General features: G+C 48.4%; 6 protein-coding genes across 11 annotated transcripts; 4 read left to right on the top strand and 2 right to left on the bottom strand.

Moving 5' to 3' along the window:
• Positions 1-21,217: 21,217 nt before the first annotated feature.
• Tsen34 (tRNA splicing endonuclease subunit 34) lies at positions 21,218-45,901 on the bottom strand. Its single transcript, XM_077703563.1, has 7 exons — positions 45,775-45,901; positions 45,458-45,595; positions 45,260-45,360; positions 41,857-42,142; positions 38,997-39,158; positions 35,245-35,510; positions 21,218-21,305 (listed from the first exon to the last, which is right to left on the bottom strand). The coding sequence occupies exons 1-6, from the start codon at positions 45,881-45,883 to the stop codon at positions 35,323-35,325; spliced, it is 984 nt and encodes a 327-aa protein (XP_077559689.1). The 5' UTR covers positions 45,884-45,901; the 3' UTR covers positions 21,218-21,305; positions 35,245-35,322.
• LOC144174732 (F-box only protein 5-like) lies at positions 21,839-30,404 on the top strand. 6 transcript variants are annotated; one of them, XM_077703564.1, is made up of 5 exons: positions 21,839-22,174; positions 23,728-23,944; positions 24,371-24,617; positions 27,981-28,130; positions 28,853-30,404. In XM_077703564.1, exons 1-5 carry the CDS (start codon positions 22,075-22,077, stop codon positions 29,105-29,107), a joined length of 969 nt encoding a protein of 322 aa, XP_077559690.1. In that variant the 5' UTR covers positions 21,839-22,074; the 3' UTR covers positions 29,108-30,404. The 6 variants fall into 6 exon arrangements, with proteins under 6 accessions (XP_077559690.1, XP_077559693.1, XP_077559695.1 ...); XM_077703567.1 differs by lacking the exon at positions 21,839-22,174 and adding an exon at positions 22,231-22,569; XM_077703569.1 differs by lacking the exon at positions 21,839-22,174 and adding an exon at positions 22,643-22,839.
• On the top strand, positions 37,050-38,339 carry Polr2c (RNA polymerase III subunit RpII33). Its single transcript, XM_077703571.1, has 2 exons — positions 37,050-37,207; positions 37,368-38,339. Exon 2 carries the CDS (start codon positions 37,435-37,437, stop codon positions 38,257-38,259), a length of 825 nt encoding a protein of 274 aa, XP_077559697.1. The 5' UTR covers positions 37,050-37,207; positions 37,368-37,434; the 3' UTR covers positions 38,260-38,339.
• A 49-nt stretch (positions 45,902-45,950) lies between the features above and the next one.
• On the top strand, positions 45,951-87,581 carry Mcm3 (minichromosome maintenance 3). The gene is made up of 18 exons (XM_077703561.1): positions 45,951-46,109; positions 46,212-46,324; positions 46,619-46,741; positions 46,827-46,912; positions 47,937-48,067; positions 49,717-49,955; positions 50,483-50,588; positions 51,705-51,835; positions 52,120-52,274; positions 54,629-54,837; positions 61,942-62,031; positions 63,622-63,706; positions 64,382-64,511; positions 66,919-67,069; positions 67,492-67,718; positions 73,754-73,854; positions 75,704-75,800; positions 87,274-87,581. The coding sequence occupies exons 1-18, from the start codon at positions 46,038-46,040 to the stop codon at positions 87,473-87,475; spliced, it is 2,448 nt and encodes an 815-aa protein (XP_077559687.1). The 5' UTR covers positions 45,951-46,037; the 3' UTR covers positions 87,476-87,581.
• On the bottom strand, positions 79,917-81,796 carry LOC144174729 (uncharacterized). The gene has a single exon (XM_077703562.1). It carries the CDS (start codon positions 81,399-81,401, stop codon positions 79,917-79,919), a length of 1,485 nt encoding a protein of 494 aa, XP_077559688.1. The 5' UTR covers positions 81,402-81,796.
• A 15,542-nt stretch (positions 87,582-103,123) lies between the features above and the next one.
• LOC144175293 (uncharacterized) lies at positions 103,124-113,020 on the top strand. Its single transcript, XM_077704379.1, has 3 exons — positions 103,124-103,193; positions 106,797-107,714; positions 109,251-113,020. Exons 1-3 carry the CDS (start codon positions 103,124-103,126, stop codon positions 112,865-112,867), a joined length of 4,605 nt encoding a protein of 1,534 aa, XP_077560505.1. The 3' UTR covers positions 112,868-113,020.
• Positions 113,021-122,549: the final 9,529 nt, after the last annotated feature.

A 122,549-nucleotide genomic window follows, 5' to 3' on the forward strand; every position in this document is an offset into this window, starting at 1 on the left:
GGGAACCCTGGTGTGATGCAACGCATCTCATGGGGGGTTCCATTGGCGTTTTCCAACGTATATGATTACGCTTATAGCAGGGACTCTCACGCGAAGGGGAGGTGGGCGTAATTTTCCATTTTCACCATGCAATGCACATGCAGTACACGTATGCTCAGGTACGGTCTTTATTGCAGACGAGAATGAGTGCCTTGCGGTCCGTAAAGTGCACAGTTCGGGGCTCGACGATTGCATCAAGCAATCGTCGAGTACTGCGAGAGAGTGCAAGCGTAACGCGGACGACCGTCGACTGAGACCGTCGGAGCGCGGCATGCCGCTTTATATTCACAGCGCCCGAAGGAGAGGAGAGCGCGGAGAGAGAGAGTACTGCACATGCGCAGCGCGCGCAGCGCCGCCCACCGGCGCCTAGCAACGGAGTGAGAGCGCGCTGCGCCAACCCGCAGCTGTTTGGGAGAGAGTGTTCGCTATCGGAGAGAGGAGAGGAGGAGAGGCGCAGCTGTGCGGACAACGCTGGACAGACGCAGGAAGGACAGAGGGGCGAGCATGAGATGCGTTGCATCTAAAAATCATGCACCCCTTCGTCTAACGACAACGCCTGTTGAACGCGAAGCTTTATCGTGACGAATTATTTGGTTGTCGCCTGAGCTTGGATAGACGCCGGCTTCGTAACGCGGGGGACCCGAATACTATTTCAGCCACTGGAGAGTCTTTTTCTTTTTCACTTCACCCACGATCATTCATCATCACCGTCAGAAAAAGTCGGCTTTCCTGCAATCAGTTTTCGCGTTACAGACTACATCAGTGAGAACACTAAAGCTTCGCTTTAAAATGTGCGTATTTTATGGGCTAGCTTACCGTATTTGGAATCCTGTGTGTAATTGCTGAAAGCATGGCGGTCGTTCGTGTTGGCCGGCGCCAGTGAGTTTGTCTTCCAAACACCATTTCATCGCATTTTAAAAAAACGCAAGGAAGGCGGGGCGCACGGTGAGTGTTTCACGGTTCACCGGTCCCTTCCAGAGCAAGACTCCACGATTAACAATTAGCTAGGATATCGGGTACGGACTGTTCAGGTAAATGTCAAACACAAATAAATGGTTACTGTGAGCCCAAATTGCCTCATTGGCGTGAAACGTTACCAAAATCAATATCAGACATGAAATATAAAACCCCGATAGTGGTGCTTCACGTCACAAGCAGAGTATATAGCTCTGGTCATGAGGTTATTGGTCCACTCCTGTCGTCTGCTTCTATCGTATGCCGGAGATCGGTCTTCTGCGTACCGTTTATTTCCACGCAAGCTTCAACGAACGGGCCTGGTCGTGGTCAGCAGATATGCTTGTCATCTGGACTTTTATACGCCTCGAGATTCGCGATCGCTGCGCCGCCTGCCGCCGCTTCTCCGCGGCGTTTGCGGGATTAGCGCTGCGCGACTGATAGGCGGTCATGCAGTGTTTTGGTTCTCTTTCGCTTCTCTTTGCCTTTCCGCGCACTAAACAACTTGTTAAGGTGACGTCTGTAAGCTAACTGCACGTTTAGGACGCCTAAAAAAAACAGCTGCGTCTTGGTAGAGCGCTCGAACGCCAGTAAGAGCTACCCGGGGAGGCGGTTCTGCGCGCTTCTTGGCCGCTCTTGCGGGCGTCGACGACGGCAGCAGCATATCACCGCTGTCACCTTCGAACACGTCAGCACAAGTGAATTCTATTTATTGTCACCTCGTTTAGACTTGATATTGGCACTGTAAGAGCTAGGTTGGTTCGTTTTGCAGCGCAGACAACACATGCGGCTTTGCTTCGAATATGTACGTCGTACAAAAATATGTTTCGGGGATGTGATAACCCAATAGCGTACAAAAACTCGTGCCTTTTATGGGAATATAAACCACGCGAAAATGTGACGTACACTCAAAGGCTATGCATTGTCAGATATGTGCCCACTCATGCCTTATGCATGAACCAAGATATATGTTAATGAAACCACGGGAAAATGAATGGTCTGCAAGTCAGGAATAAATAGAATAGTCGTACGGGAATAAAAAAAAAACCGAGTCCAGCTTCTGAAATGCGAAAGACGTTTGTTTGAGCGAGGTAGTATTCACCAGACCAACTAGATGCGAAATGCACTGATATTTCGCTAGACATGGGGCGGGGGAAGGGGGGGGGGGGAAGGAGGAGGACGCTCAACTGTCGTTGTTTACAAATGCGGAGCGAAATCAACGAATGAACGTTTTATTAATCACACACACAAGCTGCGTGTTCACTTTTCGTTTGTTTTTTGCCTTCAACGAACGGCTGATCATTCGGCGGACGCATTTTTTTGAAGAATACAGGGTAAGCAGTTCACAAGAAATACGAGGTGTCGTTGAAGGAGTTGATTGATTGATTGCAGTGTTTAACGCGCCGACGCAACGGAGACGACGAGGCACGCCGTAGTGGAGGGCTCCGGATTAATTTTGACCACCTGGAGATCCTTAAGGTGCGCCGAAATCTCGTACACACGGGCTCGTTGGAAGAGTGTCGTATCTGATAAGGGTATCTGATTTCGGTTTATGCTAGATTCTGCAGTCTCCCTGTGTCATACGACGATGTTTCGAAGAAGGGTTTGGTCGCGGACGTGGATTACTCTATAAGCCCATCTTCGCGCTTCTCGTGGAGGACAAATGTAAGAGATGAATCTTATAGCGAGCGCTCACCTCGGGACAAGACGACCCAGCATTAAATTTGTCGCCGTGTGCTGACTCCGGAGTGTACTTTTGCATTATCCATCGTACTTCTTTGGTACAATGTTTGCGAAATTTATGCCGCATTGGCTTGTTCAGGGTACTGACCAATATCTGATATGTGATACTGTGATATTGGCAGGCGTAACTTGCGTGCTGTCAGGTATGAGTGCTCCGCTGGATTTTATAGTGCACAAAGTCGATTTACATCATAGTGTGTATGGCCGCAACATGACCATCGGAGGAAACACTGCTTACGGAGACACTGCCACTAAATTTCAGGGCAGCGGAATTGCAATCAGCTGCATGCAAATGCTGGCTTTGGGACGCCGGCCTGTGACACACGCCCGGCGCTCATATAGATCTTTCTAAGATCGCGTCATAAACGTTTATACTCTCGTGAACACACCAGGCTTGCAAACAGAGTGCCTGCTCCACGTTATTCGGTATTTCGAACGCGGACAAATGGTAAATCGCTGTCTTGAACGAGCCCCAAAAGCAACGGCGACAGGGGGGAGCGGGCCAGGGACTCCCGCGCCTGCTTTCGAAACGGGCCGCTAGGGGGATTTCAGTGGCGCCCCTACAGGCCGCGCTCGAGGCGTATAGTGCCTAAGGTCCCTGAAATTACTAAGGTAGCGCCATCTTTAGATCTCGCCGCCTTTCGCCCTCGCCCGCGCTCCTTTCCTCCTTCGTTTTTTGCCATTTTCTTTTTCGCCGGTGAACGCCGCGCGCCATTGGCCAACGGCCAGTGACGTAATACCTCGTCCCCGCGTTGTTTGTTTTTTCTTCTCTTCGCCGCCACTGTCCATTTAAATTCGCCATTTTAGGCTCTGCTGCATCGGAGCAGGCCTTAGTTCCATTCGATTCAGAAGGGGTGCACGGCAACGTTGCAGAGGAAGTTCTGTGGTGCCGGTGCAATGCAGCAGCGTGGTTCCGCGGTGCCGTGCATCACGGTTGCACCGTCAGTAGCGCCCCTGCGTGTTTACAATCGAGCGAGGTGCAGGCATAGTCGTCTGCTAATCATCCTCGCCTGTCGTCCTCTACAACTGGATGTTTACGGCCATCTGGGTTGCGTCGTACGCATCAGCGGCGACGCAAAGTTTGTCCCACGCATCTTCGGGCTCGACGGACATTTTCACGCGGTCGCCGCAACTGCCGGTAGCTGCCTGCCAACCCGCAACGCCCGAACGCGAATCGAGCGCTTTGGTGCAGCGCACCGTGCAACGATGCAGGCGTTGCAGGGAATCGCGTCTGAATCGAGTGGAGCTGTTATCGAAGCCGCCAGCGTATAACAACCGATAGCAACCGAAGAGTCAGCTGCTCGTTTCAAACAAGTGTTGCGTCCGCGTCACTTTGTGTAGCTTCGCGATGCTGAGTTGTTGTGCCTTCGGCTGCTCGAATAAGGTCAGCGCAGCCACGGCCAGCTCGGCTGTAGCAAGCTGTAATTTATGAAAGCCCACACATGAATCAATGTTAGCTGTACAGCATGAAAAGGATTCACAATTGCGCTTGTTAGCGTGCTTCTGGCCTTGGAATACGGTAGTTATTATAGAATTGGGCGCTACAGCTAATTGTAAGCTGAGCGCATTTTTTAACTGCGCGTTCTTTGTGCGAGCCTGTTCCAGATATGCCCGACAGGGCCGTACTCGAAGTAATTGTGAACGCCAATCGCACGAACATTGCTATGCCACGGACGCACTGCCAAAAGTACAGCCGACTTGGGCGAGGCCAACGAGGAGACGCGAGAACTTTGACCTTGACAGCAGCCTATAACGACGTGAAGGTGACATATATTTTGCAACAGCGTCAAAGCACCGTAAATTGCACGAAATAAAGGTGGCATGAATGTCAGTAGCTAATGCGGGGCGCATACTGAGCGCTGCCTAATGATCTACAACTAATGCAAAAAACGCGAACGCAAAAAAGCCAGCGCAGCGCTCGAACTGCCGCGAACCAAGGTCACCGCGAACCATGCGCAAGCCCTCTGTGCCGCGCTAGCACGACCACAATTTAATCACGCAAATGCAAGAACGGAATTACTGTAACTGAGCAATTTGAAACGTCCACGTTCGATCCTTTCGCGTTCACGAACTATCCTGAGCATGCCGCACACGTAAACAAACACCGCGCTGTCCGTATGCGCCAGCGGCATCCATCCCGCAAATATCCACTTCTACACAAAAATATACAACAAAACAGCCTCACTTAGGGCGTGTTGGTAATATGGGGCTCTAGAAATACTATGTAACAGAGCAGTTTGAAACGTCCACGTTCGATCCTTTCGCGTTCACGAACTATCCTGAGCATGCCGCACACGTAAACAAACACCGCGCTGTCCGTATCCGCCCGCGGCATCCACGCCGCAAATATCCCCTTCTAGACAAAAATATACAACAAAACAGTCTCACTTAATGCGTGTTGGTAAAACGGGGCTCTAGAAATACTATTAATGCTACCAAAAAGCGATTGCGGCGCGAAAACAAGAGCAAACTGCACGAAAAACTGCAGCGAGCGGCCCGAAGCGTTGCGAGGGCGTCTGCTCTGAGGAAGCCAACAAACATGGCGGCCCCGCCGCGGAGTTAAAGGGACCGCGGCGCCGCGGGTGAGGGGAGAGAAAAAAGAGGAGGGCAGCGGAGAAGGAGGGAGCAGTTGGCGCTACCTTAGTTATTTTAGGGACCTTAAAGGGGCACTGACACAAAATTTTGAAGGCGAGATAACGTCGGAGATAGATTGGTGGGAACACATATACATCATCTGCAAAATATCAGCGGCGAATACAGCCTAGAACATATTTAAAATCAATTTTGAAGTGTGCGAAACGCAACCGAGCAGCCAGCAGAGGACCACGCGCAATTGTAAATAAACAACATCCAAACACGTCACGAGTTTGTGTTCGCCGCTTCCGCACTACCGGCGTTTTACGCGGGCTCGCCCGGCTCGCCGCTCCAATCGGAGGGCCGGAGGGCGGAGCTTCTGCTCTCGAGAACGAACGACCCGATCGTTGGCGGCGGAGGCGCCGTGATTTCGTCAACTAATCGGGCAGCTGGCCGCGAGTCCGCGACCAAAGTTCTACAGCGATTCCAGGCACTCTGTTTCTATTACTGTTTATTACCATTGGATGCGAAAACGCGCCGGAGGCACGAAAAGCCCACTGAGCTAGCCGCACGGTCGCTGTGCAGGCGGCGGCCACGGCCGCGAAGTGGCCCAGGCCGGCGCAGGTAGCTCGAGTGATAGCTTGTTACCGCTGCACGAAATTGTCCCCAAGTCCCGACCATAGTGGCTTAAATGAGAAAGGAGTTAATGATGCGATGGCGGGTTGCATTAAAAATTGTCATCTGCACCGCTTACGAGAGCGGCACTCGAATATCCGCCGCAGTGCTGAGCCGAACACATCTGTAGGCGGACCTGTAGGCAGACCGGCCGGCTGCTCCCAGCGCGCGTCTTGCCACCCACCGCCTCGAGCATCGCGCGTCGTTCTTTAGCCGCGGTAGCATTTGCACTCGCAGCGCCTGCGTCACATCCACGGTCGCTTTTTAATTAAGCGCCTCACGAGATCAGTACGTGGGGGCATTCGCAGAAACTGCCGTCGATGCGGATTCGACAGTGCTACGGCGGCTCTGCTCTGTGATATCCCTCCGATGGTCACGTGGTCAGCTTTGTTCACACAAAATCCACAAAATCCATCGTTTCGCGACACTCGCTGAAACCGAAACTGCAACTGGCCGCATTTAAAATCCCTCTAATTAAACAACCGTCCCACGCTGAAGCAAATGAGGTTTCTACAGGTTATAAGTAGGTCACTAGCTACTTATCGCAACGAAAAAAACAAGATGCTAAATTTTTGTGTCAGTGCCCCTTTAATAGTGCCTGCAAGCCTGAAAGGCATCCGTAGCAAGGTAGGTATTGTTTATCGGTGGCGTCGAACGTAAGAGGAGAGAGTGACCGCGGAGACAGGTGAGAAAGAGGTGGCCAATTGTGTGATGCCAGCATTGAAGATCAACATCTCTGAACTGTCAATTTCACCACTACACTCACTGCTTACCTCCTACTCGCCCTTTTCTTCCGAATGTCGTACATATGAGAGCGTAGGTACGTGTATTCCAGCAGCGATCGCAGAACGACGTTGATTGATTGATTGTGGGGTTTACGGGCAGACGCTACACAGGCGACGCGGCGCGCCGTACTGGAGGGCTCCGGATCCATTTTGACCACTTGGAGCGCCGAAATCTCGAACATACGGGCGTTTTCGCTTTTCACATCCATCAGAAAAGCGGCCATCGCGGCCAGGAACGACGTAGCAAAAGTTCCAGGGCGCATTGCTCGCACGTTTTGGAAGCATTTAACGTCTTGTAAACTTTTTTCGATCTTCCGGCAGTGGGTTTGCAGGAAGTCAATTTTTTGGAATATTTGGGGTCTGACAACAGCAGGCTAAACAAGTTTCTTTTTCACAGAAGATGCGAGCCGACGGGGCACGCGCCTTAACGGTGGCTATGTTGTGTCGCTCCGAAGCTGCGTGAAAAAGCCTAACGCGCACACACATCCATAAATCAAACAAGCCGCGCGTTATGATCGAAGATGGAGCTTGTTTCTCGCGCGGATGCGAATAACGGTCATTATCAGAGGTACATATTTCTATTCAAACGCTTTCTTGTCCCTGTCTTTGTTCGCCTTTAAATATCAGTGACGGCTATCTTTTACAGCCATAGCCGTATTTTTTCTCGACATGTGTCTGTCGCCGTGCGTGTACCACCGTGTGGGCATCACCGTGTTTTCAATTATTTTGTGCCGTAAGCCAAGTACCGATAATACGCGGCTGCTCTGTAGGCTCTCAATACGACGGTCAGCCGTTTTGCACTTTCACTGGCAAAAGAAATGTAGAAAAAATCAGAAACTTTCGGAGTTTTTTTTTTTTTAGAATAATTTCCTTTTTGTTTTACTTTTCCTCCCTTTACGTTCTCCATTTTTGGAGGATCCCGGGTGCGTGTTTGCAAGCTATTCGCTGCACAGCGCCCCACGCACGGAGGAAAGAGAATTCCTCCATGACCCCACGTGACGTGTGTGATGTCGCTGCACGTGCTATTCTAATGAGCTGCTGTTAAGACAATCTTGCCGTTCGGGCTCCTGTGGCCTCGAGGTACAGTTCTCAGTACGTGCACTGGCGGCCTTGATTTGAGGCTCAGCGGGTCTACTTTAATCCTTTATTGCAATTTTTTTAATATATTGCAGAAGAACTCAATTCTTCGCGTTGCTTTCGTTATAAATAGTGATTTGGTATGTTTTAGGTCACTTTAAGTTCAGGGCGCAGCCTATAGCCTTGTTTAACTAATGGTGTGCATTGCACGAAGACGCATGTCATGTGGTTTGCTGTGCAGCGAAGCATTTGGAAATACGCATCCCGAGTCCACCCCCCCGCCCCCCCTTATCAAAATAAATCCTGCAAACGCCACTGCATCACATTGGGGATTGACCAGGAATGGCAACTTGTTTTCCTTCCTTCTCTCAATCTAAGGTTACAACTTAAAAATGCATTGCATGAATGCCTTTGGAGAATCATTGCTGATTGTATATCCGCACATCAACGACTGTCGCTGCCGGCCATATCGTCCTTCGATGATCATCTATGCAAATTTTTTCGTGGCTACGTTTGCTGAACAATGGTTAATTTGGTTCAGTGTAGAATTTTCATACATGTAATAGAGTCAAATGCCGCTACAACAAACGCTTCTACTACGAAATAACCTGTACAATGAGGCAAGCCATACGGCTTGGTCAAAATCCTGTTTCTTATGCACTGTCACAGCCACTACAGTGAAGGCCACTACAGCGAATCTGCCTGCATAACAAAGAAATTCATGCGTTCCCAATCACCGAGTTATTGTTTGACAACAAACACGCCAAGCTGCACATGTGGTAACACGCAGCTGATAGATGTACCGACGACTGCGAGTCCTCCAGTTCAGCCACGGAGCTCCAGTAACCGATAAACACGTACAGGGCATGTTGTGACGCAGCAGTGGTTGTGACGGCCCATAAATATGGCCAGGCCCTGGTTTGGCCTGAACTTACAATTGACGACACCGTGGATGCCATCATGGAGAAAAGGGACGTCACCAATGATCAGGCGAGGAGTGAGGAAGAGCTTGCAGGGGAGCCAAACGTTACTACTACCGCAAAGTGGTAGTTGCATTTTACGCATTACAGACATGTCCCATCACTCCCAGACTTTGTGGTGCAGCATACCGTGAGGTTTGGCAGAATCAGGTCGGCGGTGGTTGCGCATTCAGTATGTCATATTACTGTCCAGAAGAAAACTGTTGACTTTTTTTCGCCTATTGCAGTTTAAATGATTTTTTTTCTCAGTATGCGTATCTGCTTAATCGAGGGTCAGTAAAGTGTGTGACGCACATAACGAAGTGACGTGTGTAACAAACAATTATCGCAGTCCCACACGCTTCGTCATACAGGCGTTTGACTGTAGAACTGACTCAACTGGAGTCTGCTATTACTGTTTGTACTTAGCTGACAGTGAACACTTTCATATTTACGCCAATTTACTGGCAGCCTATTCTCGTTAATACTGTGCATCGAATCTAAGCACCTTTTTCATCCTGAATCACGTTGGTTCTAGAAAAGAGGGAACTTCGTTAAGAAAACATGGGGATACAGAAGGCTAAACGTATATTGAAATCTTCCCGAGGATAGGTGAGCATGTAAGCATTTCCATTTTGTGGTGGAGCCTGGAGCCCAACATCAAAACATCAAAGCCCTCAACGGCTGCGTGGACCGAGGCAGCTCATTCATTCCCACCATCCCGTGACTAATAAAGTTTCTATCTATCTATCTGCACACAGCCCAGGATTAAAAGCTCTACCAGAGTCCTTCAATGCTTTACATTGAAGGACTCTGGCTCTACCAAGCATGTATGTCCCTTCTCTATCCAGCTGTTTAGAGATGATAAATACTGCACCTCACTCACCAGGCTGGCTGTAGTGCTCTAAAATACAAAATTGACTTTTGTGAATGTGAGAGCTTCGTAAGCTTGGTTTTCAAGAGAGATATGAAAGACAAATGACATCACCTCACAGCAATGCCCACACCCCCCCAGCTTCCACATCCAGTGTGCTTCCTAAGTGCATTTGTTTACCCACAGAGGATGTTAAAGTGGATGAAATAATTTCTCCAGCTTCAAACTGAGGCCCTGTACTGAGGTTTGCTTAGGCAAGCTCGTCTCAACACAGACTGAATACTATAATCCTCACCTCAATACCACATCAGCCTCGAGCAGACAACCCCGTTGAAGCGTTCCTCACAGATGCCATACACCACATACGTAACCCGATCAACCAACTTGCTTCGCATTTGGCTCTTACAGACACCACAGGCGATTACAAAAACCTGACAAATGAGTTACAGCAGAGCAAAGGTAAAACATTTTTGTCATAGTGAGCTTTCTAGAGGTGCAGTATCATTGTTTAGCTGCATGACGCATGAATTGCAATGTCACTTGAGAATCCAACACTCAATGTGGACAACTACAGATATTGCAAACAGACGGAATAAAACACCGAAAAAGAAATTTAGAGGCATTTGTTTGAAAAATATGCTGGATTTCATGGCCCAAAAGGCATCCCAGGATGAAAAAAAAAAAAAAGTACAAGTAGGTGCACAGATTTGGCCTCAGCTTTGACCAGTGGCTTCGACCAGGATTTCTTTTCAGACCAAGGGGAGTCAGGCCCGAATGAAAAATAAAAATAAAAATAGTGATGAGAAAAAAAGGACGTTAAAAACAAAGCAAAAATAAAACAAAAAGCACTTACAGATTGAAAGACAAACACTTTGGGATGCAGTGGGTGCGCTTTCCATAACCATATCGCTGTTTTATTACTTTTTTGCTTTCTGCGCAGGGTAGCCACAAGACGGCTCACCATCATCGTAAGGGAAAGTGTCCAAGCTGCTTCACCTTGTTGCAATGCTTGCGGTGGACGATTGTTGGCAGTCACAATCCTGACCTTTCCCCCCCCACAAACTAAAATTTTCACACAGGCAGTGACCCCCTTGTCCGCCTCGTGGGTACTCCAGTGGTTCGAACCTCAAACTCATTGGCTCAGGTCAGCACCTCCGACTTCACTCACTCAGCAGGCCACAGACTCCAAACTCTACTCAATGCCACCTCACGTGGCGATGTTGAGGTCAACTTCATGAGGTTACACACCCCTGCTTACGTGTGTTTGCATGCCACGAATCGGTAAACACAGAGCTTTACGTGGTAAGCCAGGTAATGAAACTTTCTGGCTTTTCATGCCTATTCATTATTGACACTGGAAGCAATATTCAGCCATGCAGCACTGCTTCATAAGAACCCAACTTTGTTTCCTAATGAATGACTGCTTTATTCATGGCAGCAAGGCATGGGTCAAGACACCAGTAACTGCTACTCACATTTCCCTTGATTAGTGTGAGTAAGCAAAACGCTCCAGTAGCAGTGTTCCTACTAGTCAGAGCGTAGGTTCTGTTCCACAGCACTGCAGGGCAAATTAAAATCCACTTGGTATCAGTGTTGCTAGCAAAACTGTGAGGCAGCAATACACAGATATAGTTTCGGCATTTGCGAAGGAATGCCATTTATTTTGTGAATTTAAAAAAGGAAGTATGTACATCTTGACGTGCTGGTTGGCCTGCAGTCTTCATCTTGCATCAAAAACAATCACTGCATAAAGCATGTTAAGGATCGATCCATACGAATTAACATTGCAGGCATGTTGCAAACAAACTAAATAGAATAAGCATATGCACTGCAGTTTGACTCAAAGTGCTGTGGGTAACCCCGATCAGGAATTTCTGGGACACCCGTAGGAAGTTAATTAGAACTCTGTAGAAGACTGAAGCCCTGTGAAAAAATCAAGAGAGATTGTGCTGCCATGCTTGGTATGCCTTGAGAGGTGTTGATTTATTCAAGGTTAATGCCAGTGAACGAATTTGCCTGTACGACAACAAAGCAGGTACAAAAAAGGTTGACAACCAGTGTGTTGCTGTGGAGAGCAGAATGAGACTGCAAAGGCAAACATTAAGCCTGGTGAATTACTGGTGAAGTATGCGCTGGTACTGCACTGTGTTGCATCACTTCCCACTGCATTACCAAAACAGTGGATGCTGCATTAAAGATGCGGCACGTTAGAGGAATTGAAGAGTCAAGAACAAGCGTGAAAAGATACGACGCTTGGTACGCTTCTTGTACATGATGCGGTAGCCACACTCCCGACAACGGATGGGATCTCTGGGCCGGATCTCGTTCTCCTGATGGCACTCTGCAGAAGGGAGGGGGGAAGCCAAGTGATTACATTAATTTCAATCGTCAAAAGTTTTCATGATTTTTTTGAAGCACAGCCAAACCACGTATGCATGCATGTGAACGCAAGATCCTACCGTGCAGTTTGTCATCGCACAAAAGTGTATAGGGCTCCAAAGGAGTGGTCTTTCAGCTAAAACAAAAAGTTACTCATTCTTTCGCATATCTTTAATGTAACTGTAAACGCAGGGCGCAACATGGTAAGAAAAACGAGACCACATAGCACTCTTTCAAACAGAAATAAACCTGAAGGAGGCAAGGTTAACGGGCACAGGGAACGGGGCTATGCCAATTCGCCAACATCACATTCTCCTAAATTTTGCCCTAGAACCACTAAATAAGCTAAACTTAAGGGCACAGACATTTGACAGCCATTTTGTTTCTGAGCAGTGTTGCCAACTCTACCCACTCAACTGACGCCGTTTCTGGCAGGTGGCCCTAAAAGGGCAACAGCGGTGCTCGTCAACCGTGGGGCAGTGTTTACTCTCAGTTCGTGCAAGTGTGCAGTGATGTTCCTCAGCTCTAGTTATTTTTGAGGAGTGAATGATGCCTCTCACCATTCTTTTTTCAACTGTAAGGCGCACAAGCCGCTCGACATCGTCGAGGTTGGTGTCTGACACAACAACAAGGCATCTCAAAAGGCTTATTGGCATTTACAGGTGCCGTGTTGTATATGAATAGTTGGCTGCATTCTCCACGTGACATCTGGCTATTCAATTTGTATCGCTGGTGACCACAAGATGAATAATCTTAGTTTTGTTTGTGTCTTACGGACAGAGTAAGTGTGTGTCCTACTCCTTTAGCTAGCAGGGCATTATTTCCATTCCCAGCATTGGCTTCGCTGAAAATCATGAAAAATAGAAGAACTATGGGACAGTGCAGTGCAGAAAAAGCAATAAATTTTTTTTTAAACATAATCCACAGAGGATTCAAACCAACACATGCTTGTGAGTGCTTTGCTGCGTGTCTGATGCCCCAGCCCAGACGTCTCGGCCACGATGACGCGGACGGACACCATCACATTGCCGCGCACAACCTGAAGGCTAATTTTTTACGATGTGTACCAATACAAAACGATGCAATACAGCATTGCTGGCACCCACAAAAATGGGGATTTTTACCAGCAGAGCTGTTTACGCTCTTGGTTGCGCCGTCAAGGAAAGTGCTGGGGCACAAAGCTGAAACAAAGAATACGAGCTGAACGAAAGCGGTGACATCGAAACGAAAAGCTTTTGGAATAGTGCGTTCACATCTAGCAAAATACTACAAGCACAGAACCATGAAGCAAGAAGGAGGGGAGGTTTACTTTTCAAAATAGTTCAGCAGGTAAAAATGCGACTCCGGGACTTCTTTTAAAGGGATCATGGAGACGACATGCAACTTCGCTTTATTCAGAAGACTGGGCAGTGTATACCTCACTGCAACCTTGCTTGGCGAGAAACCCTTCGGATATTGAAGAATTTGCAACCTAGAAGCGTGAGGGTTCCGGCTAGTTGGTAATCCATGAGCTTCACAGCGCGAAAACAGACCAGGGACAACAAGAAGAGGGACTACAAACAAGCACCAACTTCCAACTAATCTTAGTGAAAAGGAAACACTTAAACATACGTTCTACTGCAGCATCATTACAGATACCATAGGTGCAAAACAGCCACATATACAAAACAGATTACAACTCGTGTCGGAAGACGACATAGAAACAAGGAAAATAACGACAAAGTGAACAATCATGGGAAAATTCACCATTGGGTGCCTAAATAATTAATCTAATTTTCTGACAATAGAATGAACAGGGAACTTATTAACTCATCTCTTTTACTTTCTATAACAGCTGCCTTGATAATCTCTCGGGCAAGTACATGACCATGACACCTAACAACAACAAACTCATCAAACAATGGTTTACATCCTGCCTGGTCACACGAATGACAATGCCGGATGAGATTCCCCATCAAACCGTGCTTCACATTATCATCATGCTCCCGCAACCTGTCATTCAGACAGCACCCCGTCTGTCTTTCGTAATTCTTACCGCATGAAAGGGGGATCTTGTAGATAACCCCTTCCTCGCAATCAACATATCTTGAGCGGTGATTTAGGGGGCAAACCCCATCCACTTCCAAATTGGGCCTATTTATTTTACAGAGCTTGGACAACATTTGCGGCGCAGATAACAGGACCTGAAGATTCACGCGCTTGGCAAATTCCCCCACCTTGTGTGGCATACCATGGATGTACGGCATAACAACAATTTTTTTTTGTGGTTTACTTGTCACTGCTTACTTTGTTGGTGTCCTTAATGGACTTTAGCATTCTTTCAGCAACAGCACTGATCAGAAGCAGACGGTAGTTTGCAGACAGAAGACAGGAGGCTTGAACAGTGAGGTTGTCGGACATTGCATGAGGGCACGATTTTTTTTATGACATTTAACAAAGACATGTATGAACAATTCCTCAATTAACAAGCTTTGAATGACACGACTTACATGGAAGCAGCAACTTATTACCCTGTGGTTCATATCACCAACAAAATTGGGAACCCTTGAATAAAAGACGTAGATAGAGGGAGCAAATGGAGCATTAAACTAGAATCTCGCGTGTCAGAATAAGCAGACTACGACAATCTTGAAGAATTCCAAGAATACGCTACGTGGCCCGATCTACACTGTCACCGTTGCTTTTAGACAACACCAGATAGTAAAATTGTACTTAACCACGCGGATCACTTCACTTTTTGGCAGACGAGAAGTGAGCAACCTATCAAAATGCACCAGCAAAAAGTCACTTAACAGGGGAGCAATTGAAGAGTGTCATGGAGCATTGCTACTGTCCATATTGAATAAGCAATAGCATCACAAACAGCTCAACAACATATGCTTCTATTGCGTCAGTGAACCCAATCATCTCTAACCCGCCGGGGTGGCTCCGTGGCTAAGGCGTTGTGCTACCGAGCACGAGGATGTGGGTTCGATTCCCGGTCGCGGCAGCCACTTTTCTGGTGAGGGGAAAAGCAAAAATGCCCCTGTGTAAAAAGATTTTGGTGCACGTTAAAGATGCCTAGGTGGTCGAAATTAATCCGGAGCTCTCCACTATGGCACGCCTCATCACTTGCATTGCGTCAGCACGTAAAACCCTACAATCAATCAATCAATCAATCAATCAATCAATCAATCAATCAATCAATCAATCAATCAATCATCTCTAGTTTGGAGAAGCCCTTTCAGGTGAGAGGGTAACATTGTTGGCCAACTGTGGCGTTCTTTCTTTTCACTCTTTCAAGAACCAACAGCAAGAGACAAGACTGAGCACATGCAAAAAAGATAATGCCAATAAAAAGATGCTGATACTGATGTGGCCGCTACCCTTTGTATCGGGTGATGCCAGAGAAATCTGGCTCGGGCCAAAAACTCCTTAACAGTGTCACTGCACTGTCCTATTTACGTACGATCTCGCCACCAGTGTTCTAGTCGCTGTTTGGTAACTTCGACCGCTTCTTTTTGGTCGCTAGGTGCGTTCCCGCTATGCAGCCCGAGTGCCATCGCAAGTGCCTCGGACGACCCCATTGCCGCAGTAGGGAGGGCTAGAGTTCCTGTATATAGCTCCCGCAGGGAGCTAAGAGTTGCGCGACCGACCGCCATCTTTGTTATCCGGATTGCTGCGGGAAAGCTGCCCGTCGCGGGTGAAGGAGCCTCGCCGCCACGCTTCTGACGGCGGCCGACGCGCGGTGGGGGCGCTTCAGTCGGCGGCGCCTCACGCTTCTTCTGCTGCTGGTCCTGGGCGGGGCGTGGTGCCGCCCGCGGCGGCGGCTGCGGCGCAGCCGTAGTGGGGGCTTCTCTGCGCGGCATGGGTAACCGGAGTGTCGCAATCACGGCAGCGCGTGGAAAAGGGTCGCGCAACTCTTAGCTCCCTGCGGGAGCTATATACAGGAACTCTAGGGAGGGCTGGCGGGTGTAGGTGTGGGCATTCCACCACTACGTGAAGGAGAATTTCCTCAGTGTCCTTGCACCTTGTGCACCGAGTGTCCAGGTCCAGGGAAAACTTCACCCTCATCACTCTAGTCCTCAACACCCCACTCCTCGCTTCGCCCAGCAGCCCACTCCCTCTTGAATTGTCGTAGATCTCCCTGGAGATGCAGTCCTTCCATTCGCAGTACACTCGCAGGGATGGCCGGGCCTGAGCGTCGCTGCGCCACTTCGCATTCTCTGTTTCCCGTACCCTGTCGTGCACCTTCAGTCTCCAGTTCGGCTTGAGTGCCTCTGTCAGGCGCACCTGCGGGACGTCGTAGCGCTGTGCCAGTTTTCCGGTTCGGGTCATCCATTTGGTGTTTGTGCAGCGAAGTTGTCCATATTTGTACACCTCCCTGGCCCACCTGCCGTCAGGCATCGCATTGAGGCGCCGTTCAAATGCTAGTTTGGCTGTGGCCTCTCTCGCCTCAAACGACGACCAGCCCATGTCGCCCTGCACGGCTTCGTTGGTGGTGTAAGCATGAACGCCCAGCGCCACCCTGCCCGCTTCTCTCTGCCTGACCTCCAGTGCCCTCCTAGTCGCCGCCGACATGCACAGTACGGCATTGCCGAATGCCAACCCGGGCACTGCTACCAGCTTCCAGAGCGCCTGGACAACCTCGTACCTGCTGAAAGCCCATAGTGACCTTGATGTTAGGTATGCTCGCTTAGTCACTGCTTTCTTCCGCAGTCGTGCCTCGTATTCCTCGAGATAGTTCCTTTGGTCGGCGATTTCTATCCCCAGATATTTGTAAACGTGGCACCATTCCACGTCACTGCCCTGCAGCCGCAGTGGTAGCCGCGTTTCTCCTTCATTCACTCCTTCCGTCGTTGCCCCTCCTGACATAACTGCCGACTTCTTCATAGTAAACCTCAGGCCCAGTCTGGTCGCCTCTTCCGCACACACATCGAGGAGGGCCTGAAGCTCTGTTGTCGAATTTGCCATCAACACGATGTCGTCAGCGTAGAGCAGACCAGGTAGGCGCCTCGACCTCGTATGCCCCTCCTCCGTGTATGTCAGGTCGAAACCGAGTCCACTGTTTGTCAGTCGTTCTGTCAATTCCGAGATGTACAGCATGAAGAGTAGGGGCGACATAGGGCAGCCTTGTCTGAGTCCCCTTGAGACCTCCACTGGTTCCGACGTGTCACTGTCCCACTGAATGGCTGCCAGGTTGTCCGCATATATTTGCTCCAATAGGCTCAGCCACTCCTCCGGAAGTCCAATGTTCCTCAGTGTTCTCCACAGCATACCGTGGTCAATGCAATCATAGGCCTGGGCTATGCCCAGGAAACTCAGGAGCAACGGCCTGCTCTCCAGCTGAGATATTTCCAGTGCCTGCGTGATCACAAAAAGGTTGTCCTTCAAGCGTCGAACAGGCTGAAAACCGTTTTGAAGCTCACCCAACACGCCCTGTCCTTCGGCCCATCTGCATAGCCTCGCTCGCACTATGTGTGCGAATAGCCTATATATGACCGAAGTCACGGCAGTGGGTCGGTAGTTGTCCACTGAACCCTTGTCCCCGCTGCGCTTGTACACTAGCCTTATTCTTGTGCACTTCCAGTCCCTCGGTATTTGTCCCGTCACCAACACAGTGTTCAGTGCGTCACGGAGTAGCTCCCTAGTCTTGGGCACCATTTTCTTGACAAATTGGATTGGAATTTTGTCCAACCCAGCTGCTGTCCTGCCATTCATGTGGTTCAGAGCCATTTTGAGCTCTCGTTCGGTGATTGCTTCTCTTGGGTTCTCCCCTTCTGAGGTCCCCACTTCCTGCTGCTGTGGCACTGTACTTTTTGCCAGTTTCTGTGCCATGTAGGCCCTCACGTACTCGAGGCAGTCCTGTCCCTCATAGTTCTCCCCTGTTGTTGGGTCCCTCAAACAAGTTCTGGTGCGGGAAGGCTCTGCCTGCTCATTTCGGACATGTTGCCAGAATTTTCTTGCAGCGTCTCTGCCTGCCCCTTTGAGTTCCTCCAGAAAGTTAGCATTCACTGCTTTTATCTTTCTTTGCACGACGTTTGCCGCCTCTCGTTTTGCATCTTTGTATTCTTCCCAAAGGCTGTTCACCTGTGTGTCCGTTCCTGAGCAAACTGCCTGTCGGTGTTCACGGCACAGTTTCTTCCTTTGGCTGATCGCTGCAGCCACTTCTTTGTCCCACCACTTCTTCTGCCTTTTCCTTCCTCGAGCGATTTTCCTGCGCTGGCCCAGGGCCCTTATGTGCTTGTTGATCCACTGCACAAAGTCTTCGTAGTCCTTTATGTTCGCTTTCACTGCGTCTTCTTCCATTCGCTCTACCAGTGTTTCGATTTCCCTGGCCGATATGTGCTGCTGGCCCGTAGGACGTTTTGTCGCTTTTTCCCTACGCTGCGCCTTCCCAAACACTAGTTTAATCCTATTATGGCCGCTGCCAAGACTTTTTTCTCCACTCTCGTCTATTTCCATTGAGTCCAGCTCGTCAAACAGCTCAGGGGAGAGAATGCAGTAATCAATGCAAGACGACTTGTTTCCCACTGCCCATGTGGTTCGTCCCTTACACTTTTCTGTAGTGTTGGCTATCACCAGTCCTGTCGCATTTACCCAGTCCAGAAGCCTCTGTCCCGCTCTATCTGTTGCGTCATCAAGAGTGTCGATATGGGCGTTAAAGTCTCCCACCACTACACAGGGCAAATTTATCACTTCGACGTCCTGTGCAATGCACTTGAAGAGCTCCTTGTTTTTTTCCTCTGCTCCCTTGCCGGTCCACATGTATGTATACCACCCCCACAGCAACCCTTCTCCCACAGATGGATCCAACCAGCCACACGTGCTCACTACACTTGGTTTGTACCCTGTCCCACTGTTCGTCTATTTTACTGAGTGCTCCAACTCCACCTCCCCGCCACTCTGTGCCCCCCCTGTTGTTGCCCACCCAATTATAGTCCTTATTTGTTGGTGGTTCTTCTGTCTCCCGCAGGTGGGTCTCCACAACTCCTGCCACTGTAATGGAGTCCTCCTCCATACTGTGATACAGTTCTTCCCATTTCTGAGCTTTTCGGTTTCCCTGCATGTTCAGAAATAAAATCACTTGCTGTTTTCTTCGTTTAAGGGCCCGTCTCCTGTGCGTTTTCTTCTGTTTTTCGGTGCGTGGTGTGTTCCTGTACGTCCCAGCACATCCCCTGCCCACCTGCTCTTTCCTTCTCTCTTCTACTGGGGCTGTCCTGGCGCACTCCTCCTCCTCGGGAACATCCCCATTTGGAGCAGTGCCTGGCCCAGTGTCTCCACGAGTGGACGAGGTGTGTGTGGATTCCCCCAGGGCTGCCACTTCTGCCTTCGTATGTGCCTTGGGGTCCCCTCTGCTGGAATGCCTAAAAAAGCCCTTAGCCTCGTTCCCAGGCGCTGGCCCAACAACTCTGCAGTGCGTGCATTGTACCGTTTTTCATGCACCCGGTTGTCCAGGGCCCATGCAGTCGCAGCAAATTATACTTGGAGCCCGAGCTCTTTGCACACCTGGTGCACACTGCTGTTCCACTGCCCACATGCCGTTTTCAGTTGCTCCTTGCTGTGTGTCTCGGGCAGGGCATAGATGAGGATGCGGTTGTGTGGGGCTTTTTCTATCCATCCTGATAGTCGCTTCTTTAACTCCCGAGCGCTTTCCTCGGGTGTCTGCCCCAACTCTGCAATATCCTGCAGCCCGGCATGGATAACAACAAGGGACTCTTCCTTGTTCCACACTTCTGCCATCTGCTCCACTGCATCGCACACCTGTTCCAGAGTGGCTTGAGGCCTTGTGTGGAACTGTACGCATTTGTCCCAATTTGTCATGCTAAGGACTGCATGCTTCATGGCATAGGCATTTGCATCCCCAAACACATGGGCTCTCATTCCTTCCTGTCGCGGACGCTTCTGCTTTTGTCGGTGTTGCTGGTGCTCCGGCCCGCTCACCGTCGGTCTGGGGTGGTCTTTTTTCCCCTTTCTTGGTTCAGCCGCTTCTTTTGCCACCTCTACTGCGGCTGGTGACTCGTACTGCCTGGGGCTGGTATCCTGCAGGCTCGGTGCATTTTCCGTGTGATTGCTGCTCTCGTTTTGCCCTTGTGTCCCTCTCGCAGGTAGTCGCGACTCTAGGGGTACCTTGGTGGCTACGCTGCCTTCCGTTTTTCCGCCTTCTTCTTTCTCAACCTTTCTGTCCTCCTTGCCCCCCTCCTGTGCTGGGACTACTTGCCGTACTTGCGGCACGGCCGACATGCAGAGTTCGACATCTTCACTCACATCTCCTTCACTCGCTTCTCGTAGGCCTCGCGGCCTGCTTCCATTTCTGGCTCCATTCTACGCACTTGCAGGAACCAGCGCTGCTTCTCCTGTTCCTCCCGTCGCAGATGGGACTGCAACTCTTCCAGCCGTTTGTCGACCGTCTCCCGTTCTGCGGTCATTTTCGCTTCCAGGATTTGAAAGCGCCGCGTCCACTCCTCCCTTTCTTCGCGTGATGCCCGCTCCGTGCCTTCCTCTAGTAAGCGCATTCGAACGCAAATGGCACATTTGTAACTCTCTGCCTCCTCGGCTTCCTTTCGGGTGCTAAAAGGTGTCGCCTGCAAGACGACCCCCTCCCCACATCCCGTGCATGCGACCCATTCCTCGTCAGCTTCGCCAAGTGGCGCTGCCTTTTTGCCTCTTGGTTTGGTCATCGTATGACCGTGCAGCCCCTCCACTTCGCTACGTCTTGGTCTAGAAGGGCCCAGGTTAGAGGTTGCTTACCGAACGAACCTCACATGCATTTCTCGCCGTCAGGGTCACGAGGGTTATTTGGCTTTGTTATAATGAGCACAGATTCATTATTCCCATGAAGCCATTAAGATAACACGAAAGCTGCAGTAAGCAGTAACTACCAGGATTCATATCGACATGGTCTCGCGTAGTTTCACTACACAACGTAGCCGTAAGAGTGACCAATTCCTTTCGGTGTCTCGTTTAACTCTGCCCCGCACTTATAAGGCGTACATGAGCCACGATCACACAATAGTAGTGATGTGAGATCATGACTAGCTTCAACGTAAACGCCTGTTTCGTAAATATAACCGCACAATATTGACTTTTTCACAGTGTGTTTTTTCCCCCGTATGGTCTACGGGACATGCCATGACGCGCGAGATCACCGCTACTCAAAGTAAACCATAAGCACTTACCACCGCAAATGTAAATCATCGGCGCCTTCACAGCTGGAGGTTGATCCTTTGATGTGCCTTCCATTATGAGGCGAGGGAGTTTTTCCAACTGCACAAAGGCATTAAACACTGAACAACGATAACAGTTTGCAAAGCTCTGCTGATGTATACGGCGTCAATGGTTAGTGTGAATCCTCAATGAAGGGACGATTCCACGTAATTAAGATATACGATAAAACTTGTCAAGTGAATTGCTTACGGCATCAACCAACCTACGGGAGTGTTGGCGTGTATGCAAGATACAAGTGGTTTGTGATCTTTTCGTGCTGCAATGACGCCTAAAACGCATGCGTTTGGGTGGAATAAGGCTTCATTATCAAGGCTCAAGAAAAAGCGGGGCAAGGTATCATGCGAACGTTCAGCCTGCAGGATTATTTTGCCTGTCACATGGATTTCAGTTGCCAGCATTATAATTGGAACTAACTACGCGCCAAGACACAACACCAAAAAGTAAGTTTAAGTGATTGCTGCACTATGACTCACACTCGATGTCCTGTCAGTAGAGCCAGAAACTCACGTATGTTTGGTAAAGTACGAGAACAGCAGCAATCAAACGACGCGACGATCAACGAGCACAACACGAATCAGGCGGCCGCCATGCTGAGATGCGAGAAGAGACGTAGAAATATACTCGCAATTAAAAGAATTGTTCAAAAAAACGTTACAAGTATAATTAATCGTCAAAAATACCACGCAAGAATTATTCTATGGTGCTACACACTTGCGACAAACTAAAGCAATAAAATTACCTTTCGCGTCGGGTTTTTGAAGTACTCAGCCTCCGATTGGTCAATCTTGAATATCCCGCGTGAGTTTGAATGCAAGGGGCTCTCCGCGCACATGACAGCCGTTGTCAGGCCGTCGGCCTGAACTTCGTGGTTTCTTTACAAGAAGGCCGTCCCGACACCAATAACGAAGGTAAGTTCACACTAACTTCACTTATAACTTTTCACGTCTGCGTATGCCTTGTAGTTAACTCAAAACGCGCCAGACCCGGGTTTGCCGGTGTTTTGCGCGCCGAGCAGGTGACGTGACTGACCTTCCCGCGGCTGCGGGCATGACGTCTTTTTTTGCGGGAAACGGTTATTTTTTCCCGAGCACATTGTCTTTCGCGCCGTGTACGAAGCGCATTAGTAACGAATCTAGCTAAATACCGAGCCAACTCCTGGCACATTTTAAACCGTGCGGCTTGATGCCGCGCTGAGCGATTCTAACCGTTGCACGCGATTGACGTGACATCGGCCTCAGCATCGGAGAACGTCCGGCGACGGTTGGGATGGAGATCGCTGTGTGTCTTCGCCAGGCCTACTGGGGTAACTCGCTCACTTTTTGTGGTTGCCGCATTGCATGCGAGGGGGGAAAATATAATTTTAATGCGGCGTGTTGTTCTTTGACGTCACGCACGCCCCCCATCACCTGCATCATCTAACGATCGCCGACTTTTTTTTTTTTTTCTCACGCTGATGGAGCCCTGGAAGCACGCTCTCACATATTTTGCTGCGCAGTCTAGACGAAGTTGTGCCTAGGCCGAAGAACTTGTCTCGCCAATTTTGTCACTCGGGTAGCCACTCCTGCAACCGCCGGTGTGCTAGCCTTTTTGTGAGCGCGTGACTTTGTTTGCGAGAACTTGGAGTTTGGTGGCAGTTTAAGTGGAACGTCGCGGGACTAACGTCTGCCGCTGACGTATGTTTCAGTCATTTTGCAACCCGTGTACGCCTGTTCAGTCCGGTAGGGCACGTTTGTTTACCCTAACACGCTAATTTGGCGGCGGTTCTGAAACGCTTAATTTGCGATGTAGTGCCTAGCATAACAGCTCGGGTTAGTTGACCCTAGTTCAGTGAGCATGTGTGTAGGATATTGCTTCGCCAAGCCGCGTGGAAGACATGCAAGTGCAGTTGCTCGGTCACTTCTGGTCGCGATGTTGACAGTGCGGAGGTGTGAACCAGTTGGGTGCAAACTAAGCGATATACACGCTAAGGACGGGGGAGGTTCTGAAGAAATTCTGAGCTGTCGTGTCTGCAGATGGGCGATCACCTTGCACAGGTGGCGAAATATGCCCACCTGTTGCAGCCTTACTGTTGTGTGGGTCTCTGCATCAGTTTTGTGTATCCATGGCGCCTTTGCCATATTTACAAGCTGTCATAAGTCTTGACTAAGGTAACAACGCAACAGGGAGGAATATTCGCTGGATCAAAATTTAAACATTTTTTAGCTGCTAACCAAAGGCAAATGCGCTAATGCAACCACCTTGGCTAAGGAATGTTGGAAGGTGGCAGTCGCTGACTTCTTGGCAAATGCAAGATGCAAGAAATTTTTGCAGCCTCTCTCTCTCTTGGGACAGAGAACAACTTTATTGTGTAGCCCCAAAGACATAACTTTGTCCCCAGTTTTCAACCGATTTCTGGCTGCATTAATGTTGAAAGTTGAAATAGACGGCGGCCTCGTCATGCCACGCTCTCTCCTCTGACCAGGGATGGAGTGCACGCCGGCGAGAAGCTCGTCTTCCCTCAGTGTCCACAGGACTCCATCGGTCCTCCAGTCGACCCCCGTCTCTCATCCCTGGACACCGGAGAGCGGCTACTGCAGCCCGGGAGGCCATTTAACAGACACGAGCTTCGGCTTCAGCTGCTCGACCTCCCCCTTCAGTGGAGAAGATGCCTCCTGCTGCTCTTTCTTCCCACATTCCAGGTAAGCACACAGAGCTTTCGTTTACGCGCAAGATTAGTGCGCACTCGTTACCACAGAACAACTCTGTATGAAAGCTTTGTGCGCTTGTTGAAATGTACTCTCAGCTCCAGCTCAGTGGCTAAGGCATTGCGCGGCGGAGCATGAGGACGCAGTTTTGATCCTGGCCGTGTAGGCTGCTTTTCAGATAAAGGTGAAAAGTGAAAACATCCGCGTGTTGAGATTTCGTTACACGTTAGAGGCCCCCTGGTGTCGAAACTAGCCCGTAGCTCTCCACTATGGTGGGCACCGTAGTTGCTCCGGCATGCTAAACCCCCAAATTCGAAACTGAACTTCGGCAATTTCTGAGCATTGTTTTTACATCGCCGTTCCTCACGCGTAGACTTTGTCATGAGAGTCGTGGGTCGCCTTTCCGTTTCCGCCCCGCAGTTGCAGCAGACACATGCCGCGATGCCTTTCCCCGGTGGAGGAACAGCCCCGCGTGGACTTCCTGCGGGGCCTGCAGTCTCAGACGCCCGTGGTGCGCAAGGTGCTGAGCTACCTGACGCCCCGAGAGCTGTCCGTCGTCTGCCGCACCAGCTCGGTGTGGCGGCGGCTGTGCCTCTCCCTGCCCGAGGAAGCGCTGCGCTGGAGGCAGTACACAAAGCGCAGGAGGGACCTCTGGGAGTCGTCCAGGGTACGTCAGGCGGCATCATGCGTGTGTGTGCTTGCGGCAAACACAATAAGGCACAGCAGCACCGCATTTCTAGAGGAAGGTTTAAAGGCCAACTGCACTCAAATTGCACCTTGACCAGATTTATTTTTAATGTGTAGTAAGTACCCCCAAATCAGCTGGGACACGAGTGGTAGGCCCGTGAAATGCCTCGTTAATCACTCAGAAGCGTTTAAAAAAGCTCCGCCGCAACCCATGCTGCACCTGCCGGCGGCTTGCGTAAACAATCATGAGCCTGGCCAGTCGGGGCTTCTTCCTCTGGCCAGCCACGCTGCTGGAGAACCGGTCGAGCTCTGCTGCGTACGCTTCACCCATTTGCTGCCCCATGCGTGCGTGGAGCTTGCGCGTAGACTTGCTCCCGAGCTGCTGACCATCTGGCCGCTCGCTTGCCAGCTGCAACGTCATGTTAATGGCAGAGCTCTCCTCGATTTCGGTTTCGAAATGGCCGATTTTGGCTGACCACTTGCGGCGTCCACGTGCATATTTCAGCTGTTGTATTTTGCATGTTTCTTTCTTTTTCAGCAGACTATATGGAAATAGTGTTTTCAAGAGGTCAAAATTTTGAGTGCAGTTGGCCTTGAAGGGGTCCCAAACTCTCACCCCCCCCCCCCCCCCCCCCCCCCCCCCCCCCCCCCCCCTTCCTTAGTGTTATGGAACACATAGGTTGAGAGGTCACCTTGGCGTTTGCACCAGCGGGCAGTTTAGTTTAGTTAACTTTGTCTGTGAAGTTGGCTTTACCGCAGCGTGTTCTCAGTGCACATGACGTACACAGCGGGATCCAACAAGGCTTCCATGTACAGTATCTCTTGTAAAATCTGCTGTTGTGGGCTATCTAGAATGCATGTGTGATATAACGGCAGCCTTACAAGCTCTGTTGTGATTGTGGGGGCATGTATGCACTCTGACCAGCGCAGAGCAACAAGGAACTTTGGCCCATCTGGGAATGTCGTAGGCGTTGTGGTGCAACACAGTTATTACAACATTATGTCAAACATAAGCGAGCGACTGTGGCCCCGCCAAGTTCGTACCGTACCTATATGACAAGATCACCTTATTCATGCATAAGCATTCACCCGAGCATTACTTGGTTCAGTTGGCAAAAAACACATTGTCCCTAGATCAACATAACAACACAGTGGGCATGAAATTTTCATCGGCTGTAGCACATGTGGCTGTGAACAAGGGTGGTGCCAGCCTTTGAACTGCTGGCCCATACCAGGGGGAACCCCTAAACATTAAACCTAATGTTGTGCTTTGAGGCATAATGCTGCCGACCAGTGTTCACAGCTTGACGTACAATAAGTCTGCAGTTGCTTGGTGCATTAACCCTTTGGAGTCCGGAACTTTTACCCACTTCCCGGCCGTTCCGGTCTGCAGCCATTCTGGCAGTTTCTGGCACCGCGGAGAAAAACAAACTGTGCAAGAAAAATTCAGTCGGTATTTATTTTTTCTCTTGCATTCTGTTTGCAAATCCTTTACTGATATTTGAGCAGCGTGTGAGACTGCTCGAAGGATTCCCCTGGGTGCAGGCCAGGGTTGTTATGCAGGTTTTGCAGGAAAAGTTTCCCTCCTGCCTGCTTTTGTTTTTGTATCACTACACACAGCACAGCCCTTGCTGCTGCGGCCTGGGCGTTTGTGGATAAAATGACTCATCCCAAATAGCCTTCCCTCGCGCTCGATAAGTGCAGACGGGCCCCGCTTTTTAGCTCAATTTCTCAGATCACCTACCAGCTGTTGGATGAGGCTGCAGCGGAACTGCTGTTTTTCGCCATGATTCTGCAGTTGTGTGTGCCTCCAAATAAAACCATTGATAATAAGAACCTCTAGATGCCAGGAAAAAATCTTTTGCCACCATTTTTTGTTGTCTTTCGACAAAATGCGTAGCGCGCAGAGTAATGATCCGCACAGTGCTGTTTCCACCGCCGTCGTGGTCTTCGCCACTCGCTTCTGTCAAGTCACTGTTATCACTAATTGATGGAGGCATGCAATTCTCTTCCTCACTGACGTCATCATCGCTTTCGCCAAGTGCAGAAGAACGCATGCGATGAGAAAGCAGTCATGCTTTTCAGCGAACAGTGAGCACGTGAAAATGCTCTGGAATCTAAAAGACCTGTTCTGAACATGGTGCTGCACCCTAGTGCAAAAAGAAGAAAACTTCAACAAAGAGATGGTGCATCAGGTATACAAAGAATTCGGGCGCATTGCAGTGAGAAAGACCGCTAAATTTAATCTTGAACACCCAAGTCAAGCGTGGCCCGACAGCAGACTGCTATGGCCGTGTTGCGCTATCGGGCAGGGCCCGACAGTCTGCATTTAGGCCTAACAAGAGAATGTTGGGGCATAAGAGCCTGCTGCACGGCTTTTATGCACGGCCATGCATGTATTTAAAATGACAAACGCTGCACACTCATTGTCTGAGTCATGTTTCTACTTCGTCCACCATTCAGAACATTCAACAAACTGCTACATCGTGTGCGGCCATGCTATCTGAAAAGGGAGAAATCTTGCAGCACTAAATACTCGTCACCTTCTGTGCGTCTATTATCTCGCGCAACTGAAAAAGATGTTCACTGCACTAGTGTCACTACATAAGTATCGGAGTACGCCACTCAGGCATGCAAATCAGGAACGGCGGCTGTTTTGGTGTTTATCAGGGTTGCGAGATCGCCGCATCTACGGCCTTGCTGCTAACTTTGGCCAGGTCGTTTATTAACAACACTGCAGCAAAACGGCATCTTCGGACTGCTGGAATGCTGCTACACGCGTTATCTTTGATTCGCGTTCGGAGCGATGTCAGTCGCGTGCAGCTGCAGAGCAGGGAGGGCAATCTGAGGCCAGCAGAGTTGACTGATAGAGAACGCATAAACAAAATGGTGGCGCCCATGAACCGTCGCGATCTAAACAAATGTCACGTCATGCGAACTGACCAATGATCATGGAGGCGGCACAGAACAATAGGAGAAAAGAGTGCCGATACTCTCTAACCGTTCTAGTGACTCTAGACTGCACCATTCACTAGCTAGGACCAAATAGGGGCAACTTTTCCTACTCTTCGTTGAGTCACCTCAAGCCACGCTTTTGTCCAGCTAACCTGTGCAACAAACCTATTTTTCCAACACCCTGCGCTGATTTGGTGGGTGCCGCCTGGTCAGCCCATACAGTTTTGTTTGAGGCTTGTGAAACGCTTGTTAAAAAAAATGACTAAACACTTGAAACATTACTCTTTTACTCAAACTGGTTCCTCCAACCGGACACATTGCTGAAGTTGGCCACACTGAATGTTTGCCCGCTAGGCAACATTTCTAACTGAGCTATTTTGTGGTGCAGGAAAACCTCCATTCCGGCAAGCAGGAGAAGAAGCCACCTTCACTCAGCTTGCCTCTCGCTGAAAGCAATGCCAATGTGGAGGCACCAGGACCGGCGGTGCAAGGGGATGGAGCTGTCGGACCGAGGTCCCGACACGATATATACGCACAGGTATGTACATTGCAGATTTGACCTCCTTTCTGTCGCCATTTGCTTTAAATGAGAATACAATTATGCACACTGCTTTCAGTGGCCTAAGGTATTTTTAAGTGCAGAGAACTTTAGGGGCTCGCCTTGTCGTCGTAGCTCGCTCACTGGACCCAAGTAGAGCCACACAGCGTTCCGTCATACCGGCTGTTGTCGCAGTGTAACCCAGATGCTTCGAAAGCCAAGCGGTTTATATAGTCATAAGCGTTCGAAACTCGCGAGTCGCTGGCACTTGTCATGCACCTCCCCGTTACTTAGCGCAAAGAAAACTGTAGGCACATTTGAGGCAAAACACACGTAATTAACCGGCAGCGCCCGCATTCATTTAGTTAAGAATGGTTGTTATGTTGGTTTTTATGATAATAAGCGAAAAAAGCAGTGCAACACCGGCACGTGCGGGAGGAAAAAAACAACAGAACTCTTGCTGGCGTAGTTTCAGGCAGGGGGCACGCGAGCTCTGCGAAGGCAGGAAATTTGATTTGCGTTGGGTGGTAGCGGTGAGTGGATAACGGCGCTACCGCCCATTATGGCGAATTGCTGCTCTGCACTTCCGACAGCTTTCACATTGAGTGGAACGGCTTTAATTTTTTCTTTCCTTATTTCTTTGGGGAAGTAGATTTTGGTCACAGCATAATGCGGACATGCTTTGCAAAGCTTCTGACAGGGTTGTTGAAATCACATTCCAGGAGGCCCAGACTCTGAAGGAAGGCGAGTGGCACCTTTCCTGCCCCCTCTGCAGCTACCCCAGCCGGGTGGCGGCCAACGGCACGGCGGCCCGGTGCAAGTCCCCGACCTGCAGCTACCAGTTCTGCCCCAAGTGTCGCCGCGACAGCCACTTGCCAAAGCCCTGCACCACTATCAGCGTGCCAACCAACCCCCGTACCAGAAAGCACCTGCTCATAGGCAGCAACTACTCCAAGAAGCAGCTACGGCGTTTATGACCGTGCCGCGCCCCACTGTACAGACTGCAGTCGAGGCGACCGGCATCAAACGCCTCTCCTGTCCTTCGTTGTTTCAAGAAGAGTTTCTCGGGCCTTGTTGTTACGAACGGCGCATGCGAACGACTGAATGTGTGTCTGCGCTCTCTGGCCGCCTGCTTTTCATTCCAGAAGCGCACGTTTTTAAGATTACCTGCCTTTTTAGCAGCGACATGCAGAGAGTCTGCTAGTCAGCTCCTACTCGGTCACGCAGCGTGGGAGCGAATTAACCACGTCAAAAGATTTCATAGCAATGATACTGACTCCTCAAGCCGCAACTCTGACGTCGGAAAGCACCGTCGTCTGTTGACGGCCACGAGGTTATTTACGATTCCTTTAGTTCCGGCTCTTCCGAACATGAGCGAGCGACTTTTCGCTGTCAATTTTACCTTTACAAAAATACTTTAACAGCCTTTTTAACAGGCTGGCCAATGTGGCTTCTTTTTAAATTAATTTTTGTTGGCCGAAGCCTTCCCGCTGCTCAGTAGAGCAGTAGCTTCCCACAGCCGTAAGAGGATGTGCTGACAATCAGACTCTCTGCAGAGATGGAGAATGCAGCTTCCTGCTTTCTTTCATACTTTGCTTCTGTGAAGCACACATACTCTGTACAAAGCATCATTCACACTTCAGTAGGCAGGAAGGTCTGTTGTACAGTTTTGCCCAACAATGATGTACTGTGTGAATGTGTACATAGAGGAATGAATGTGCACCTGTACATAGTGTACATAGAAGAGTCTTGGGGTGCTAGTGAAGGCTTTGGGAACAACAAGAAGTTTTGTGCCAAACTGGTTTTTGAATTTCCCTTTACTGCAATGGGAATTGAGAAGCCGTGCCTTTTTACTACCTCCTCCGTACGTTTTCTACTTCAACTTCACAGTCAGTATTAAGCCATTGAATGACACCTCAGTACCCAACAGCTATGTCTCAGGCAACTTTTCAGTATTTTTTTTTTTTCTTTCTTTCTTTTCCAACTTTTCAGTATTCATTCAGCTGCCATTGCATTGTAGCAGGGTTGGATGTGTTGGTACAACTCTTTTGCCATTCCACACTTTTTCAGGCAATGATGAGAATGCATCCCTTATAGCATTTTTATACATGCTACAAATACTTCATTATAAAAATGTATATAAGGTTCACTACCAAAATCTAGTGGTAGTTTATGATCTGCGCACCGCTGTTGGTAAGTGTGGCATGCTCATGATGGTACCTGCCCTGCACAGAGTCGAAAGAAAAAAGACAAAGTAAACAGATTTTTTAAGTACTTGAACATCTGTGTTTCCATTTCTTGCCCCTGCTTCACTGCCTCGCATTGTGCTGACTTTTGGTTTATTTGGTGTGCAGCGTTTTCCTGGAGGCAAAAAGCGAAAACGGCTGTGTGTTCGAGATTTCACCGCGCGTTAAAGAGCCCCAGGTGGTCAAAATTAATCTGGAGCCGTCCACTACGGCGCACCTCATCGCCTGTGTAGCGTCCCCCGTTAAACCCCGCAATCAATCAATCAATCAACCGTTATCAGGAAGGCTGCATCATTGTGTGAAATTGGTGCATAATTTTAGTTTACTCTGGGACCGTGAACTTGTCCCTCAAAGCAGAATGAAGCTTTTCAATGCTTATTCTCATATAGATGACACTGGCCTAATTTCGAAATGGCGGATTCTGGTGTCCATGCTAGGACAAAATGTTAGTCCCCCTCGCACGCCAAACCCACGCCTGTTTGTTTTAAATGCAGAGCATTTCTTTAACTCACGATGTCACTTGTTCTAGGCGTCCGTAGTAGTCCGCACCCCTCCCCCTACACTATATAAAAAAAATACTTACCGGCGCCTGGTTTCGATCACACGACCCTGCGGGTGGAACGCAAGGTACATGGTGCTCTACCCACTGCGCCACAAATCCGACATAGAATGGAAGGCTACGAACGCGCCTTATATCTTTGACTCATTCAAACTACGTCAAGAAGCTGCTGATGCAACGCATTCACTACCTGTGGGTGGAACGCGAGGTACATGGTGCTCTTCCCACTGCGCCACAAAACCGACACAGAATGAAAGGCTACGAACGCGCCTTATATCCTTGACTCATTCAAACTACATCAAGAAGCTGCTGATACAACGCATTCACTACCACCAACTCCCCAAACACTAAACGTTAACGCAATACACCCACCCCCTATGCGCCGCATTTACTCGAGTCCCCCTCGCGGGGAGATGGGCCCAATTTTTTTCTTCCTTTTCTGCCATTCTCATTCAATGGCCTTTTTTTGTGCTACCTGGACCCTCAGCAGAGATGTACGTACATGATTGTTATAGCTGGGAAAGGGTTTCTTCATTATTTTTTTACAGTAAAAGTTTTTCTTTTCCAAGTTTCACAACATTCCCTTTTTCTGCCACCTGTTGCAGTGGGTCAGTCCATAAGGTGTTTTGCTGAGGCGTGGATTTGATCCCTGCTTTGGTGGCTGTTTTTTTCTAAAACATGAAAAAAAAAATCCTTTTCTTGACGTTTTCCTTCTCCGGTCTTAGGACTCGAGACAGCACATCTGTGTAGCTAAGAAAAAATCCTATACCATGCTTTGTATGTGCTAACTTTCATAGAAGTAATTGAAGGGAGTGCTGCAGCTTCAGTTCATTTAAAAATTTATGACAACGCAGCAAAGCCACTGTGCTTAACAGGTGAATGTCTACTGCCCGTGTCACACAAGGTGGGATGTTGCCGTGATGCACCAAGCCCAATTGGTTGATTACTGCATGCATGACAGCTTGTTGGCATACAATAACAGCTATAATAACAGTGTCTAGGCAGAACACACGGTTGAAAGCCAGCCAGCTTTTTTGTCTTTGGTAAAGGCTGAAAGTTTGGCCAGTTAGTGTTGACTTGAAAACATATTACCAGTGAAAAAATACAAGGGCTTGTCTTTTTTTGCTGGTAATGTTTTTTTTTTCTTTTTTTGCCTTTGATGTTGCTTTAGCAGCGGTGGAACAGATGATTGGATACTTGGAGCACCAAAAATGAATATTTGGAGCACACTTTCCAGCTTTTGGAGCAGGTTGTTTTGGACCACTTTAATTGTCTTGTAAGAACTACTACTCAGATCCATGCAATTCCTCAACATGCAATAAGACCAGAAAAAAAGAGAACCACACAGACCATAAAAGCACCAGAAGCTTTTAGCTGGTTTTTCCAAAAAATTACTTCGAGCACGAAAACACCAGTTTAAGAGAACAAACACTAAACAAGCAAAACATAAACCTAATAATCAACATTATAAGTTTAGAACTTCTTTTTCAGCAAAGATTGCAAGTTTGACAAAGCTTCCAAGAACTTCCTGTGGCCCTCCTTCAGAAGACTCTGGCCACTTTGCACATCAAGAAAGCATTTTTTTGCTGACGCCTCTTAAGATGAAATCAGCATTGCTTGACATCTTAGCTGAATCGATTTCGGCCTGCAATTCTTGCTGTTTGCCAGCCTTGCTTGTAGCACTGGAATCACCTGGTTTTGATTTATTTTTGCATGGTTCTTCCAATGCTTGGCCTTCAAGTCACTGCATCTGACGCTTCCGAGATCCCTTCACAGCTCTGATGAGTTCTGCACTCAGGGGCACTGCTGTTGCATTGCGGCCAAATCTTTCTGAGAATGACATTACAGACCGAAGGCCGTTGACACTTGAAATGGAAAAACCACTTCGGTCCCAAAGCGTATGCCTAGTTTCACTGAAGCCACTTGCTACATCTGTGTTTCCATGTGAGAGTCTCAACAGCGCTTTTACGAGTGCTCCCAGTAGTGGGTACCCTAGGGCCGCATCACCTAGCTTTAGCTCAAAGATCTTTGGCCAGAACTCGTACTGCCGATCAGAAGAGGCTATAGTCAATGTTTTCTGTGGTAACAAAGCTGAATTCATCCATTACGGAGGACACCTGGCGAGGCACAATTATTGGGGAAGCTTTTAGCCAAGTTTCCTACGGATGCAGCAGTACCTTCTATGCTGAAAAGGCTTGCTGATGCAGCTGAGGTCCCTCAGCACAGATTTTTCAAGTGGAAGCCTTTAGAACAGGTATCCAGCTGCATTCATGCAGAAGCTCCTCGCTAGTACTCGGCACTGTTTCGTTTCCTACGGTGCCCAGTCAGTGAGGGCAGCTTCGGTATCTGCGCCAATTTCAACATGCTCCTTCCAGTTGGATGGTAGATCATTCCAAGAAGTTGTCTGGAATTTTCCTGGTAGACTTCTTGGTACAAGAAACGTCCAGGGACTTTCTTGATCAAAACTTTCATCTCAGAAAAGAGGATGGGTAGCAGTGGCTCTGCTTTTTGGAACAGGGTTAGAAATCCGGCGAACAAATAAGTACAGCTGCACAAAAAGAGTGCCTTCAACTGAAAAGCTTTATCTGTAAGAGATCGATTCAGGCGGTCATGGGGCACACTGTAACGAGCATTTCGACCGGACAGCACTACTTCTTTTATTGCTGGCAGCCACTGAATGAGCCAGTCAAGAGCGGGCCCAATTGTCAGCCAACGCGAGCTCACGTGTCAAAGAAAAACCTTCTCAGGTAGGTTGAGGGACTTCTGGCTGGCTTTCAGACACTCACTTTGTGATGCAGAGTTTGTGAAGAAACAATAAGTGTCCAAAAGTGCCGCTTCTACATCACTGCCCAATGCAGCTAGTGCATGCCCAAAGGCATTGTGCACTTTGTGCAACGACCACTCTCCAATATTGAGGAGGGCAGGGCTGACATGCATTTTGAGCTGTCTTTTAGGCTCTTCATTACATAAGGCCCTTCGCTGCAAAAACACAGCAGGTTGTCTCTTGGAAGGTCTTGTATCCTTCCTTCACGGCATTGAGGAGAACGTCTGCTTTTGCTGATCCCAGGTGGAATGATTGCAGATGTTCAACAACAACTCTTTTTGTTGTTCAGAACAGTATTTCATGAGCACATCAAGCTGTTGGCAGCGCTGTTCCGGAACTGGTGTCTCGTCAATTTGGATTGTGAACAAGACTCCGGGTGTATTCAACTCCTGGACTACAATGTCCTTGAAATAAGGGCCCAATCTGTTAGACACTACGCAAGAAACTTTCTGTCACACTAAAAGTTCTTGGCAATCTGCAAGTCCGCGAACATTAGTGTAAAAAAAGCACAAGCTGTATCACCTGACGGAAAATGGCAGTATTATATTCATTTCGTTTTCGTTCCCAAGAGAAACCACCATTACCCTGCAACTGTTTTGGAGCAAGCACAGAGCAATTATTAAAATTAGCATGCTTTTGGAGCAGCATGGATGACCCTCTTGGCACAGCTTCGAGCAATCGGCGCAGCTGCTCCACCACTGCTTTAGTACCCTTCAACTCCACATAGGTACAGCGAGTCCGAAATAATGACACCAGTCTTAGTGCAAACTTCAAAAAAATAATTTAGATACTATGGAAAACATGCAGCTATGGCGACAGACCAACCATTTATTTGCCCAGTCCCAAGACGCAGATGCTTGTTTATGCGATTGGTAGCGACCAACCAAAGCCACAAACAACTGTGTTTGTAGCAGTGCCTCAAGATCTCTATGGTTGTACCACTCACATGCTTTTGTAAAATGCCACCTACTACTGGCCAGTATGCTCTCTCCACTTGTGGTCTTACTCTGTTAGGTGTTATGTAAAATTATAGACTTGTGAACTGCAGTCATCCCTCAATTCCCTTTGTTGTCGTTGATCAATCTGAAAGAGTGTTTGCATATTACTTGCACCAAGTACACCTTTCAAATCCCAGTGTTGCCACAGACAGTGGACAGCTGAGCCAAGCATCTCACAATCGGCTAGTTTTCCCCTCACGCCAGATATTTTAACCCAAGGTTTGAAATGTTACAGCAAGTTTAGTGAGATAAGCATCTTTTTTTGGCTCGCTGTTCAGCTGGCTCTTCTTTGTCAAGGCTATGTGTTCCTAACACACCCAATTTACACCACCCATTCAGAAAGTACAGTGTTCAAACGTAACCAACGGTGCTACACATATGTGAATTGCATGCTACTACTGATTCAAGGACTAATCACTGAGAAATACAGAGGGGGATGGTTAGCTGAAAGAATGCTTTATGATTAAAATCCAGACGATGCTTATACGAAGCTGCCGTGATGCAAGTCTGATCCCAAGCTTCCACAGGCACCCGAACAGCAGCGGCCACGACAACCCTGCACAGGTCAGAGCTCTCCACTCCAGCGCAACGACAGGTAGTGCACCTGGTTGTCTTCCTGAAGCATGGCCAGGATGATTGTTTTGTGCACGGAGTTTCCCAGGCGACCCCACATGATGAGGTCGCGACCCGAGATGCTCGTGTCCTTCCCGAGGCACACCACAACACCATAGGCGTGGAACAGCAGGGGGTCGCCTGAAAACAGAGCAGCAGGGGGTCACTAATCTCGACTCCCACGGGTTGAAGATTACAGCACACGTGCGAGCCTTGGCATTTCTCTTGGGAATTTTTCTTGGGCGTGAGAAGTTTGTCCCAGTGAAGTGGCGATTTTCGGTAACAATGTGGCCTCGCAACAACAAAAAAGCGTTAGATGGAGCCCTGAACACCTGACCCTGACGGATACCACTAAAAATGCCCGGGACTAATGTACTTTGCATCCCTATACACTGCGCTTTGTACTTTAAAGCATTCCCCAAAGCCATACCTAAATTGTGACTCAGTTTGGTATGCACTGATGAGCTTTAGCAGTGCCGATGCTTCCTGGTAAGTTGCATCAGAGACCTTTAATTTGAAGTGGCCATCATTCGGAAGTACTGACTTCATTTTCAGTTAGTCTCCTTCACGCTAAGAGTATGTCCATATGAGCTTCTGACAGCAGCTGTCATTTTGTCACCAGTCTATCCGTTCGAGTGGGCATATGAGCATTGTTTGCGGGTATGTTAACATCACGGTCAAATATAGAACTGGTGGATCGGCTTCCGATGGCAGCTGTGATCATCACTGGCCAAGCCACATGAGTGAGTAAGAATGGTGGTGGGTATGCTGACACCGCAGCCAACGGGATGTAAACTGCACGTGGATATGGTGACGTCTCAGCCAATCAAGTTTTTAGATCCGTTGCAGTCATGCCAACAAAGTCCATGCAAGACTTTCGCGCAACGGGTTATGTAAGGCTGTTGCCTCCATAACGAGAAACAGCAAATGAGTAATATGCATATATCAGAGATAACAACCAATACTAAAACGTACATTCCTCCATGATAATGCGGTTGATGAAATTGGTTGCTAGTTAAGAGATTATTTTTATTTGTGTGTGTCCAGAAAAGGGAGAAAGGAAGTCACCCTTCTTTTTGAAATCTGCGAGCATATTTCGACTGGATTAAGTGGGTTCAAGTTGGAGGACACTCAGTTCGCCTCCAGAAGTCTTCCAATGCTTTTGAAGGACTTTGGAACAATGCAAGACCAGGCAATTCCCTTGAGAGACAGACACTCATCTCAATTTTTGACCATGCGCTCACAATCAGCGGCTCGCCGAGAAGCAATCTGACAACTCCAGCAGGCCCGCAGCCAGAAACATGAAACTTCTTCGAGGGCGGGGGGGGGGGGTCAAATCCTTGAAAGTCCCCCCCCCCCCCCCCCCTTTCGTCGGCTACGTCCCTGATCATGTTCCTTTTGCATAGGTAATTGGCGGGACTATGCGCGGTGGTTCCGCGATTAGCGATTAAAGAATAGCCCCACTGCCAGCCCTGCCTTCACTTTCGCTACTTTCACAGCCTACTTTCGCCATGCTGCGACGCCATGTCCGTAATTTCACCACAGATAAGCCGCGTTACACATTTCTTTTTTATTTACATATTTAGCTTAATTTTTATTTACACAATCGAAATTTTAGTTTTTGTTGTTTTTAGCCCGTAAAAACAGCGGCTAAAACAGCTAAAATCCCTTTCGGCAACTATCATCATTACCACTGCTGCAATGGCGTTCTCGCAGTTTGTGTAATTTTCTGTTATTGGCGGTCGCGAATCGCCGGCATCGTCCGAAAAAGTGGCCTTCCTCGTGAACTAAGCGTTACCTGAAGTCCAAAGGTTCTGAAGTACAAGATTTTTGAAGCGGTACGTAGCATTCTCTCCAACTAAATAAGTGGCCGATTCTCGAACGTCGGGCACCAACGCGACAGCGGCGACGGCGAGCATGGCAGCCTAGTTTTACGCGTACACAGACTCCCCCATCGCAAAAGTGTCCCGACCGTAATTGACGCACGTTCCGTTACAGCCATCTACCGTACGAGAAAAACAAAAAGCGACCAATCCGGGCACCAGCGAAGGCTGCCACCGACACCATGCCGTACGCCAACCAGCCGTCGGTGCACATCAGCGAGCTGACGGACGAGAACGTCAAGTTCTTCGTCGAAGACACCGACCTAAGCGTGGCCAACAGCCTGCGGCGCGTGTTCATCGCCGAGACGCCCACGCTGGCCATCGACTGGGTGCAGCTCGAGGCCAACTCGACCGTGCTGCACGACGAGTTCATCGCACACCGGCTCGGCCTCATCCCGCTCACCAGCGACGAGATCGTGGACAAGATGCAGTACTCGCGCGACTGTAACTGCGCCGACTTCTGCACCGAGTGCTCCGTGGAGTTCACGCTCGACGTCAAGTGCCTCGACGAGCAGACGCGCCACGTGACCACCGCCGACCTCAAGTCCAGCGACCCGCGCGTCGTCCCGGTCACGTCGCGCCACAAGGACGACACGAACGAGTACGGCGAGACGGAGGACATCCTCATTGTCAAGCTGCGCAAGGGCCAGGAGGTCAAGGCCCGCGCGTACGCCAAGAAGGGTTTCGGCAAGGAGCACGCCAAGTGGAACCCCACCTGCGGCGTCGCGTTCGAGTACGACCCGGACAACGCGTTCCGCCACACCACATACCCGCGACCCGAAGAGTGGCCCAAGAGCGAGTACTCGGAGATCGAAGACGACAAGGTGGAGGCCGACTTCAACGCCGAGGGAAAGCCCAACAAGTTCTACTTCAATGTTGAGTCGTCGGGAGCTCTCAAGCCGGAGACCATTGTGCTGACTGGCCTAAGCATACTCAAGAAGAAGCTCAGTGACCTCCAGACGCAACTGTCGCACGAGATGCCCGTTGATTCACTTACCATCAACTAGGGAAACGTTTGCTGCGTTTTCCTCCAGCAAAAGGTTTTCATTCTTTCACAATGTTAATAAAACAGGTTTCATTACCATAATTGACGTAGCTATTGATCATCTACTGCAAAGCACTTGCCCTGGCTTGTGCTTCAAAAAGTCTTCACACAGTGGACATCCGAGCATTAATCTCAAACTACGGTAACAAGCTGAGCCTGCAGCTGAATGAAGCGACGATGTCTCTCTTTTTTGCTGGCCAGAGTACATCACTCGTCACCTGGGATTGACCACTCCTTCCAGCGTCGCTCATCACTACCTTCCGTCATGTAGCTGGGAAAAATCGCCTCGTGTAGTTAGTTAGCATGTAAAGCAATCACACAACCTGACATTTTACAATGAGCATCTGCAACATTTTGCCCCTCATTTTAGGTACCATTCATGACAGGTCAAGCTAGGAATACAACTTTTGCCTCTCCACTGCTTGCAGGGATTGATTTCATGGCTTTACAGCCCTGCACTTAAATTACTGCCCCAGATACCATGCACAGGTTACTTAGTTACCTTGGCTTCTGTGTCATAGTGTCTGCTTCACTTTGCAGTTTCTCTTGCTAAGCCACCATTTTAACTAAACTCAGTGTTAAGACACTGGTATCCAAGGCCTTGTTCCTCGGCTGGGGCTGGCACCATTACCACCATTACTTGATTGGCTTCCGCCCCCTCTCCCACTTGTGTTGATACAGGACAAGATCGCCATTCACCTGAGTAAACCAGAAAGTCTCCTCCGAACTTTGAGCCCACTGTCATGTAGTGGCCCTTCTCCCAGAGGTCTTGGTACACTCGGTAGCGAACAGTGTGTGCTTCGCTTGTTGGGTAGTCCAGCTCTGCAGGGACCAAGTCCGATGCCTTTGTACGGGGGCACTCTAAAATGGGGAGGTAACAAAAATGCCAAGTTTACAGGCAGAGAGAACAAGAAATGTCTGCAGCTGAAAGAACATGAAGAGGAAGACATTTCGAGTGTGCATCCCTAACAGTTAGCCTGGATAGGTTCTGAAGAATTTATGTATAAAAGGCAGTGAATGAAAAAATGCACAAGCACACACACACATAAAAAATCATGCACCCCTCCGTTTAATGACCAAGATGGTTGATTGTGAAGCTTTCTCGTGGCCGCAACATCCTGGCTAATATAGAGTTTGGGACATCTCACCTTCCTTCTCTACCAGAAGAGCCTCCACCATGGTACACAATTCCTTGAATAACAGTGAAACCCATCCCGCATCACATGGACCTTTCCTCAGACTCCGGCAGGCGCCGAAGCTGAGCCCTCCATCTTTCCAGCCCATCACATGACACATACCTATTACACAGACGCCACGTTTACAGACAACATACCCGCAACTGTCGCGGTACGTCCATGCGAAGAGATCATCCGCCAACATTCTAATGTACCTTATTCTACAGCTGCTGAAATACAAGCCATTGCCAATTCGATCATGCTGCAATTCCACTCAACTGGCCAAATTACCATCCGCACAGATAGTCCAGGAGCCCTCCGAGAATTCATAACTACCTCCTTACCTGCGCACATTCATCCCGAGGTGATATGCTACATGGCAGCCCACAGTCGCCTGCACATCTTTCTAGAATGGGTCCCCGGACACCAGGGAATTGTAGGGAACGAAAGGGGTCGTGCCTTCGCTCGTGCGAATCAAAACCCGAGCGACCCTCAATTTTGGCCCCAGGACTACAGCCCTAAAGAAGAACGCATCGCTCATCGCAAGGCTAGGAGGCAACAGCTGAAGGCACCGCATGTTGTTCTAGTTGGTACTGCATTTCAAGGGTGGAAAAACTGCGCGTGAGAGACGAGACAATAAGGAAGGGACGGGACGGGCCCAACCCGGTTGTCACAAGCACTACGAGATGGTAAGGACGTATTGGTGGAGACAAAATTTTACAGGACCTGGGAGCAGTGACTTGAATTGCAGCGCAATAAAAAAATACCTCTTAGCATGCGCCGCAAACGAATGCGAGTTCACACACAGCAAAACTACTTAGAACTGTTGAATTACTTGTGTAAGGCAGATAAGTAGTGGACCAGTGATCTCCTGTTAGGGTACCACACCCTGCAACACTTTGTCCCCGGTAGTATAGATCTTTCCATCCCATGAGCATGCCAGAGCTTCTGGAAGCCACCAGCTTACCTTTTAATAGCCAATAGAGCTCTCAACAAAGTTGCCTGTAATGATTGCGACGGCCAAGTGTCACAAATTTGAACAAAAAGAGACATCGTCCAGCTAAACAACTACTGGAGGACTACTAATTACATGGATCACAGTGACCTTTAATGTGTGCCAAAATCTTGGGCATTTCTGTTTCTTTCATTCGTAAGAATAACTGCTGTGGCCTTAAATTAAACCGAGACCTTGTGTTCAATACCTACCAAGTTGCAGTACGGGGGGGCGCGGAGGGCGGCGAAGGCTCGCTACCTGTGCTGCTGGTTTGGCTTTCACTGGCCAAACTAAACAAACAGTCAGTCCTCAATATCACTTTAAGCCTTCCCTTGACTGTACCGTACCTTTGCATTGTGCACTTATGCCTTTCTTGCACACAGTACAAAGTGCAGAATGCTGGGACTGCCACAAAAGAAAAAAAATGACACCTGCCTGCAATGCAGAGACACAGCTTTTTATGAAAGGGCCCTCCCTATCTACCTGCTTGCATTTAGTCCCCTCAAATTTGCTGATACAAAACCAGGTGAAAACCCACTATTTATTCTATGGTGGGACCAAAGCAAAACAGCGATACAGCAATCGCATCCGAGAACAAAGAGCTCCCCACACAGCGTGTACTGCTCCACAAACAGCATTCTTGTCCTTTTAAAAGGGCTCAAAACATTGTATACTTTGACGGCAGGCACGACAAATATGAACCACTGCCTTCTGTTGCGGCTAACAGCAGCATGCCACAAATTTATCATAACATTGCTCCCAATATTAGCCAGCCTCGGCGTCGCAACATCGTGGGAACTCACTGGCCAGAAAGAGAGCGGTTGTGCAGTCTGCAAGGTGTTGGCTGGCTCTACCGCTCACACGCAGGTGAAAACAAGCCAGCACAACCTTGGGTGCGAGTCCAGTTGATTCCAAGGAGAAGGGAAACTACTGACCTGCCGGCGCCACCGTTCTGAAATGGCACCCGAATACTATGGCTGTTGGAGAACAACAACGGCAAACAATTTAAGCGTACGTGAACAGTTGGCGGCACTACACAGCTGAGCTGTGAAAAGTTACAGCGAAAGCTCTCGCACCACAAATGCCTACCCTCAGTTGGTAGAGTGGCTGCTTTAAATTGACAGTGGTCCTGCATTCAAACCCCGCACAACAATGAACTTTTCTTCAGCTGTAAAGTTTTCTAAAAAAAAGCTGTATGTAGCTTTATGGCCCAATTCTAGGTGGATATAAATTTTTCCTCGACAGAAACCTACTCCACCTTGGAGGCATCCCCTTTATTGTTGGCTTACTGTTCGTATTACTCTAGCTGTGCAGCTTTCTCGGCCTCAGTTAGCCAAGGACTGCTGCTTTAAGCGGAGATTCTGTTCTTTCGTCACACAGCAGGACTCACCGTACAGAACTGGAGTGAGAGTGATGTCTTGCGATGGGACAGACACTCTCTTCTTCATAACGTCGGCAATGATGGCCTCTTTCTGGGCTTCCACATCCTGCGCTTGCGTTTGCTGCACCTGTTCAGTTGAAGAGCCACCGTCCCCTTCTTCACTTTTCTCCGATTCGTTGCGCCTCCCTCCCTTTCTCTTTGCCCTCCTAGAGCCATGCATATTCATGCGTCCAGCGACAATGCTCTCTGCATACTGTTCAATCTCAGCCCTCCGCTGTGCCATGATCAGTTGAACCTGAAACAATTGCACGACACACAGTTGCAAAACATACTCTACTCAGCACATTTCCAATTGCATTGTTTGTGTGATTGCTACGTTGCTTTTACCACATCATTCTTTTTTAGGCAATATGATGATTTGTATCGTGACAAAACCGCCACCAATCACCAAAAATGGTGGCCACAGTGCTGCAAAATGCCTAAGTGAAATTGCCATTAATTAGTGCCAGCATCCTTTATCTTCTGCCAAATTTAATTAGGAGTATCAGAATATATGACCCTCAAGATGAAGACATCAAAACTTAAGGCCTTACATCAAGAAAATCGCACCATTTTGCTACGGTTTTGCCTCCCGGCAACAAAACCTGTGGAGAATTGTAGTTTCTTGTGGCTACCAAAGCTTATTACAGGAATGTTGCAAAGCAAACGTGGCTATCAAGACAGCAAGCAAAATATCAACTCTCATACGTTTGCAACTAGAAAAAATATGTCGGAAGCTACTGGCACCATGGGCATATGCACACCATTGGCACGGGGAAATGGAGCTATTGAGCCTCGCTTCTGCTAATTGTTGGTTCACCAACAATTGCTATGTCAAGTACTAATGATTTCACCCCACAGTTAAATGCCTATGTAAAGCATAGGGAGTTTGTGTGGAAGTCCCCTTTGGGACCTAAGAAAACAAAAAAGCTGCTCTAAAACTGCATAGGATCCAAACGGGACCCAACAACGCTCTTTAAGCTACTAATTTTTGTGGGTTCGTAGTGCAACGTGTATTTTTGCAACAAAAAGATCTTTTTGGAGCTATGAATCAGCGAGGTCATCATGATGACTTTATGTCGGCAGTACTTTATCCCACTGGTAAGGACGGAAGGTGGAGGCTGGTGTCACAAATGCCGCTCAATATCAAAAGCTAGATCACGTGCCCCAAAGGTTGACAGGCAACATTCCGGTCTAAGGTTCAAACCCGGCACATTTTGAACACACCCAGTGCTACCTACTGGCTTGCTTAGAACACTCGCCGTTCTCTTCAGCAGCAGTTAAAAAGAGCCCACTGTTTGGCATCCATGGCCTCAAGGTAGAATCGCTATTCCAGCACTACCTAACAGCATTGGTTCAAGCCACAGCAATTCGAAAAATTTTTTGCTATGCCTCGTGATTTTTTTATAGCAAAAATGCTTCCTTAGATCAATTCTATGTATTGTCTTCATAAATAAACGCGTTTTGGTACTTTTTAGGCTGGTTTATGAGTGGAACACAGCCTATTGCCAAGTTTAACCTTTTTCATCGCACAGAAAGTGCTGGTTTTGTACTTATCTCAAAACAGAACGTCGCTGTGGCCAGTGAAACCGTGTTACCCACCGCGACTTCAGCATACTGTAGCAAAACAAATGCTGCCGGAGCTGTCCCACTAGGGCAACCACAGCTATATCGCATGCAGTACTTCTGTAAGAAGAAGCACCAACATGATGCCACAAGGCAATGTACAATTGCGAACAACATATCCGTAATGTGCTCGCGTGGCAACAACACAAAAATAGAGCCGTTCAAAAATCCAAAAATTGTGCACGGTGGTTGGATCAGGATGATGAGGACAGTATAAGACATACTAGGGTGGTTTTGTACTATTTGGCCCATCGAACTCCCGGATAGCATCCTCCATGCTACCCTTCCCTTACACTGCTGAATCAGAAGGGGCCTCTTCTTGCTTGCATCCCAACAGAATGCTTTTTTTAGAATGCTTTTTTGTATTTTCGTGCAATATTTGTGCCTTGTCATATACTTCAATCAACACCGCCAATGCTTCAGGGCTAGAGCTACTGCCCTCAAGGGCCGGCAAACGCCACACCACTCAAGCTACTGAGTATAGCTAAGAAGATTTCTCTGGTTCCGAATACTTGTTCCTTGGTCACGCTTAGGTGCTTGCTCCGAGGTGATGTTTATTGTTTCCCGATGAATAAGACACATCGCACAGAAGCATCAAATGAGAAGAGGAGCTGTCATTGCAATTAGGCAGGGGAAATATCTTGGGTGATCTTTTAAACATGTCTCTACAAGGCACCAACCTTTAGAGCAAACAGCAGGTCTCAAAAAACATTACACGGACATTTCTTTACAAAACACAACGGATCTGAGCCAGCTGTGTTTTATTGCCAAACATATAAAAAAAAAGGAATTGCAACCAACTAAAAGGAACTACGTGATAATCTGAGTGTGTAAGAAACATAAGCACATTGAACAACACAAAAAAACGAGTCAGCGTAGAGTTTAAGTGCAGGTGCGTCTTCTCTCAGTGAGTGCCGTAAACAGATTGCTGATAGGCAGAGCAGCAGTGAGCAAGGGTTTCCAAGATCTCCTGTGTAACGGTTTAGTTTGCTTTTTCGGAGAACTGTGCGTGTCATGTAGGCTGGTTACATTTGATGATTCAGTCGATACTCCCGCTCTGCAGTTGTTTGCGCCTGCTTGAGCAGCGGTGTATACGACCTGTAGAAAACGACTTCCTGGCAAGATGTATGCAGTTAATGTTGGCATCGGTCAATTTCAACTGCTTGTTTTTTCTCGGACACAGTTTATGCAATGAAACATTCAATGCAGAGCACGTAGCATGTTGATCACTTCTTGAGCGGCTGCCTTCTTTTTTTCTGTCATGTTAGTTTTATCTGTACATAGAAGGCCTTCTCAAGGTGTGGATCCAGGTGGCTATTATGAAATGTTGTTCTTTTTTTGCCTCCCAGCAACAATTCACGGGCTCTTGCTATTTAGCTGCACTGACCGTACTTTCACGTTGTCTAATGTGCTTGCATCCGTTACGCCCATGAGAAAAATGTCAGTTGATAGAGTGCACACTACAGCGCATTGCTCATGCAGTTTTTCATCCGTTAGTGTAAATATCTTTTTTGACTTGATAGGAAGAATACAACTGTTCAGACCAGTTTAAGTTTATTTGCGTAATGCAAGGATGCTTTTCAAAAATGATTTTAATACTTACAAACTTTTTTTTTGTGCTGTTCGTCATCTGTTCTTGAATTATTATGCACACATTAAAATGTACATTCAGACCAAGAGTGCGTTTCAGTCCAAATGTTCAAGCGTTCGACAAAGATCACAGCGCAGATGCTAATTTTTGGCTGACCTGGTGCTGATATATCGTTTCCGCGTACTTGTCGACATGCGCTCTTTCATCGTCTGTCGGCGATTTGTTCAACCTCGTGTTCTTCACGAGAATAGCCAGTCCTGAAAAGGCAGACACACAGCGCATTCAGTCTTGATCAACACAAAGCTAAATGTTTGGAAACGTCCAGTAGAGCTGAACTTGTCGAACTCCGCGCACCTTTTGAAATCAGAAGGTGCGCTTCTTCCAAGGCAAGTTGCACCGGCAAACCAAGGAACACGTTTTGGAATGAGCAGCGCGGAAAGCACCCGATTTGAGTTCCGGTTATCCGATGGCGACATCGTATCTTGTCTATATCTGGAAATCAGAAGGCACAGACAAGTGTAGCACTAAGGAGTTTGTGATCAACGCTGAGATTCTACAGAGTAAACTTTGCGCAAAGCTCAGATTCTGTAGCGTCTGCCTCTTGGCACATGTTTTGATGGCTTGTTATGACTACAGAGAAGCGCCAATCAGTAGCTTGATTCCAGCCTTACCTTCAGCATTCCAGACAAGGACTTTGCCTTTCTGTAAATAAAGATTTATTGGAGGATCGCTCATTTTGCAGCAAAGCAGCCGGTTCGTTACTTGTTCGCACGCCGACATAAAAAGAACAAAAAGAATGCAGACGAATTTGCACAGAGGGCGCCACCTTCGTTTAAAGTTCTGGTCACGTGCCCCTAGTTTGGCGCCAAAACTTTTCCGGTGCGGTCGGGAGTCCACACCTGTCTTCTGGTACACTATTACTGTTCGAGACGAGATGGCTGATACTGATTCTGAGCAGCGGATTCGGGAGTATCAGAGGGAGTATCTGGAGTTCCTGGACGATGATGTGAGTGAAAAACGTCCCTATTCTTCGCGCTTTGACCCGTCGCTCCAAGATGCGGCGGCAGCCTCATTGTCCGCGATCTCTCCCGGCATTGTCTCGTTGCAGGAGGATCAGGGGTTCTACAGCCAGAAGGTCAAAGAACTTCTCGCGAAAAAGGAGCACAGGATCATCGTCAACATTAACGATCTTCGCAAGAAAAATGCCGCGAGAGCCAAGGGGTAGGGGCATCCTTTTAATGTTTAAAGTCCGCACGGAGATTTGCGCGGGAACACCCGCACCGGCGCTTCCTGCGCGCCATATGCGATGTCGTCCCATCCACACATTTTAGCTAGCTTGCACATGTCCGCGATAGTGAGGCCAGTCGTTGCTTTTGCATTTTTTCCCTGTTTATATGTGCGCTGTTTCAGAATTTTATCGGGATTGTGCAATACGATATTCAGCGCCAGTGCTTTGAAGCCGGCCTAAAATCGTACACGGCGAGTTTCATTCGATGTTGTTATTTTTCTTTTCAGATTGCTCAATTACTCAAGCGAGGAGATGATCGCTTTTCAGCGAGCACTCAAGGAGATGGTCATATCCTCCGATCCATTGCTCGCGAAAGAGCGAGACGAGTACTATATCGGTCTGGAGGGAAGGTAAGCCATTCTGCTTTCTCAGCCACGTTATTACAGTATTTGTCTCCGTAACAGCGCTTAACTGAGCTTGGAAACTCCTCTGCAGCTTTGGATCCAAGCACGTCACCCCTCGAACACTGAAGTCTACCTATCTCGGTGGCGTAGTCTGCGTGGAAGGAATCGTGACCAAATGTGAGTATGTTCGAGCGACTTGCGGGGCTAAAGTTAATCGGCCATGGTTACTGAACTATTTTTTTCATCCTTTGTAGTTAATGAAAATGCATATTGCCGTGAAGCACATACACAGAGACGTGCTTTCAAAGCATTTTTTTTAAAAGCTCCAGCAAAGGTTAAACTTTTTTTATAAACTATCATAACGAATCTAGTTTAAACAAAGATTTGTATATTCTGCCACTTCCCCTGCAATCAGCAAGGTTAAATCATTCAAAAAATGTTAGACCATATGCCCCTAAAAATAACACATTTAAGTATTTTTTTTTTTGTATGAACCGTGGACGAGTGGAACTCACTGCCTTCTGACTGAGTGCATGCTACAACATTTTAAAGGTTTGACATCTGTGTTAGATACATGTAACTCTCTTCTGCTAGGACAGTGAAAAGCAGTCTGCAGTATTTCTTAAATAAAAATTAAAAACAATATGTATTGCCTAGGCTTCTCGAACTACCACAACTACCACACAAAGCATGCCCTACATTGTCCTTCCCAAAGTGGAAGTGGTTCACAGAAAATCCCGTTAGCAGGAGCTGCTAGAGCTATAACCATTTGAGCTGTGAAAATATGTAGCGTATAGTTGTTGCAGACCAATTTTTCACTCTTCAGTGGGCCTATATATCCTGAACCAGCTGTGTCAGTGACCTTTGACCTTTCAGAACAAGTGGGGTACCTTTCGTCTGCTTCTGCATCTGTTGCACTGGCAGAGCCAAGGAGACAGTGTCAGGAAAAAACTAGTTTTGGCTACACTGTATAGGAAGTGGGTAAATCTATGGCAGCAAAGAAAGTGGAGGGGGTTAAGAAACCAGACAGGCAGGTGTAAATGTGCGCTTTTTAAGTCTGGGCTAAAATTTGAAAAAGAAGTTTGCTTTAGTAACCCTTTAGTACGTCTCTGCCTACTAAGGCTAGGATTCAGAGAAAGCTTACTCAATAATTTTTTGTTCAGTGCGTGGATCTCAATTGTCCCATTTTGTGTTCTTGTAGGCTCACTCGTCCGTCCAAAAATTATGCACAGCATCCACTACTGTCCGGCCACGCAGAAGACACTGGAGCGCCGCTTCACAGATCTGACATCCTACGATGCCTTCCCATCCTCGGCAGTATATCCTACAAAGGCACGCTCCCACACGCTCTATTTTGGTCACAGTCTTGTTTGGCAACTGCCGAGAAACCTTCATGTGTAGCTCTGCGGTTTTAGTGAAACTGTTGCCACGACATTTAAAAACCACATTTCCATCAATAGGCAAGTCATTATGGCCTGCTTCGTATGTCATTACATGTAAAAGAAAGTAAGTAGCTGTTTTGGTAACATGTAATACCCGTGCCACGCATACACAAAAAATGACATTAATAGCTGAATGCCGTAAGTTCTCATGCCATTAATTTGCTGCTACATGCAAAAATCTAATGCCATTCGCTCTAATGTCATTTTTGGTTTAAAGCGTTCCACACAACTCATTCGTCTTCACGAACGCCTTAAATCTGCCTACTCTCGAACGCGATGAGCACCTACTGAAACCGATGAAACTCTCAGCACCATAGTGTTGACGCGGAAACGTAGCTTAACTTCGAAATAAAACGATTTTTTATGCACTCTTGGTTGGCGAAGTACTGAAGTATACGAAGTTCACTAAAACAGCGGCAAAAGGCAGAACATCATGTTGCTCGTCGCGTTAAATTTTTCGGATTTGGCTACTGCTGGCAGGTGACGGCAGCTGCTGAAGCCACTTATAGAAACGGCTCGCAATATTTTTAAGAAAACACCATTTCTCATAACTTTTTCTTCCACAAGAGACATTTTTAACCCCTCCAAGACGTTTTTCTCTACGTGAAAGACTTCTAAAGTATGAGTGAATTTCTCTTTTTGGTCATGATCACCGTCATGTGTAACACCTTTGATGCCTTTGCATTTTCGCGTGTAGCACGGCCTGCCCCATTAATGTCATTCGGTCCCATTTTGATTCGGTCCCATTCGATCCCATTTTAAGGCCTTAAACACTGAATGTCATTTTTTGTGAACGACAAGCCTGTTTTATCTTAATTTGAAGAGAAAGTTGGGCAATACAGTATAGATTAACTTGTTCTGAGCAACACTTCATATTTCTGCCTTTCGCTTTGTTATGACTTTGGTTGGTTTCCCTAAAGACGAAACCAATGCAGTAAACTAGATTGCTGATGATTGATTTGTTTATATTCCCATGCTTTTTGTTATTTCATAAAAAGATCATTTCTGCACTTAGCATCTAAGAGATCACTGATGAAAGGGAATGATTAGCATTCACTTAGGAGAAGCCATGTAAGTGTGTGTGTGTGTGTACATACACATGTGCAGTATAAAACACCGTTACAAGAGACTGAAGGAACCCAGGGAACATGGCTTTTGTAACCAAGGTCTCTTGTATGCGATGTCGCTCACATGGCAAACAGGAAGACCAACCAAAGCATTTTAAACATTTCTTATAGCCAAGTGTCTCTTGTAATGAGGTCTTACTGTACACATATATAGTGAGTGGTCGCTAAGCAATGCTGCTTCTCTTTTAACTTTCATCCGCAAATTACGCTGCATCCTGGTAGCATTGCCCAAGTCTTCAGCCAAAAAATCACCAACTGCAAGTGGCAAGATCATTCAGCGGCAATGCTGTAGTGAGGCTGCAATCTTATGTGGCTATGTGGTTCAGTAGTGGGCATTGTGATAGCCATGGCTTCCACCAGCCTTCAATTTTTCTTTATATAATTCTTTGACTGAAAAAAAAAAAATACGCAGGACGAGGATGGCAACCTCCTGGAGACGGAGTTTGGGCTGTCCCTGTACAAGGACCACCAGACGCTGACGGTCCAGGAGATGCCCGAGAAGGCGCCCGCCGGGCAGCTGCCCCGCTTTGTGGATGCCGTCGTGGACGGAGATCTGGTTGACCAGTGCAAGCCTGGAGACAGGGTCCAGGTCGTCGGCACCTACCGCTGCCTCCCGGGAAAGCACGGGGGCTTCACATCTGGCACGTTCCGGTGAGATATACTTTTTGCGTCTCTTTTTCCACCTCTCTTGCACCTCAGATTTCGAGCTCCCACTGGTTGGTCAGGCGGGTCCAGTTGCGGGGAGCCAATACATGGTACTTTGTGCTCTGAATGTGAAAGTTCTTTCCATTGGAGTGTCTGAAACAACTAAAGGCCGTTGATAGAGTGAGGGAGAGAAAATAAACTATTTCTATCTTAGTGATTTTAGTTCCACCTATGTTCCAGCTCTGACAACTCGTTAAGGCTACGTGTTGCTGGCTTTTAGCTTTCCTCTGGGTTCGGTACTGGATTGGGCTTTGTGGATTGTCCTTCCCACATCATTCTTAGATTGCCTGAGACACAACCTGCACTCTTTTTCGAATTTATTTCTATGAGGCCACGCAGTTCAAATGTGCCATCAAACTTTGCAGTCTATCCCAGACTGGGAAATTGAGGGGGCCCACTCAAGCAGGAACGGGCAGCGTAGTGCTTGTGTGGTTTTCCTCTGTGTCATCTCGTCTATGTGCTCGGGTTTGCAGATCTGTCCTGATCGCAAACAACATTCGCCTGCTGAGCAAGGAAGTGGCTCCCAACATTTCTGTGGAGGACGTCAACAAGTGCAAGGCCATCAGCAAGCAGAAGGGGGTAAGGGATGCGCATTTCAACAGCAAATGCCTTGTCTGTGCAGACCGCCCAGTGGCTCAAACCGAAAGCGATGGCTTTGCGGAAAACTTTCGCTGTTGCAGGTACAGAAGCAGAAAGTATCTGAAATGTTTCTGTTAATGCAAGCTAACAATGGAGAAACACTTTTCATTTAACTGCAGCATGCCATCGAGAAAGATGTCTCCTAAAACCCCAAGTATTTTGACATTGTGCTATTACTAGTGCAAACGACCATCCATGTAGCGACCGCTTTAGTTTGATCCATGTTTCTCTGCTACTTTCTGGTGACCTTCCTATGAGGTGCTCAGTTTTTAAAAGCATGATTGAGACATGCGAAAAGTAGTTGTGTGTGTTCCTGCATACAATGCATTAAAGCCATCTTTGACCTGTGAAATTATGGCGATGTATTGTGAACTTTCTGCACAACAAAATCTTCCCTTTGTAACTGTTCTGATGAATGCTACCGTTATTACCAATTGTAGCACAACCATTTAAGCCCAGGCTGGCATACTGAGCTGAGTAGGTGACTATACTCAGTTACAACTCAAGAATGGCACTACCTCATGTAGTGTGTCACTCCGCCAAAGCGCCGGACCCGTGACGTCAGTGCGCACGCGTTTTGAAAGGGGTTTACTATGAATGTGTGATATCGTCTACCTTGTCTCACGCAGTTTGTTTGTCATCACTGGAGTTGTTTATAAGCATATTAAGTCCAAAAAATCACAGGAACGGCTCACACCATGTTCAAAATATTCCCAGTAATGCCCTACTTGCGCCGCGCGGAGAAACATCCGGCTATGGTGATAAGGCACAGCGACAACTTTTGGTGCCGTTCTTAAGTTGTCACCGAGTGTAGCAAGAATCACATTTTCCTGGTGTAAACTTAGGAATTGATAGCGTAGCACAAATAACAAGCATTATTATTGCTGTGCATTGTGCACAATGTTCATGAATGTTCCAGCAAGTGGGGAGGATAGATCAATCTCCTTCATACAGCCTTGACACTATGTTTGTGGGTTTTGTTGAGAGGGCTACTCTGGCCTTCTTTTTGCAGCATGCCTGCTGAGTCCATGTACTGAAATGCGTCTTTTCTACCAGGATGTCTTCGAGATCTTGGCTCGCTCCCTGGCTCCGTCTATCCATGGACATGAGTACATCAAGAAGGCCCTTCTCTGCCTCCTCCTGGGTGGTGTTGAAAAGGTGCTTCCCAATGGAACCAGGCTGAGAGGGTACGTAAGGAGGTTCTTGCTCTTGAATTTAGTGTGAATTGCATACTATCCCAATGGAAAGGAAGTCTGTAAGAGTTTGGAAGGGAATACTGAACTGAAACTGTTCCTTCATTCCTTTTGACGTTCCTTTTTGGTGTTTTCTACTCATCTGCGTAACCTTCAGCTTGCCAGAAAGGTGTCACTTTGACTGCGCGATAGCACTAGTTGGCACAGACATTTGCGTGTACTTCTTCTGTGCATGATGAGCTCTTAATAACAGGTGTGTTGTCTGCTGTTTCTTACAGAGACATCAACTGCCTGCTTATTGGCGACCCCTCTGTCGCGAAATCCCAACTTCTCCGTTACGTGCTCAACACAGCGCCAAGGGCTGTCGCCACAACGGGGCGTGGCTCGTCTGGCGTCGGTCTCACAGCTGCCGTCACCACTGATTTGGAAACGGGTAAGCAGTCCCAAAATGTGACGACCACAACAAAAGGCTCTTCCTCAACAGCATGTGTACCAAGCAGCTTGGCAAGTGAGAATCGTGAGAGGGCTGTGCAGCAAGAAAATATAGGAGTAGTGTTGTATGTTCTCTGGCCTTGGCCATTATGACACCATGAAGGGTATAGCGAGTGCAAGAAAGTGGAAGGGGAAAGACGTTGTGACATAAATATGAACAATATAAACTTATGAACAAATTTTTTGCTAGCCTAGCATGCATCCCATTCTGTCATAAAAAACACTCATCACAATCTGTACCTTTCTTTTCCCTGGCTCTTGATGTACCTTGAAGCCTACTTTCACATGTCATTGGCATTGCGCTGTGCAAATCGTAACAGTGTGATGTGGCATTTGTACTGTACAATCACAGCAGCAGGTTCTTTTTTTTTATCCTGCTTTTCCCGCTGACAGGTGTAGCAAACATCTGAAAGATATTCTGGGTGTATTTGATCGGTTCTTGTGGAAAAACCTCGTATGCTACAACTGAGCACGAGGATGAGGGTTCGATTCCCGACCGCGGCGGCCACATTTCTGATGGAGGCGAAAAGCAAAAACGTGTGTGTGTACAAGATTTCGGCAGATGTTAAAGATACCCAGGTGGTCAAAATTAATCCATAGCCCTCCACTACAGCGCGCCTCATTGACTGCGTTGCGCCGGTGTGTTAAACCCTACAATCAATCATTCAATCGTATGCTGCAAGGGAATTCTGTGTAAAAGTCCTGGACGTGGCCTTGCTGCAGCAGTGCGGCTGCTAAAGGGAAACGAATGCACCTATCTGAACGTTACATCATGTCAAAATCTCTTTGCTCTCAACAGTGATGCTCATAGTTTCTCGATCAAGGTTTGTACTTTACAGAGTTTGTGCATGAAATTGCTCACAGAGTTTGCAATTGCTTTTTTGCCTTTGTGTGCGATATTTCGGCACACGTGAAAACATGACCTTAGGTGGCCCGAATCCTAGAGCCCCCCCACCACCTCTAGTCCAGATGTAGCTCCAGCACATGTGGCTGGTGGTCAGCTTGGTTCAATTCTGGCTTTTTCAGGGTCACCTATTCCTCTACTTTTGAGCATTCAGTAGCTTCATCCAGTGCAGCTAGTCACGTTAGCTGTTTTTATCACCACCCCTTTTCATTATGTGCCACTACTTCGTAGTTACCGTATTTATTCGAAAATAGGTCGAGCACGAATATAGGTCGACCCCCTAAAAATTGAAGTCGCCGAAAAAAAAAATAATATATTCGATTATAGGTCGACCCATACTTTTAAGAAAAAACTTGAGGAAACTTTTTAAAACTCCCATTTATTTACAACGCGGTCACCTCACTGGTTGGAGCCACACACTGCGTCGTCGTCGGAACTTGCGCCGCATGCGCCGCAGTTCATTACCCACCCCCGCCCCCGACTGGCTTTGAAGGCTGAACGGCCAATCCTGCCTCGCAGCGCTAACTGTTGAGCTTTGGTCTGAATATCGCACGCTCCTCTTCCACGTGCAGCAGGAGTTTTTTCTCGAGAGCATCATGCCTCCCAATTGTAGGGCCACGAAACGCACGACGCAGTCACGCAGTCCCCCTACAAGCAAAAAGTTCGTCCCGCTGTTTCCGCCATCCCCTGATCAGCTTTTCATTACTCTCGCTGAGCGGCGCAGTTGTTCAAGTTCTCAGCAAACAGGATCACCCGCCGCTTAAAGTCCGACGTGACATCGCGAAATGCGCACGAGAAAAACGTTATGTGCCATTTATGTGCGGAAATCACAACGAAGCAAACACAAAGAAAGCGCATGAAACGGAGAACGGGAGATAGTAGAGACAGCGAGCGAAGCAGGCAACGCCGTTCCGTTCACGAGGTGGCTACGCTAGGTGGCGAAAGTCACCTTTACCCCCACCTCGCGCTAGCCGCTACCGTGGCTCCGAAGACACCAAGCCAAGCCAATCTGGCTCTCTAGCCAGTACGTCAGCTCGCTCGTGTCCGGTTCGGCCGCAGGTAATGCGCGATAGCCGGCAGTGACTGTGGGTGGTTTTCTTACGCTGATTGCTTTGTTATTTTTTCCTTTATTTTCTTGCCTGTCTTTGTTCTAGATGCTCCGCGCTGCCGCCTCAAATTGAGGAGCGCCGGGCGCGACGGAGAAACGAATCGCTCGGTGCGCTCGCCATTTTTGATCACGACTATAGGTCGAGGTTCTTCGGTCACGATTATAGGTCGACCCTCAATTTTTAAGCACATTTTCGGGAAAAAAAGGTCGACCTATATTCGAATAAATACGGTAACCAAAAAGGCCGAGCTGCCCAGTTCAGCCCGTTTTATCCCCCTGGCAGGAGACAGGCGTCTGGAGGCCGGTGCCATGGTACTGGCTGACCGAGGGGTCGTGTGCATCGACGAGTTTGACAAGATGTCGGACATGGACCGCACGGCCATCCACGAGGTCATGGAGCAGGGTCGGGTCACCATCTCCAAGGCGGGCATCCATGCGCGTCTCAACGCCCGCTGCAGCGTTCTGGCCGCTGCCAACCCCGTCTATGGCCGGGTAAGCCCTGCTCCACAAAGAGGCACCTCTGTCATTACCCCGTTTCCCACATGTCAGCGCACATACAGTTGAACCTCGTTATAACGAACACAGATATAGCGAATTATTGTCTATAGCGAACTAAATACGATCTTTAGTTGGTCACGCTTTATTTCTGTGGCACTTATTCTTTTATAACTGAACTAAAATCGTGAGCTGCGCAGTGATGTCAGATATAACGAAGAAATGTTTGACCAGGAGGCTGAGAAGCTACTTGGAGAAACCCTCCGGCATCCGAAACTGCAGAAGTATAAAGGCCCTTTTGTTCGTGGACACTGTGAAAAACTCCATCCTTCTCAGTGCTATGAGTAGGCACCAGATGAAGATCACAGCTTTCATCAAATAAACAAAGACGCGGGCCTGTTTTGTCAAGTGACCCTTGTTTTGTTGTAATTTCACGTGCTCATGCTCCGGCTTATTCAGCTTGAAATGCAACAGGTAGAAAGGTCAGGGTTGCCATGTTTACAGTGGGTTGGAAGCCTAACACACACATTTTTGTATCGAGTATTTTTGCGCAAGCCAGATTGTCAATTTGTTACAGCTGATTTTTACCTCTACTGTTGCAAGGAATATCGGATATAACGAATTAATTTGCTGTCCCGATACTACTTCGCTATAAAGAGGTTCGACTGTAGTTGTCTTTCAGCTACTAGTGAAAGAGAATGAAAAATTTAAGGGGAAAGCTACAGCATTGGAGAATTCGAATTTAAGCTTTGGGGGAAGTTGTTATGGGTAGGAATTGTTGGCTGGTTGTCCTAAATTGACATTACAGTCGAACCCCACTACAACGAACCCCGCTTCAACTAAATTTCCGCTTCAACAATTTATTTCCGATTCCCGGTCAGCTAGCCATAGATTCTAGTCAATGCAGCAAGGAACCTTGTCATAAGGAACCACTTGTCAGGTTTGCTTTCGCTTCAACGAAATTTTTGCTCAGTGGAACTGGGCTTGCTTATTTATTTTACCATGAGATGCGCCTAACGCCTGCCGTCTGTAACATTTTATACATCCACACCACTTAGTTTCACCAAAAACATGCGCCCACACCATCACAACATATACACCTGTCCAAACGTAAGCTCGTAGATGGACGCCGTTGTTTGGTGGTGATGGCGATGCAGCTGGCTATCTTGACACGACGCGCCAGCCCAGTTTGCCAAGCCGAAGCTTCAGCCAATCCGTATCCAATTCAAATCACACGACTGCGACGAATGTGCATTGATGTGGCTGCGTCGTGATGTATGCGTTGTGAGGAGCTGTCATTGCAATTTTTCGTCTACCATTCTTCAAGGTCACAAGCAAAAATAATGTTTTCCTGTTTAGTCCTGAACCCGTGGCATCCTATCTTTACCATGAGCCCGCTTGCGATTAAACGCAAGCGCACGCTTGCCTTCGAAGCCATATGCCCCTGTGCCCAGTCAGAGAATAAAATAACGGGCGCTACTCCTGCCACAAGCGAGAAGGGGGCTTCCGACAACCTAGCAGCTATCTACAAGTAATCAGCTCGGGAGATAAGCCTTGTGGTACAGCAATATGTTTTGCAGCTGCATTTCCCCCCCCCCCCCCCCCTCTTGTTAACATGCTCTATAACAGTTTGATAACCACTTTGACATTTGTTATCTCAATAAGTATGATGTAATTGCATGTCACTCCTTTTTCTAAAGACCACATTATGCAGGCAATATAGGGGGGGGGGGGGGTGTATTTTATTTTCCGTTCGTGGTGTGTTGGGGTAGATTTTGCCACAACAGAATTCCATTTCAATGTAAATTTTCGCACGTCCCTTCAATTTCGTTGTGGGATTTGACTGTACTTGTTTTTACCTAGCCTTGACGAATAGTCTCTGTGGGGTGAGTATGCCTGTGTGCGTATACATTGGAATGTGCCCATACGGGACGTCAACTCAGTGCATGGGTATGTCTTGCATCACGAATGCAGTGTTCCCATTGTGACAGCTGACGTTTGTTAATACCATTGATGGGGCAAGTTGAGAAATCATGCATTAAGTGGTCCTATGTTGCCTGCCGTTCTTAAGGGGGGACGCGGGTCTTAGAATGGTAAAAAATGGCCAAAATATCGATTTTGAGAAAATCCAATTTTTGGAATTATTGTACCTTCAAGCACCTGCCTTCAAAATATCAACGCGAAATTCCATCGGGAAATACTCTAAAATCATGTTTTGAAACGCCTCGAGGGCCACGAAATGCCCCGAATTGGGCAAAAGTTGCTTCAAATTCCCGCGCGCCCCGCGGGCGAAGCAGCCGACCGATCGCCGCCATCTTGGTCTTGTTTTGAAGCTTGTTTCTTTGTGCGCATTTTGCGATATCTCAAAATGGCGTCGCTTGAGTAGAACGACCGCCCTTGCCAGTTTTCCGAAGGCACCTTCTCGGGCGCCGATTGGCTAGAGCGGGCGCGCGCGGTTTGAGTTCGCCGTACGACCCCTCCCATTGGTCGGCGCGACTGCCGTCATGGCGGTCGCCATCATGGCGTCTGCTACGCTCGTCTGACGGAGTCCGCTCTTCTGGCGCAGCGCTCGCTTAGAGCAGTTTTTTTTTACAGTTTCCTCTAATTCTTCCATCGCGTACTTTCGTGAATGATGCCAGGACACGTACGTTTGAAGAAGACGACCCGTCATGCACACGGGAAGCGAAAGCGTCGTCCGCCTATCCCAAGGTCGCGTGGTGCGATTTCGGGCCGCTCGACTCCGCCGGATGAGAATCGTTCGCCGCCTCGTATTGCCTCGCCTGCCCCATCGCCTGACCAACCACCTCCGGAATCCATACCTGGTCCAAGCACGTCCTGCCGGCTTGACACGAGGTATTACACGGCGGAGGAGATCGCCGCGCGTACGGAACAAGCGGACGAGGTCAAGCGCGGAATGGAGACCAAGTCAGCAACGCAGCGGAAATTCGACCTCCTTGAAGTGGATTTGGCGCACTCAGAGGAAGAATCCGGCACAGATTTTGTCTTAGTGGATTTTGCAATGCTGAAGGACCTTTTTGCGCACGTCAGGTGCGGCAAGTGCGGGCTGGCGGCGCCGGATTTGAGGAAGCCTGACCGGCAGTACGGCCTCACCGTGAAGCTCGAGGTGACGTGCTCGGTTTGTGAACACCGTGTAGAACGTTTTTCCTCGCCAACGACCGAAGGATCTGGCAATATCACTCTTTTTGAAGTGAATATGAGGGCTTTGAAAAGTATTCAAAGCATCGGGAAGGGGGTGACTGCTCTGTCAGATTTTTGTGCTGGTATGAACTTGTCCCACAGAGACCTGCACCACAAGACATTCATTCCAAGCGCACTTGAGGAAAGTGGTTCAGGTTTGCGAGGACACTGCAGCAGCCTCTGAAGCTGATAGTGTGCGTGCCATCAAGGACTTGTACTTGGACCTTGGTCAGCCGCCAAACAACGTAGATGTGATGTTTGATGGCACGTGGATGACAAGGGGATGGTTGTCACACATTGGAGTGGGCTGCATCATTGAAGTGTACACCGGCTTGGTGATTGGTCATGTAGTCCTGTCTAACTTTTGCTTAGGTTGCGCCATCGGACCCAAAGCTTCAGATGAGGGCTACGAAGATTGGCTGGCAGGCCATGAGTGTCAGCGAAACATTGACTGTGGTGCAGGACGCATGGAGGTAGAGGCAGCCCTGATAATGTTCAAGCGCTCGCTCTCCAAGAATGGGCTGCGGTACACAACCGCCGATTTCACAACGCTAACAAAATGCCAACCGATTCGAAGTCGATAAATTTTGCTAAATTCCTGATGGGGTCCGTTACTTGGCCTTTTGTATCTCCAGTTCTAGTTGGCATTTTTGGAATCCAAAGACAGATTTGAAAATGGGAAGAACATGTCTTTGTTACTGGGAAATTTTGAAGCTACACTGCTGACGGTTCATCTCATAACACATGGCCAAACTTCAAATGCAGTTTTCTCAGTTTCATATTTTTGGTCACTTCCCTCAGCCTTACGCAGCTTTTTGGAAACTTCTTTTTGCTTCATAAGGTCAATCTTGGTACCATTTTTTTCAGTACAGCCTGAGGCAGCCGATGACATTCTTAGTTTTTCTGTTTAGGCTACGCATAAATAATGACTTGCAGTTATTTTGATGAGCCAAAATATCCAATACTGCCATTTTTTGTACTTGACATATTTTTTTAGGATGCCGTGGCTTTAGAGAAAAACGAAGAATGTCATCGGGTATGGGAACTCTCTGGCTATCCATTCATGTAATTAAAAGCGACAAAATGCAATGCGAAAGTTCATTAAAGCTGCGTAAGAAATTACCTAATTGTGGTTTAGACTTTGTATGATAACTTTTGAACTAACAGCACCAGCTCAAATATAATTGCATATTTGAAATCTACAGAGAAAAGCACATCCGTGTGCAAATTTTCATAAGTTTCTACCCATAAATAAAAAAGTTAGTTTTAAGACCCTCGTCCCCCCTTAAGTACTCTCATAATTTTGTGTGGGCACAAGTTCATGTTTATTACAGGAGTGAACAGGCAAAACAAATGAAACTAGCGACTCTGACTTAAGCAACATAAGGGCGAGGTTGATGTGAGAAGGATTAGTCTTTTAAGGGGACACGCGGGTCGAAAAAACGCGATTTTTTCGAAATATACCGATTTTTTGTTTTCCCTTGCATTAGCATCTTTGACTATCCTTCTTTCATGGGTAAAAAAATGAAAACGAAATACGAACGAGAACTTAGTGAAAAATGTGTCTGAATGACTCGCGGTGACCCAAGAAATCGCGCAATCAAGCCAAATTTCGGCCAGGTTTGAGAATTTATTCCGCATGGCAGCGTGGCTCGCTGCCATTTTGGTCACTTGAGAGAGGTAGATCAAGCCTTCTTCTCTCGATTGAGCCGCTCGCCAGCTTCGTATCTCCGCGTAAAATAAATAAAAAAAATGTTTCTTCCCGCTTGTTTTGCGAGCTCCCACTGGGCATTTAAATCATGTGACGCGAAAGCGGGACTGCCATTGGCTCTTGCCGCTTGTGAGCCGCCATCGCCCGCATCGTTCCGTTCGCTACTTCGCGCTATCTTTTCTATTTCCTTATCGTGTGTTTTTAATCGTGAACGGTGAGGAGAAGCGTGACTTTTGTCGCCGGAAGCAGCGTACTTCATGCCGGTACAAAGGAAAGCGCAAGCGGCGCAGCGTTGTGACGACCACGGCCAATGCTGGCACGACCGGCACCGTGAGGCCTAACGGCGCCGGGCCTTCAAGCGTTGCAAGCGCGGCTCTACCAGGCGGGGCTGATTTTATCAGCGAAGATATCGGCTTTATAAGCGCATCGGAGAAGAAGTCGGCAGCCTTCCAAGGTGAGGAGACAGCCAGCCACGGGAGCGTTGCAGTTATCTGTGGAGTCGGCACTCTGACTGACCTTGAGTGCCGCCGTGTGCGCGACGTGCGGGAAGTGCGAACTCGTCGTAGTTGAGGTTGCGAACAAGCGGAAGGGCCTCGCATCGGTACTGGAACTGAAGTGCAAAAACGAGAAGTGCCCTGCGGGAGTGGCTGTGGGAGTGATTTCTTCTGTTTACTCGTCGCAGCGCGCTGCCGCCGTCGGTCGCGGAGGCCGCAAACCGGAACTCTGCAGTTTCGCCGTCAATGTGAAAGCGGTACTCGCTGCACGCGTGGTTGGCATCGGACACGATCAGCTGTGCAGGTTTTGTGCCATTCTTGGTCTACCAAAACCACAGCATCGAAAGACGTTCTACAACACTGCCAAGAAAGTTCATGTTGCGGCCACAAAAGGCGTCTCAGACAACCTTGCTGAAGCAAGGCAAGTAACTGCGTTGCAAGCTGGTCAGACTGACCTCAGTGTGATTTTTGATGGTACTTGGCAGAAGCAAAGACACGAGCCACAACAGTGTTGGCACTGCCATTTCTCTTGACACTGGTCTCTGCCTGGATTTTGAGGTGCTGTCAAACTACTTGTACTTGTAGCCGCCACCAAAAGCTTGATGAGCAAGAGGAGGAAATGTGGCAAGCCTTTCGTGCCTCTTGTGTGTGAAAAAAATGTTGACTGCTCATCCCATGCCATGGAGACGGAAGCAGCACTGCGCATCTGGCACAGGACGCTATCGTACAACCTGCAGTTCACTGTAGTGGAGACTGCCACTGCCCTCGCAGGGTTGTGGTTCAACAGAGGCCACACTAGTTTTGAGCAAGTTCTCCAAGAACTGGGAATCTTCCCTTCAGAAGAACTGGTCAGACCTTCCCTTCAGAAGAACTGGTCAGACTAAGCAATGCAAGTGACCAGCGGAGGATCAGGCAGATGTGTGCAAATCTGACTGCTAAGGCTAGCCCCATTGCCGCAGCCTGGTGAAACAATCCCATACCAAGGACTACCCCAGCAAAAACCGTGAGGGTGCAACTTATGCAGCAGGAGCATTCTAGTTTTAGTACCTCAATGTGGACATTTCAGACTGTATCCCCACCAAATTTCATGTTGTTCGAGCAAGAATTTCTGAGTCTGCCAAAGAAATAAACTTTCAATTGCGTTTTTCTCAGCTTGTTGTTTTTGTCCGTTTTCTGAGTTTGTGCACACTTATTTTCCCACTTAAAGTTGTCGTATCAGGATGAAATTTTGCACAGATGTTCATTATAACACGTAGAGTGCACAAATCTTGTTCATTATGCAATTTGTGTCCTTAGATATTTCTGACGGTCATAAAACAAAAATATACAGAACAAAAAAAGGCACACTACCAGTAATTTTTTTTTCGTGGTGAGGAAAATGATGATGAGGCTTTTTCAGGTAGATTTGTGCACTCTGCAGTTCATAAGGAACCACCTAGGCTATTTTAAAAGTTTCAGAAAAAATTTTTACTATAAAAAAAAGTGTGCACAAAAAAGCCATTTTTCTGAAAGTCATGCTGCGTAACATTTTATCCAGAGCAGCTATTGAAAATCTGATTACATATATGACCAGAGGAGCCCAATCTCTATAAGCTGTGAAAATTTCAGCCTCCTAACTTCATTATTAAAAAAAAAGTTGTTTGGAGGAGCACGTCCCCTTAAAGTATGCGTTATAAGTTTATGTTTCTTGCCTTTCAGTATGACCAGTACAAGTCACCCATGGAGAACATCGGCCTCCAGGATTCTCTCCTGTCTCGTTTCGACCTGTTGTTCATTGTCCTCGACAAGGTGAGTTGAGCTTTGGTGACACATTTGAACTCTAGACTATCTTGTCGCTGACCATGTGGAATTATCTGCCTCCACTTTGCCCAGTGTATCGATAGGCAGTTGACGGTACCCGTAATGCAGCCACCATCATGCACTACTCACTGGAACAACAGTTTCCTCTTATTGTTAGGTTTGACATTCAGTCTACACTACAGTCTACTCCCGTTAGAACGGACCCTCTTAATCCGGAATAAAATGTCCGCTGTAGCCGGGGGGGGGGGGGGGGGGGTATGAGTGTGAAGTGGGAACTTTGACCAGCATTGCATATACATAGTACAGACACAGACACTTTGTTCTTTCTACACGCCTGCAGCACCTCTGCACAGTGTCTGTGTGGGGGCAAAGAATCGCCTAAACACCATTTCCAAAGCTTAGCACCGGCACTTGGAAAAGGCCTAGCGCAGGTGCTCAAGTGTATAAAGACGCATGATAAGCTGAGAAAATAAATCAAGAATATAACAAAGAGCAATTATTAATAGAAATCAATCGTGGCCACCAGAATTAGCTAGGCTTTTTTAAATCCCTTCGTGACGAGGCATGTTTTCCCAAAAACGTTCGTCAAACAAATCGGATAAACTGCATGACGTTCCCCCAAGGCAGCTTCCACATTTTTTGTGATTTTGGTCTGGTCATTGAAACAGCTGATACGAAATAATCTGATGACTGACAGCTGTGAAATCAAAAGTTAGACCAGTTGGACTGCGCACAGCCACAGGCAGATTGCACACAATGGATGGGAACCAACCCCCCTACATGAGGCATTTCTTACCGAACTTCACTGAACCCAAGTTCTTTATTACATAAAAAATACTGTGACAAGGGCGAACTTGACTCCGAGAGCACCACTTCGCGTATTCGATAGCGCTGTTTTCAGTTTCACTGGAGTCTCGTTTATCGGCAGCGGACTTGTTCTTCACGGTCAAGCGGACCGTCTGCTTAGACAGACCTGTACTTCTGGCGATGTTGGCCTGTTTTTTTCCCATGTTCAAAAGCATTAGTTACGCTTAATTTATCCGACAGTGACATCAGCTACCCTGCCGCTCATGCCGCTAGTCACGAAAAAAAAAAAAGCTACTGGCACTGGCTTGGCTTGGCTGCGGCAACGACCCGGCTGCCAACAATGTTGACAGCCATCACAGTTTTCTTGCCAAATTAAACAAAGAAAAGGCGGTAAACATTCAGTTGAAACAATTTTCGCCCTAAGTTTAGTCTGTTGTGGTTGATAGTCCGCTCTAGCGGGGTCCGTTATGAGCGGAGTGGACTCCATTTAAAATGCATGGGGACCAGACAAACCAACAGAAATGGTCTGCTGTAACCGGAGGTCTGTTGCTGCCGGATCCACTGTAACGAGCGTAGACTGTATTTTGTATCAGGGTTCCTTTTGCCCCACCCAGCTAAACACTGTTTGCTTACTTCTACGACACTTAAAAGTGTTTACTTTGTTTTCTTCAATAGTTGTATTTTTTAATTCTGTACTTGTATTCAGTAAAGTGCGCCTACTTCACGAACAGCTGTGAAGTAAACCGTGTGACGTGTCTCTTGGTGCACTAGATGGATCCAGAGAGTGATCGTGAAGTTGCCGACCACGTTGTGCGGATGCACCAGTATCGAAGCCCAGGAGAGCAGGATGGTGAACGTGAGTGATGTGCACTGTTATCACTTGGGGCAGGGGAGATGTAAAGGTGTGAAGTTGGCTGCGCTTTCTGGCGAACTACTACGCAACTGCGTTAGTATTTCCCCTGCAAAGTGGCGGGGCAGTGAGGAGAATAGCTAGTAGATTCCGTTGGCGTCACTAAATAAGCTACGCTTAAGAGTACCGCCACTTCGTGCGCCCGGAAGCATCCGGGGGCCTTTCTGTTTCTGTCTTGCAGTGTTGCCATCTCTCCCGACAAAACCGCCGCCAGTTGTGACGGGCAGAGTGAGACCGGCCGCTCTAGCTTCCGCGCAGCAGACAGAAAGGGAGAGGAGAGGCGCCCAGAAACAAAATGGCTGCGCCCATTTGTAAACAAATATCACCTGGTGTCGACCGATCAATGAAAATCCTGGCGGCACATAACAGTGAGAGAAAAGAGTGCCAATACTCTAAAAGCCTTTATTTAGTGATGCTAGATTCTGTGTCTCGTTCCTGATATGACACATAATGCTGCTCATGAGAGCAGGCTTCACTTCGAAATTCTAGCTTCATGCATCCGAATTGCAGTGAATGCTTTTTCAGTTTGTAGAGTTTTTACACAGCTTTGCTGGCCATTCATCTTCACAAAGACAAAGTGGAATGGCTAATTTTTTTTTCTCTCATGTTGAATTTATTCAGCACTGCCCATTCGAAGCACGGCGGATCTGCTGACAACGCACGATCCAAACGAGGTCGATAAGGATGCCGACAAGGAGACCTCCATCTACGAGAAGCATGATGCCTTGCTGCACGGTTCAAAGCGCAGGACGTGAGTAGACAAACACATTTCTTTCTGTGACATCATTGTATTTGATATCTGTTTTGCCAGTAGCAGCTTCCGTTTTGTTTGAAAATTGTTCCGCTACGGTTTTTTGCTCTGACTCGGCTGCTGTTTTACAGCTGTTCATTTTATGCATTGTACCGTATTTATTCGAAAATAGGTCGAGCACGAATATAGGTCGACCCCCTAAAAATTGAAGTCGCCGAAAAAAAAAAATATATTCGATTATAGGTCGACCCATACTTTTAACAAAAAACTTGAGGAAACATTTTAAAACTCTCATTTATTTACAACGCGGTCACCTCACTGGTCGGAGCCACACACTGCGTCGTCGTCGGAACTTGCGCCGCATGCGCCGCAGTTCATTACCCACCCCCGCCCCCGACTGGCTTTGAAGGCTGAACGGCCAAGTCCGCCTCGCAGCGCTAACTGTTGAGCTTTGGTCTGAATATCTTCGCAGGACACTCGGTGTCCTTTCGCACGCTCCTCTTCCACGTGCAGCCGGAGTTTTTTCTCGAGAGCCACGAAACGCACGACGCAGTCCCCTACAAGCAAAAAGTTCGTCCCGCTGTTTCCGCCATCCCCTGATCAGCTTTTCATTAACGACTAACTCTCGCTGAGCGGCGCAGTTGTTCAAGTTCTCAGCAAACAGGATCACCCGCCGCTTAAAGTCCGACGTGACATCGCGAAATGCGCAGAAAAACGTTGTGTGCGGAAATCACAACGAAGCAAACACGAGAAAGCGCATGAAACGGAGAACGGGAGATAGTAGAGACAGCGAGCGAAGCAGGCAACGCCGTTCCGTTCACGAGATGGCTACGCTAGGTGGCGAAAGTCACCTTTACCCCCACCTCGCGCTACGGCTCCGAAGACACCAAGCCAAGCCAATCTGGCTCTCTAGCCAGTACGTCAGCTCGCTCGTGTCCGATTCGGCCGCAGGTAATGCGCGATAGCCGGCGGTGACTGTGGGTGGTTTTCTTACGCTGATTGTTTTGTTATTTTTTCCTTTATTTTCTTGCCTGTCTTTGTTCTAGATGCTCCGCGCTGCCGCCTCAAATTGAGGAGCGCCGGGCGCGACGGAGAAACGGATCGCTCGGTGCGCTCGCCATTTTGGATCACGACTATAGGTCGAGGTTCTTCGGTCACGATTGTAGGTCGACCCTCAATTTTTAAGCACATTTTTGGAAAAAAAAGGTCGACCTATATTCGAATAAATACGGTACCTCTTTATTAATATATATTTTTTAATGTGCACAAGTATTGCCTTCTCCACCTAGCAGTCACTGTTGCACTTAACATTTTTAACCTGCCACACTGCATAACTTCTGGTGATTCAGCCTGTTTCGTGTGCATAGCTCATACCCCTTTATTAGTATTTTGTTCTTTTGGTGCTTGGTTGCTCTATACAAGGGTTCTGCAAAGCCTTGCTTAGCACATTGCTTTTATTGTTATCACATTTTGTTTTTCAGTTTTATTGGTCTCATGCATAGGAAAATATAGGCTGTAAAATTGGGTTGCTTCTGTCCATGTTCAAGATTTGATTTTGCAATGTTGCACTCATGATCTTTCATTTTTTAATGCTAGACACTAGTTATAAACAGTCACAGGGAGCCTAAATTTTATTACACAAAGCAGCTAAAGCTAGCAAACATTTCCTGCACAAGTCTGCGGTATTGAACTTTATTTAGTTTCGAAACATTGCATCAGGTTTGTTTTATTGACAGTGTGCACTGCTTTGGTTTAGAGCAGTGGTTCTCAAATGGGGTTCCGCGGACCCCAGGGGGTCCGCGTTAGCATTCCAGGGGTCCGCGAAGCTCCCCGCAAAACTTTTCACCCGCCCTTTTTCTCTCGATTTCGCCAGCATTTTCTGATGATGGTGATGATTGCTATTGGTTTCCCTTTGAAGCGGGGCGATGACATGTCATCTTACCAAAAGAGGACTAATACAATCATGTTTTACACTCTTGGTTTAATACTAGCGCTGCTTAGGTTTAATACTAGCGCTGCTTTCTTGCAATGCAAAAAGGTGGCTCCGCCGCATTACATGTACGTTTAGCTTCTCCGCGTGGCACATATTTTAACATCTGCATTTTTCACAACACGCCAGCTATGAAAGAAAAAGAAAACAGACCCACAAAAGGCAGCATATAGGTGTTTAGAAGACTTATAGATTCAAGTACAAATTGTTTGACATTATGGCACCGATCAACATACGCTCCATCGTGGGGTCCCCCTTCACTATCACAAGCCCAAAAGGGGTCCCCGGGGCAGTCATGGCTGAGAACCACTGGTTTAGAGTATGCTCCACGTGAAGCATTCGTAAGTATGCTAATAGCAGTGACAGAATTGCACTGCAATACTTCTTCTTCTTTCCTTCTTTCTTTATTGATCTCAGTGAGAAGACTATCAGCGTGGAGTTCATGAAGAAGTACATTCACATTGCGAAGGGCATCAAGCCGACGCTCACACAGGCTGCATGCGACAAGATAGCCGAGGAGTACGCCAGGCTGCGTTCTTTCGACACTGAGAACACAGACGTTGCACGGGTATGTAAGATGTCACTTCACTGTTGCTCTTTCTCGACTTTGCTTAATCTAAAATCCAAGACAGAGCGAATTTTCTCTGAGTGACCAACAATGTTTTGTCACTTCTGCTCATTTGCTTTGAAAAACATCACCTTAAAAAAAATATTTGAATGTGAATGTGCAATAACCTGATGTCGAGGTAGTGTGAACCGTTACGCATCTACTTAAAAAGGAGAGCTAAAATTGGCTAAAAGAGGGCTAAAAAAGGGCTAAAAGAGTTCTTGGCTGCTGAAGTTTCATTGTCAGCATTGAAACTTTTGGACTTGCCCCATACTGCCTAGCTGCCATTATTTTCTTTAAGACTAGCTTCTTTCGCTCTCCTAGCCTCCATTTCTTGAACCTATGTGCAACGCGCTGCAAAATTCTCCCGGTGCTCCTTTCAGACGCAACCCGTGACGGCCCGTACCTTGGAGACACTGATCCGCCTGTCGACGGCACACGCCAAGGCTCGCTTTTCGCGCACAGTGGAGCCAGAGGACGCACAGGCGGCGATCCAGCTCGTGCAGTTTGCCTACTTCAAGCGCGTGCTCGAGAAGCCCCGCAAGCGCAGGAGGAAGGACGAGGGAGAGTCCTCGGACGAGGGCGGCGACGACGACGATGGGGGAGCCAGGTTAGAGGCTTCACTGTCTCGGAGGTGTTGATGTTGGTGCAAGCCTCGATTGTAATCCAAAATGTAATCCATTGTAATCCAAAAATGTTTATTTTTACAGTTATGATGACAAAAATTGGAGGACATGTAGTTTTTCATTCTGATTGTAGATATGAAATTTGTGTTTGTGTGAAATGATTACTGCATAAACCAGAATATATATAAGTTGACCCCTACCTTGAGGTGGGAAAAGATGGCAAAAAAAAAAATTTCTCCCACCTCCCCTCGCGGGAACCCCTGTGTAGATGCGACGCATAGGGGGTTCCGTTGTTGTTTCCGTTAGGTTGATTCGCCCATCGCGTAAAACATGCCGTGAACCCCCTGCCGCGGCTATGACGCAACACAATCCACTTTAATCCAATCCAAAGCCAAGCCAATCGAATCCATTCCAATGCCCCTCGCGAGAGAGTGTTCGCTATCGGAGAGGAGAGGGGGTGAGCGGCGGAGAGCGCAGCTCGCGCGGCAAGGAGAATGGGGGAGGGGTGTGGACGGACAACAACAACGCCGTATGGAGGGACAAGGCGAGTGAATGAGATGCAGTCGCATCTAATAATTCGGCACAGAAGCACACACACAATGTCTATTTACCGTAAAAACCCGCGGATAACCCGGGGTTCTTAATTTTAGGATGCGAAATTTCTAAATTTTTCTAAATTTTAGGATGCGAAATTTCAGCCCCATACTATATGCGAATCCCAAATATTTTTGGCCCGAATTCAGTTTTGGTTTCGGTTTTGGCATTGGGCAGTGATATCATCATCATCAGGTGTCTGCACGCTTCTGCGTTGGTGGCGCTGGTGGCGTTAGTCCTAAAGACCTACAGGTACAGGCGTGCAACAGTGGCCATTGCAATCACTTGGTGCACATCACGACGGCCACGATTTTACTTCTGTGATTTTACGCCATGTCAGGACCACGCAGGCAGTACTCGGCTGCCTTTAAAAGAAAAGTTATTTCTGCTGCCGAAACCATCAGCAACTGTGCTGCGGAGCGGCAGTTCGGCGTGAACGAGTGGAGCATTCGCAGGTGGAGGAAGCAGAAGGAAGCCCTTTTTGCATGCAGCGGCCACAGAAAAAGTTTCCGGGGACCAAAAAATGGATCGTTTCTTGACGTGGAACGAGAACTGACGGACTTTGTTCGGGAGCACCGAGCTGCACATCTCGCTGTGAACATCAAGCTGCTGCAAGCAAAGGCAAGGGAGATCACTCGAGACAAAGGCATTCAGCGGGCGGACTGCAAGGCAAGCAAGCATTGGGTGGTGTCTTGCTTCATGCACAGCGCTAGGTTCTCCCTACGTTGGCGTACGTCGGTCTCGCAGCAGCTGCCAAAAAGCTACGAAGAGCTGCTTGTGGCCTTTCAGAAGCATGTGATTTCATTGCAAAAGGCAGTCCCCTTTAAGCTGGGCCAGATAGGCAACGCTGACCAGACGCCGGTGTACCTCGATATGCCCTCGGCTCTAACAGTGCATCAAAAAGGCTCCAGGCAAGTTACTGTGCGATCAACTGGGAACGAGAAAACGCAGGTAACTGTAATGTTGTCCTGCATGGCAGACGGTCGCAAGCTGCCACCCTATGTGGTGTTTAAACGAAAGATGCTGCCGAAGAGGAAGACGTTCCCAAAAAATGTTGTCGTCCGCTGCCAGGACAAGGGGTGGATGGACGAATCGCTAGTGCTGGACTGGATCAAGTCCGTGTGGTGTCAACGGCCCGGAGCACTGCTGGGGCTCCCATCGATGCTTGTGCTCGACGCGTTTCGGTGTCATCTGGTGGACTCCGTGAAGCGACTGCTGCGCGACTCCAGCTCGTCGTCATCCCGGGAGGGATTACATCCCATCTGCAGCCACTTTATGTGTGTCTTAATAAGCCATTTAAGGACCACATCAGGCGCCTGTATATGGAGTGGATGAGGCCTGGAGAGCCAGAAGTGACCCCTGCCGGACGGCTGAAACGGGCCTCGCCAGCTCTGCTCTGCTCATGAATCGCCAAGGCGTGGGCCTGCATTCGAGGCGCTCGTTTGTCATGCCTTCAAAAAGTGCTCCATCTAAAACGCGCTTGATGGCATGGAGGAAGAGGTGTGTTGTGGGAGGACATTTCCGACAAGGGAGCTTCGGAAGAGAGAGTGTCAGACAAGGACGACGAATAATCAAGTGTGTAAATAAATGCATTTTTCTGTTTTTCTCGAACTACATTCATGTGAAAACGTTTTTTCTCGCGTTTGCTATCCCCGAATTACACCTCGGACTATATGCGGGTCTGAACTATACGCGGGTTTTTAGGGTATTTTTGACGCCCGTCCGTCACTGCCACCCACTATGCCCGCCGAAGTCACTCGTCCGAGCTGTCAGAGTCGCCCGAGGGTAACTGCTTCTCACTGTCATCTTCGGTGCCGTCAAGCACGTCGTTGCTGATGGAGCACTTACTCAACGCTCGTGCAACCATGTGTCGGACAGCACCTGCCATGAGGACACCCAGTTTGACACGGTCGCGAGGGATGGTCTTCGCAACCGGCCCGTAGACGTCTTTTCATTGTTGCCTGCTATCCACTCATTGTACAGTTTGCGGAGCCAGTCCGCAGATGGCCTCCGCTGTAACCGGCAGCGATCGTGAGTGAAGTTCCCGAACAAAGTCCACCACTTTGTTCTCCAACACGGGGTGCTCCCTCCGCCAGTACCGCACACTTTTCTGGCGGCCAGCACCGCCGCCATATTCCCATTCTGCTCGGCGACTCAATCGCCTTCAGCTGGGAAGGCGAGCGGGGAACTGGGGTCAACTTCCTCCGGTCATCTTGGAGCATACACGTACAGAAATGCATTCACGCACGCACGCACACACACACACACACACACACACACACACACACACACACACACACACACAAGACGAGTAAACGATGAAAAACTAGAAAAAAGAGAAAAGCAGTCTGTTGACTATGGGACCGTTGTCTGTATACTATCTTAAATCTATTTTACACCGTTGAAAATAATAAAGAATTCAAATTCAAAATTCAAATTCAAAGGCTTCATAGTGAGAGCAGTCTGACATAAAGGGCGATGGTGACTGACTACACTTGCACATTGTTGCCAAACAACAATTTACATTCTTCCAATGACCGCTATATAAACGAGGGGTGACTTTTGTGTGGATTTTTTTTAAAAAACCTCGACCTATTTACCGGTTTATACAGTATTCGCATTAATTGTGATTTTTATGTCTGATTTTTTGACAGCTTTTGTAAAAAGACTGCTGGAGTGATGCAGCTGAACAAGGTACCAGTGAACTGTGCACAAATCAAGGATTGCAATAAGACTAACAGTATCATTCTCTCTCCTCTGTAGCAGAAGTTACGACCATTTGAAGTTTGTGGGCTTGGAAGGTAGGAACCAGAAAAACCGGCTTTGCCTTCCAAGCCCAAACTTCAATTGGTCATAACTTCTGCTACAGACCAGATAGAATGATAACCTTAGTCTTATTGCACTCCTTGATTCGTGCATAGTTCACTGGTATCTTGTTCAGCTGCATCACTCCAGCATTTTTTTTACAAAAGCTGTAAAAAAAATCAAATATAAAAGTCACAATAAATTTGAATGTAGTCGTTTTACACAAACACAATTTTTATCATCATAACTGTAAAAATAAGCATTTTTGGTTTAAGACCAGTGTGCCCCTTTAAAGGTTCTACGCTCAAGTTTTCTGCGCAGCAGTTTATTTCCTTTGGGTTCGTGGGCGTGATTGCAATGGCATACAATACTACCTTGTCGGTGAACATAGCAATATTCGTAAGCGGGTGAGTGTGTACGGAGTCACAGGATAAGTTCTCACTGAGGTGCAGTACATAAAAACATAGGTGCACATTAAAGAACCTCGCCTGGTCTAAATAAACTGAGCTCTTCACTTTGGGGTGCTTTTGATGATGCAATGCAAGCTTTCCAATGTTAAACTCCAATTTTTTTAAAACTTTGATGCACTTGTCAGCACGTGCTTACTGTTGCAACGAGCCAGCCCATTGGGACTACACAAAATGTTCTTGCTTTAGCAAGAGATCTACTGTAAGGAGTCCCTTTAAGGGGGGCACACTGGTTTTAGAAACTTTTTTTTTTTTTTGCTTTCCAACCAATTTTGACGAAATTTCATGGGCTTGTTCCGTTTTTCAGCTTATTTCAAATATCCAATTAGTTTTGATGTGAGATAACTAGTCTCCAAGTTAAATAAAAAATTTCCTTGATTGTTCTTGAGAACAATAGGAAAGCAACTATTCAACAAAAGATTACCAGCAAGACATGAATAGATACCAGAAGTTGTGTAGAAGGAAATATGGGAAGCAGTTTCTTTGTTTTGCAATCACATACACGTTTACATCAACTCGAACTTCTAAGTTTGAACTACTACTGCTAACCAATTAAAAATAATACTAATTAAACAACTACTGGAACAGAAAATGCAAAATCTGCTTTCCATATCGCATGGTTTAAACATACAGCTTCACAGTGCAAAATAAATGATCTTCCTAGCTGCACTACATGCTCGGATGTACCTCTCGAGAATTTTGTGTCACTGCTATACCACTCGTGGCAAAAAAGTGGGGATTTGTGGGAAAATAATTATTTCTGTGTTGAAATTGGACCTCTATGGCTTTTTTAAGTACCTGGTTCTGTGCCACGTATGGAATTTTCGAAAAAAAAAAACTGCATAAATCAAGAGAAAAGTGATACCTAGAAAAATGCTTTTTTTGGGCAGTTTTTTGGTCCCAAAAACCCAGGTGCCCCCTTAAGGGGCGACGCTGCTCTTAAAACAGCTTCCTTTAGTGTTGAGTTGACTTCCTTTAAACTCTGTGAAACTTGCCAGTCTTGTTGCTTTTTTCCACTGATGTCAAATATGCCATTATTTTTTGAGTAAGTCAATTAGTTACCAAGATAATCGTGTTCCAAGATAACTAATTTTACAGCATATTAAACTTTTTGGGTTTGAAATGGGCATTAAGAATGGTTCCTAGCCACTAGTGACACCAAAGTTTAATGAGCTGTAAAATTATTTCCAAGCAGTGCATCAAAGAACCGATTCTCTTATTGCACTCACCAGGGTTCGTAGTATTGGAAAATATAAAAATTACAGTTCTAATCGTGTTCCAAGATAACTAATTTTACAGCATATTAAACTTTTTGGGTTTGAAATGGGCATTAAAAATGGTTCCTTGCCACTAGTGACACCAAAGTTTAATCAGCTGTAAAACTATTTCCAAGCAGTGCATCAAAGAACCGATTCTCTTATTGCACTCACCAGGGATCGTAGTATTGGAAAATATAAAGATTACAGTTCTATGACTAACTGTTTTGTCTATTGTTCCTTTAAAAATGACTAATTAGCTGTAATTATCTTGGGAACTAATTGACCAACTGAAAAAATAGTGCCAATTTGAAATCAGTGGGAAAAAAGCAGCAAGAGTGGAAAGTTTCACAAAGTTTACTTCACAACTAAAAGGAGCTGTTTTGAGCTCCCTTTGAGCTCCCCAAAATTGCTTGGAACCTGATTTAAATGAATGTTCATAATTCCATCAACATGAATAAAAAAGTGGCGTATAAAAGTATTTCTTGAAAGCAAGTTTCATCATTACCATGGTTTGCCTTCCTTAACACCAAGAGAATCCAGAGCCAACACAACTTTGATTAGTTCCATATTTCTTCTAATCTGTTATCCGTCAAATTTTCGCATGCGAGATTAACACTACTGCAGTTCAAAAATGTTAAGCCCTTTGTATTCACTTTGCTTCCTTATACTGCAAGCATGAAAATCAGAAATACTGAGCAATGTGAGTTAAAGTGAACATTGTTTTGCCAGAATTGTGGCACACGATATAGTTAGCACAGCAGCAACGTCAAGGCCAGGAGGATCAGCAGATTTGCTACATTAAATTAGTCAGATTTTGTGATTTGCTACTGTACAGTTTTTTGCATGATATGCATAACATTCATATCTAACGTTTCTGTGTTCTGGTGTTTGTAGCGAGGGCAGCAAGCCAACGACCCGCAAGGGAACACAGAAGAAGCCCGGTGAAGACGGCTATGACCCATACGACTTTGAAGATGCCAGTGAGGAAGCCAGCGGTGAGTGTACTTTTTTTTTTTTTTTTTTCCAGTCTCAAATAATGCATTCCTTTTGTAATGCAAATCCTTTGCAAATGCTTTGTAATGCAAATAATGCAAATCCATTTGTGCATTCCCTGCCGTACTTTTCTCATTTTTAGACTTTCATCATTGGGCAAGAAAAAAAGAAAAATTGGCGGTTAACTGTACCTTGTGAACAGGAGGAATGATTGACTCAGATTACAGGTTGGCTTTAACAAAGAGCAGGCAAAGGGAAGACATGGCAAAAAAGTTGGTAGCCAAGAATGCCTTCCTTCTTGCTCTCGTTCATCGTTGCAATTTCCCCCTGCCAATAGGTTCCTCAAAACTATGAAAGCTTTTTCCGGTTCACTTCTCCCTAAATGTGACCTTTGTGCATTGAAGCTGTTGCTAATTCAGCACCTTTCGCTAAGCCGTGCAACTGTGGCATTGAGCAGTAAATCAGGCAAAGAGTGCCCAGTTTCAGATGGCTGTGAGGTCTGGCACAGCCCTTGAGGATGTGTACATTTGCTTTAGCAGACCGCTTAAGTCCTGGGAAGACGGCAGTGAACCGATGCCGAGCTCAACTACTAGTCTACAACCACACAGGTGCACCCACTTTATTGTGGGTAGCAGCACACTCGCACCCCGCTAGTTGTTGGATGATGATTAATGTTCTTCTAAGAAGCTATATTAGTACGAGGGTATACTTCTCTGCATGCTTATTTCTTCAAATGACCCCAATTTGTATTCATTTGTTTCTAAGTGGGAAGTATCCCTTACCAGGTACAGTGGAACCCCGTTCATGTTTTTCACTGGACCAGGAAAACAAAACGTACAACCAGGAAAACGCAGCAGTGAGGAAACCTTCGAAAATGATCGAAAATAGTAGCTTTGACTTGTAACCATGTATTTCTGCAACTTTGACTTTCGAACATTAACAAACTCGAAAATGGAGGATTGCTGCTTCTTGTGATCGCTGGTAAACACCACACGCGGCAATGCAAGGTCTCTAGCAACGTCGACTCTGTTCTGCGCTGGCTGCTTGTCTACTGCGTTTAGTACGTCAAGCTTTTCCTGAAGGGAAAGTGCCTCCCGTTTTTGCGATGCCATCAAGGTGCGACATAGTTCGCGGTTGCAAGTTCAATGGTGTTTTCAAAGCTTGAAGCGCACGATGACGACGAGAGCGCAGGCAATTCTTGCAGAGGTGCTTTCATGGCAAACAGGAACTCTGATTCAGCATTCCGAAGTGAAACTTCCATCGTAAGCGCAGTGATGATGGTGATAGCATAGAGTAAAATAGGGCCATCTAGTAGTGACGAATCGCGGGTTGCGGCTTCATGCAGTCAGTTCCGTAGTCAGGTCTGGCCGATTCTCGTCAAACGTCAAACTGGCGGTCCACACATGTTGCCCGGGCGGGTTCGAAGTGTCAAATTGCAACGAAGGATTGGAGAATGTACTGTGAGCCGCGACGTAACAGTAAAGATTTTTAATACATGGCAGTCTGTGGGCTGTGCTGGGACTAGACAAAAATAACGTAGCAGCCGGGAAAATGCAGCACTGAGGAACATTAAGGCGGGGTTCTACTGTATTGTGAAGCATGCTGTGACGACATGCATTCATGTCACATCTGGGTGTTGGCCGTGCGTGTCATTCGTACAAGGGAAGCTATGCTCCAAATGACTTTGAGGCTCACAATTGTGCCAAAATTAAAGCACGGTTAAGGAAAGCCCATCACTGCGAAATGGGATATTTTACAGGTTGCATGTATGTGCTGAAGTTGCACTGATGCTGCCACTTTCTCCTGACAGTGGTTCTAAGTTTAATGTCGCACCAATTTGCACCTTTTCAGAGAAAACAGCGCCAGCAAAGAAAGCCCGAAAAGACGAGCCGTCCACGTCGAGAGTTGCCAGTCTCAGAGACAGTGCTGCAGCCATTTCCACCCAAAGGTATGTAGAGTTTTGCCAGTTTCATGTAGCAACACATTTGCGCTTCGGCCTAGCGCTGGTGTGGCCCTTGTGTTGTTTCAGCATGTAAGACCAAATTTTAGCGTCAATGCATGCATGAGTAGCGTCTCCCCCCCCCCCCCCCCCCTCTCTCTCTCTCTCTCTCTCTCTCTCTCTCTCTCTCTCTCTCTCTCTCTCTCTCTCTCTCTCTCTCTCTCTCTCTCTTTTTAAGACCACCTTTTAGTTTCTTTAAAGAGACACTGAAATGAATTTGTTGAACTTCTGTTTTTGTTTGTGATTGCATAGACTGCCAGACTGCCTCAAATAAACACACTTTTCATCATTTTACCTATCGATTAAGCAGTATTTAATTTACAAAGCCTGAAAGAAGAAAAAATGTCATGCAACATTTCCAGTGGCCGCAACAACTAACAGCAGTGACACGTACTTGAGGTGCAATGTGATTGGACGATGCCTAAAAGTGAAATTCAAACCGGTTTTGTTTTGTGCAACATGCTTGGCATCTGATGTCATCTATGGATGGGCATTCTCGACATCTCAGGAATCGGCATACTGCACTTCCACCATGTTGTCTCCTGTAGAATGCGTCAGAAAAGTCTGCTAGCACCGCTTGGAATTGTACCGTTCACTAGCTGAGGTGTACGTTAGTGGCTGAACGCCCTCTGCGTGATCGGAGACACCCAACTGCGAGATACTTCGCCCCCACTTTTGGAGCTCGCCTGGCTCCTTCCTGTGTTGTAAGAGGTGTGTTCGCACCAGGCCAAGAGTTGGCTAATTCAGCGCTATGCTTGCAAGCAGTTAGTGCTCATGTCAAAACCACGCCAACGAAAACTCACCAGCGCGTCAGTTTCAGTCTGCTTGCAGTCTGTCTACTCTGTCATGGAGCAGTGATGGTTGTAGCGCAATATTATGGTCCCTAGAAATCTTGCTAGTCTGCCGTCCGCCGGCCGTCGCGGGGGCTCCGCTGTGATGCATGCAGCGGCGGCGCTGCGCGCAGTCGGAGCGCGGCCGGGCGGGGGGAGCAGTGCGGAGGACGGCGCTCGCCGTGCTGCCTCCGTACGTCTGCTTGGGTTCATTTCAGCCCATTTTAGCCGCGCGTTTTCGTTCTACCTTCGTTTTGGCTAAGCATAGCAAAAAAAAAAAAAAAAGGAGACTCCCACGAATATGATCAGTCGCAAGTTTTAACCGAAGCATGAAGTCACGGGAATACGCTTTCGCTTATTGTGTAAAGCCACACGAAAAAAAAAAAATCGTGTCATTTGAAATATGCAGCACAACCACACGGAGTAGCGTCAATGTGATAAAAACATCTCAGTTTTGAACTTTTATTTCGTTTACTTCTTGCACATATACGACAAGGCTAATGAACAAAAATTGCGTGCGATGTGCAACCTCTCGAGTAAATCTAGCGACCTTTACAAAAACAAAGACAAAAAAGCACATCACATTCATTGTGGCTACACAACAATATATATAACAAAAAGATGGGTAATGGGCAATTAGTAATTACGAAGCTTAAGGTTAACACGCAAGCTACCAACTAAAACCCACATAATTTAAATCTATTTACAACGTCACACGTGAGCCTGCAAAACGTGCATGATCAATTCACATTGGTAGTTACACAAAGCTAATGATTCACACAGTACAAACCAAAACCCGCAATATTTCATCTATTTACAATATCACACTCTAGCCTGCGAAAAGTTGCATGATCGGCTGTGGTAGCTATACAAATGTAATGATTAACACAATACAAACCAATTAAAATCCACATAATTTACACCTATTTACAACATCACACTGTAACCTGCAAAAACGGGCATCATTGATCGATATTAGTGGTTATACAAAGCTTATCATTCACACAATGCAAACGAAAACTCACATAATATAATTACATCTATTTACAACCTCACACTGAAAACAGCCCTTGAATATGAAATTAAAAGAGAAAAACAGTTCACTAGGAAAAAACATTTGACATCAACCATCGTCAGTTGCACCTCCTCAACTTCAACAGTTTCATCCTTTGCTGCTTTTCTGCTCTCTCATTGTTCTGAGATTTTGTAAGGAAACGAAATCTCAGAAGAACGTAGAATTTCACTACGTTTTTTGTGAGTGCAGCTGCATGAACTTTACAGCCAAGGAGGGGCAACTCTGTATTGCGCAAGAATGCCGAAAAATCAACCAGGCTTTTTTCGTGCAGCTTGTTGACACTGAAATATGTCGTGAAGCTATCCTCAAGCACCCCAATCGCTGCACTCGGGGGTCCAGACGGGTAGAGAAGGCCGCCGTTATCAAATTTCGCAGTAAACTGCGAAGCTTGATCGCTTCGCATTGCTTCCGACTTATCGGTAGTCAAGGAAGAACCACAATGCTCACACTGCGTCATTCTTAATGCCTTTCGAGCTACATAACCCGCAATATAATATGTCAGCATGTCATGACTCTTCTGTACCACACATGGGGTGTGGTCTGTGGAAATGCAGGACACAAGCGCTGCCTCTGCGCCACTAAAATTCCCCTCATCAATGAGGCAGTCAACGGCATCAATGGTTCGCTGCGTTGGTGGCTGCAGTTTAGTGCCGGATATGAGGGAAGTGATCACCTGCGGCGAGCAATTGCCAGACTTTGGTGGCCTAGCAAGGTTATAAAATGCAAATGCATTTATCGTGAGGAAGAACTGTGCGGCAGTGGGGTGGTCATTTGTTCCTGACATCTGCCGAACAATTCCGAAAACATTTTCAAGTTTGTCTTGGCTCAAATTCGCAGTGAGCAAGTATCTGAAGCCGACAGAAGTTAGGAATTCAAGTAGTTCAAGTGTGCTTTTAATTGTGACACGAAGACCTTCGGCTGTGTTTTCTGAAAGAAAGCCGCCATTTCTGACTTTGGCATACTGTTCCCATTCTGTCAGGTAGGACAAAAATTCCTCCGAAAATTGGCAGTTTGACGATCTTAGGTAAAGAGCTTTATTTGGTGTGCGGGAAGTCATAACCCGAATCAGCCGGTTGATTTTTTCAACAAAACACTGCGTAGGAGCCACTGGGCCGCAGGCTTTTTCAATCTTTTTCGAGTACAAAAAAAGTCCCTTGATGACCTCATCCCCGAACAACTGGAATGCAAGTCCCATTCTCATATTTTGGAATGCATCGGGGCTAAGGTGCGCATTTGTGATCTTTGGCATCACCTTCAAAGACACGCTTTTGCAGTCGCTTTTCCATGCTTCTCTGATAAATCCCACGTTTGTGTAGCCTTGAGGCGTATGAAACCCCGTGGTTACGAAGGCGTTCCTGAGGTTCTTTAGGAGGTGGGGGAAATCGGAAAAAAAGTGCAGATGGCGCGTCTGGACAACTGGGTGTGGAGCCTTGCACTGTATGCCTTTGATTGTACCTTCAAGAAAAAAAAAACACGAAGAAAGTTACCAAAATCTATTCAATCAATCATCTATTCCGATTAATTTTGTAACGTACACAGAATTTGGGCATGAGGCTGCAATGCTGCTTACCTATAATTTTCTATTTATAGAAAAGAAATAACGGCACAGCAGGTGTAGCAAAAGACAACCATTACTACCTCTCAGAAGGTGTTACATGAATACTGTTAGCGAGATTTTGATCGGTCATCTATGAGAGAGTGACAGATACCATGACGAGTGAATAATTCTTACCTTTTATGCCGAACAACTTCCACATTGATCTATTCCATGTTGCTCCATCGCAAGTCACCGAGTCCACAAATAAGCCAGCTTTCTCACAGAGGATTGTTGCCTCGACGATGATTTTCGCCAATACATCTGCCTTGACGTTTCCCCGCGAAGCAAACACTCCCAATATCTGTGTCCAGTTTCCTGCATATTTCAGTAGCAAATAATGAGCTGCTTTCTAGTTCGACTTTGATACAATATCAAAGTTATAGCAGCTGTAAGCAATTGAAAAATAAATACCTTGATATGGTTGAAAGATCACCACCATTCCATGGTCGCTGAGCTGTTCCCTTTGAGCATCTAGGGTAAATTGTGCCAGGTCCACGAATCCTTCTAAGTCACCTGTAAAATAGAAGCACGTGAAGGTTACAATCTACCGAATGAAAACCCCTTTAGGCATACATGCCTCCCGAAAAGCAGAAAAAAGTTCTCGTACCTGTAGGCTTGACGTCTAGATGCTCGGATATCTTCATCTCGTCGAAAACTAGCCCTCCGTGACGAGAAAAGGCATCCATGTCTTTAGTTGTTTCAGACAGGGCCTCGAATATTCTTGGATTAAATCCAAAGCCACTTTTGAAGTTATGAATGCGCTTCTGCAGACACGTTCTTCCCGGAAGAGCCATGATGTTGTTGCGTCTTATGTGCTCATAGAGTTTCGGGCTCCTCATCCTCATTATGATGCACTCAAGAAGCCACTCTTCCGTGTATGCAAATCCTTTGGTTGACTTTTGCCTCGCTGCTTCAAAGCACGTTCTCACAGCTAGCTGCTGTTTTCGAGGAAGACCGCTGATTCTGGCTTCGAATTCTGTTTTGGACAGTTCTTCATTTTTGACTTTAAGATCATCTATCACCTTCTGCACTCGGGCAAGTTTCTGCTTCGCGCGCAGAAGGGCACGTGTTTTTGAGGCTCTCTTCTTTGCATTAACCTTCCCAGAAACGGTCACACTATTGTTTGCCCTTTTTCGTCTAGAAAGCGTGTTCATTGTTATCCTTCGCAGGTACCTGCATGCTACACACGCAGTTTCAGAAGAGACAGTTAGGGAGCATTTTGGGGAAAAGTAGCTCCCGTTCGATGAAACAAATGATTTGCTTGTGGGCTTCAAGCCACAACCAGGGCACAACTTTAGGTTCCCTACCTCGAGCAACAAATTTTCTGCCTCCTCCGCCGTCTTCAGTTCTTGAGTTCTTAATTTCTTTCCGCGAATGTACACTGCCGCACAGACTGAATCTCCTGTTGATGACTTCAAACTCAGCACAACGCGTCGGCTCACGTGCAGACTGTCTAGGGCGCCGTCGTCGCTCAAATGGCAGAACGCAAACGTTATGTCACTGCTAGCACCGAGATCAACCTTCGTCCAGGGTGGCGGCGCCCGCAGCTCGGTAAACTCGCTCGCGACATCGGGGACACAATTAGAGTCATCCAGGTGCGAGGCGGCACTACACGTCACGCCTGAACTGCCTTCTGCATCAAGGTGCCGTTTCTTCGGAGGCGGTGGTGGCGGCTGATCGCACAAGTTGCGCTCTTTTCTCTTCCGAGCAACAGGTTTCGACACATACTTGGAGGCATCGGGAAACACTGTCGGCACAGCATCTTCCGTCAGCCGAGGCACATCACGTGGGATTTCAACTACATTACCTTGAATAACGGTCTTGAAGCTTCGCTCGATGAAGCACGGTTCGAAGTGTCTCTCACACATGACGCTTGCGTCATCCAAATCCTTGTCAGCGCGCTTTAAGTTACGCGCCCACTGCTGCAGCTTTTCCTTGTCCTTGGGAGTACGGAAGATGGAATATTTCTCCTTGCAGGATTTATATCCGCTCTTACACCCGGGCACAAAGCAAGTACCATCGCGCTTCGCGCGCTTTCTCGACGACATGGTGAAGGCTTTTCGATTTCCCCATTTGAACTGAAAGCCTCGCAGGAGCAGCAGTGAGAGCAGCAGTCGCAGCAGCGTGTGGAGAGGGTATGGTCCCTAGAAACAAAACTTTCTAGGGACCGAAGCGGGGACAAGCTGTTTATAATCATTGTGGGAATTTTGTGACGAGCCGGGGTGTTCGTTCAATTTACCAGCGCAACTAAAGCGTGTAATGGGCTCACGACAAAGAAACAGATACGAAGTTTAGAGAAGGCCTTTCGTTTGGTCTTCTCAATTTATCTGTGTCGTTCAAATTCTGCGGTTGTGCTCGCAACGTTCTTAGCGAGAATCCTAGCCATTTAAACTTGCTCGGACAGAAAGGTGTCAACGCGTGAAATGTGTGCGGCCTCTCCGCCTCTTATGGCACTGCAACCATCCTGACTCCCCTTTGTTTGTTTCTTTCTTTCTATCTGAATAAAATTCTCAAGGCTGGCTCGGGCTACAAACGCGTTGCACAAACCCCGATGCGCCCGCTCTCCGCAGCAGTAGCGCGCGGCACAGGCCGGCCGGCGGCAGCTCTCGCCCGGCCGCTCGGGCGCTCCGATTGCTAGCAGCGCCCTCTACGCACCGCTGTGCGTGCATCAGCGGCGCGGACACCCTTGCCCATAGAGAAGGCGCGGGGACGGCAGACTAGCAAGATTTCTAGGGACCCTAGCAATATGTTGAGTTCAGTATAGAAAGCATTACCTAAGCACAAAAGATCAACTAAAAAAGAAGTCCTATCGGGCATTCGAACTTGCCAATTGCAACACACTGCACCAAGTGCTTCAGAACACTCGGCCATAGCCACAGTACTCTCGAGTACGGAAACACATAGTATATATCACAGTGTGTTTATTTTTTATTTTGTTTCAGCATCCCCAGCAGCTCAGATGAGTATTTCTTGAATAAAAATAACACTTGTGCAGTAGGCATCCCCCAAAGTCCCACAAATATTTTATTTCTAGCGACTGCATTCCTTAGGCAGGAGAAGCGATCGCAAATGTGTGGTCATGCTGTTCATCGCTGTGCTAGTTCACCCAGCACAAAAAATGCTTCACCTACCTTGGTTTTACTCTTTATAATAAAAGTTTCAGTTGATTTCAATTCCTGAGTGCCTATATTAACTTCGCTGACTCTTCTCCGCGGGAGCCTTTAATTCCCATTAGATTTTCTACTACGGTACCAGTCAGCGAAGCGTCACATGTGCGCTTGGGTGGAGCTGCTTTGACTGCATAAACTTAACTAAGCTTGATACAGTGTACAAACTGCAAAAAAAAACTGTTTTGAGGAAACGGCTTCCGAAGTTGCAACATAGGTTTCACTTATCAAAAGTCGTCACTGTTGTAGCTTTTCATGTCCTTTTGAACATGCGGTTTCTGGAAGACCTTTCCTTGAAATTGGAGTGGCTTTTACAGCCTTTCTCTTTCCACAAAACATCATTTTCAGCTCCTCTGTGAAGAGTACATAGCCCAGTTAGCAGTAGGTTAGCTGGTTGGCAGTATCGCACTGGACAACTTCCCTTTGCAGTGTTGTCCCCATGGCAACAAGTGAAGCATTTTTTTACTTAAATATGAAAATTTCTGGCTTCTTTTGTTTTATTACTTTGCCTAGTGCAGCAACTTAGTACTCATACGTGCAGGTGTTCATTGCCAAAAGTTTGCATACCACAAGGATGCAAATGAGCTACTTTGAAGCTTGGTATAACATTGGGCATAACTCCAACTTTAATGGAAGGTGTTTTTTTTTTTTTTTTTTTTTTTTACTACTTTTGACGTTCAAGGTATCCAATATTTCTCGCAGCACAGTCAGTATGCCCTAAGCCATAGATTATATGCATTGGTATCAATAATTTTCTTTAAAAAACCACTGTTAAATGCTGCGACAGTAAGATAAATTTTTAATGCAGAGAACGTATTTTCATTCCTATATTCCTTACTCAAACTTGTTTGCATGATTATTAGAAGTGCACGGGAAATGTTGCGAAAGAAAAGCGATATGGCTCGCGTGCATCGCGCACGCTTACCGCGACATATCGTACTTTGATTATCCCTGATATGGCTTGTCAGGTCGCTTTTAAAGGGGCCCTAAATAGGCTGCCAAATGTTACGATTTTGCGTGCGCAGTCACTGGAGTACTATCCAAGGAACGTCATCCCGCAAAAATTGTTTAAATTCGTTAAGTCTTAGCCGAGTTATCGCTCATTAAAAGGGGCCGCCCATAAGGCCTGGGGCTCTCCTCCTCTAGTAGCTCCTCCGAAGCACTGTGGAAGCCGCGACGTCATCAACCCGGCGCAAGACCACCGAGAGAAACAGGGCAATCATCACCCTCCTTGATGTACGTGCAGTCATTGGCTGCGCCAAGCCCTGCGTGCGCTTTTTTTTTTTTTTTTTAGAGCACTCGACGCGCATGTTCCGCCCACCAGATTCCGGTTGCACGGTGAGCGCTGTCGCTGTGGTTCGCGTTCGCGGCGCCGCACTGGGCAGTGTCTCGTGCGTCATAGAGGCGCGTCAGAACCGGAAAGAACTGCGTCAGAGCGCGCAAGTGTGGCGGCAAGGTATGGTTGGTGAGCCAGGAGAGAAAGTGAAATCTTTTTTTCGTGTTTGTGCGGCCCCTGCTTTACGCAGAGGTGTAATATTTGGTACACGTTGTCGTGAAGGGGTACTCTAGCGATTGCGCGATTGAAATGGCGACCTTCGGAAGCCTATTTAGGGCCCCTTTAAGATTAAATCTAACATCGCAGGCATTAATTACAACGACTGGTGTTCAATAGTAACCGGTTGCGCAGTCATGTGATGCTCCAATTAATGTGCGTCGGCTATGCCGTGCGCGCCGCAGCATTTGATGCGTCAACCGTTTCTTTCCCAAGGTTAGCGAGCCCACAATCAAAACAGCAATAACTAAGCGTGTAAACATCGCAAATCCGACTAAAAGTTCATTTCACGAACTGCTATCACAAGCGTGTGCACCGCGTCACCCTCCGGGGTCTGGCGACGGTAGAGTCACGCGCACCACGAAGCATACGATGACCTCCGCCTTTCGATCCACACAACTTCCCGTAATCTGGCTCGTGATCTCAGGCCTTCCCATTGCGATAACGTCTGTGTTTAATACCACAGACTGAACAGAAACTTGGCCGAGCGAAGCAGCGAAAATGAACTCAAACCGCACACGCTACGCAGTTCAGGTGGCCGCCATCTTGCATTGCGTCGCGACACCCAATCAGGAAGGTCATATTAGCCCGCCCCGACCGGAGGACGAATAGCGCTTCAGCATCTATTTCTAGCTTCGTTTGTGCGTCGTTTCTTTTCTGCCGTTCGTGCGTTTGTGAATGAAAGAAGATAAAAGAGACCAGCAGAACCGGAAAGACGAACGCTCGGCCGATCTAACGATATCAAAATGGCCGCATCCGGTGGCACCGTTGCGGAGATACAGCGCCCCGAAAATTGCCGTTTTTTCGCCCTTTTGCGCTGATAGTTTGTCACCGCGCCTGGCAAAACTATTTTTTTATGCCACTTTGTGACGCTTTTCAGCGGAAAAACTTTGCAGACGCACGAATAGGAAACATAGAAGCCGAATATGTGGCTTTCAAAAAAACTATGTTTTGGTCAATTTTCTGAAGTTGAAAGCTGTGTCCCCTCTTTCACGACGGCGCTATAGGCAATCGGAAGCCGGCATCCGATGATTTCAAATCTCCCGCAAAATCTGAAACCCGTGCTCCACAGACAAATATCGCCATCTGGTGTGTTCATTGGCAACTTCTTTTCAATTTTGGTTTCGTTTGTTTATGTGTCTCGTGTGGTGGCGGTGTAGCAAGAGAAATTTTAACCGAAGGTAGACGGGAGCAGGACGAAAAATGGCGTCGGGTTCGCGCCGCGCTCCGCGTAGTCGGACTGCTGTAGCAAGCACTTCAGCAGCTCCTGCTGTCGATTTTTCTGATTCCAGCAGCAGTGAGGGGTCAAGCAATAATGTGGGATCTTCAGATTTCAGTTCAGACGACGAAGCTCCAGTTCAGGTGCCTCGCACTTAAACAAGCGCTGGCAGCTAATTTCGTTATGACTCTGCGGTGTATTTATAAACAAAACGTGCTTCTTATGTGACGACTGCGGTTTTGATTTTGTGTTTAGGGTCTCGACAACGTACGGCCAGGATATTTTGCCAAATGCACCGCGCCGTATCGTGCTATTACCTTCAAGATAACCTGGCACTCGTGTCAGATTAGCGCTGCAGGGTTCAGGTGTGACGCTTCTCGAGAGCGCTGGATTTTTTTTTTCTTGTTTTTTACCACCGACCTGATAAGGATTTTGTGCGAGAACACAAAAAAGTATACTTTGATGCACATTTCGCAGAGACTCACTCACCCTTGAGTACCTTCGCGGCGTGGTACAGCCGTCAGTTCCGCTAGGTTTACGGGCCCTCAAAAATCCAAAACGTGGTGTACACTCTTGAGTTATATATTGAATCATAGCCAAGGAACGTAGGAACAATTTGTATATCTTAAAATTCCTGAAATAATTTTAGTCTCGGTAAAATTGCCGATTTGTGTTTTACGTATACTTTTCTTCAGGGCTTTTTTCTGGTGACTTGACAAATGAGCTGTAAGTAACTGTACCTTTAACAAAACTGCTGCTTTGTGTTTGGAAGAGCAATCTATAATCTACAATTTCATGCATAGCAAGGCTAAGTGTGTCCAGTAGCTGAAGAGAAAAAAATGTTTGGTGGAAGCACTCAAAATCAGCCGTTTTTCTGCTGTAACGAAAGAGTTAATGGCACGTTCTTCCAGGCACAAATCTTGTCATGGTTGAGTTTCAACTGAGCGAGCATATTGCAACGGCCCGCCAGCGGCTGGCCAACTGACTCTGTCGGAGGGTCGGAGAGAAGCCATGCCTGCGTGAGTAGTCGTCAAACGAAACGTCTTAGGAAATCAGCAAGGAGGGTGCAGAGAGGAGGACAGCACTGTTGAATTGATTTTGCTACTAAATAAATTGATGCAGCTTGCACTAGTGGTGCAAGGCTGGAGGAACAGCAGAGCTGGCGGCCCCTCTTCCTTCGTCGGAGTCCCCGCTGTTGCATTTGGATTTCCGAACTTGCTGCTGAAAGTTCTTCATCACTCAGGCTTTCACATCTCTCCCGAAATAGGCAGCATTGGCACACGCTAGAGCCTGTGGCAACTGCCTTCACAAACTCTGCGTCTGGGCTCCCCACTTCAGGCGGGAATGCGCTTTAACTGGCAAGGAGGACAGCATGCAAGAGATCACACCACTAACGCTGGGCAAAGTGTTCTCGAAGGTCGAGCTGGTTGTTGCCGGGTGCTCCTCACAAGGCGATCACATGCAATCAGTTTTTTTTTTTTAAGCTTCTTATGTTGCGTGCAAGCCTTGCCGCGTGCCCGTGTGCAAGCCTGGGTGACACTGCTGTACACGAGCCTTTATATGTATTGGGCAGTGACGTCACGGCTTGACGGGCACTGGTGAGGCTGTGTGGAGCCATGCCTAGGCTAGCGAAGTGAGCACAAAGCTATGCACAGCGGTGCCAGGGGTTGCTGGCAACGCGAGGTGACGTCATTGCTCCGCATGGTTTTTTTCTACAACGGACGAATAATGCTCGGTTCAAACAGCTCTGCCGTTAATAAAGTCGCGTAAACGCACTGAGGGTGGTCGAAACATGACCCAGGGACTCCAGACTTCAAATTGCACAAGTAATTTCACAGCGTTTGCAAACACTTCAGTGTCCCTTTAAGGACTGTCATGAAGAGCAGGTCGTGACGATAACAGTCGTCTGTGACACGAGCACTTGTGTTTGTACATTGAAGTTCTAGCACAAGGTGTGAAAGAGGAGCTTGGTCCCCTTGCAGGATGGGCAAGTTCCGCACTCTCCTGGGCAAGCTGTTCAAGGAGACGCACACCCAGTCCCAACACGTGTCCAACATCATGGAGTTCCTGGCCAAGGAGGAGCAGACGGAGCCCTTCACCCAGGAGGAGATCGACATCGCCATCCAACGCATGATGGACGACAACCAGGTCATGCTGTCCGACGAGATCGTCTTCCTCATCTGAGGGCACTCCTCCTCCCCTTGTTGTTGTACATCTCTGTAATATGCTGCATTATTGTGTTCCGTTTACATTGCGTCTTTTAATAAAACTGCTACGTAACAGTATTGTACCCCTTGCTTCTAAGTGTCGTGGATGTTATGTAAAGAGAAAGTATTTTCTGGAGAGGTTTTGGTGATTCTCATGGAGATGCAGAACTTTGTAGCAACCCACCCAACATCGTTTGAGTGTGTAGCAAGGAACAAATCAATCAGGTGAGTTGTGGATTATGGCATATTGGACAGTTGATGCCTTCAGATTAGTATGAACATTTGATGAATTGTTCTGTTCCTGAGAGTACGTTGTGAGACATGCAATGAAGGAAGATGCGACCTTTTCGATTCGCCTTTGTCTTCAAATTGTGTGGTGCATGGAGGCCTGTCTCTTCACTCGTTTTGCTGAAAGGGCAGCATTCAGTTCTGGCAACCTTGTATGAGTGACCAAAATGCAATTCCCACGTGGTGCTGCATGGTTGGCTGTAAAACCCAATCAGATTGGTGGATTCATGAAAAGGAATGTGTGAACACGAAAAGCAGCACGGACGCGTGTGTTTGCATTGTTTTAGTCCTCTCCAGTAGATGACGATTTCGGCCTCGGGATGCCACTTTTGATAAAAAAGGTGGGTTCTGAACGGTGGTCAAAGCTGTGCTAGCCTTAGCTTGAGGGCAAGGAGGAAGGTGTCATCCTCCAGACATTTAGCCCACTGTAGCCACTGACTACACCCATTTTACATGTCCATTTATTACTGTATTTTCGCGCGTATTACCCGCCCCTGCATATCCGCATCCCCACTTTCAGCCCGCCGGAAAAGAAAAAAAAAATCTTTGCGTGTTGCCTCAACATTTGATACAGAAAAGGCTGCACCGAAGCTACTGCTCAAGCAGCACATCACATACTATGCAGACAGAAAAAGCGTACATTTAGCAAGCAGAATACACTGACTGCAAGGCGAAAGTCACAATTCACTAATGAAATTCAGTTGTTAGAGTGCGCTCGTCCTTGTTTTTTATTCCTTGTCCTTGTATGTTTTGTGCAGTCGCTGCCATGGAAGGCTTAGTCAGTGTTACAGCGCAAGAGCTTTACGGCACAACGCGCGTTGCCGTGAAGCTGCACTAAAGGAAAAAAGCCGCCCGCATCTTCCCACGGGGGGAACTCGAGTAAATGCGTCCCATCTACTCGAGGCAAGCAAAGCATCACGTCAAGCGAAAGCCAAGCAAAGACGCCCTTGACTGAATTCCGAACGCGCGCTCCGCCGCTTATATACGTTGAAGGGACTGCGTAAGCCGGTCCCAGTCGACGACGTTGGCGTACTTGTAAAGCGGCGAGGACCCTAGGTGTTTGAGCCAAGCGCGGATGTTGCTTCGCCGGAGAACGGCACACCGGTTATATGCGCAGCGCGCCCGAAGGAGAGGAAACCGCGGAAGAGAGAGTACTGCACATGCGCCGGCCCCAGCGCGTCTGCCGCGGCTATGACGCAACGTGCCGTGGCTATGACGCAACACAATCCACTTTAATCCAATCGAATGCCCTCGCGAGAGAGTGTTCGAATCCAATCCAATGCCCCTCGCGAGAGAGTGTTCGCTTTCGCCTCGACTCGACGCGCATGCGCAGTGAGCGTGCGGACTACGGACGCCAACGCGGGTGACATCGTGAGTTACTGAAATGCTCTGCATTTAAAACCCCGCATATTACCCGCACCCCTACTTTACTACTGAAAGTTTCGCATTTTAGGTGCGGATTAACCATCCAAATTCCGGCACAATGCAACTTGAAATGATTAGATGATAAGGAACCTAGGGGAGACCATCTGCACATGCAATGTTGCACGACTTTTGGGATTTACGTACACATTGATGGACGTTTTAAGGGCACAGCTGATTCGTTTCAGTAGTTAGTCTTTCATGGAGGGCAATTGCATGTCTTCTGTAACTGATGCACATAACTTCTTACAATGAAGTGGTACTCGCACAGACAGCCATTGCGATGATGGAGGAGGCAATGATGGGTAGTTTACATAATTCTCTAACTTTTGTTGCTAGCAACCTTCGGCCTTACCAAAAGGCTGGGCCACATTGATGCTAGAACGGAGGGGGAAAAGATATTTCAGTAAAATATGTTCTTGGGTTGGTGCAGGAGAAAAGCGCTAAAAAACCTGACACAAAAGTGAAGAACCTGTGTCATCGTCCGCTTTTGTGTCGCGTTTTTTTGCGCTATTTTTTTATCGAAAAGGGAAAAAAGAGAAGCCTGCAATTAAATTAGAAGCTCCGAGACAAGCGTTTACAGTGACAGTCGGACGGCACCCTAGAAACGGTAAAACCGTTTATCTAGAAAAAACGGTACAACTGTTTCTAGAGGGCCGTCTGACCGTCACTGTAAGCGCTTCAATAAAGTGACGTCCGGATGTGTTATTTTGCGTAACACCGCGTCTGACACTATTTCACTTCCCCCGACACTGAAGGCGTCGAATACTTCTAATATAACCGACCTAAGCCTACATAACAATCTCTATCTTAACGCCTATTTAAAGGGACACTGAAGTGAATTTGTCAAGCTCCCGTTTTTGCTTGCACTGTGTAGACTGGCTCAAATTAACACACTATTCATCGTTTATCCGGTTGACAAATCGGTAATTATTTTACAAAGCGCGAAAGAAAAACTACTATGCGCGGTTTGCGGCGGCCGCACCAACTAAAGGCTGTGACGTCAGGAGGGGGGGGGCACCGTGATTGGACGATGCCCAAGGTTAGCAATCAAAAGTTTCGGTTTCGGTTCTGTAAAACAACATGCTTGACATCTGATGGCGTTGTTGGATGGGCATTCTCGATTTCTCAATTATCGCCGTACCGCGCTTCTGCCATGTTGTCGGCTGTCAAATGTCTAAGATAAACCTGCCAGGGCGGCTTGGAATCGTAGAAATCACTAGACGAGGCCTACGCAGTGGATGAACGCCCTCCGCGTCACCGCAGACTCTCAAATGCCATGCGCTTTTCCCGCATATTCGGAGCTTACCTCACTCATCTCTGTTCTTAAAAAGCTAGTTCGCACCAGGCCAAGGGTGTGCTGATTCAGGCCTGGGCCCACTGCCCGCAAGCAGTCGGTGCTTGTGGCAACAGCACGCCAACGAGAACTCGCTAGCGCGTCATCGTCAGTATGCGCGCGTTCTGCGATCTCGCTCGTGGAGCAGTGAACGTTACGGCCCAAAAATGGTAAACTCAGTTCAGAAAACATCGGCCGCATACGAAAAAATCAACTTACAAAAAAAAAAAAAATACATGTACCCTCGGGGATTCGAACTTGCGACTTTCAAAAATTTCAGCGCCTCAGACCGCTAGGCCACGAGCCGGCGCTGGCCGGTGTGGATATATAAGGTTTATAATGTATGACCAGTTTACACTTTTATTTATTTTAAGCATTTTAAGTATGTTATGTGACTATTTGTTGTATATCACTCCTGCAGTAGGTGTCCCCCAAACTTCCACAATATCTCACGTCTAGCAATTGCATTTCTTTGACGGGAAAGCGTTCGCAGATGTGCGGTCGTGCTGCTGACCGCTGTGCTTGTTTACCCAGCGCAAAAAGTGCTTCCTGCTCCCTAGTTTTGCGCTGTACGGTAAAAGTTTCAGGTTATTTTATTTTCTTAGTACCTATACTGACTTCGCTGACTCTTCTCCCGCCTTCAATTGGCCTTAGATTTTCCTACTAGCGTAAAGTCAGCGAAGCGTCGCATGTGCACTTGTGCAGCGCTTGTGTGGAGCGACCCGGACTCTGAGTTTGACACAGTGTACAAACTAACAAAGTAAGGAAAGGCACAGCCTTTCATTCACAAAGGTGTTGTGGCTTAGTTTCAATTGAGCGAGCGAATAGCGACGACCCGTCGGCGGCCGGCGGACGAAACGCTAGGCCGACTGACTCGATCGGTAGGTCGGCTGGTCGGCGAACCGTGCAGTAGCGCAGCCATTTTCCAGCTCATCTCCTGCTGACGTCACACGAAAACGCCACAGAAAATGGGCGAGCGTAAAGAGAGGAGGACAGCATTTTCGAATTGATTTTTCTACTAAATAAATTCGCGTAAACGCGGCCAGAGTGGTCGAAACAATGCCTACGGACTCCGAACTACAATTTGCGCTAGTAATCCCGCAATGTTTACAAATCACTTCAGTGTCCCTTTAAGATGGGCACCAGATGTATCCCACTTCAGCGCCTGCGATTGAGCGCCCCAAACATGTAGGAAAGACAAATAAATGCCATTCCACTCAGTGTGAAAGCTGTCGAAGTGCAGAGCAGCGATTCGCCATAATGGGCTGTTGACCGTTGTCCGCTCACTACTACCACCCAATGCAATTTAACTTTCCCGCCTTCGCAGTGCTCGTGCACCCCCTTCCAGAAGCTGCACCAGCGGAAGTTCTGTTCATTGTGTGCTTGTTTTTCCTCCCGCACGTGCTGGCGTCGCATTGCCACTTTTTTTCGCTTACCATCGTAAAAACCAACACAACGAGCATTCTTAACTAAATGAATGCGGGCGCTGCTGCTTAATTGCGTGAGTTTTGCCTCAACTGTACCTACAGTTTTCTTCGCGCTAAACGACGGAGAGATGTATGACAAGCGCTAGCGGTTCACGAGTTTCTATCGCTTGCGACATATAAAGTAAACCGCTTGGCTTTCGAAGCCTCCAGGTTACACCAGTTACACCGCGACGAAGGAACACCGTGTGGCTCTATTTGGGTCCAGCGAGCGAGCTACGGTGACAAGGCGAGCTCCTGAAGTGCTTTGGACTTAAAAGGTTGCGCCAAACATGCACCCGCTTCCCCAGCTAGCGGCGACGGGCTTTGCCGCAATGCATCGGTGACGTGCGGCTAGTGGGCGAGGTGAAGGTACTAGTACTTTCGGGGAACGGCTGATTCCGCGCTGCTCAAGTTGCTCCGGCCAACACTATCCAGATAATAAACCTCAGCAACGTGCTGACCACGACCGGCTTTATTGACTTCCTCATACGATTTTTTTTTTAAAGCTTGCCATGTTCCCCTTTTTTTCTACATAGGTCGTGACTCGTGGCAAAAGCTAACTGACTCAGTGCTCCTAGGCACCCACATGAAGCTTTCTTGAGAGGAACGCACTCACACGGCGGCACTCGCGAAGCTTAGCGCTGGCCGAACGCAGTGCTTATTTGATATTACGCACTTGCGCCTATTTGGGCCTCAACTACCAGTTTTCATGAGTGTGTTTCGCATAAAATGCGCTAAAGTGGCTATCTAGTGCGTTTATTGCTGCAACTGAAGCAAAGCCGGCCGATAGCCGCTACACCGCTGTGTGACGCCCCCTACAACTAAGGGTATAGCGTCACCGTACCCACTAGGTGGGTCCACAAGGAGTTTAGGGGAAAAGAGGCAACGCAGGTTTGACTATAAAAATAACTTGATTAGCAATAAAGTTGGGCTTGTGCTGAAGTGTTTACCCGGCGAGACTATGTGGGAGCGGGTCAGGGAGGCGGCTGGCGCTGGACCTCGGAGACGGGCCCCTGGCTCTGTGGGTGGGCTGCAAGGCTCAAGCAACCACGGACATCCGTGGGACGTCCGAAATAGCCGAACAACCAATCCCCAGTTTGGACTGCCACTGTATGTCCATGTTTAGATGTACATTTTCGGACGTACAGTGAACGTCCAGAACCGGACGCAGAAGTCCGAATGACATCGGCCAGTGCATATAAAAAGTTACTGCGAAGCATCAGATATAGGCGTATATTGTATATTAAAGCAAAAAACTAAAAAAAGCTTTTTTGCTTTTCGAGTAAAAAGATTGTGTGCAACACCCTGACTTGTATATTGCGAGTGTCATCTTAATAGTCCTAAAATTAAGCCTGATTTTTGTTTGATTTTTTGAAGCACCTCACCAACTCCAACAATGTTCTCTTTGGGGAAGGATATATAAGAATTGAGGACCGCTAACGAAACATGTGAAGCAAGTCACTATGTTACTGTTACCAGAAGTCGCTGCGCTCTGATATGTGGGTTATAAATTATCTTTTTGTGCCTTTCTGCGCGGTAGCGCGGTGTAGTCGGTGTAGTATTCAATGTAGGAACATAAGCTTTTCGTAATGTTATTCTGCAAATTTTTACTGATCATCCAAAATATATCCAATTTCGGACGTCCGGCTGGACGTACGGAAGTTCAATCCGGACGGCCTGCATATCTGTTGGCCCAGGTAGGTCGGGACTCTCGTTTGGGGGCACGGTGATGTACACGCACGCTGCGGGCCCGCTGTGGGGTGAACTGAAAGGGCTTACTCACATGGGTTGGACAACAAGCCAGAAATAGGACTTCCATAATAAAAAAAATTCAGTGTTCGTTATCTTGGTAAAGGAAATATTCCGGGGTTTGCTATTGAAGCGATGCGGATACATGCTTTGCACGTGATGATGATGGGACCTATCTCCCTGAGTTTGAGTGGCATGTGGAAAGTGTTCCATGTCTTAGGGCAGTATACTGAGAATACGGGGGTCAGTTCCTCGAGCTCCACTGCATTTGCTCCCTCCACTCAGCTGAGGAGAGGATTCCGGCCATGCTTATGCATGGGGAAATCGATTTCAAGGCTCTCCTCCACTGGAGGCTCGAGCGGAGGAAGGACTCAGAATACCAGGGTTAAGCTGAGAAGAACTTCTTGCTGGGCTAGTTGGTGAGCAGTCGCCATGATTTGAAGCGCAACAAAAAAACATGGACGATGAATGCAGAGTTGACAAGACAGGCGCTTGTTAGCGCCTGTTTGTCTCTGTATTCATCGTACGTGTTTTTTTTTTTTTGTCGCGACAGACATACATGAACACAGCAAACTTGCTTCCCATGTGTCGTTTGCGGTTCTCAATTATATATATATACTTCCCTAAAGCCATCATCGTTGGAGTCGGTGAGCTGCTTCAAAAAAGTAAAAAAAAATAGCTTAATTTCAGAAATATGCAGATGAGACTTGCAATATAGAATCAGGGTGTTGATGTACAAAATATTTTCAATTGAAAACCAAAATAGCTTTTTTGTTTGTGCGTTTAGATTCAATTTAAGCCATTATTTGATTCTCCGTAGTAACTTTGTACGCGTGTCTTGGAAATCCGTTTCTGGATGTCCACTGTACGTCCGAAAATGTACATGCGAACGCAGACGTATAGCGGACGAAGAGTGGCTGTTCAAACTGGGCATTGGACGTTCGGCTGTATTTCGGAAGTCCCGCGGACGTCCGTGGTTGTATGGGCTCTTTCACGCCACATAGACCTGCCCAGGAACATGTTTTCTGGCCTGTTTGTTCCTTCCTTCCTTGCTTAGAACACCCTCAGCCCTCTCTCCACTAGCCCTGAGACTTAGGATGCGGCCCTCACCAGCTCCACCCGCTCCGATCAGCTTGCACTGGTCGAGACAGCGAGCACGGGGCCTAGGCTTCCCCCTGTATCTCTTCCCCCATCCTCCTTTTTGTCAATAACGTTTTTAGATGCAGATCATCTGATTCACTCGTCTTGTTGTTGTTGTTGCGCCTTTAGGTATGGCACATACCCAATCAGGGGATCGGCCAATCAGAGGATGGTTAAAATGAATGGAATTCTTATCTAATCACGAGACGTTTAGGAAAGATAATTTAGACCGGTTGGAAAAATTTTTGAGAAAAAGGGGAAAAAAAATCCTGAGAAATCAAAGCGAGGGTGACCAATCGCAATCATAAAGAGAAACGTTTTGAATTTTCAATGTAGCGCAGGAGGGCAGAGCATACATCCCGGCGGCAGAACCCCGTTTCGGATGCCCCGAACGATAGAATAGCCGGCACTGTTAGGGATATCCCCAAACTGTAAAGCGGCACCTCCAGGGACTGACGTCTCAGTCGGGAAAAACGTCGGCATGTCAAAAGGTAATGTTCGACAGACTCGTCTTCGTTGCAATAGCTGCACAGAGCTGTTGGCGCCAGACGAGACCTGTGCAAATACCTATTTAACTTGGGTACTCGACAACGTAAGGCTGTAATAACCACCTCTAAGTTGCGTGAAGGGCACCATTCAGGTTTCCATGCTAATTTAAGATGATTAAAATCCCTTAATGATAATAAAACCGATTCTTGCTGTACTTGGAGTTTCAGCATCCTACGGTACCTAGCTGCTGTTATTAAAGGTGTCGGCTCTACGACGTCTACTACAGGCCCAGAAAGTGCTATCATTGCTAGAGAGTCGGCAGTCTCGTTGAATGTGATCCCTGCATGACCAGGAACCCAAAGAAGGTGAATTTCAGTGAAGTGAGGTGGCAGGAGTGACCGAAACGTCCGCAGAAGGGGAGTGTCTTTAGGGGAAGAAAGGGCTAGGCATACAGAAAAAGAATCGAAAATTATCATTGGAGATGTAATTGATACATCCAGCTTTCGTAGCGCCAGGATAATTACCAGGAATTCCGCAAAGAATATGGGGATAAAATCACGCAGACGAACCGAAAAGGTCCAGTTAAGGGAAAGGGAAAATATTCCGATACCGGATTTTTCTTCTCGTTTAGAGGCATCTGTATATATTATAGCACCTGGCTGCATGGAGGCCAAATAATCTTCGAGAAGACGATTGAGCAGCCGGGCTGGTAAAAGTTTAGCATTTTTGGGGAAAATGTTCCGGAAATTGATAGAAAGAGGTGAACTCCTGTCAGTATATGGAATAATCTGATTTATTGCTACACCCAATGGAGAAAGGAAGCTCTCTACCAAAGTGCTTTGTGGACATAAGGACCTGGGCCATTGGTGCACCATAAACGCACTTGGTTCTGCAATAAAGATAAACTGCTCCCTGTTCACCTCAGAGCTATAAGTTCCCAGAAAAGTTTCAACAGTCAGAATCCGGAACCTATTAAGCAGAGGAGGAACGCGCGCTTCCAACTAAACTACTGCATTTGCTGCATTCTTAGGCAACCATAAACAGCAGCGAAGAGCCTGGCGCTCCAGAATAACCAGACGATGAAGCTTATACGCGGCGCACCCAGAGAATAACACGCACCCAAACTCTAAAATGGGGCGAACGGACATTCTGTATATCATAAGAAGGGTCTCTCTGCGCATGCCCTTCTTTCTATGACTGAGACTTCTCAACATCCCAACAGCACGTGCACCTTTGGCCTCAATGAGGGCAATATGTGGGGTCCAGTCAAGTTCACTGGTGTAAATAATCCCGAGGTACTTTAAAGAAGGAACCTGAGGAACTATGCACTGTCGGTAACTGAGAGTAATGTTAACAGGACCTGAGATTGGAAAAACTAATAAGGAACATTTGTTCACATTCATAGAGAGACAAATACTGTCCAACCAGGAGGCAATAATGTTCAGATAAGACTGCAATAATTTGTAAAGAGATTGAATGTCAGGTGCTGATGCAAAAAACGCAATATCGTCGGCATATACATATGTAGAAACACCAGAAACCACCGGAACAGCGCTTACAAGGATGTTAAAAAGAACAGGGGAAAGGACCGCCCCTTGCGGTACGCCCCTAGACTGTGGCCGCTGTGAGGAGGTAACATTAAATTTTACACAACTGAATTGCCTGTCTCTCAGAAATTCACAAATCCAAGCTATGATATACCTTGGGAAGTTTAAGACTTGTAACCGGGACAACAACACAGGGTATTCGACGCTATCAAAAGCTTTTGCTACATCTAGGGTTACTAGGGCCGAAAACTGGTTAGTGCGACGGGCTAGTTTAATCCGGCTTTCAAGATCCATATGCGCACTCCAAATCGAACACCCAGGGCGGAAACCAATTTGTCTTGGGCTAAAGATTCTAGAACTGGACACCAATTGCATTATGCGCTGCTGCAAAATCCGCTCGATTAATTTAACCACGTTAGATGTCAACGCAATAGGCCTGACGTTTTCAATCAAGAGGCCCTGACCAGCATTCTTAAGTACCGGAAGTATTTTGGCGAGACGCCAGACATCGGGAATCCATGCATGTCTAATAGAATAATTGATCATGTTAAGTAAATGATTGGGAGCCTCGTCAAATAGTAATTTCAGCATTTCAGTTGTAATGTCATCTGGGCCAGGAGCTGCAGCAGTCAATTTAGTCATGACGTCAGCGAGCTCTGATAGCGTTACCTCTATGAAGTCGTCTACCACGTCTGGCGGAGTAAATGACATCGCTAAGGAAGACGAAAAACGAGCTTGAAGCCCATCAGCTATCGACTCTAGGGACTCTGAGAGTTTACCTGAAGATAGCACAACAGAGTCTGTGTTATCTGGAAAGGGTACTGCTTTCCGCGATCGAAGAAAGCGAAAAAGCGCTCGCTTATTGTTAGGCTTGGAGAGACACAAAGATCGATCTGTGTCATAAGTCTGTTTAGCATTAGAAACAGCGCGTTTGAATACCGCTGAAAAATATTTGTAGTTGCACCAGTTAAGCGGGGATAGGTTATGGCAAAGTTTCTTCCAGGCCGCCTTTCTACGTCTAAAGATGCGCGAACATTCTTCGTCCCACCAGGGACTCGGCAATACTGACTTCGACATCACTTCAAATAATGACGACTGAGCTTAAGTGGAAAGGGCGCAACAAAGGCCTGTCGCACATTCACCTTCATTTTGTGTGACCAGAGAGGACAGGGACTCCTTCAGAGAGGTTTGAAACCTTTTATAGTTAACAAAAGAACGGCTCTGGCGGTTAACGAAACGGATGGGACACCCAATGTCAAAAACTATTGGGATTTGGTCACTACTCGACCCGCCATCAACGGTCGACCAAGAAGGCACTGAAACACCTCGAGAAGATATAGTTAAATCCAAAACAGATAGCGTTTGTCCCTTATGGTAGGTTGGAGAATCCGAATTTATGCATGTTAAGTTGTTATCTGTAATCCAATCCAACAAGCGATTACCGCAAGAATCCGTCCGGAAGCCCCAAGTAACGTGGTGGGAATTAAAATCTCCTGCAAAGATAATGGGAGGTACAGCCGAAGCAATAGCCAAATCAAGTGGCTCGGAATCAACGACGCCACTAGGAAAGTACACGTTGGCCAATGAGAAGGGGAGGCAACCAGGTAGCTTTAATTCCAGCACTAAAATTTCACAGTCTGGGCGTTGAAGTTGGAAGGACACCTTCGCGGTGTGGGCAAACTTTGTAGATATCAAACTTAACAGACCGCCACCTCGGGTTGGCCTGTCTAGTCGAAAAGTTCGGTAATTATAAAGTCCAAATTTTTGGTTGCTACTAAGCCAGGTTTCCTGTAGCAAAATTATGTCTGGGGAAAATTTGGAGCACAAACAAAGTAAATCCGCAAAACCTGCCGAAACGGAGCGACAATTCCACTGAATGACTTTTAGAACCCCTATGATTCAGAGAGACCGGCTGCAGCAACTGCAGCCTGTAATATCTGATCCTTGGGCTTTGAAACAGATTTACCTTTCTTGGATTTTGCTTTTGGCTGCACTTCCAGGGTTTCGGTACTGGGTGATCCGGAACGTTTACTAGACTGAAGAACAGTCTCCATAGGCCAAGCCTGAAGCTCCATGTCCGAGTCTGAAGAGAGCGAAAGGGGAGGCAAATACTCTGTGTCGGCCGTAGGACCACGAACAGACGAAGTACCAGCCTCAGCGTAAGTAGGATGTTCCGATCCACGCACCGAAGTAGCGAGAGTAGACGAGACTTTAACAGAATCCGAGGCAAGATTAGCTGCTGAGAGCAGCGGACCTTCAGGGGCGGTGGAAACTTGCTGGATCACTTGGGGAGAGGAGGTACACAAAAGGGGAGCGGGCTGCAAATGTGGCGCCAGCTGAGTCACCACTGTGCGAGACACGCACTCGATTATGGTGGAAGATAACTGGGTGATTACTGAAGAGACACCCTTCTCAACAGCCGCTGCTACAACGGAAGCAAAAGCTGGGTCAGCGAGGGAAGACTGTTGGAGCTTGGCAACGGCTTGTTCAACCGCTGCAACAATGGTATTCACTACGGCTGTATCAGCGAGTGATGGAGAGTGTTTGGCCGTAACTCCAGCATAACCATGTGTCCTTTCTTTGACAATTGTAACAGCATCCCCGCGCGAGCAGCGACGCTTACCCATGACCTCGACAACTTGGACTTCTTGAGCTCTCACAGGGCAATTAGAATAGTCAGCTGGGTGTGCCGCTCCACACAAACAACATTTGGCATCTTGGGCAGTACATAGCTCGACAGAATGGCGCTCACCGCATGCGCGACACCGGGGAGACGATTTGCATGCCTTGGATGTGTGACCAAAACGCCAACAGCTGTGGCACTGAAGAGGCCGGGGAGAGAGAGGTTCCACACGGTGAATGAGTGGCCATACTTTCATCTCCGATGGACATTGCGTCCCAACAAATGTAGCAATGACAGATTCTGTTGGCACCCTGTTTTTCTCTACAACACGGCTGCAACGGTAAACTGAGGTGACTCCCGCTACCGAAAACTGCTCTAGTACCTCCTGAGGTGTCATCTGAACATCAACACCTCGAACGATGCCCTTCACGCAAGCAAGGTGAGGGGGGATAAATGCACTCACCTGAACAGAGGTAAACATTGTACATTTCAAGAGGTCAGCGACACAGGTCTCGTCTGACGATCGGCACAAGACGCCACCTTTGCCAAACGGGCGAACCTCCGTAATGTGCTCGAACTTCTCAGTAGCCGCTCGAAGTGCCGCCTGTACAGCCCGCGGGTTTTTCAGCCGGATGAATCCGCCACTTACTGGCACCAAGGCCACGGGGATGCTGCCCACCCCACTGCGCTTTAGGGCTTCCAATTGCATGTCCTGCGGACGAATCGAGGCCGCCCAGGGGGTACTCCCCCGGCCAGGAGACTCAAAAGACATCCAGGCGCGGAAACCAGCAACATGGAAGAAAAGAAAAGACCAAAAGAACGACGGGAAACAACCGCTAATCCGCCGGAAGGTTGGCCGATCACCTGAACCAGGAAAGCGAAAAACCAAGCAGCTTAGAAGCAAGCGTCTTGTTGTTGTTGTTGTTGTTGTTGATCCTGATAATTAATGGCGCATACCCAATCAGGGGATCGGCCAAACAACAGAGGATTGTAAAAATGAATGGTACTCTTATCAATTCACGACACGCCTAGGAAGGATCAGTTGGTCTTGAGAAGAAAAAAAAAACTGGAAAATTAAAGCGAGGATGACCAATCTCAATCATAAAGAGAATCGTTTAGAATTTTCAATGTAGCGCAGGAGAGCAGAGCATACATCCCGGCGGCAAAACCCCGTTTCGGATGCCCCGAACGATAGTATAGCCGGCCCTGTTAGTGATATCCCCAAACTGCAAAGCGGCACCTCCAGGGACTGACGTCTCAGTCGGGAAAAACGTCGGCATGTCAACAGGTAGTGTTCGACAGACTCGTCTTCGTTGCAATAGCTGCACAGAGCTGTTGGCGCCAGACGAGACCTGTGCAAGTACCTATTTAACTGGGGTACTCGACAACGTAAGGCTGTGATAACCACCTCTAAGTTACGTGAAGGGCACCATTCAGGTTTCCATGAGAATTTAAGATGATTAAATTCACTTAATGACAGTAAAACCGATTCTTGCTGTTCTCGGAGTTTCAGCATCCTACGGTACCTAGCTGCTGTTATTAATGGTGTCGGCTCTACGACGTCTACTACAGGACCTGAAAGTGCTATCCTTGCTAGAGAGTCGGCTGTCTCGTTGAATGTGATCCCCGCATGACCAGGAACCCAAAGAAGGTTAATTTCAGTGAAGTGAGGTGGCAGGAGTGACCGAAACGTCCGCAGAAGAGGAGTGTCTTTAGGGGAAGAAAGGGCTAAGCATACAGAAAAAGAATCAGAAATTATGATTGGAGATGCAATTGATACATCCAGCTTTCGTAGCGCCAGGACAATTGCCAGGAATTCCGCGAAGAATATCGGGATAAAATCAACCAGACGAACCGAAAAGGACCAGTTAAGGGAAAGGGAAAATATTCCTATACCGGATTCCCTCCGGCGTGGTCGTCGTCGTCGGCGGCGTTGTCCGCCCCTCCCCCATTCTCCTCGCCGCGCCAGCTGCGCTCTCCGCCGCTCACCCCCTCTCCTCTCCGATAGCGAACACTCTCTCGCGAGGGGCATTGGATTGGATTGGATTAAAGTGGATTGTGTTGGATTGTGTTGCGTCATAGCCGCGGCGGGGGGTTCACGGCATGTTTCACGCGATGGAAGAATCAATCTAACGGAAATAACAACGGAACCCCCTATGCGTCGCATCTACACAGGGGTTCCCGCGAGGGGAGGTGGGAGTTTTTCAGCAGCAGCAGCAGCAGCCGCTGCCATCGATGCAGCCGAAAAGCACATGAACACGCCCCAGAAAAAAATGTTCAAAACGTTCTCGCAGCGTCGAGGACATCCATGCCCGAAGGTCATCCAGGATGATTATGATAAAGACTTTATTTTGCCCAGAACTGGGTGAAAGGAGGAAGGGAAAGTGGGAGCTTTCCTGAATTCCTCCCCCTGAGATAGCGGCCTGCGGCCCTTGAGCGCAAGCCGCTCGTATGCGCAATGTGCAAATAATCTGGACACCGGCCCATGCATCTTTCCCAGGCAGCGAGCTAGAAAATGAGGCGGCCCGAGGTTTCAGCTGCCGGGATTGCGCTGACGACGCAGCTGGATCGGACCAGGGGCTAGGGACAGGCTGCAGGCCTACCGGGACATTGCTCAACAGTATCGCATGGAGCGCCAGAAATATCCCGCAGTGCATCCCACGCTCAACAGACGTCAATCTGCAGCCTGGCGTCAACTACATGCTAATGCATTCCCCAATCTTGCATTATTCAGCCCCATTTATCCCGACCTCTACAATGATCAATGCAAGTGGTGCGCCCTGCAGCGAACCACACTCACTTACGTGATTTGGGCTTCAGCCACGAAATGTACGAGCATGCCTACGAATTACCAGTGAGGAGCAGTGGGAGAACTGTTTGCTTAGCTCCGACCCCTAAATACAGATCAAGGGCACCCAGCCCCGATGAAGGTTGAACGCGAAGCTTTGTCGTGACGGATTCTTTGGTTGGACAATCCAACACGGCGAGTATGTGCTACTCTCAAGGTACGCATCCCTTTTATAGAATACCCACAGCAACTCTCGTGCGTTGACTCCGTAAGCCTGGCGTTTGGGTTTGGGATGTACGGCGCGAATCGGTACCTGCTGCTTAGCGTTCCCTCCGACCGTGTTGATATGGAGCAATCGCATAGACGCCGGCTTCATAACGCGAGAGACCGACCCAAGTTAGATTCCGGACACGGGAAGCGTTTTTTTTTCACTTCACCCACAATCGTTCATCATCATCTTCAGGGGAAGTTGGCTTTCTTGCGGAGTGTATTGGCGTACAACGGCATCAGTGAGGACGTTGAAGCTTCGTTTCAAAAAGAAGAGATGCCAGGCGAAGGGTGGACCTGCCCGTTCCACTTCGACCACGCGTCGTTGGCAGGACTGTAGGACGATTGATAAGGAAGACGCTGTGCCCAGCGCGCTTGGGCACGAGCGGATAAAAAAATGGGTTGAAGAAGAGGAAGCAGAACAAGCAGCCCGAGCTCTGCCGCTTCGTTCGGCAGCTGTTTACGAGACGTGGTTACGAGGGCGTCCAGGGCGGCCCCTTGGCAGCAACGATGGCTGACGAGGAGCCACCGGTGTCGCCAGACTCCGGTGAAGACGACTACCGGATCCGCGACCACGCCGGTAAATTGTGTTTCCAATTCGCAATGTCTGCGGGTGCTAGCTTGCGATGGCTGCCATGAGCGGTCAGCGCGTGGGTCGGGACGCAGAACCTGCTGTTGGACGTCCAAGAAGGAAGGCGGAGTTGATGAGAGATGGAGGAGTAGGTTTCAGGTAAGAGAGATAGTGTGTACAGGGGTCGCACACTGACGCAGACATTGCGTGGCATAGCGCCTCAGAGCATTGAGCCAACTAGACGATGCGGGTAATCTCCCCGTGATTTTGTCGTGCCGCGCGCCAGAGGTAAAATTAGTGAGCGTGAAGCCCAGGACAGTGATAGAGAGCAGGGAGCGTACAAAAGCTTCGGTTCGTACCGTGGTAACTACGTGCACTGATCTTTGAACGCTTCGTCTTATAGAGCGTGCTCTTAGCGGTCTTTTGAATTTCCTAGATCTGTACGGTGTTGAGTACACACCAGGATTTCTTTAAAGCGCGGCTCTTAAGCGCCCCTTCCTATAGGCGACGTCGTAACCCAGCGAACGGGAGGCAGTGGAGGGGAGATGAAAGACTGAGAGGGAAGAGATAGCATTTATTTTGGCTGGAGGACTCAAGGTCAAGTGCGGGAACAAGGGAATAGAAGGTAGGGTGTTTGTGGCAGGGATGGGCTGTACCCATCCCTGCCCATATGTACCCATGGGCGATCCGGTAGGGATGGGGAGTACCATTTACAGTATGTCTCTGGGGTTAGGCTAGCGTTGGAAAAATATTTATCAAAATGTCGGCTGATCTTGGAGGCGCCGGCAGAGCAGATAAAAAGCCGTTTGGACGAGGGCCTTTAGGCGGTCTTTCTTTTCTTCTTTTTTGTACCGTAGGAGCTGTATCACTGTCGGTAGCGACTCAGAAGGTGGAGCAGCCAAGTCGGGTAGCAGCGGAGGCCTGCACTTTACACACTCCCGCGCAGCTGAATGAGCTGAAAGCGAACGCGGAGTCACAGCAAAAAATGAATGGCTATGATAGCGGAAAGATCCAGAGAAGGAAAGCGAAAGAGTTTATAGCGTGGCTCTTAACGCTTTTAAAGGGACAGACAACCCATTTTTGTGAAGTGCATGTCGTCTATAGGTCATATGAAAGCCAACGTTTTATATACTGGGGTAACCGCAAGGAATTTCTAAATAACAAGGCTGAAATAATTTTAATTTTGCACTAAAATTTCTGGTCTAAAAGGTCGCGACACGTAGTGTCTAAACATGACACTACGTTACGTGTCCAAACTCTGTCTATTTTAACGCGTGACTCAAAAACCGCGTGAAGGAATAAGGAAAGTGGCACATTATTGTTGTGTTAGCCGGGGACAAGTTTTTAAATACCCCTTTTTATCTCACGTGCAGCTAAACCTCGGTATCCCCAAAAAGCATGACTGGGCGACTGTAGTGGGGCCTACAGTTTTGATTGATCTACGTCAGCGCAGCGCGAAACGGGTTTGTCACTACACTTTGCTTTTTTTTTCGGGTAAAGAACTTCTTTCGTTGCTTGATTGATTGAGGGGTTTAACGCGCCGACGCAACGCAGGCGATGAGGCGCGCCGTAGTGGAGGGCTCCGGATTAATTTTGACCACCTGGGGATCTTTATCGTGCGCCGAAATCTCGTACACACGGGCGTTTTTGCTTTTCGCCTCCAACAGAAACGCGGCCGCAGCCATTTTTTCCTTGAGCTGTCTTCGCCATCGACGCCATTCATTCTCTATGCTCCCCGTTCGCTCTTTCACGCTCCTTCTCCAATTCAATCGGCTGAGAAATCGCTTATATGCGTTCTGAAATAAACCTAGTATGCGGGCCATGAAAGACATCTACAACTGGTCGAAGCCCCATTTGAGGCGGTCCTCGCCACCACTGCCTACAATTTTATTGCGCCCCTAAACTATCGAGCTTGCTTTTGGTGCACAAGCAGTCATATCTTCCCACCTCGATTAGGTTTTTTAGATGCGACTGCATCTCATTCACTCGCCTTGTCCCTCCATACGGCGTTGTTGTTGTCCGTCCACACGCCTCCCCCATTCTCCTCGCAGCGCGAGCTGCGCTCTCCGTTGCTCACACCCTCTCCTCTCCGATAGCGAACACTCTCTCGCGAGGGGCATTGGATTGGATTGGATTGGCTTGGCTTGGATTTGATTGGATTGGATTAAAGTGGATTGTGTTGGATTGTGTTGCGTCATAGCCGCGCCACGTTGCGTCATAGCCGCGGTCGTTCCAGCCCCGGCGTTCCGATTTCCATCGATGCGTTGAATGGAGCCTAACAATTCTGCTATCGCCCGCGCAACCGTAACAAGCACCGATCACTGTGATAACAGGAACAAGGCTGGAACAAAAGACAAGGCTGCGAGGCGGCGTGAACGTGATGCTGAACGCAAACGATTGAAGCGAGCAGCCGATTCCGAACTTCGTAAACGTGATACCGAACGCAAACGGTTGAAGCGAGCAGCAGATATTGAACTTCGTAACTTCGTCAACGTTACGCCGCGTGTTAAATAAAGAATACATCATACGCGTTCCTCGCACGTTTCACGCAATTAGAGAATCAACCCAACGGAAACACCAAGTGAACCCCCAAGATGCGTCGCATCTCCACAGGGTTCCCCTCGCGGGAAGGTGGGGTAATTTTTGCTTTATTACGTGAATCCTCTCAGTTAAGCATCCTTACCCTGTTCATCCTGTTTTTGGTTCACATTCGATTCTATCTGGAAATATTTTGAAGTCGGCTTTCGTTCATCGTATTCATTAAGTAATTCTTCGCAAGGAAGCATCCTTAAAACGCCGCACTTTGTTTTCGTTTACATTCCGCAGCATGATGTTGTCTTCTACCATGCGGCTTCTTTGTGTGAACCAATCTTTACATTTACATCACCGAACTTCCCTTTAATTCACATTTACTGTGTCCTCCTTGGTCCTCCTTCATGAAGTTGGCTTTCTTTCATTACTAGCTTACTTGCAGTGAAACACCCTTTACAGCACAAAACTCTCCTCATTACATTCAGCCCAACCGTGTACTCCTTATTTATACGCGAACTTGCATTCAAACACCCTTTACAGATTTCTTATCACAGGCGAACGGTGGCGCAAAACCCCATGGAGTCCCCACTCATATCTTTAAAATCTCAGTTTGATATGCTGTGCGCATACGTGCGCCACAAAAACACTGCAACTGGGTCCCCCTTAAAAAGTTATGGCATACGGGCATACGGTAGAGGACATTGAAAGGCTTCCATAACGCATTGTCCTATTAGGCGCAAGGCTACAGGTTCGATTTCTGGTCTTGGGGGGGGGGGGGTGCCCTTCGGTTGGAGACGTTAAACAAAGACATAATGCGAAGACATAATGCGCGTTGAAGAACCCAGGGGGGTCTACATTAATGTACGGCTGTTTACTAAAGTGCACAACGAGATAGCAGCTTTGTGTCAAACTAGTCCTTGAACCGAATATCGGCTGAGAAGGGTAGTAGCCCGCAAGAGAACGGATGAGCGCGTGAGAAAAAGAATTGGCAGTGGGTAGCGCTTCAGTTTCACGTTTACTCTGCAAGAATTGCGTTTACGGGTGTTTGTGACCAGTGTGTCTCGCTGTGTGCATCCGCAGGAGACAAGGACGATCGGTTCCGGGGAGAGCAGGTTACCGAAGCGAGCAGAAAGCTGTCCTCCGAACGAGCCGTCCATGAGCCAAATTTGAAGAAAGACCGCAGTTCAGTCGAGGAGCTCGAGCCGGTGCACTCGTCGGGCAGCAAGAAGCGTGCAGCCGACCCATTGCCAGAAGACCCTGGCGGCGGTGGCGCCGCGCCGTGCAGGAGAGGCGAGCGGAAGTCGAGCGACGATGAGGATGAAGACGGTGGCGGCGGTATGGCGGCGACGGCTGGAACGACCATCTCTTCAAGCGCATCAACCTTCCCTTCGACCGACGAGGGGTCCAAGACGGTGTTCCCGGTCTTTTGGGAGTCGGTGGGGAAGTTACTGCCTGCTACCGCGGAAACGTTTGTTCCCCGAGCACGTTCAGCGCCGAGTTCTCCAAAGAACTCTGGGGCCGCGGATACAGCGGCCACCGGAGAGACAGCGGGTGTCATGCAGCCGGCAAATGTGTTCGTCGAGGAAACGGCATCGCCTGAGGCCAAGCAAGCCCCCAGCTTCCAGAGGCTCAGCAGTAGCAAAGAGCAATGCCACTCGTCGTTCCAACATGAGTGTGACGCTTTGGAGAACGCCCGCAACGAGGCATACGAACAGCAGTTACGAGGAAAGGCGGAAGGAGACAAGCCGGGTCAACGGAAGGAAAACTTCCGCGGAGATTTCGATGAGGCGTACGAAATGGAGGTGAGAGCCTGCCTTAGCAAAATGGCCCAGGCTCAGCAAGAAATGCTCACAGGACAAGAGAAGGAACTGCAAAAGCAGGAGCACGAAGACATCTCGCATAAGGGTCAACAATATGAGAGGGAGCTACTATTGCGGCCAGGCCACAGAGACGCTCCGAGCTCAACGGAGCCACAACCGGAGAGCACGGCATGTCAAAGTATCCAAGACTTTTATACAGCGTATGAAACGGAGGTACAAGCCTGTCTTCTAAAAATGGCAGAGGAACAAGGAATGCACAGACGCCACGGGGAACAAATGCCGGAACAAGGGGACGAAAGTGCCTTGGAAGTAGGCCAGGGGTACGAAAGGGAGCAGGTACATCTGCAGGCCCCGCTGCGACGTGAAAACGAAGAAACATCGAGGCCTCAACGCGAACCTCTGGAAACAGAAGACGATAGTCAAAGGCATGAAAGCACGCGGGGCTTCTACGAAGCGTACGAAGATGAGGTAATGGCCTGCCTAAGAAAAATGTCGGATACGGACGAAAAAACGCTCCCGTGCAGGGAGGAACTGCAAGGGCAGGAAGACAGACCCCAGGAGTGCCTCGCGGGCGTTCATACATCTGGAAAATACGCGATGACACAGAAAGAGCGATTGAGGGCAGACCACGAGAAAGCCGAAATGGGCCACGAACAACTGCAACTGAAGGAAAGTAAACCTCAACGAAAAAGGCGCCAAGAAGCTTTAAATATTTACTATGTACAACAGGGTGAAATACGGCCGCACGAAAGAGCGTTTCCAAACGAGAGAGGCGCTGCTAGGGGACAGTATACGAGAGAGCACGGAGAACCCGGAGTTGCGCGGAGGGCGCCGGAATCGCAGTCTGGAGCAGTAGAGGGGCAATCTGTTCAGGACAGTTGTCGCCTGGATTCACCACCGCAGCAGCAGGAGCCAGAAGGGCAGTTGCCTGTCAGACCCGTCGCTTTCCACCACGGGTTGGAAATGAAGCTCGGCGCTGAGAACGAGAACGCGCCGCTCACAGACAGAACAGGGTCTGCTGACGAGGTGGCAATTCCTCGTAGCGGCTACTCCACTTGCAATGAAGCATTAGAAGGCACGAACAGCGTGGTTGCTGAGGAACGTTTCATTGCGATATCGCAGGGCTCACCTTCACACCCCAGTCTTACAGCAGTGGCTTCCGTCGCCAACGGCTGTGATCGAAGAGCAAGCCCCACAGTTCAAATTTCTCTACGAGCTCCGCCTGAGTTTACAGAGGGTGGCGCGACATCACCAACCAGCGCCCGAGACGCCAACGAGCCCGTAGACACTGAACTTCGCGCTAGCAGTAAGGTTTGCGTGCCGGGCGATACGGCAGGAAGCCAGGAGAGGGGGGAATTTTTGAAGGAGGATAAAACTGGCGTAAATGTTGGCGAAGTGCAACTATCCGAAGTACCTGAAGCTGAGGCCAGCGTTGAGGCTCACGACTGTTTCCAAGTGAAACACGACGACGTTCAAAGCGACCTGTACTCGGCGCGCCAGGAAGAGCTGTCGAGTTCTGAAACGTCTAGTTCCAGTTCTGACACATCTAGTTCAAGCACGTCTAGTTCCAGCAAGTGTACGAGGCCGGTGTCTTCGCGCTCCACGCGTTCCGGAAGGTCGGGGATGTCTCGAAAGTCGTCCCGTTTGGTAATGTGGAGACAGTCCACCGAAAAGAGAGGTCTTTCAGTTCCCGCAAATGTCGGTGCACAAAGAGTGTCTCCGGGTTCTCACGCTGGAATCGCTGTGAACAGGCGCAACGTTGCTTACCTGCGTTCCACCCGCCTGAAGGTGGTTTCGCCAACTGGACTGGTTCAAAGCACACTGGACGAGGACACTAAGGCGGCCATACTTAGTGCTGGTGACCCACTCGGCTCATCAATCGCCGTTTACGTCGTGGAAGATGACGCGAAGAAGAAGAAGAAAAAGAAGAAGAAAAAGAAAAAGAAGAAGAAGAAGAAAAAGTCAAAGAAAAAGAAAAAGAAATCCAAAAAGAGCAAGAAAAAAAAGAAGTCCAAGAAAAAGAAATCGAAGAAAAAGAAATCCAAAAAGAGCAAGAAAAAAAAGAAGTCCAAGAAAAAGAAGTCAAAAAGTGACGAAAGTAGTTCGTCAACGGCGGCATCGCCGCCCAAAGTCGGCGACGCCAAAACGCCGTCTCCAGCGGTGTCTAAACCCGCCGCCGTCGGCGCCGGCTTGCCCATGGTCAGAGTTAGCTATACGACGTCCTCCCCGCCTTCCACCGACACGCGCGGTACCACGCACCGCCATTACCGGCAGGCGGCGTACATTCCAGCGCATAGTCGCGAGCGCCGCCATTATCGTTCGAGTTATTACGACGACTATGACAGCAGCAGCAGCAGCAGCGTCGACAGGTACCGGATCATCACCCACGTCGTTCTCAGCGAAGACAGTTCGACGTCAAGTCTGAGTGCAAGCGTGCATCAATCAATGGGGCCGCAGTCACCGTATGGATACCAAATGCCGACGGTGCAGCAGGAACTGCCCGGCGGTGAAGTCAACGCGTTCGCAGAAATGGTGACGGTGCAGCACAGCATGTCGCGGTGCCTCGACTGCAACGACGTCGAGGCGCCCGCCTACGACGACCGGCCACGGTATCGCTCACGGTCACGCAGTCGGCGGCGACGGTCCGGCTCCAGGCGCCCGTCGCGGCGGCGGGGCCGTCGGAGGTCCAGTTCTCGCGGGTCTCACCGCCGAAAGCGTCGGCGGCACTATTACGACGACTATGACTTCCCGCGGAGACCTGGGCGCCCCATGTACGCTGGATACCATAGCGATCCCTACGGGCCACCGCCCATGCACTACATGCGCTCCTTTGAGCGCCCCCTGCCGCAATTTCCGCGATACGTAACAGGTTACGGACCGCCGGCAGGTATTCAAGTGGCCGGCTCCATGATGCAGCCGTTGCCTTCGTTCACGGGAATACCGGGCCCCGGCTGGCCGGGAGACGGGAACACGGTCACTGTTGAGGTACAAGCGCCACCGGGCACAGCCTCGGCGCCTCAGTTGAACGCGTACCCAGGCAACGTGCAAGGCAGCGGGTCGAGCAGTAGCAGTAGCGTGGCGGTCGAATACACAGTCAGCCACCAGCCCGGCAGCTATTCCTCATCCCTGTCGACATCTACGCGCACCGTAGCCGCGCCTCCAGCGGGTTACGGCGACGCCGGCAAGTCACCCTACGACAATCCCTGGATGGCGCCGTACAACGCGCGCGGCAACAACGGCCAGAACCTCGTGCTCACTGTCATCTTCGGACTGGGCATAGCGGCCTGCGTTATCGCGCTCGTCGGCCAGTACAACCGGTACAGAGACAGCAGGGGTCAGGAAGAGCAAGAGGTGCTAGAGGACGGTGCAGTGATGCACGCCCCGCCGGGATCGTTCAACTTATCGGGAGTCGCCTCGTCTCTGGTCATTCGTGGTTATCAGCTGTGTCGCGCGCACGACTGCAAGTTAGAAGCGACCCGGCTGTCACAAGTGCTAGCCGGCGCGCCGTGCGACAGTTTTTACAACTACGTATGCTCACGCCGGTGGGCGCACAACCCCGTTGCGATGCGCTCTGCGGACGATGTGGCCTTACAGGACATCCAAAACGGCGTCTGGAAACACATTCATCAAGGAACAGACAGAAAACTGGCATCGGTTATTTGGAAGAGCTGTATGGACGCGCTGGCTGTAGACAACATGGGCACGATACCTTTTTACGACGTCCTCAACGCGTCAGGGTTGGCGGGATGGCCATTTCGTGAGGTGCCGCCGATGACGAACCCGTGGCACTCTGCCGGACGGCTGGCGCGGCTGCTCGACTTGGCCGCATTACTGAGCGTGCGCGTGCTCCACGGCGCAGGTCCGACGCTGACAATCGTGATCGGACACGCGGAGACACCGATGTCCCTCCGCGACTTCCGGTTTAACGCCACGACAACTGCGTTTCTGCGGAGGGTGGAGGATACCGTAAGCTTCCTCGCACCGGAGGAGAACGAAACCGCGACGAGGGCAGTGGAAGTGCTCAACTTCGTCCTCCGACTAGTGAACCTTAACTCGGCTAAGGGCAGAGCTTCCGCATTGGCACCAGAAACACCCTTCAAGGAATTCCTCGACGCTGCGATGGGCGATCTCATCGACTTGAAAAAGAAGAACGTCCTCATTAAGATAAAATCGTCCAAGTATGGGAGGGAACTTAACCGGACGATGACCGCTGTATCGCCACGGTCTGCTCTCAACTACTTGGGTTTTTACGCACTGGATCACCTGCGGGCTTTCTCGCCCGCGAACTGGGACCGAGCAGTCCCAGCTGGGCAGCGGGAGCGGAGTTGCCTCCAGATGGCCGAACGGGCCGTGCCGTCGCAGATTCTGGAGATGGGGTACCACACCTACAAGAAACGCTTCAACATCACCAGCCTTCGCCGGCTGACGAGCGGAATAAAACAGCGCCTAGTCGACAACATTCGCTCGCTGTCTTGGATGGAACCCGGGATGAAGGCCAAGGTGATCGACAAAGTGCACAGAACTTCCGTCGAGATGCCATTCCCGCGGCAACTTGTATCGACTGGTTCGCTGCCCGACGGTGCTCTTCCTTTGCCGCGCAATATTTCGGGCGCCCTCGAACTGTACCAGCGTGCGGTGGAATACAGAGTCAAGTCGGCCATTTTGAACTCCAAGGACGCGCGACAGCCTCGGAGCCTCTTCTCGCGCCGGATCGAGTTGGACGTCAAGGGTGTGCTTCACGTTCCGCTGGCGGCGGTCGCCAACCTCGGCGGGCCGACTCCGTCTGCCTTCGTCTCTCTACTGCGAGGAACGCGCTTGAGCGTGCGGCTGGCCAAGGCGCTGTTGGAGGCCGCTCTGGGCCGCACCGCCGACGAACGGTCCGTGTGGACCCCCAAGGCGCGCGGCCACTACCAAGACCTGCAGACATGCTTCGAGAAGCAGTATTCCGCTCTTCGCGACCCCCTTGACGGCGGGGCGATGCAGAAGCCGCCTGACGTCGTGGCCGACGACCTGCTGGAGCACGTGGCTGTAACGGTGGCGCACCTCGAGTTCCGGGCGCGCGTGCAGTCCCTGCGGGGCAACCTGAGCGACTACCGGCTGGCCGATGCACCGGGCTTTTCATCCGAGCGGCTCTTCTTCGTCTCGTACGCCGAGTCGTCCTGCCAGACTTACGATGACGAGTGGGTCTACCGCGAGTTCCTGGCGCGCAAGGAGAGTCCCGCAAGCCAGCGCGTCGACATGGCGCTTGCACACGACCGCACCTTCCAAAGGGCTTTCCGATGCCGCAGGGGCTACCGTATGAGGCCAAGTCGCACCTGCGTTGTCTGGTGACGCCTGCAGGCTTGCGCGAGTCAAGGAGGAAGCTGACCCACGCAGTCACGCTCTGTTGCCGCAGGAGGAGACAACCCCGGCGGCGCGCGCTCGACATCAACACTGCGCTCCGGCGTGGCGCCGCACCTGCCGACATGCTCGCCTCGAGAACGAATGAGCTGCCATCCGGAAAGTGCCGGTACCTGAAAACGACGGACGAGTCGGAACCTGTCGGACGACTTGAGTTATGCCAAAGTTGGGGCGGCAGTCATTTTCCCTTCACTGTTTTCTGTTTTTCTTTTGCCTCATTGTCAAGCTTGTGTACCGCAATAAATGTGACTTCATAACCGCTTCATGTAACTTATGCTGCCAATGGTTTGATGCGAAAGCATGAAATGGCCACTGTGCAACAAACTGGTGTCTGGCGTCCATTGCAGCGAAACATCTCTTAAACCTTTCATTGGCTGCAACGCGTAGCATAGGACCGCGGAGGTGTATTGGCTAAAGCTTACCCCGGGATCTTTGTTGTCGTGCGAGCTCCATACTAATGCACTGTTATAAATGTATTGGTCAACGTTTATTACTGGTCTAATGGTTAGCGGCGAAACAGTCACGAGCGAGCTTGACAGTTCTGCGCGGCAGTAATACGCACAGCCGTAAGAATGCGGCTGCCGGTGCCGCTTTAAGTGCACCCGGCTCTCTTGTCATCTCTTGAACTACAGGCTATTATAAACGCCAAATAAATATGCAATTCGCAATCTACGAGAGAATCTATGTACCCCCACATGCGCTACACACTCGCCAGATCACACGCCACCACCTCGAGCTTCACACTGACTGTGCGCAGGCGTCTTTGTTCAGAGGCGTCTATGTATAGGCGGAATTTCCGCGAAATTTCGCTTTACCGCAAAGCGTATTCCACTGAACAATACTGCTGGGGACCACGAGGTATGCATGGCGAGCGAAGACGTAGAACGTGGGCGGGCCAAGGAAGCGCGCCTGCGATGTTTCGCGACATCACCATTTGCCGCATGTAGGCCCACGCCTCATGCAAATGGATAAATAAATGAATAAATAAATACGAATGGACAATGTATAGCTCCGCTGTAAGAAATGACTTTACCACCACCAATTTCTCGAATAAAAACTGTGACAACGAATCGTTCGATGAAGAAAAACAATCAACTATAGCACAATCAAAATCTACGGAACGTAAGAAATTGAATACACGTTTTTATTGGGTTCTTTTCACGCGGACTTTCAGTGCACGGACATATCAGCACATGGACGAATGGGCACCCGGACGTCTCACTGACTTTGCCTCGTCAAAATTATGCAATATGTCCGATAAAGGCGTGCATATGATTAGGCGGGTCACTAACCGGAATCGAGGAGGAGGAGGAGGAGGAAAAATTACACCCATCTCCCCGAAGGGAATCATGAGTAGGATGCGGAGCGTCATGGGGGTTCCGTTTGCGTTTCCATTATGTTTGTTAGCCAAATTTGGTGGAAATGTAGTGAACCCCGTAATGCGCATATATCCTACTCATGGTTCCCTTCGGGGAGATGGGTGTAATTTTCCTTATTGTATGCGTGTATACGCGAGTGAGACGAGATTGAAGTGGTATCTAAAGGTCTTTATTTAGGTTTGCACGTCTTCTTACTTTGAGTATGACGACCTTATGGTCGCTGAAGTGCACAGTCAGTGGATGTCGTAGCAGCGGTTGTATGTAGTCGTCGCCGTTGCAGTTGGTAAAGACGAGATCGATACACGTTGCGTGGATTGTAGTTGGGTGTAATTGCTGTTAGTGTTTGCGCTGATGCTCTCACTTAATTGCGTCAGCACACTCACTGACAGGGCTGCTGCTTCCATCCTACTTCATCTGAAGAAGAAGAAGAAGAAGAAAACTTTATTTTTGCAAGGATCCCCTAGTCTGGAGCTCCCGGGATAGCCGACAGGGCCTTCTCTGCGCGTTCAATGAGTGTTCTTTGCACTTCCGCGCTAGAGTCGGCCAGAATCACAGAGTCAAGCGCAAGCACAACCGGAGTTGCTGTTGTTGTTCCTCTTCCATAGCACGTACCCACGTGGGGGATTGGCCAAGAAACGGTGGTGTGCGGACGCCGGACCACCGCCGACGCCGCGGGACATACCCCCGAGCATAAGACGCTCCGCATCTAATAAACTTTTATTGTGCACACCAGTGTGTCTCAGCCTCCAAAGTCAAGGAGGCCGTGAAGAGCTCGTTGCACCAGGGCTTGCTGTCGCTCTGGTAAGGAATGAAAGAAAAAGACGCAGTGAGACTAATTCAAGCTTTCGTCATTTCTCGCCTCACCTATGTCGCCCCATACATGGCCCTAACCAAATCTGACATTGAAGCACTTAACGGGATCATTCGGGAAGCATTTAAACAAGCCCTCGGGCTCCCCATGAGTACATCGACAACCAAGCTTTTTCAAATCACACACGCTCAGGCAGGTCGCTTTGTTCTGAAATGCATCAACTGGTCCTGTGCAGAACAAACCCCCTGGCCACTTCGTCAGCCGAGTAGCGTAAACTTATTTCGGTACGACCCCTACTGAAGAATATGGGCGATAAGAAGGCCGGTAGAAATGTTGCCCAATGATCTGAAACAGGGAAACGCCCTCCAGTCCCGAATCGAGTGCCTGAACGAAGTAAGCGCGAAAAAAAAATGTTTGGTTGGTTGGATGGTTGGATGGTTGGATCCGGAACAAGAATGGCGCGTACCCACTCTGGCAGATTGGCCAAGTCTTATTGTGATTTCACTCCTGAAGAAGCTTAGTAATATGCTGTCCATCTCGCCTAGTCGTATTCTTCTTCCGGGTACGTTACGTTGAGCTCGCGGTAGCAGCTCCATCCTCGTCTTCCTCGAAAGTTCCGACATTCTCCCGCCCGACAAGTATTCCCGTATACAAAGTCGATGCCTGACCCCGAGAGAGGGAGAGAATGGACTTTATTGAGCCGAAAATGCTGGCGCCGTTAGGCTCCAGATGGAGTGGGGCCCTCTTCACAGGCTCATGTGCTGTTCGGGCCTCCAGGTCCTTGGCGATCAGTGGGGTCTGGTAGGGCGGGACTGAGCAGCAAAGACTGCCATCGCTCAAGTAAAGCGGTGCTGGCCGGGGGGAGGGGAGGGGGGACGGTGTGAAAAAAGTCGCACTCTCCAATTGCCTGGCTGAGTGTGCCGAGTCGTTTGCAGAAAAGGGCATTCTCGTCCTATCGCGCGGGGTAAATTTTGTTTTGAAATAGAGGGTGTGGAAAGTACCCGGCTTGAGTTTGTCGATAGACGCATTGTTCTTGTCGAGTGAATGAGTGCTGAGGTGGGGGGAGACGTGCCCTACCCTCCCTGTAGTGTCTGAGTATTTCGCAGTGATGGGTTGTTGTGCAGTCTCCTCGACCAGGAGGGTAGCTTCGCGGGCCTGTTGATGGGAAAACTCATTGCCCTCGACTTTGGAGTGCGCTGGGACCCATATGAGCTCGATTTTGGGATTTGGAGGGTCTGTCTTTTGGAGAATGCGGGTCGCTGTGAGAGTTCCACCAGGCGACATGAACTGTGAGCTCGTTCGTTTATTTGCCTAGCTCGGTAACTTTTTTTTCTTCTGCTTTCTTTCACTTTTTCTTCAATCATCTAGCGTAGAAAGCCAGCGCAACGGCTCGGCTAACCTCGCTGGTCTTCATTAAAGTTTTTTTTTTTCGCTCTCTCTCTTATATGAACCCCGACCTTCATCCCCAGAGCAGGACCGCCCGCAGCCAAGTCCACGAACGCTTACATGGCAATCGCTCTGACGTGACCTACACCGACGCGGTGAGCTACGCTGACATCAAAACCATGGTTGTAGTGACAACATCCAAAAACCATTTTAATTGCATGCACGTCCATCCAGACGACCTCCCTCGAGACGCCGAAGAACTCGCCATTGCCTTAGCCCTCACCCAATGCTACAGCAGAGTAATCATCACTGACTCTCAAGCAGCCTGCCGCAGTTCCCTTTCAGGGAAGGCGGCACCAACGACCCTACGGGTACTTCAACACTAGCGTCCACCTTACCTTACCGAGTGGCGATCATTTGGACACCTTCCCACGCCTCTGAAGCGGGCAACAACTGCGTCCACCAACAGGATTGCGAACTGGCCCACCAAGCCCCCGAGCTCACCGCAGCTCCGATGCCACTACTCACACGTTACATAATTTTACCGGACCACCAGACAAAAATTCTCGTGCCCTCACCCTTCCCTCAGCGAAACTCAGGCAATAACACTCCGACAATTACAAGCAGGGACGTACGTACACCCGGTTCGAATGAATTTATTGTTTCCCACACAGCACACCGCTCTATGCAAATTTTGTCCACAGCTATTAGGTACCCTCCAGCTTAGAATTGTGGAATGCGCTTACAACCCAGCCCTACCACCCCTCTGCACCCGTTCCTTTCCTGAGCTGTGGGAGACGCTGTTGACCAGCTGTCAACCGGAGGGCCGGACTCTCCTGGTGACGCGGGCCAAGACAGCCAGGGCAACGCATGAATTCCCGGACTGGGTTCCACTCTCACATTTGACCTCATTAAAATGTATTCTCTCTCTCACTCACTGAAGAGCATATCGGTACAAAGAGACATTAACGTGCTAATGGATTGACTGAAAAAACAGTTGATGGAGTGGAAATCAATTACAGGTTTCTTGACGTTTCTATTATTGTTTGCTGTTCGACAGGGCCGTTGCAGCAGGATGGTTTAATGGAGTCCTGTACTGAGGAACCCACCACCCATTACGATGCTCGTAGTAAAGTTAATTCGCTTTCTCTCTGCCTCACTTTTTCTCTCTCTCCCGTTTTATTGATTTATTTTTCTTCAAGCTTTCTTAAAACAATTTTTCTGTGTTCTTATTATAGTTATTTTACGCAGAAGTATCATGGGAATATTTTTTGAAACCCTCTCTCGAGTAAATATTTATTAAGTATTATCTTTAATTTTATCCTATTTTTGCACTAGACATGCTTGAAATATTTTTCTGAGTAACAACGTTTCCTTTTCTTTTTTTTTGCAAAAAGTGTGTAATGTGAGCTTCAGTGCAATGCACCGTGATTAGTGTCAGCCAGTACCACTCACGAGCGCCGCTCACCATTCACGAGCGGTGACAGGCGCTCGTACTCGTAAGTGGTGAACGGGGCTCACCTATCACGCGAGCGGTGAGTGGGGCTCACAGCGAGTGGCGCTCACACTCACTCGCACGCGACAGCCCGAAACGATGGTGAAGCTCACTTAGCGCTCACTTGTCAGGGTTGATTGATTGATTGTAGCGTTTTAACGCGCCGACGCAACGCAGGCGATGAGGCGCGCCGTAGTGGAGGGCTCCGGATTAATTTTGACCACCTGGGGATCTTTAACGTGCGCCGAAATCTCGCCCACACGGGCGTTTTTGCTTTTCGCCTCCATCAGAAAAGCGGCCGCCGCGGCCGGGAATCGAACCCGCGACCTCGTGCTCAGCAGCGCAACGCCTTAGCCACTGAGCCACCGCGGCGGGTCACTTGTCAGGGGGTGGAGTGTGAGGGCAGACGTGAGTGAGCCTACCGGCCTATGGGGGAGAGACGCCGTCGTGAAGAGGAGTATACACGTCTCGGGAAAGCGGTGGCGGCGGTGAAGAGGAGCATAAATTGGGTTCGTAACCAGGCTCCTTTCGATGACGGTCGTGCTTCACTGGCAGCACACAATGCGGGGAAGCCGGCTTAAAAAGACCAAGCTCATGCCGATCTTTTTAAAGTCGGCTTCACCTCTGAACACAAGTCTATTGCTGGGAAGTCATATTTTCAGGGACAACATAAGCCGTTTTGCATAAAAAATTCACGCATCTGCACGAAGTAAATCATGATGAGTGAGCGAAGCACTGGGGATCGTTCTCACAGTAAATCACCCGTGAGAGTGCTTACTGCTGCTAAAACGATTTCTAATCCAATCCAATTCAATCCAATGCTCCTCCCGCATGCGCAGCACGGCTCTCCAGCAGCTCTCTCTCTCTCTCTCTCTCTCTCTCTCTCTCTCTCTCTCTCTCTCTCTCTCTCTCTCTCTCTCTCTAACCTTTTGTGAACCTTTTGTTCCCGGATGTTTCGATTTACACGGTGCTGTGCGTATCTCTCTCTCTCTAACCTTTTGTGAACCTTTTGTTCACAGATGTTTCGATTTACACGGTGCTGTGTGTATCTCTCTCTCTCTCTCTCTCTCTCTCTCTCTCTCTCTCTCTCTCTCTCTCTCTCTAACCTTTTGTGAACCTTTTCTTTTGCTCTTGTTAACCTTTTGTGAACCTTTTGTTCACAGATGTTTCGATTTACACGGTGCTGTGCGTCTCTCTCTCTCTCTCTCTCTCTCTCTCTCTCTATCTATCTATCTATCTATCTATCTATCTATCTATCTATCTCTATCTCTCTCTCTCTAACCTTTTGTGAACATTTTATTTTGCTCTTGTTAACCTTTTGTGAACCTTTTGTTCCACAGATGTTTCGATTTACACGTGCTGTGTGTATCGCTCTCTCTCTCTAACCTTTTGTGAACCTTTTATTTTGCTCTTGTTCACCTTTTGTGAACGTTTTGTTCACAGATCTTTCGATTTACACGGTGCTGTGCGTATGTCTCTCTCTCTAACCTTTTGTGAACCTTTTATTTTGCTCTTGTTAACCTTTTGTGAACCTTTTGTTCAGAGATGCTTCGATTTACACGGTGCTGGGGTATCTCTCGCTTTCTCGAACCTTTTGTGAACCTTTTATTTTGCTCTCGTTAACCTTTTGTGAACCCTTTGTTCACAGATGCTTCGATTTAAACGGTGCTGGGGTATCTCTCGCTTTCTCTAACCTTTTGTGAACCTTTTATTTTGTTCTTGTTAACGTTTTGTGAACCTTTTGTCCACAGATGTTTCGATTTACACGGTGCTGTGTGTATCTCTCTCTCTCTCTCTCTCTAACCTTTTGTGAACGTTTTGTTCACAGATGTTTCGATTTACACGGTGCTGTGCGTATCTCTCTCTCTCTATCCTTTTGTGAACCTTCTTGTATTTTGCGCTTGTTAACCTTTTGTGAACCCTTTGTTCACAGATGTTTCGATTTACACGGTGTTGTGCCGTGAGCACGGACGCCAGACAAGCCTCGGCCTTAAGGTGCTTCACCCCTAAACACAGGAGCTGTTTAAGCTTGAGTTCCATCCGTGCCTGGCGTCGCTTAGATCTCAGTGCAGCAAAGTTTAGAGAAGAAAAATTTCAGTGGGGAAAAAATTAGCTAAACAATCTGAATGTTGCGTGGAGTACACTTGTACTTGTGCACTGCTCGCAGCTTCCTCAGCGCTGCTCGAAATAAGCGAACCCGATAAGTTTACTCTTTTGCCGTCCATGTGGTTCACCAACATGGCAGCTATCGTGACGTCAGTGCAAGCTATGTATTTGAGAGCAGCTGGCTGTGTATTTGATAGCAGCAGGCCAAGCATTAACCGGACGAACGAAGAGGACACCGAAGACAGACGAGATAGAGCGAGCAGGAAAGCGGAGGGGAAAAGTTTGGTAGCTGAGGACGTGGCCGCGCGAGACATCCCAAGACACTCTCGGCGGTGGCGACACGCTGCGAGATAACGGCAGAGTAGAACGTCCCGTCGTGCGTTCTACGATGACGCGATCACTTTCTCAGACGAAGGAGATGCTGCGTCTGCCGCTGCAGCTAAACGAGCCGCCCGTGCTGGAGTTACTGTATAAGCTTCGCCATAGTTGCGCGTCTGATTTCGACGCGCCGCCGCGCCGCCGGTTCCACCGTGACAGGAAAGCCTGCTTTCAGTGTTGCGCACCGAACTTTTTTTTCAGTTGTGCGCAGGTCAGCGGCTGCGGCTGTCCTGCGCAGCGGCCGGCGCATGCGCCGACTTCGCCCCGTCGCTACAACCGGTGCGGCGACTCCTACATGCGTGACAGGTGGCTTTCCCGCACGACTTGAAACTCAAGATGGCGGGTGGACTCGTAGCTCTGCTTCCTACTCCCCTAGGCCGAGCAGCGGCTTTAGCCCGAGCAGAGGCTCAGCGCCGCCGAAGTATAGTTATGCGTCTCGCAGAGTCTTCAACAGAGCCGAAGGAGGCGTTATTATATTACCCATGGCTCTTTCAGTATTACCCATCGAAATATTTGGTGCGTCTAATGGAGTTGGCGGGCTGTGTGCCGCAAAGTTGAACAGCGGCTTGCTGGTAGTGGCTGTCTATACTTCTCGCCTACCACACCAACCAAAGACGTAGTGCGCCTGCGCCTCGCATTAACCGCCCATCGATCTACACCGATTTTAGCAGTGGGGCACTTTAATGTAGATGCCAATACAAACAGGAATTTCCTACCACTTATGCGCGGGAACAACCCGTTTCTCTCCCTCCTAACGCCTCCCAAGGCTGTAACAACATCGCGAAATACTTGCAAACACCTCGTCTTTGGGAACCTGCAGGCATTGGTGCAACAAGTGGAACACATCATCACCATCAGCCTATCTACGCCCGCTGCAGGGAAAAGGCTTCTCCCATGGATCTCCATTTATTCCGGTGAAGTGGAACACATATCCGTCCCTTTCTCCGGCCACAATGCCTCCTTCATGACAATCAAGGACTGGGACAGGAGTTTTTCTTGAAGAAGGGGTCATATGTTAACAAGTGGTTTGTAACCATACATATATGGTATTTTCCTCAACATATTTTGCAGTCGAAGCAGCTATGCTCAAATTCCACATTAGGGAGTACCGTAATCGTCAGCCAATTTAATTTGTGGTAATTCCTTGCTCTGGTATTTTTACGTTTCTTTTTTTTTCCTTTGCTCATCTCAATCTTCCCCTTGCCCTCTTTGGGGTGCCCCCCCCCCCCCCCCCCCTTCAAATGAAATCCCGCATGCATATGCCACAGCTTTATCACGTGCATACGTAATGAGAATTGTGTTAACACGATTCCGCTGTTGAAGACCTCGAACGAATGCGATATGCTCCCCGGCAGCAGTGAATTCATGGTGCTGCACCATAGCGCAGTAGCCGATTCCTCGTGTTTATTTACGGCTAAAGTCTCGGGTGTTTCATCAAACGCGGAAGCGGAAAGGGACCATAGCTGTCACAGCCGTCGGCGACAACACGTATGGTACCAAAATGGCCACCGCTTAAAGAGATGTTAAATTGGGTTCGTGTGGGATTTAAACCCGGGCCGCCAAAGCAGCAACCAAATGCGCTAACCCCGCCGGCGCCCCTGCCAGACTTGGCACAAGAAGTTGTTGTTGTTCCTTGTGACTTCGCACATACCCACGTTGAGGATTGGCTAGCAGCGAGAATTAGCCTGATGCGTACACGGTGACACCTGCACGTGGCAGCACGTGCGTAGAACGGGTGCACGCGGAGGAGGGCTTTGACTGTGGGGAAGAGGGAGAGAGAGCTGCTTTATTGGAAGAGAGCTGCGCCGCCAAGTGCGGTGTTTGCCTGTCATAGTAATTCGCGTCAAAAGATGGAGAGAGAGAGAGAGAGAGAGAGAGAGAGAGAGAGAGAGAGAGAGAGAGAGAGAGAGAGAGAGAGAGAGAGAGAGAGAGAGAGAGAGAGAGAGAGAGAGAGAGAGAAATTAAAGCCGTTCCACTCAATGCGAAAGCTGTCGGAAGTGCAGAGCAGTGATTCGCCATAATGGGCTGTAGCGCCGTTATCCGCTCACTGCTACCACA

Source organism: Haemaphysalis longicornis, unplaced genomic scaffold (assembly GCF_048455015.1).
Source record: "Haemaphysalis longicornis isolate Haplotype H1 unplaced genomic scaffold, Haemaphysalis longicornis Haplotype H1 scaffold_3, whole genome shotgun sequence".
NCBI classification, from domain to species: Eukaryota; Metazoa; Arthropoda; class Arachnida; order Ixodida; family Ixodidae; genus Haemaphysalis; species Haemaphysalis longicornis.

Excerpts from the sequence above, each read along its gene's own strand:
- LOC144174732 (XM_077703564.1), top strand. The coding sequence starts at position 22,075 with ATGCAAGGGGCTCTCCGCGCACATGACAGCCGTTGTCAGGCCGTCGGC. Across the intron at positions 22,175-23,727 it reads TCCCGACACCAATAACGAAG|GGATGGAGTGCACGCCGGCG; the intron begins GTAAGTTCACAC and ends TCCTCTGACCAG. Across the intron at positions 24,618-27,980 it reads ACCTCTGGGAGTCGTCCAGG|GAAAACCTCCATTCCGGCAA; the intron begins GTACGTCAGGCG and ends TTTGTGGTGCAG.
- Polr2c (XM_077703571.1), top strand. The coding sequence starts at position 37,435 with ATGCCGTACGCCAACCAGCCGTCGGTGCACATCAGCGAGCTGACGGAC.
- Tsen34 (XM_077703563.1), bottom strand. The coding sequence starts at position 45,883 with ATGTCGGCGTGCGAACAAGTAACGAACCGGCTGCTTTGCTGCAAAATG. Across the intron at positions 45,361-45,457 it reads GCACCTTCTGATTTCAAAAG|GACTGGCTATTCTCGTGAAG; the intron begins GTGCGCGGAGTT and ends CTGCCTTTTCAG. Across the intron at positions 35,511-38,996 it reads AGACTTTCTGGTTTACTCAG|GCGACCCCCTGCTGTTCCAC; the intron begins GTGAATGGCGAT and ends CTCTGTTTTCAG.
- Mcm3 (XM_077703561.1), top strand. The coding sequence starts at position 46,038 with ATGGCTGATACTGATTCTGAGCAGCGGATTCGGGAGTATCAGAGGGAG. Across the intron at positions 50,589-51,704 it reads CCATCAGCAAGCAGAAGGGG|GATGTCTTCGAGATCTTGGC; the intron begins GTAAGGGATGCG and ends CTTTTCTACCAG. Across the intron at positions 73,855-75,703 it reads TGCCAGTGAGGAAGCCAGCG|AGAAAACAGCGCCAGCAAAG; the intron begins GTGAGTGTACTT and ends GCACCTTTTCAG.
- LOC144174729 (XM_077703562.1), bottom strand. The coding sequence starts at position 81,401 with ATGTCGTCGAGAAAGCGCGCGAAGCGCGATGGTACTTGCTTTGTGCCC.
- LOC144175293 (XM_077704379.1), top strand. The coding sequence starts at position 103,124 with ATGGCTGACGAGGAGCCACCGGTGTCGCCAGACTCCGGTGAAGACGAC. Across the intron at positions 103,194-106,796 it reads CCGGATCCGCGACCACGCCG|GAGACAAGGACGATCGGTTC; the intron begins GTAAATTGTGTT and ends GTGCATCCGCAG. Across the intron at positions 107,715-109,250 it reads GGAGAGCACGGCATGTCAAA|TGTCTCCGGGTTCTCACGCT; the intron begins GTATCCAAGACT and ends GTGCACAAAGAG.